This window comes from Oncorhynchus clarkii, chromosome 6 (genome assembly GCF_045791955.1).
Source record: "Oncorhynchus clarkii lewisi isolate Uvic-CL-2024 chromosome 6, UVic_Ocla_1.0, whole genome shotgun sequence".
Lineage (NCBI taxonomy): Eukaryota > Metazoa > Chordata > Actinopteri > Salmoniformes > Salmonidae > Oncorhynchus > Oncorhynchus clarkii.
This window is the reverse complement of record NC_092152.1, coordinates 48,477,156-48,593,784: the sequence shown is the minus strand read 5'-3', so window position 1 is coordinate 48,593,784 and position 116,629 is coordinate 48,477,156. Positions and strand designations below refer to the sequence as shown.

Below are 116,629 nucleotides of genomic sequence, written 5' to 3'. Positions count from 1 at the left end.
CAAAAACTGAAAAATTGGGCGTGCAAAATGATTGGGGTTCCGAGGACCGAGTTTGGGAGTTTGGGAGGACCGAGTTTGGGAAACGCTGGCCTATAGGGAGGAGGTCAGTGACCTGGTGGTGCCATGACAACAACCTCTCTCTCAATGTCAGCAAGACAAAGGAGCTGATCTTTAACTACTGGAAACAGAGGGCCGAGCACGCCCCCATCCACTTCGACAGGGATGCAGTGGAGCGGGTCGAGAGCTTCAAGTTCCGCTGTGTCCATATCACTAAGGAATTAGCATGGTCCACACACACCAACACAGTCGTGAAGAAGGCATGACGACGCCTCTTCCCCCTCAGGAGGCTGAAAGGTTTGGCATGGGCCCTCAGATATTTGATCTCTTCTTCTAACCATGGTAGCCAAAATAATGGGCAACTGGGCATGCCCAGCATTTTTATACATGACCCTAAGCATGATGGGGACCATGAACCACCTGTGTGGAAGCACCTGCTTTCAATATACTTTGTATCCTCATTTACTCAAGTGTTTCCTTTATTTTGGCAGTCACGTATATATGCCAAACTTAAACATGTCACTGTCCGTCCAATCAGAGAGGAAGAGGCAATGCAAGAGGGTTTACTTCTCACTAAAATCTGTCCAGGAAAATAAGACCATGAAGTGAGGAATTTTTGTATTGGGGTCAGTAAGTGTAGAATTTGGTCAACAACAAAAATGTATTGCTAATTTGCTACATGAGGCTTATTTGATTGAATAGAAGTTCTGTAATAGCTAGATTGTTACAAATGCACTGATAGGTGGACACACCTGGGGCATTTCGGCAACTTGGAAAAAAATGACTTTATAACGGTCCCAACTGATCTCGCCTCCTCTGTCCTCCTTAACTGGCTACCCAAACTCTTTGCTCCGGCCAAATGCTACGCTACACCCACGCAATGGGCGGATTCGATTATGCTGAGCCGGGGGGCACCAGTTGCGACGTCATCACTCAGAGCAGTCACCCCTCAGGGTCTCTATGCCGCCACCTGCTGATATGTCATATCTCAGTGCAGTGCATCTCTCAGGGAAGTGGGGGTGTCAAGGTGTGGGTCTTTCAAAAGGAACCATATAAGGATAAGTGGGGATTTCTAAAGGAGTCCTTTAACACTAGACGTGCTGGAATTACATAACTACTAGAACAGCCATGACTTGATATTTACATTTCAAATATTCAATAGTAAATAATACTTCTTACAAAAAAATATTTTAGTCAGAGTGCAGTTTAACTGCAGTACAATGCAGTATAACTGCAGTTAAAGTGCAATCTTTCTGCAGTATGCTCCAATACTGCGTCCAAAATAACAGTTTTTTTAACTACAGTAATTTTGCAGTGTAACTGCAGTTACAGTGCAGTATAACTGCACGCAACTGCAGGACACTGCAGTTATTCTGCAATTACTGCCTCCAAAATATGACTGCAGTTGTTGTTTCCACCCCCATGCTTCACAGTAGGTATGGTGTTCTTTGGATGTAACTCAGCATTCTTTGTCCTCCAAACACGACGAGTAGATTTTTTACCAAAAAATTATATTTTTGGTTTCATCTGACCATATGACATTCTCCCAATCTTCTTCTGGATCATCCAAATGCTCTCTAGCAAACTTCAGATGGGCCTGGGCATATACTGGCTTAAGCAGGGGGACACGTCTGGCACTGCAGGATTTGAGTCCCTGGCGGCATAGTGTGTTACTGATAGGTAGGCTTTATTTTGATTGGCGATTTTCTGAATTAATTAGAGTGCCATTAGATAGCCTGATTTCAGATGTGTCCATGTTAACAGGATTATTAGGGACATCGTTCTTCTTGCAAAGCATGTAAACATTTTAATCAAACTATTATATTAATCTGAATATCCACAATAATTGCATTATTATGTGCATGTAACCTTACTCAGTGAGGGGATTCGATTAATCTGGCCCGGCTAGGCCTCCTGAGTGACGCAGTGGTCTAAAACACTGCATAGTAGTTGCTAGCTGTGCCACTAGAAATCCTGGCTCGCTACCGGGAGACCCATGGGGCGGCGCACAATTGGCACAGCGTCGTCCAGGATAGGGGAAGGTTTGGCCGGCAGGAATGTCCTTGTCCCATCGAACTCTAGCGACTCCTGTGGTGGGCCAGGCGCATGCACGCTGACACGGTCACCAGGTGTATGGTGTTTCCTCCGACACATTGGTGTGACTGGCTTCCGGGTTAAGCGGGCATTGTGTCAAGAAGCAGTACGGCTTGGTTGGGTCGTGTTTCGGAGGACGCATGGCTCTCGACCTTTGCCTCTCCCAAGTCTGTACGGGAGTTGCAGCGATGAGACAAGACTGTAACTACCAATTGGATACCATGAAATTGGGGAGAAAAATTAATAAAAAGTAAAGCAATTATTATAATAATCTGGCCCAGCTAAACGTGTTTTGTGCACAGGATGAAAGTTGATCGGGCAGCCTCCTGGACAAGCCAGGTGCCCCGAAAAACAACATTGCAACACTGTGGTACGCTCCATCTGCCTTGTTTGTCTATTCTGTGCAAACCCCTTGAAGGCGCTGCATGGTCAGTCAGACATCTGCATTGACCTTGCAGCATTTACTGTTATATCGCCTCTGCAGAAGTCAGGGCATTTATACTTATTGCGCTTCGCCAAGCAGTGTAGAGCTGTTGTGAAGGAAGTGGTCAAGGAAGTGAGTTGGTGTTTATACAGGACCTCCCTTCCTCACCAACCGTCAAATAATCATGTCAATGCGGAGCCCTCCACATTGTTACACAATTTGAGAGAGGTGCATGGCGATGCAGTATGGAGCTCAATTTGGCCTCTGCATGCCTCTAGGCTCCTCATTGCGTCACACTATCCATACAGCCTCTGACCACATTCTCGGATACATTTTCGGATCAAGCATAAATTGGCTCTGAGATATCCACACACAATGCATCATTGACCACCTCCAAAAGTGGTAAACCAGATCTGAACCCATTCAGACCACAAAGCAACTTCTGTGCATCTAGACCTGTCTCTTCGATGCAATCTTCATATTCTGATAGTGGCATGTAAGAGTCAATGCATGCTTGATCTGAAATGTGATCGGAGGCGCCGTATGGATGGAGTGACGCAATTGCGGAACCTCCGGAGGCTTGCAGAGACCCTACCACATTGCAATGTGCCTCTCAAATGTTGTAACAATATGGAGGGCTCGGTAAAGCTTCGCATTGACATAATTGGTTGACGGTAGGTGAGGGCAGTAGGTTCTGTATAAACACAAACTCCCTTCCTTGACAACTTCCTTTACAACAGCTCTGTGCTGCTCGGCAAAGTGCAAGAAGTATGTGATACTCACTTCTGCAGAGGCGATATCACCGTAAATGCTGCTCGGAATGCAGAAGTCGGATTGACAATGAACCTCTGTTATGTTTCAAGTAGGCACAACCTAAGATGCATACATTCAGTTTTAACGAACTCACTTCACTTGGACTAAAGATTGAAGCTCGCTCAACTGGTGCTAGTACATGCGCTGATCAAATACACAGATGGAACGCTGATCAAGGTGTTTACATGTCCTAATAATTCGAAAGATTACTCAGAAAACCACGTGTTTAGCCTCCTGGGTGGAGCAGTGGTCTAAGGGGGAGGGTTTGGCCGGCCAGGATATCCTTGTCCCATCGTGCTCTAGCAACTCCTGTGGTGGGCTGTTTCCTCCGACACATTGGTGCGGCTGGCTTGCGGGTTAAGCGAGCAGTGTGTCAAAAAGCTGTGCGTTTTGGCTTGGGTCGCCTGTCCCAAGTCCTTCCTTGAGTTGCAGCGATGGGACAAGACTGTAACTACCAATTTGATATCACAAAATTGGGGAGAAAAAGGAGTAAAAAAGACTACTGCTTAATCTGCCTACTGCTATAGTTTAATATTGAATTATTACTTAGCATGTAAACGGTACTTGAGTCTGGAACTGAGTTCCTCCTCAACGATTTCTAGAATGGAATTTTTATGCTATCTAGACCAGTGGTTCCCAAATTTGTTATAGTCCCGTACCCCTTCAAACATTGAACCTCCAGCTGCGTTTCCCCTCTAGCACCAGGGTCAGCTTACTCTCAAATGTAGTTTTTTTCCATCATTGTAAGCCTGCCACACACACACACTATACATTTATTAAACATAAGAATAATTATGAGTTTTTGTCACAACCTGGCTCGTGGGAAGTGAAAAAGAGCTCTTACCGGACCAGGGCACAAATAATAATATAATAATAATCAATAATGTTGCTCTTTATTTAGTCATGTTACATATAAAACTTTATTTGTTAATCAAAAATTGTGAATAACTCACCACAGGTTAATGAGAAGGGTATGCTTGAAAGGATGCACATAACTCTGCAATGTTGGGTTGTATTGGAGAGAGTCTCCGTCTTAAATAATTTTCCACACACAGTCTGTCCCTGTATTTAGTTTTCATGCTAGTGAGGGCCGAGAATCCCCTCTCACATAGGTACGTGGTTGCAAAGGGCATCGGTGTCTTAACGGTGTGATTTTTCAAGGCAGAATACTCTGACCACAGCCCAATCCAGAAATCTGACAGTGGCTTCTGATTAAATTTTCACAGAACTACTTGTTGCAATTTCGATGAGGCTCTCTTGTTCAGATATCGGTAAGTGGACTGGAGGCAGGGCATGAAAGGGATAACGAATCCAGTTGACTGTGTCATCCATTTTGGAAAGTACCTGTGTAATTGTGCACCCAACTCACTCAGGTGCCTCGTTTATCAAATTTGACATTGTCTGTAAGCTTGAGTTCATTTGCACACAAAAAAATCATACAATGATGGAAAGACCTGTGTGTTATTGCAGACAAAGAGCTCCAACTTCTTAATCATAGCCTCAACTTTGTCCCTCACATTGAATATAGTTGCAGAGAGTCCCTGTAATCCTGGATTCAGATCATTCAGGTGAGGAAAACATCAGCCAGATAGGCCAGTTGTGTGAGAAACTTGTCATCATGCAAGCGGTCAGACAAGTGAAAATTATGGTCAGTAAAGAAAACTTTAAGCTCCTATCTCAACAAAAGAAAAAAATGTAAATATTGAGCACTTCTGTATGTTGTAAAATCGGTACATGGTCGCTGTCCATATCATTGCATAGTGCAGAAAATACACCAGGGGCCTTGCTTTAGCAAAGTTAACAATTTTCACTGTCGTGTCCAAAACGTCTTTCAAACTGTCAGGCATTCCTTTGGCAGCAAGAGCCTCTCGGTGGATGCTGCAGTGCACCCAAGTGGCGTCGGGATGCACGCACGCGCATTACCACTCCACTACTGTATGTCCCCCTGTCATGGCTTTTGCACCATCAGTACAGACACCAACATGAGCATCAGCTACGTTTGGCTACATATGGACCGTTAGTGGAATTCCCGCGAGAGAGTAATGGTTAATGTGATTGGATGTTAATTATTTGACAAGGCCATCGATGGTTTAATTTAATTTTTTTGCAGCGAAACGAGGCTACTCGGGCGAGAAAAAAAACTCACCCAAATGTATAGCCCCATTGCAAAATATAAATGGATTGTTTGAAAATGTAAAGAAAAACATTTTAATCACATTTCTTTTTGGCTACTCCAGATGGTATTGGTTGGGCCAGAGCCAGAATACAGGTGGGTAAAGCAGTTTTTAAAAATTCTTCATTAGATTTTATACTGATTGGTTAGTAGCAGGTTTAGGATAACTTATGCAAAAGGTTAGGATAATTAGGTTAATGTTAGGAAAAGGGTTTGGGTTAGCTATTTTATTTGTTTATCAACTTTTGATGTCAATTTGACAAAAGCTGTATCCCCTCTAGACATGTGGTCCCGTCTAGCTTTTTGTCAAAATCGATGCGCTTGAACAGAAGGGAACGCCCAAGGAAGTGACGTTGGAAAGGGAAGTTACCCAAATCCAGGACATCCATGCTTGATCTAAAAACAACAAAAACGTTTTTTGGACTTGTTGTGGGTAAATTTAAATTCAGTCGACTAATTGCAGCACTATATTATTTGTGAGACCAACTTGGAGGGGGAAGACTGGTGACTTTCAGGGTAACGTTAGCAGTACACGTTTTCAATGTCTAGCTAGTTAAATCAATAGCTAGCTAGCTAGCTAAGTTAGCCAACTGCACACACGTGTGAATCGGTGCCTCAGATCATAGCACTAGACTGGTAAAGGTAACATGTAATGCCTAGGACTGACACATTTGGATTAACTTTACATTCACATGATGTCATAATGTTACATTTAGCTGTAGCAGACATGTACAACTAGCTAGCTATGGGATCATTTGTTGTGTGTGTTGCAGAGAGACGTGTATCGCATCCCACCAGTCACCATGGCAGAGGATACGTTGATGTTGAACTTCTCGTCTGACTCAGCTCCAGCATGTCACTCGAAGAGTTATCAGAGACCAACGTCTCAGGAGAAATGGGCTTTGGTAGGTAAACTCTGGTCACAACAATGTCACGAGTTTTGTTAGATCTTTGCCATGTACCTCAACTCCACGGTGATTTTATTCACGGAGTTGAGTACAAACTATAGTTTTTTTTAAAATTAACCTCGCTATGCAGTTGCTCATACAGTGTACCTATGTTTTCCTCTGTGTGCCTTTATTTGTTTTCTGAAGTCATACTTTTTTTAATAAAACGTGAATCAAATACAACAACCGACTGTTTACTTGTTGAGATTAAATTGGCACATGAATGAACATTCCCGCTGAGGTTATATTTGATTAACGTTTTATTATAAAGTATGGTTTCAGCAAACGGTGGCATTAAGCAACAGTCAAACATAAGAACATGATAAGGGTTTACATTTTGAAAATATCGACTGCATAGCGAGTCAGTTTTTATTTTTATAATTAGTCTGCTCTCAACTCCATGAATGAAATCATTGTGGAGTTGAGGTACTTGGGAAAGCGGGATAACTAGTCAGTTGTACAACTGAATTCCTTAAACTGAAATGTGTCTACCACATTTAACCCAACCCCACTGAATCCGGCAAGGTTAACCAATCATTGTCAGCACAGCACTTGCAAACTACCTAACTCCTTTTGTTACCATGTTCTCAGTTCATCTCTGAATAGATATTACATGTTTTTGTTTTAATTTCCAGAAAAAAGCACAGAAACGAAAATACTCAGGAATACAGAAAGAGTTACCTAATAAACAACAGTTCAATGGGCCTAAGACCAAGGACCAACAGCCCACCGAGGACATGGAAGAAGAGGATGTACCAACCCATAAAAGCCCTGTCCGAAAGCCAGCACCAAAGGATGCAGCCAAAGCCTTGTCCCCTGAGACCCTAAAACCTGCCCAGAGATTCAAAGCCCAGACAAAAATGACTCCAAAAAGTAAACATGTTGGGGAACACAAAGGAGGAGAGGACAGTGTGTTCATAAAGACTTCATCCCTCTTTAGAAATAACCCAGATATCCCAGACGTCCACAGGTAAGTTCTTTCAATGACGATGGGAGGGTGTTGAGTTGGTAATGTTGCACCTGGCTGTTGACCTATGTGGTTTCGATCTTGAATCAAGCCTTTATTCAAATAGTCTACTTTCTATACACCACTAATGGTATGCTGAAAACATGTATAAGGTCCAAGACTTACTACAAATACAATTATTTATCATGATGGTAGTACAGTCTAAGAAAAAACAAGCTTGGGTGTAGGGTTAGAGGGTTTGTTACTCCTGTTTAGTGAAATGTTGTTTGGTTAGTATTAACCCCTTCACTGGCTGTGACTGCAGGCCTGCTGTGACCCAGCTGAAGGAGAAAGTCTTCACCAGTGACTCATTTGCGGAGCTGGACCTTCACCCCCACCTGGTGAGCACCTAAACTAGGGATGTGACAAAGGGAAAACATGAATTCATAATGCAGAATATGGTCCTATTGCCTATGACTGCTAGGGTGCAATGAAATACTATCTACCGCAGTCATAGGCTGAATCATAAATCGAATGCTTGGGCCCTAAGCCCATTATTGAGTGGCCTCTTGCTGTTGTGTTCGATCGTGAACACTCGAGTCTGAAATTATTTTGGCCAAAATCAACATTGAGGCGATGCATGCTCTACGTCCCAACTGCCACTTATCAATATTTCAAAATCTATTTGCGAGCATGGTCTCAACTGGTCTAGTGCATGACTCATTCGCTATTGAACACGGGCACTGGAACAGGCGAAAGGTGTTGAGAAAGTTGTAAAAACAACATTTATCTTTCTCCTGCCCAAATTATGTGCAAGTATATCGGTCTCCAGGGATTTCATCAACTGATTTAGCTTGTTGTAGCATGCCTGCTGCTAGCTAGCTTCACTGACAAACACATGGATGGGATTTTAGATAGCTAGCAAAGGACGGGGGCGGCAGGGTAGCCTAGTGGTTAGAGCATTGCAAGTTCAAACCCCCGAGCTGACAAGGTACAAATCTGTCGTTCTCCCCCTGAACAGGCAGTTAACCCACTGTTCGTTCCTAGGCCGTCATTGAAAATAAGAATTTGTTCTTAACTGACTTGCCTAGTTAAATAAAGGTAATAAAAAAAATTGTTGGGCACAGCACTGTTTGACAGCTTGCTGATGAAGTTCAACATATATGCAGCAGTTAGTCAGTACTTTAGTATGTTTCCAAAGCACTAATCGCTACATAACGTTGGGTCAGCTTAAAGCATAGCACATCAGCTGCTGTCACTTGCATTTCTCTGCCATTTTTTTTCAACTTAACAACGATGACTTGCTGAGCGCTTTATATCCTTGGCAAATCACTTAGGTTGCAGTCATTAAAACTCATTCTTCAACTACTCCACAAATTTCTTGTTAACAAACTATAGTTTAGGACATCTACTTTGTGCATGACACAAGTCATTTTTCCAACAATTGTTTACAGACAGATTATTTTACTTATAATACACTGTATCATAATTCCAGTCGGTCAGAAGTTTACATACACTAAGTTGACTGTGCCTTTAACCAGCTTGAAAAATTCCAGAAAATTATGTCATGGCTTTAGAAGCTTCTGATAGGCTAATTGACATAATTTGTGAGTAATTTGGAGGTGTACCTGTGGATGTATTTTAAGGCCTACCTTCAAACGCAATGCCTCTTTGCTTGACATCATGGGAAAATCAAAAGAAATCAGCCAAGACCTCAGAAAAAAATTGTAGACCTCAAGTCTGGTTCATCCTTGGGAGCAATTTCCAAATTCCTGAAGGTACCACGTTCATCTGTACAAACAATAGTACACAAGTATAAACACCATGGGACCACACAGCCGTCATCCCGCTCAGGAAGGAGACGCGTTCTGTCCCATAGAGAGGAATGTACTTTGGTGCGGAAAGTGCAAATCAATCTCAGAACAACAGCAAAGGACCTTGTGAGATGCTGAGGAAACAGGTACAAAAGTGTCTATATCCACAGTAAAACTAGTCCTATATTCGATGTAACCTGAAAGGCCGCTCCGTAAGGAAGAAGCCACTGCTCCAAAACGTCCATAAAAAAAACAGATTACGGTTTGCAACTGTACATGGGGACAAATATTGTACTTTTTGGAGAAATGTCCTCTGGTCTGATTAAACAAAAATAGAATTGTTTGGCCATAATGACCATTGTTATGTTTGGAGGAAAAAGGGGGAGGCTTGCAAGCCGAAGAACACCACCCCAACCGTGAATCACGGGGGTGGCAGCATCATGTTGTGGGGTTTCTTTGCTGCAGGAAGGACTGGTGCGCGTCAAAATAGATGGCTTCATGAGGTAGGTAAATGATGTGGATATATTGAAGCAACATCTCAAGACATCAAACAGCAAGTTAAAGCTTGGTCACAATTGGGTCTTCCAAATGGACAATGACTCCAAGCATACTTCCAAAGTTGTGGCAAAATGGATTAAGGACAGCAAAGTCAAGGTACTAGTCCTGACCTCAATTCCATAGAAAATGTGTGGGCAGAACTGAAAAGGCGTGTGCGAGCAAGGAGGCTTACAAACCTGACTCAGTTACACCAGCTCTGTCAGGAGGAATGGGCCAAAATTCACCCAACTTATTGTGGGAAGCGTGTGGAAGGCTACCAAAACCGTTTGACCCAAGTTAAACAATTTAAAGGCAGTGCTACCAAATACTAATTGAGTGTATGTACATTTCTGACCCGCTGGGAATGTGATGAAAGAATTACAATCTGAAATAAATAATTCTCTACTATTATTTTGACATTTCACATTCTTAAACTGTGGTGATTTTCACTGACCCAAGACAGAGAATTTTTACTATGATTAAATGTCAGGAATTGTGAAAAACTGAGTTTAAATCTATTTGGCTAAGGTGTATGTTAAGTTCTGACTTCAACTGTGTGTGTGTGCATATATATATATATATTCAAGGTCTTATCTTTTATTTTTGCTATTTTCTACATTGTAGAAAAATTGTGAAGACACCAATTATGAAATAACACGTATGGAATGATGTAGTTACCCAAAAAGTGTTAAACTAATCTTAATATTTTATTTTTGAGATTCTTCAAAGTAGTTACCCCTTGCCTTGATGACAGCTTTGCACACTCTTGGCATTCTCTCAACCAGCTTCATGAGGAATGCTTTTCAAACAGTCTTGAAGGAGTTCCCACGTATGCTGAGCACTTGTTGGCTGCTTTTCTTTCACTCTGCCATCCAACTCATCCCAAACCATCTCAATTGGGTTGAGGTCGGGTGATTGTGGAGGCCCGGTCATGTGATACAGTACTCCACCATTCTCCTTCTTGGTCATATAACCCTTACACAGTCTGGAGGAGTGTTGGTTCATTTTCCTGTTGAATAACAAATTATAGACCCATTAAGCGCAAACCAGATATGATGGCGTGTTGCTGCAGAATGCTGTGGTAGCCATGCTGGTTAACTGTGCCTTGAATTCTAAATGAATCACTGATAGTGTCACCAGCAAAGACCACCTCAATGCTTTACATTGGGAACCACACATGCGGAGATCATCAGTTAATCTACTCTGCTTCTCACAAAGACACGGCTGTTTGAACCAAACATTTCAAATTTGGACTCCTCAGACCAAAGGACAGATTTCGACAGGTCTTATGTCCTTATGCCTCCTTTCCTGTGACTCCTTTCCTCCTCATTGGAGTCAGTTTCAGAATAGCACTTGGTGGTTTTTGCGACTGCATTTGAAGGAACTTTCAACATAATTGAAATTTTCCGTATTGACTGAACATGTCTTAAAGTAATGATGGACTGTCGTTTCTCTTTGCTTATTTGAGGTCTTTTACCAAATAGGGCTATCTTCTGTATACCACCCCTACCTTGTCACAACACATCTGAATGGCTCAAACACATTAAGAAGGAAAGAAATTCCACTTTAAACTTTTAACAAGGCACACCTGTGAATTGAAATGCATTCCAGGTGACTACCTCATGAAGCTGGTTGAGAGAATGGCAAAGGGTGGCTACTTTGAAGATTCTGAACACTTTTTTGTTGGTTACTACATTTATTCTGTGTTATTTCATAATGTTGATGTCTTCACTATTATTCTACAATGTAAAAATAAAGAATCTTGAATGAGTAGGTGTCCAAACTTTTGACTAGTACTGTATCTTTTTTTTTTTTTTGTAACAGTATTTTTTTATTGGAATTTCACAATTTTAACCCATATTAAGAGATACAACAACAGACAAAGCAACAAAAAGCAAAAAAATAAAAATAACTTACACATACCTCCTACGTGTGTGTATATAGATATATATATATATATATATAGATACACACACACACACATACATACACCATTTTCTTCTTCCCGCTCGGTGCTTCTCTCACCCCATCCTCATTGCGTCTCTCAATACATACATTTTAAACAAACTTACAAACAGAAAATAAACAAAAAAGCTCAGTTTAAACCAAGAAGTTAGGTTCCACACATGGAACGTACAGTGTAGTTGTGAAATACATAGATCCCGCCATTCTAAGAGAATCCTTGCAGCATAATAGCTGATACCTCAGGTTCTAGGTAATTTAGATAAGATTCCCATACTTTGTAGAACTGGTCTGTTTTAGAATGCAATGTACATGTCAGATATTCCAGAGGCACCCATAAAAATAGTATCTTATGCCAATCTTTAATAGAAGGAACCTTATCACTAATCCACTGTAAAAGGATGTTTTTCCTCACTGCGAAGGTAAGGATGTTGTAAAGCCTCCTTTTACCCACAGAAGTAACATGCCTACTAGGGAGACCTAACAGTAAAGAAACTGGGTCCAATTCTAGATCAACCCCTAGGATCTTGTCAATCTTTTCAGTATCTTTGTATTTTGGTACATGACCATAAACAATGTGTTATGGTGCCTGTTTCAGTTTTGCATTTAAGACACTGAGGAGAAGAGGAAGTGGGGTTAAAAGCATGTCTGCGATTTGGGGATATATGCAATCTGTGTAGTACTGTATCTTTGATGATTGGGACCTGTTAGTGGTTGTTTTGTGATTTTAAATTTTGTTGACGGAAAAAAAGACATTGCTTTTCCATTCTTTTTTTTTTCTTTTAACATTAGTCCCAATTTCTTTTAAATGTTAGTAAATATTTTCTCTAGGGTTTTATTCAGTAGGGTGCACTGTAGCAAAACATTATTGCAACAGAAAACAACAAGCATGTCTGATTGGACACGGGACAGGTTCAGGTAGTCCCTCCCTGTTGTGTGTTTTCTTTTGTTTTTGTGACTTTTGAATATGACCCAGGTCATCGTAGTTGGAGTCTAGACCACAGTCATTGTCAAGATGATAATTCTCCTTTACAATGTGTCTTATAAGTCAGTGGCCCTGTGAGACTTTGTTGGCTAACTGAGTTGGTTCCCTCATCAGGTGGCGACGCTGACCAAAGTGCTGAATGTGACCACCATGACCAGGTAAAGCCTCCATTAGTGGTTTTCTTTGCTTATTAACCTATGCCTTCCAAATATTGATGATCCAAGCTTCTTTGAAAATATATATAAGAACTTATCAACTACAAGCAACACTAGACTCTATTATTATGGTGGGAGATTTGAATACGGTCTTAAATACCTCTATGGACCGGAAAGGAAATCGCACTACAAACTATCACCCTCGGGCTCTTAAGGAAATCATGAATGTCATGGATATATTGGAATTAGTGGATATATGGAGACTTAAATACCCTGAACTAGTGAGACATACATGGCGGAGGCTTAATCAAGCTAGTCGTCTTGACTACTTTCTTATGCCATTCTCTCTGGCACCAAAAGTTTTTAATTTTTTTTTATTTTTTTAAATTGTTGATAGGGGACAGAATGCAGTCGGATCATCACATAATTAGCATATATATTACTCTTGCAGAATTTCCACGTGGGTGAGGATATTGGAAATTTAATCAAAGCCTACTTGATAATAAATTGTTTAGAACTAGGACAGAAGAGTTTAAAACTTTTTCAGACATAACATAGGTACAGCAGATCCCCTTATTGTATGGGACACTTTTAAATGTGCCTTTTAGAGGCCATGCAATTCAGTACTCATCTATAAAACAAAAGCAATTTAGATCAAAAGAGTCCATATTAACAAAGGATATTGAAGGACTAACAGTACAGTTAGATAGCAATAAAAACTGTACCGTAGAGGCACAGAATAAGTTAGAGGAAAAACAAAGAAATGGAGGAACTTATTCAAGAAAGATCCAATGTAATATATTATAAAAATAAAGTGAACTAGATGGAATATGGGGGAAAAAGCACTAAATTATTTTTGAATCTTCAATATAGAAATGCTACCGAAATAAATGTATTGAAACTTGTTACAAATGATGGAGTCATGCATCACATTTATTCCACCGAATTATATTTGGAGGAAGTAAAGTACTTTTAAGAATATGTTTTCATTTCAGTCTCCTCCATCTCCACTAACTGAAACTAATTGTATGGATTTTTTTCCTAATAATAATGTAAAATTAACATCTGTACAGAAAGACTCATGTGAAGGCCATATTACAGAGCAGGAACTTCTTGATGCAGTTAAAGCCTTTAAGTCTGGGAAAACTGCAGGGCTGGATGGCATACTAGTGGAAGTATACCAAATGTTTTTTTATATACTCATAGGACCATTATTAGCATGTTTTAACCACTCCTATATAAATGGTAGATTATCAGACACGCAACAAGGTCTGATATCATTATTTCTGAAACGGGACCCAAGTGGTGTATATATAAAGATCCAGTCCATTTAAAAAATTGGAGACCTCTTACACTTCAGTGTTGTGATGCAAAAATCCTAGCAAAATGCTTTGGCCATAGAATTAAAAAAGTGTTGTCAGATGTTCATCCTAATCAGACAGGTTTTTTACATGGACGATACATTGGAGATAATATAAGACAAGTACTGGAAACAATAGAACACTATGAAATATCTGGGACACCAGGCCTGGTTTTCATAGCTGATTTTGAAAAGGCTTTTGATAAAGTACGACTGGAGTTTATATATAAATGCTTAGAATATTTCAATTTTGGGGAATCTCTTATTAAATGGGTTAAAGTTATGTATAGTAACCCTGGGTGTAAAATAGTACATAATGGCTACTTCTCAGAAAGTTCATGTTCGTGTTCATGTTTTATTTTAAAACCACAATTAGAATCCACGGCCTCATAGAGGATCTAGATATTTTGCTATCCTCTCTGGATTAAAACTAAATTATGATGTGTTCTATATTATGTATTGGTTCACAAAAAAATGCTGATTTTACATTACCACGTAGTTTACCAATTAAATGGTCTGACGGAGATGTGGACGTACTCGGTATACAAATCCCAAAAGAAAGAAATTATCTCACTCCCAATAAATTTTTATAGAAAGTTATCAAAAATAGATAAGATCTTGCTTCCGTGGAAAGGAAAACACCTGTCTATTTGTGGAAAAATCACCCTGGTTAACTCTTTAGTTATATCACAGTTTACCTATTTGCTTATGGTTTTTCCTACACCCAGTGACCTGCTTTTTAAATTATATGGAAAAAAAAGATTCAATTTTATTTGGAATCGGCAAGCCAGACAAAATTAAAAGGGCCTATTTATATACCGAATATGAATTGGGAGGGCTGAAATGATTCAATATTAAAGCGTTAGAGCTCTCACTAAAGGCATCAGTCATACAAAAGTTATACTTAAATCTAAACGGGTTCTCTAATAAATTGGTAGGAATGTCTCGTCCTATGTTCAAGAATGGCCTTTTTCATTTATAGATTACACCTGCTCACTTCGGTTGTTTGAAAAGGAAATAATCTCCAAAATATATATACAGTGCCTTGCGAAAGTATTCGGCCCCCTTGAACTTTGCGACCTTTTGCCACATTTCAGGCTTCAAACATAAAGATATAAAACTGTATTTTTTTGTGAAGAATCAACAACAAGTGGGACACAATCATGAAGTGGAACGACATTTATTGGATATTTCAAACTTTTTTAACAAATCAAAAACTAAAAAATTGGGCGTGCAAAATTATTCAGCCCCCTTAAGTTAATACTTTGTAGCGCCACCTTTTGCTGCGATTACAGCTGTAAGTCGCTTGGGGTATGTCTCTATCAGTTTTGCACATCGAGAGACTGACATTTTTTCCCGTTCCTCCTTGCAAAAGAGCTCGAGCTCAGTGAGGTTGGATGGAGTGCATTTGTGAACAGCAGTTTTCAGTTCTTTCCACAGATTCTCGATTGGATTCAGGTCTGGACTTTGACTTGGCCATTCTAACACCTGGATATGTTTATTTTTTAACCATTCCATTGTAGATTTTGCTTTATGTTTTGGATCATTGTCTTGTTGGAAGACAAATCTCCGTCCCAGTCTCAGGTCTTTTGCAGACTCCATCAGGTTTTCTTCCAGAATGGTCCTGTATTTGGCTCCATCCATCTTCCCATCAATTTTAACCATCTTCCCTGTCCCTGCTGAAGAAAAGCAGGCCCAAACCATGATGCTGCCACCACCATGTTTGACAGTGGGGATGGTGTGTTCAGGGTGATGAGCTGTGGTGCTTTTACGCCAAACGTAACGTTTTGCATTGTTGCCAAAAAGTTCAATTTTGGTTTCATCTGACCAGAGCACCTTCTTCCACATGTTTGGTGTGTCTCCTAGGTGGCTTGTGGCAAACTTTAAACAAAACTTTTTATGGATATCTTTAAGAAATGGCTTTCTTCTTGCCACTCTTCCATAAAGGCCAGATTTGTGCAATATACGACTGATTGTTGTCCTATGGACAGAGTCTCCCACCTCAGCTGTAGATCTCTGCAGTTCATCCAGAGTGATCATGGGCCTCTTGGCTGCATCTCTGATCAGTCTTCTCCTTGTATGAGCTGAAAGTTTAGAGGGACGGCCAGGTCTTGGTAGATTTGCAGTGGTCTGATACTCCTTCCATTTCAATATTATCGCTTGCACAGTGCTGGGATGTTCAAAGCTTGGGAAATCTTTTTGTATCCAGATCCGGCTTTAAACTTCTTCACAACAGTATCTCGGACCTGCCTGGTGTGTTCCTTGTTCTTCATGATGCTCTCTGCGCTTTTAACGGACCTCTGAGACTATCACAGTGCAGGTGCATTTATACGGAGACTTGATTACACACAGGTGGATTGTATTTATCATCATTAGTCATTTAGGTCAACATTGGATCATTCAGAGATCCTCACTGAACTTCAGGAGAGCGTTTGCTGCACTGAAAGTAAAGGGGCTGAATAATTTTGCACGCCCAATTTTTCAGTTTTTGATTTGTTAAAAAAGTTTGAAATATCCAATAAATGTCGTTCCACTTCATGATTGTTTCCCACTTGTTGTTGATTCTTCACAAAAAAATACAGTTTTATACTATTATGTTTGAAGCCTGAAATGTGGCAAAAGGTCGCAAAGTTCAAGGGGGCCGAATACTTTCGCAAGGCACTGTATATATTTTTTTTAAACAAGCCTTAAACAGTTGGTTGCAATTTCAGTTTAATCCACCTGAAAAGACAGAACAAATAATACAACATGCAGCTAACAGACATATGGAAATGTCTGCTCTACCCAAAATTACAACCAATTAATTGCAGCATTACCACAAAAATGGAAGAGGCAAGTAGAAGGGGAAAAAAGTAAGGAACTTGTATGTCGGCCCTGTATTAAAGAACATAAATGGTTAAACAAAAGTGTGATAAATAAAAACATTTACCAATTTCATTTAAGGACCAAAAAACTGACAGCTGTGCCATATAAATTGCAAAATAGTTCCACTCCATGGCACATGGTTTATGAATTGATACGCAAAACAACGCCGTGTTCAAAACTTCACATTTTTCAATATAAATTACTATACAAAATTCTTGCAACCAATAGAATCTTATATACTTGGGGGATACAATCTTCCCAGCTCTGCAGATTCTGCTGTGAGGAGGCAGTCATTAGCTCATTTATTTTGGTATTGTCCATATCTAGCTTGTTTTTGGTCACAGGTCCAGGAATGGCTGAAGAATTGCAACATTTGCCTAGAACTAACGCTGCAGATGGCAATATTGGGTGATTTCGAAAGCCATAGTCAAGCAATCAATAATATTATTATTTTAGCAAAAATGTTTATTTTTAATTTAACATCTGTAGAAGCTATGAGAATAGAAAGGTTCAGTACTTTTGTGAAGCATCACAGCACCGTTGAAAAATATATGGCAAATAGAAATCCAAAATGGATCATGTTGAGCGATAGATGGGAGGGGGTGAATGGAGCTGAAGGGTGGGACTAATAACAAGATAATCAATGTAAAACATACGGGGTCTGTAAAATGTATATAGGTTCAGAAATTTTGCGAAAAAGCAAATAAAGTCAAACTGGATGGACATCAGAAATGGAGGAAGGACTAAAAACAAACAAAATATAACTATTGTAAAATAGATTGTCTGTAAAATTTGTAAATGATGTCTAAACTGAAGGTAGAAGCGTAAGTGTTTTATTAGTTTACTCCAATTGGGGGAAGGGTGGTAGAGTTTGTGGGGAATAGTAAAGGTATATTCTTAAAGTATGTATATCTATATAGGTATGTGTATGTATACTTGTGTGTATGTACAGTGGGGGGGGGTGGTATTTAGTCAGCCACCAATTGTGCAAGTTCTCCCACTTAAAAAGATGAGAGGCCTGTAATTTTCATCGTAGGTACACTTCAACTATGACAGACAAAATGAGAAAAAAAATCCAGAAAATCACATTGTATGATTTTTTATGAATTTATTTGCAAATTATGGTGGAAAATACTTTACTTTATAGTGCACTATAATATAGGGAATAGGGTGCCATTTGGAATGCATAGCTGCCAACTGTCCTCAGCATTCAAGATGCTCACAGATCAATCGGCACAGTCTGTATACTAACGCTGTTTTCCTCGGCAGTGTCCAGAAAGAGACCATTCCTGTCCTCTTGTCTGGTCAAGACGCTGTCGTGCGCTCTCAAACAGGATCGGGTAGGATGCATTTCCAGTTCTTTATGCTTCCTTTTGATGTTTAACTGCATATTATTTTTATATATTCCACATACAGTGCATTTGGGAAGTATTCAGATCCTTTGACTTTTTCCAAATTCTCTTATTACTGCCTTATTCTAAAATGGATTAAATACATTTTTTCCCTCATCAATCCATACACAACCCCATAAAGGTTTTTGGACATTTTTGCAAATGTAAAAAAACACAAGTATCCATACTCTGCTATGAGACTCGAAATTGAGCTTTGGTGCGTCCTGTTTCCACTGATCGTCCTTGATGTTTCTGTAACTTCATCGGAGTCCACCTGTTGTAACTTCAATTGATTGGACACGATTTGGAAAGGCACACATATAAGGTCCTATAGTTGAGCTAAAACAAAAGCCATGAGGTCGAGTGAATTGTCTGTTAGAGCTCCAAGACAGGATTGTGTTGAGGCACAGATCTGGGGAAGCGTACCAAAAAATGTCTGCAGCATTGAAGGTCCCCAAGAACAGTGGCCTCTATCATTCTTAAATGGAAGAAGTTTGGAACCACCAAGACTCGGTTCACCATAAGCACACAGCCAAGACAACGCAGGAGTGGCTCCGGGACAGGTCTCTGAACGTCCTTGAGTGGCCCAGTCAGAACCCAGACTTCTCTGGAGAAACCTGAAAATAGCTTTGCAATGACGCTCCCCATCCAACCTGACAGAGCTTGAGAGGATCTGCAGAGAAAAATGGGAGATACTCCCCAAATACAGTTGTTCCAAGTTTGTAGCATCATACCCAAGAAGAGTTGAAGCTGTAATCGCTGCCAAAGGTGCATCAACAAAGTCCTGAGTAATGGGTTTGAATACTTATGTAAATATGATATTTCAGTTTATTTTTGTAATACATTTGCAAACATTTCTAAACATGTTTTTGCTTTGTCAGTATGGGGTATTGTGTGTAGATTGATGAGGGGGAAAAAACTATTGAATACATTTTAGAATGTAGGGAAAAAAGTGAGGGGGCCTGAATACTTTCGGAGTACGCTGTTCTTTTCCTGAAGAAGCCTAATTACCATACAAGTTGTTTGGGGAATGGGAGAATATTTTTCTTCTATATACATTGTACAGATTAAATCATTCAGCAACGTTGTTTGGAGAGGATGCAGATACTTTTTAATTTTAGAGCTTTGTGTTAGGAATAGTCCTCAAGTGAAATGTTTTCCTTTTTGTACTGGAATGTCTAGGTAAAACTCTTGCTTACGGGATACCGCTTGTTCAGTCTTTACAAGCAGTGGAACCAAAAATTAAGGCAAGTACACTGATTTGTTTATTAAAATTAATTTTAAAAAGGTCAACATATTATTTGCATGATATCCAGGAACCGCTTTAATGTCAGAGAATGACCAGCTCATTTCCTAAGAATAGTGTGATCATGTGCATGTAGGGTTGATATATACATACATGCATACAGTTGAAGCTGGAAGTTTACATACACTTAGGTTGGAGTTATTAAAACTCGTTTTTCAACCACTCCACAAATTTCTTGTTAACAAACCATAGTTTTGGCAAGTCGGTTAGGCCATCTACTTTGTGCATGACACAATACATTTTTCCAAACCAGACTACGGTTTGCAACTGCACATGGGGACAAAGATTGTACTTTTTGGAGAAATGTCCTCTGGTCTGAGGATACAAAAATCTAGCTGTTTGGCCATAATGACCATTGTTATGTTTGGAGGAAAATGGGGAGGCTTACAAGTTGAAGAACACCATCCCAACCGTGAAGCACGGTGTTGGCAGCATCATGTTGTGGGTGTGCTTTGCTGCATGAGGGACTGGTGCACTTCACAAAATAGAGAGATGTATGTATTTAAGTCTATATTAGAAGGTTAATGAAATCAGGAGAGAATGTCCCAGTAATCCTTCATCTTGGATTTCTGGAGAAAAATTGAAACGTTTACAGAGTTGATACCCTATATCCGTGTGCCTAAACCTTCTGTTATCCTTTCTCCAGAGAGGGGATGGGCCTCTTGCTGTCATCGTGGTCCCCACCAGAGAGGTATGCCCAGGTCATTTTCTCTTTTCTTTCTCCCACTTGTTGTTCATCTTTACTTTTCTAACCTGTCCAACTTCTCACCTGGGTGCATGTGTTATACAATGAGTCACTGTGCAGTTGTCATTTGTACAACAAGCATACACACATAATGGATGTTGAGTTTGAGTTGGTACCACTTTGATTTCTTCTTGATTTTTGTTCCCCCCTCAGCTGGCCCAGCAGAGCTTTCAGATCTTCCAGAAGCTCCTCAAGGTACAGTAAGGTTGTGCCCCAAATGACACCCTATTCCTTTTCTAGACCCAAATGACACCATATTCCCTTTTTAGTGCACTTCTTTTGACCATTTTTCATAGGGCTCTGGTCAGAGTATAGCGCTATATAGGGGGTAGGGGTGCCTTTTGGGATGCATCCCTAGTTTTTCTGCCCAGCAAAGCACTACAGCCACAGTCAGCCAGAAAAGCATTGGGATGTGATGGGCTCGTTTGCTTATTGTACTGTACCTTCATTCCCATCCCTCTCCTCTTGCCAGCCTTTCACATGGATCGTGCCTGGAGTCCTGATGGGGGGGGAGAAGAGGAAGGCAGAGAAAGCCAGGTTTTTTCCCCCCATTGATTGACTTTTGGTAGCATATTGGTTATTGGGGGAAGCTTTCACTATAATTGGTGTCAGTGGATCCAACCTAGGCTGTGCTTACATTCCTATCTGTCTGTTTAGGCTGCGTAAAGGGATTAACATTCTGATCACCACGCCAGGCCGACTGGTGGACCACATCAAGAACACGCTGAGCATAGCCTTCAGCGCTGTCCGGTGGCTCATCCTGGACGAGGCTGACCGGTACACACTCACTCACTCACCTCACTCACTCACGCACTCACTCACACTCTTTGACCTCTTTGCTTTATGGTGAATGAGTGGTTCTGTGTTTGTCGGGGTGTAGGATTCTGGACCTGGGCTTTGAGAAGGACCTGACAGTGATCCTCAATTCCTTGAATGCCACTGGACCTCCCAGGCAGAACGTGCTCCTGTCTGCTACTCTTACAGATGGTAAGCTGCCCAAGTGTCTCGGATAAGACCTGAGTCCTGTTTGTTAGGCACCAAATGGAAGGAAATGGGGAGGAACTGCATTTGACATTTTAGTCATTTAGCAGCATCTTATCCAGAACGACTATCAGTAGTGCATGCATACGTTTTTCATACTGGTCACTTGTGGGAATCGAACCCACAACCTTGGCGTTGCAAGCATCATGATCTACCAACTGGGCCACACGGAATCAAATCTATTTATATAGCCCTTCTTACATCAGCTGATATCTCAAAAGTGCTGTACAGAAACCCAGCCTAAAACCCAAAACAGCAAGCAATACCGGTGTAGCAGCACGGTGGCTAGGAAAAACTCCCTAGAAAGGCCAAAACCTAGACAGGAACCAGGCTATGAGGGGTGGCCAGTCCTCTTATGGCTGTGTCGGGTGGAGATTATAACAGAAGATGTTCAACTGTTCATAAATGACCAGCATGGTCAAATAATAATAATCACAGTAGTTGTATACAGGCAGGATACAACCCCACCCACTTTGCCAAAGCACAGCCCCCACACCACTAGATGGATATCTTCAACCACCAACCTACCATCCCGAGACAAGGCCGAGTATAGCCCACAAAGATCTCCGCCACGGCACAACCCAAGGGGGGCACCAACCCAGACAGGAAGATCATGTCAGTGACTCAACCCACTCAAGTGACGCACCCCTCCTAGGGACGGCATGGAATCATCATCATCATTACTTTGGGTGTAATCATTAGTGCACACTGTAACGTTTTGCAACAAAAAAAATGTACATTTTTTTCTTGGACAAGTTCACGTTAGTCCCTCCCTAATATGGTCTGTTTGGTCCCAGCTAACTGGGACTGCAGGCAACAGGCCAGTCAGATTGGTCAGTGTGTGACAGCTGCTATATCAGCTCTCTTGTGGACCAATAGAACATACACTTCCCTCAATATATATTTAGACAGTAAAGCTAACATTTTTAAATTTGTCTCAATACTTCAGCATTTTAGATTTGAGATCAAATTAGGCTACAGTATAGAATGTCACCTTTTTTATTTTAGGGTATTTTAATATCTGTTTTACTGTTTAGAAATTAAAGCATTATCTTGTGCCCCCAATTGAAGAAGGAAAACGTATTTGGACAAATTCACTTATAGTGTATTAAAGCAGTCAAAAGTTTAGCATTTTGTCCCTTATTACTTGCACTCAATGACTTATCAATGACCCAAGCCCAGCTCAGTTAATCCCTACCATTGTGTTGCTGAGTTGTCATAATGCTTCAGCAAATGTACATTATACCATGGGCGTTGGTAGACACAATGTGAGTAACTTAATTTATGTCCATCTAACTGCCCTGAATGCCTCTGCTGATCCTACAGCGATCGAATGCAGTAATCATGTGCAGATGAACCAGAGTTATACTGTTGGCACTGAGGCGGTGTGGCCTAGTAGGAAGTCCCTATGTGTGCAGCTCTCCCTGCACTAACGTAAATAACATGAGCATGTCTACAGTGCATTTGGAAAGTATTCAGACCCCTTGACTTTTTCCACATACATTACAGCCTTATTCTAAAATTGAGGAAAAATACCATTTAAAACTTGTTAGGGATAGGGGTATTTGGAATTTCGCATGACTGAGGTGTCCAAAGTAAACTGCCTGTTACTCAGGCCCAGAAGCTAGGATATGCATATGCATGGTAGTATTGGATAGAAAACACTCTAAAGTTTAGAGAACTGATTTGGCAGTTGAAAACCAGAGGACCAATTTTTTTACTTTTGACCTGCCAGCCAATTCCAAGCTTAAGCTATTGAAACCAAAGACTTTTGCCTCCCAAACTGCAGTTCCTATGGCTTCCACTAGATGTCAACAGTCTTTATACATGGTTTCAGGCTTGTATTCTGAAAAAACAACGAGGAATAGTTTATTCTCAGGAAGTCCATGGCGAACTTAATCTCATTGCGCGTGTGACCGAGGGAGCGTGCTGCGTTCTTTTCCTTTACTATTGAAAGGAGTTTGCTCCAGGGCCTCCCGGGTGGCGCAGTGGTTAAGGGCGCTGTACTGCAGCACCAGCTGTGCCATCAGAGACTCTGGGTTCGCGCCCAGGCTCTGTCGTAACCGGCCGCGACCGGGAGGTCCGTGGGGCGACGCACAATTGGCCTAGCGTCGTCCGGGTTAGGGAGGGCTTGGTTGGTAGGGATGTCCTTGTCTCATCGCTCACCAGCGACTCCTGTGGCGGGCCGGGCGCAGTGCGCGCTAACCAAGGTTGCCAGGTGCACGGTGTACCCTCCGACACATTGGTGCAGCTGGCTTCCGGGTTGGATGCGCGCTGTGTTAAGAAGCAGTACGGCTGGTTGGGTTGTGTATCGGAGGACGCATGACTTTCAACCTTCGTCTCTCCCGAGCCCGTACGGGAGTTGTAGCGATGAGACAAGATAGTAGCTACTACAACAATTGGATACCACGAAATTGGGGAGGGAAAAAAGGGGTAAAATAAAAGTAAATAGTTTATAGTATGAAGTATGAAATAGTATGAAGTATTATCGTTTATTTAGATATAGAGTACCTAATAATGAATTAGAAACGTTGTTTGATTTGTTTGGATGAACTTTACTGGTAACTTTTGGAACTCGTATGTCTGCATTCTGAACGGGTGGATTACTGAACTCAATGACACCTACTAAACGGACTATTTGGGATATAAATAAGGAATTTATCGAACAAAACAACCATGCATTGTGTTCCTGGGACTCTTGTGATTGTGATCAGAGGAAGATCTGCAAAGGTAAGTCACTTATTTTGTTGCTATTTGGGATTTTGTGACGCCTGTGCTTGTTTGGATAATATGCTGTTGTGGGGCGCTGACCAGATAATCGAATGCTGTGCTTTCGCCGTAAAGCCTTTTTGAAGGTGGTTAGATTGCCAAGATTCTAAGCTAAAGAATCATGTATTATCACTTGTATTATCATGAAGGTTTAATATTACGTTTTCTGTATTTTGGTTTTGGCACTCTGCAATTTCACCGGATGTTGTCGAAGTGGGTTGCTAGCGGGACCCCTGCGCCAGAAAGGTTAATCAATCTACACACACTACCCCATAATGACAAAGCGAAAACAAGTTTTTATACGTTGTTGCAAATGTATAAAAAATAAGGTGTAGGTTCAGATTGAGGCTCAGAATTAGAAGAATAGTCATCCGAGATGTCATGATTAACCCCATCATCTGAGTCAAATTTGACAAATGTATACATAAAAAAACATAGATCACATTTACAGAAGAATTCAGTCCCTTTACTCAGTACTTTGTTGAAGCACCTTTGGCAGTGATTACAGCCTCTTCTTCTTGGCTATGACGCTACAAGCTTGGCACACCTGTATTTGGAGTTTCTCCCATTGTTCTCTGCAGACCCTCTCAAGCTCTGTCAGGTTGGATGGGGAGCGTTGCTGAACAGCTCTTTTCAGGTCTCTACAGAGATGTTTGATCAGGCTCTGGCTGGGCCGCTCAAGGACATTGAGACCTGTCCCGAAGCCACTCCTGCGTTGTCTTGGCTGTGTGCTTAGTTAGGGTCGTTGTCCTGTTGGAAGGTGAACCTTTGCCCCAGTCTGAGATCCTAAGTGCTCTGGAGCAGGCTTTCATCAAGTATCTCTCTAATTTGCTCGGTTAATCTTTTCCTCGATCCTGACTAGCCAACCAGTCCCTGCCGCTGAAAAACATCCCCACAGCATGATGCTGCCACCACCATGCTTCACCGTAGGGATGGTGCCAGGTTACGTCCAGACGTGACGCTTGGCATTCAAAGAGTTCAGTAGCTGGTTTCATCAGACCAGACAGTCTTGTTTCTCATGGTGTGAGTCCTTTAGGTGCCTTTTGACAAACTCCTAGTGGTCTGTCATGTGCCTTATATTGAGGAGTTGCTTCTGTCTGGTCACTCTACCATAAAGGCCTGATTGGTGGAGTGCTGTGGAGATGGTTGTCCTTCTGGAAGGTTCTCCCATCTCCACAGAGGAACTCTAGAGCTCTGTCAGTGACCATCAGGTTCTTGGTCACCTCCCTGACCAAGGCCCTTCTCCCCCGATTGCTCAGTTTGGCCAGGCTGCCAGCTCTAGGACGAGTCTTGGTTATTGCAAACTTCTCCCATTTAAGAATGATGGAGGCCACTGTGTTTTTGGGGACCTTCAATGCTGCAGACATTTTTTGGTACCCTTTCACAGATCTGTGCCTCGACACAATCCTGTCTCGGAGCTCTACTGACAATTCCTTTGACCTCATGTCTTGGTTTTTGCTCTAACATGCACTGTCTAGTGATGCACCAATATGACATTTTTGACTGATACCGATGTCTGATATTTTCCTTGCCCAAAAAAACTTTACCAATAACAAATATAAAAAATTTTTGTGGCCTTTCAAGCATTCTAGTACAGTTAAATAGTTAACACACACGGACAAAGAGGCCTAAGGCACTGCATCTCAGTGCAAGAGGCGTAACTACAGTCCCTGGTTCGAATCCAGGCTCTATCACATCCGGCTGTGATTGGGAGTCCCATAGGGCGGTGCACAATTGGCCCAGCGTCGCCGGGGTAGCCTGTCATTGTAAATAAGAGTTTGTTCTTAACTGACTTGCCTAGTTAAATGAAGGTTACATGTTACGCCCCTGAAAAAGGGGAGAAATAATCACGAGAGTGATACGGTCTTGTTTCCTCAATAATAACTTTTAGTGCAATGAGAAAAGACTGCGATTTCCCCGGGAACTTGGGTGGAGACCAGAGCAATCGATCTTAGGCTCATGGATTAAGAGCATTTAGGAGATCACAGATTAACATTTTTACCCTTCCATTAGGCACCACAAAATAAAGTAATCAATATAACGTTTACACATTCCTCTCACAATTCGTACCCTTTGTACACTTGACGGATTTTAACTTTAACACAATTATATGAATTATCAATCTCTATCAACTAATACTGAATGCATGATCTTTTTAACCTTCGATGTTTTAAGATCCTCACATACTATGAACTTACTAATACTTTTTAATGTATAACAGGCTATGAATATTTCCTTTAACCTGTCACATACACACACACCATACTGACCCCAAAAATATTTTGGGGGCATTTACAGTTTAAATGCACCGTAGCCGAATACATTTAAACTCAGTTTTTCACAATTCCTGACATTTAATCATAGTAAAAATTCCCTGTCTTAGGTCAGTTAGGATCACCACTTTATTTTATGAATGTGAAATGTCAGAATAATAGTTGCGAGAATTATTTATCAGCTTTTATTTCTTTCATCACATTCCCAGTTGGTCAGAAGTTTACATACATTCAGTTAGTATTTAATAGCATTTCCTTTTCAAATAGTTCAACTTGGGTCAAACATTTTGGGTAGCCTTCCACAAGCTTCAGACAATAAGTTGGGTGAATTTAGCCCATTCCTCCTGACAAAGCTGGTGTAACTGAGTCAGGTTAGTAGGCCTCCTTGCTCACACACGCTTTTTCCTTTCTGCCCACAAATCTTCTGTAGAATTGAGGTCAGGGCTATGTGATGGCCGCTCCAACACCTTGACTTTGCGGTCCTTAAGCCATTTTGCCATAACTTTGGAAGTATGCTTGTCCATTTGGAAGACCCATTTACAACCAAGATTTAACTTCCTGACTGATGTCTTGAGATGTTGCTTCAATATATCCACAATTTTCCCTCCTCATGAAGCTATCTATTTTCTGAAGTGCACCAGTCCCTTCTGCAGCAAAGCACCCTCACAACATGATGCTGCCACCCCCGTGCTTCACGGTTGGGATAGTGTTTTTCGGCTTGCAAGCCTCCCCCTTTTTCCTCCAAATATAACTATGGTCATTTTGGCCAAACAGTTCTATTTTTGTTTCATCAGACCAGAGGACATTTCTCCAAAAAGTACGATCTTTGTCCCCATGTGCAGTTGCACACCGTAGTCTGGCTTTTTCATGACGGTTTTGGAGCAGTGGCTTCTTCTTTGCTGAGCGGCCTTTCAGGTTATGTCGATATAGAACTCGTTTTTACTGTGGATATAGATACTTTTGTACCTGTTTCCTCAGCATCTTCACAAGGTCCTTTGCCGTTGTTCTGGGATTGATTTGCTCTTTTCGCACCAAAGTACGTTCATCTCTAGGAGACAGAATGCGTCTCCTTCCTGAGCGCTATGACAGCTACATGGTCCCATGGTGTTTATACTTGCGTATTATTGTTTGTACAGATGAACGTGGTACCTTCAGGCGTTTGGAAATTGCTCCCAAGGATGAACCAGACTTGTGGAAGTCTACAGTTTTTTTTTTTCCCCCTGAAGTCTTGGCTGATTTCTTTTGATTTTCACATGATGTCAGAGGCACTGAGTTTGAAGGTAGGCCTTGAAATACATCCACAGGTACACCTCCAATTGACTCAAATGATGTCAATCAGCCTATCAGAAGCTTCTAAAGCCATGGAATTTTCCAAGCTGTTTAAAGGCACACTGACCGCTGGAATTGTGTTACAGTGAATTATAAACGAAATAATCTGTCTGTAAACAATTGTTGGAAAATTTACTTGTCTTGCACAAAGTAGATGTCCTAACCGACTTGCCAAAACTATAGTTTTTTAACGAGAAATGTGTGGAGTGGTTGAAAAACAAGTTTTAATGACTTCAACCTTAGTGTATGTAAACTTCCGACTTCAACTGTACATATTTAGGGAGTGACAATGGACTTTGGATTGTACATTTTGTATGATATTTTACAAGACAGTGTATGACACCACTAACACTGTGTGCCTGGCATAGAGATGTGTGTACAGTGCCTTCAGACAGTATTCATACCCCTTCACTTATTCCACATTTTGTTGTTACAGGCTGAATTTAAAATGAAATTAAATTGAGATTGTGTCTCGATTTATCTCACTGTTCTAATGAATGTTGTGTTGGCAGGCTTATCCCGGTTAGCTGCGATCAGCATGAAGGAGCCGGTTAGCATCCAGGTGGGAGAGAACTCTGAGGGGATCAACAATCTAACTCCGGACCCCACCACAGTCCAGGGCAAGTCAGACCGCTTTGCTGTTCCCGAGAGGCTGCAGCAGCACATGGTGGTGGTTCCCAGCAAACTAAGGCTGGTCTGCCTGGCAGCCTTCATCCTGTCCAAGTGCAAGGTAAGCAGGGTCTGGTATTGGGTGAAGTTTTCCCTAGATGCTGATCTGATCTTGGGTCAGTTTTCGTTTTTCTCTCACTAAAGATTGAGATTAGGCTTGGGGGATGTGAAGGTGGTCCTACATCTGTGCCTGGGAGAAACTTCTTCCCAGAATGCACAGTCCACATGCAGATAGCCAACCCCCAAATATCAACCTATCTTATTGTTCGTGTTAAATCGGGGAGCTCAATTAGTCTTACCATTCTGGGAAACTAAGTAGGGATGTTAATCGGTTAGCTTCTGAAAATGACATTTGACCAGTCGTGCTTATTGGTCTGCAGGCTAATTTGCATAATTAAGTGGAATTGAATTGGCGCGTGTATATTTTCGTTAGTCATGCATCTTATGACACGTGCACAGCATACAGAGCCTAGTTTGAGGAGTGGAATATCCTACCACATGTCAGGCAGCGTAAGATTAGATCCTCAGTGGAGTGGAACTTGCTTTTCGTAAGCCCAGTCACTGTGCAACGATTCTAAATTAAATTGCGTGTTTCTCTCCCGTTCTATTGGTTTTCATAACTTTCGTTTCCCAGAAGCCAAAGGCCCAATCTTAGTCATATTACCATCCTACTTGTTATACTTACTATGCACCCCTCTTTCTAAGTTTCTAACAGAGATTTTCCTCTGTCACATATGGAACCGCTCGCATTAGGTGTGCTGTTTCAAGTGGTGTTTTCCCTCGAATTGCATTTTGGCAAATGTTTGAATTCCTTTTTTATATATATATATATATATATATATATATATATATATATATATATATATATATATATATATATACACACACTGTATATATATTTTTGCTACTGCTTCATTACAGGAGTTACATGTTCAATAATTGGCTATTCAATTTTGACTGATAAGACAATAGGCTTGCTTTTGGCGCATGTTTCCATTAAGCTCGTAAGGGAAACTGTCCGGTCCTTGTGTGCATGCCTAGTATTAGAGAGCAAGAGGCGAAGCGAGAGGTTTCACTCTCGCCAAAATCTGTTCAAAATAAGCCCAATGCGTTTCTATGTCGCCTGCCTTCAAGCCTTTTAACACTGTTAGGGCAGATAAATAAGCGTCAGATCTCTAATAGTATTTTCTGTTGGTCACGTCGTTTTACTGTTTAGATTTTTTTTTACTGTTTGTTAACCGGTTAATGAGATTTTTTTTATTCGGCAGCAAAAGTGACTGAAATTTGCATCCCTAAAGTAAAGGATATGCACATTGTCCCATTTTATATTATGGCTGTGTTTATCCTCTCACCCCTGCAGTTTGAGAAGGGTCACAAGATAATTGTGTTTGTGTCGAGTTGTGAGGCAGTGGAGTTCCTGCTGATCCTTTTCAACGCCGTGCTCTCTGGGCCAAAAGCCAAACAGCAGTCTCCGCTCAGCTTCTTCCGTCTCCACGGCAACATGAAGCAGGAAGTGAGACCCTACTTTTTTAACCTACCATGTACCCATGTGACTGTTGCATGTTAGTACAGGACTGTTTTACATTTGTGTTACACAGGCATCACTTCCAGGGCCTTCTCTGGAGCAGCAGCACAGTCTTTCCAATGAAGGCTGCTTTTAGTCAGGGTCAGAGAGTGGCTATACCATGCCCTGTGTTGCCACTAACCAGCTGGTGTAGTGTGGCAGTCACCAGGCCATGCCCTGTGGCTGTACCCGGGGAGGAGCTGAGGGCTAATGCCCTGCCCAGTGTTCACCCCTGTCCCAGGGCCGCTAATGACAGTCAACGGGGGCTGCCCATATGGCACCTCTGGGGGCGTGGGACTGGAGATGGGCAGTGGGCACAAGCTCTGGTTATATATCAAAGAGGAATGGGTCAGGTGGCAGTATGGACGGCAGAGGCTGTCATCGAGGCTGGATCTACGTCTCAAATGGCACCCTATTCCGTATATAGTGCACTGCTTTGGTCAAAAGTAGTGCACTATGTTGGGGATAGGATGCCATTTGGGATTCGGACAGGGTTATTATGGATGTGTTTGGTAATAGGAGTGCACAGGCTTGGGCCCCTTACAACTGCTCCTGTGACGAGGATGGCAGGTGACACAGCTGTTATTGCACCTGAAACAGATTGTCCTCCACAAATACCCTTTATGGATTTTGGTGTTGTCTTATATGGGCAAATCATTTTTTACCTGTACAAAATTAAACAACAAACTTTATTTTTTAACAGGAAAGGACAGAAGTTTTTCAAGAGTTCTCTCTCTGCAAGACTGGAATTCTGCTCTGTACGGTAAGCCAGCTCAACGTTTGAGACACTGCCTGGGCCTAAATGACGCCGGATATCTTCCTGCGGGTTGAGGGAAACAGTTAGATTAAATAATGACTGTCGTACCAGGTCTAAATTGTGTAGCCTTGGGTCCTAGGCAGCGAGTGGCCTGAGTATCAGCCCCTGTTTGCTGGAAGAAAAATACAGAATATCCCTGCCCTGCGGGAACCAGCCCAGCTTCTCTTTCCATTAGCTTTGGCATTTTGCTAAAAAGTTCCCTAGCCAACTGAGCTTGCCATGGACTTAAACCCAGAACTGTTGCCTCTCAAAATCATTTTCACTTGATGTTGTGAAAGGTTGCATGGCCAGTTCTTGTCATCCTTCCTTACACCCCTCTCTCCCTCTGTCTCTCTGTTTCTCACTCCCCCCCCCCATATCCTTCACTACTTGATTGGTCATTCAATTCAATTGCTTAATTCCTAGATATTTGTCCTTTGCCATTCGTTTGGACTTGCATTCTTTCAACCAGCCACTGAGGCACACCGTCCCACGATGTCAAAACAATATCAACAATGACAACTTCATTTTGGGGAAATGAAATGTGTGTGAATGAGAGACCCCTTAATGCTAAATGACAAGGCTGAATGAATAAGTGGTTCTAATCCGTCTGACAGGCTTGGCAGGGCCCAGCACTGGCCTCCATCTGTACTGGCTGGCCAGGCCAGCATCGCTACTCCACCCCTCCCTAGGCAGTCCAGTGTGCCAGGCCAATACACAGCTCATCCTGGCCCTGCCACTGGCAACCGAAGGCCCAGAGCTCCATGCAGCATCTTCCCTCTTCCTAGCACTCCAATATCAGCTATTTATATTATACGCTACAGCAGCGCAGCTGGCCACAAACCACAATGGCCTCCCAGACCAATAAAGACAATGGCCTTTTTGAAATGTTAGCCCATTTCAAACAAACTCCTGTGCGTGCACACATTTGACCAGGAAAATGTACTACTTCTTACCTACTTCTTAAATCTTACCTAAAAGTCAGAGGGTTGGTTTCAGCCTTGCATTGGGAGGTCCACGACATCAAAATCATTATTTTTAATTTTTTTCTCCAGGATGTTGCAGCACGTGGACTTGACATGCCTCAGGTGACATGGATTGTACAGGTAAAATTCTAATATAAGAACATGACATTACTGTCCATAGAGGGTTTCCAAGTGAAATGTCAGATATTTGTATTTAAATTAGTAATTTGTGTGTCTGTGTGTTTCAGTACAACCCTCCAACCACTCCAGCAGAGTATGTGCACCGCGTCGGGCGAACTGCCCGTATAGGAGCTAAGGGAAGCAGCCTTCTCTTTCTCACCCCTGCTGAAATGTCCTATGTCACTTCTCTAGCAAATCACAATATCAGGTAGGTCTGTGGATGATCACTCAACATCCCTTCTCTAACCCGTGTTGCCATGTTCACAACCTTTTTATGGTTGTGTGACACATCTCCACACAGTCTGTCTGCGTCTCCAACTCTAAAGTTAGTCTTATTTGTACTTTTCTATGCTCCATATAAGACCGTGAAACACTTTTCTCTCCCAGTCCTGTTCTCATACACGTGGTCTCTATGGTTTTACTTTGTGCACACACACACACACACTAATGCTTCATTCCCAAGCTCTTAGTGTAGCCCGGGCTGAATCATCTGGGCAGATCAATCTCTGTGAAGGGGAGCACTGACAGCCACTGAGCAGAGCCAGCCAGAGCTGTCACCCTCTATGGTCATGTGCCTACCAGGACTAGACTAATCACACACCGCCACTGCTCACAATGTAATTTACCACAAGCAACATGACAGCCTGCTGCTAGGGTGGGTGGGCATTGGGCATTGCGGAACATCCCGCACCCCACATCTATTTTTATGGGCACAAGCACTGTTCATGACACAAACTGTTCACACCCCTCTTGTTGGCGGAGAGAGTTTTGAAGCGTTTTTCCTGCAATTCTACACATTTTGTCATGGGGCGCAAAGAAAATGGTTAAGCAAATTTTCATGCAATTCCGTACATTTTGCCATGTCTAATGTATTCATGTGATATGTGCACGCACAGGAGTTTGTTTGAAATGGGCTAACATTTCAAAAAGGCCATTGTCTTTATTGATCTGGGAGGCCATTGTGGTTTGTGGCCTCCTGCCGAACCCACAGTTTGGGAACCACTGTGCTATAGGTTTATTAAAAGGGTTTAGGACGAGGGAGTAAGACATCCGGAGAGATCCAATAGAAAGTCATACTACAAAAGTCTCACTACTTTGTGTCTTTAGAACAAGCACCCATTTGAGGCTATGTCACAATGTTTGGATTTCCCCAAATGTACTTACTTGGTAGTTTTTTGAAAGCAGTCCACAGTGGAACTCAGGGTGTCTGGGGTGTATTTACTAGGAAGCAAATGTAACCATAGGGGCCAAAAAATGGAATGGACCTACCTGAATTTGTCCAATAAGAAACTCATGTTTTTCTGCATCAAAACGGTTTGCTACGGTTTGCACAGTGCACTAATGAATACACCCCTGTTGTCAACTGTTCCTCCAGCCTGTCCGAGATGAAGATGGAGATGATTCTGTCAACGCTAATGCTGGACGACCGCTTCAAAGTCAGGGGAAAGTATGACGGCAAGGTGAGGTAGCAACAAGCTCAACACATTTTATACTTATAAGACTTCATTCAGCTTTCACCCATGTTAAAAGTGCTTTCCTTCTGGTCAGTTCAATCCACATAACTTGTGTGTGTTGTGCACCTGTGTGTGTCTGTAGAAGTCTTCCGGGGCTCCAGAGCAGGAGGTGCAGGAAAGAGCAACTGTCCTACAGACGGAGTTTGAGAACGTTGTCCATAACGATAACAACTCTGTCCAAGCAGCCAAGAGAGGTGTGTTAAATTTGTTTAAAATTTGCACACAAGAAAAGACAAGGCAATAAAATGAGAGTTTAAAGACAAAGGAAAACTGCAGGAGAGGGATAGTATGGCACCCCCTTTCCATTTTTAAAACAGAATCCTAACATAAAAAAAAATCAGAATTCTATGTTTAACATGATCATTGACATTATATTGTATACAGCAGGAAAGTTTGGGTACAGAATCAAAAGAACGGCTTCCTCATTATGAGAGAATGATATTCTCACTAACAGTTTGTCTGGTTGACTGGTTAAAACTCCTGTTTTGTGGTCCTCGTTTTAGTGACGTTCACTCATCGCTTTCCTCTGTTGCTTTAGCCTTGCAGTCCTTCCTACGGGCATACACTGCCTACCCATCCAACATGAAGCACATCTTCCATATCAAAGCCCTGCACCTGGGCCACGCCGCCAAGAGCTTCGGCCTGAGGGACGCCCCACAGGGCCTGGTCACCGCCCCTGCCAAGGGCTCCAACAAAGACAAGGGACAGGCCAAGGGCAAGAGGTGAGCTTTCTTACTGTAATTCATACATCTTCTTTTTTTAATGTAAAAATGTGTTGTTTAGCATGTACAGTTGAAGTCGGAAGTTGACATACACCTACATATATTAAACTCTGTTTTTCACAATTCCTAACATTAATCCTAGTAAAAATTCCCTGTTTTAGGTCAGTTAGGATCACCACTTTATTTTAAGAATGTGAAATGTCATAATAGCAGAGAATAATTTATTTCAGCTTTTATTTCTTTCATGACATTCCCAGTGGGTTAGAAGTTTACATACTCATGTGGAATTTGGTACCATTGTCATTAAATTGTTTGTCTTGGATCAAATGTTTCGGGTAATCTTCCAAAAGCTTCCCACAATAAGTTGGGTGAATTCCTCCTGACAGAGCTGGTGTAACTGAGTCAGGTATGTAGGCCTCCTTGCTCGCGCACACTTTTTCAGTTCTGCCCACACATTTTCTATAGGATTGAGGTCAGGGCTTTGTGATGGCCACTCCAATACCTTGACTTTGTTGTCCTTAAGCCATTTTGCCACAACTTTGGAAATATGCTTGGGGTCATTGTCCATTTGGAAGACCCATTTGTGACCAAGCTTTAACTTCCTGACTGATGTCTTGAGATGTTGCTTCAATATATCCACATAATTTTCCTCCCTCATGAAGCCATCTATTTTGTGAAATGCGCCAGTCCCTCTTGCAGCAAAGCACCTCCACAACATGATGCTGCCACCCCCGTGCTTCACTGTTGGGATGGTGTTCTTCGGCTTGCAAGCATTGCCCCTTTTCCTCCAAACATAATGATGGTCATTATGGCCAAACAGTTCTATTTTTGTTTCATCAGGCTAGAGGACATTTCTCCAAAAAGTACAATCTTTGTCCCCATGTGTAGTTGCAAACTGTAGTCTGGCTTTTTTATGGCGGTTTGGGAGCAGTGGCTTCTTCCTTGCAGAGCGGCCTTTCAGGCTATGTCGATATAGGACTCGTTTTACTGTGGATATAGATACTTTTGTACCGGTTTCCTACAGCATCTTCATAAGGTCCTTTGTTGATGTTCTGAGATTGATTTGCTCTTTTCGCAGCAAAGTACGTTCATCTCTAGGAGACAGAACGCGTCTCCTTCCTTAGCGGTATGATGGCTGCGTGGTCCCATGGTGTTTATACTTTTACTACTTATACTATTGTTTGTACAGATGAATGTGGTACCTTCAGGGGTTTGGCAATTGCTGGATGAACTAGACTTGTGGAGGTCTACACATTTTTTTTCTGCGTTTTTGGCTAATTTCTTTTGATTTTCCCATGATGTCAAGCAAAGAGGCACTGAGTTTGAAGGTAGGCCTTGAAATGCATCCACAGGTACTCAAATGATGTAAATTAGCCTATCAGAAGCTTCTAAAGCAATTTCTGGGTTTTTCCCAAGCTGTTTAAAGGCACAGACAACTTAGTATATGTAAACTTCTGACCCACTGGAATTGTGATACAGTGAGGTAAGTGAAATAACCTCTGAGATAAAGTCTTTAAGCAATTGTTGGAAAAATTACTTGTCATGCACAAGAGTAGATATTCTAACCAACTTGCCGAAACTATAGTTTGTTCACAAGAAATGTGTGGAGTGGTTGAAAAAATAGTTTAGTGACTTCCGGCTTCAACTGCATGTGTGCAATGGAGGAAGCTGCCCTTTTTTTGCGTTTGAAATATCAGCCATAGCGAGCTGCCATTCATGTCCCTCTGGGTGTAGAGGAGTGGCTGTATGTCTAGACTCCCAGAGGACGATCCGTATGGCCAGGCGGGGCCGTTGCTAGGGGTGTCTGACACTGGACCTGCCTCCACTCATCTCTACTCTCACACAGCTATTAGTGGTCATCTGAGGGATTCCCCTGAGGCTTAGCACTCAGGTTCTGGCCTGACTGACTTCTGGCTGGCTGCTTGGCCTGGACTCGCCCTCCAGACAGACGCAGGCAGCGCAGCACAGCCGGAGAGAGGGAAGGAGGGTCAACTCAGCAGGGTGCCATAGTGCTCATTAGCCTGCTGATTGTGGGAGACATATATTCTGCGCTGCTTGGACTGATTAGCGTGGGCTCTCACTTCTACAGCAAGCTAGCAGCTAGCACCTGCTATAGATATATGCAGTCTGACTGACGTTCAGCTCAGTGGAACTTGGTTCATTTGGTTTCGGCGAGCTAGGTTTGTAAAACGATTCCTTGCCCATCACCTTGATGTAAGAGTGTGGTTCATGTTTTTTTCCTGTGTGTGTCTCAAGTGGCACCTTATTCCCTATATAGTGCACTACTTTTGACCAGGGTCTTGGGACTCGTTTCCCAAAGCCTTCATAGCATTAAGATCATTGCTAGAACTGTCTTACCATCTTCGGTTGTTTCCCAAAACCATTATTACTAAAGTTGCACTTGAAAACGTTTGTTATTTACCGACTGCCTTGGATGCTTTTTTGCCCTTCCCAGTCACTTTATACACAGAAGAGCTCAGCTAAACACAGAATTAAGAGTTTTCTGTCGCGCTGTGACCGCCGATAACTTCAGAACGAAGTTGACTACAAATACAACGTTGCCAATTTCTTTGCAATTGTTACAAACAAGTAAAGAATAAAATTGTTTGAAGTGAAAACAGAGATGACTGCAAAAGATAAATGGGCTACGTAGGCCTGTATATTAAAATCACATTGAAGTCAATTGTATGTTCATTCAATTGCATTCTATTTGCCAGTTCTAGGCTGTTTGTCATTTTTGGCTCAATATATTTCAATATGTGTAATGTGCCATCTTGATTTAGTGTATTATTATAGAGTAAGCATTTAGAATGTTTTGTTACACACAATACCCCATAATGTCAGAGTGGAATAATATATATTTTTTTATATTTATTTATTTATTTTTTTACCCCTTTTTTTTCTCCCCAAATTCGTAGTATCCAATTGTTGTAGTAGCTACTATCTTGTCTCATCGCTACAACTCCCGTACGGGCTCGGGAGAGACGAAGGTTGAAAGTCATGCGTCCTCCGATACACAACTAACACAGCGCACATCCAACCCGGAAGCCAGCCGCACCAATGCGCCGGAAGAAACACCGTGCACCTGGCCACCTTGGCTAGCGTACACTGCGCCCAGCCCGCCACAGGAGTTGCTGGTGCGCGATGAGACAAGGACACCCCTACCGACCAAGACTCTGATGGCACAGCTGGCGCTGCAGTACAGCGCCCTTAACCACTGCGCCACCCGGGAGGCCCTGTGGAATAATATTTTAAGAAATGTCTTGAGTCAGGTATTTAAACCCTTTGTTTTGACAAGCCTAAATAAGTTCAGTTGTAAAAAAGTGCTTAAGTTACATAATACGCATAATAAATTTGGAACGATCAGGACTGCCAAAATGAGCAATCGGGGGAGAAGGGCCTTCGTCAGGGAGGTGACCAAGAAGTCGATGGTCACTCTGACAGAGCTCTAGTATTCCTCTGTGGAGATGGTTGTCCTTCTGGAAGATTCTCCCATCTCTGCAGCACTCGGAGACGCAGACAATAATCAGGCCTTTATGGTAGCGTGGCCAGACGGAAGCCACTCCTCAGTAAAAGGTACATTGACAGCCTAGGAACAGTGGATTATAACTGCCTGTTCAGGGGCAGAACAACAGATTTGTACCTTGTGAGCTCGGGGGTTTGAACTTGCAACCTTCCGATTACTAGTCCAACGCTCTAACCGCTAGGCTACCCTGCCGCCCAGTACATCACAGCCCACTTGGAGTTTGTCAAAAGGCACCTAAAGACTCTGACCAGGTGACTACCTGGAATGCATTTCAATTAACATCTGTGCCGTGTTAAAAGTACATTTGTGGAATTTCTTTCCTTAAATGCATTTGAGCCAATCAGTTGTGTTTTGACAAGGTAGGGGTTAAAAAAGTTCATATGGCAAGAACAGCTCAAATAAGCAAAGCAAAGCGAAACAACAGTCCATTACTTGAAGACATGGTCAGTCAAATCAGAAAATGTAAAGAACTTTTAACGTTTCTTCAAGCGCATTCGTAAAAACCATCAAGCGCTATGATGAAACTGGCTCTCATGAGGACTGCCACAGGAAAGGAAGACCCAGAGTTACCTCTGCTGCAGAGGATAAGTTCATTACAGTTACCAGCTTCAGAAATTGCAGCCCAAATAAATGCTTCAGAGTTCAAGTAACAGACACATCTCAACATCAACTGTTCAGAGGAGACTGCGTAAATCAGGCCTTCATGGCCGAATTTCTGCAAAGAAACCACAACTGAAGAATACCAATAATAAGAGACTTGCTTGGGCCAAATTTGAGATTTTTGCTTCCAACCGCCTTGTCTTTGTAAGACCCGGAGCAGGTGAGTGGATGATCTCCGCATGTGTGGTTCCCAGGAGGAGGTGTGGGGGTGCTTTGCTGGTGACACTGTCAGTGATTTTATTTAGAATTCAAGGCACACTTAACCAGCATGGCTACCACAGTGTTCTGCAGCGATACGCCATACCATCTGGTTTGCGCTTAGTGGTACTATCATTTGTTTTTCAACAGGAAAATGACCCAACACACCTCCAGGCTGTGTAAGGGCTGTTTGACCAAGAAGGAGAGTGATGGAGTACTGTATCAGATGACCTGGCCTCCAGTCACCTGTCCTCAACCCAATTGAGATGGTTTGGGATGAGTTGCACTGCAGTTGTGAAGGAAAAGCAGCCAACAAGTGCTCAGCATATGTGGGAACTCCTTCAAGACTGTTTGAAAAGCATTCCCGGTTAAGCTGGTTGAGAGAATGCCAAGTGTGCAAAGCTGTCAAGGCAAAGGGTGGCTACTCTGCGGTATCTCAAATATAAAATATAGTTTGATTTACATACCACTTTTATTGGTTACTTCATGATTCCATATGTGTTATTTCATAGTTTTAATGTCCAATTTTATTCTACAATGTAGAAGAAAGTAAAAATAAAGAAAAAGCCTTGAATGAGTAGGTGTCCAAACTTGACTGATACTGTATGTAAATGGGATATTTCAGTATTTTATTTATAATTTAGCAAACATTTCTAAAAACCTGTTTCTGTTTGTAGTTTGTGCTCGTGTGTAGATTGAGGGGGGAAAACAATTGAAACAATTTTAGAATAAGGCTGTAACGTAACAAAATGTGGAAAAAGTCAAGGGGTCTGAATATTTTCTGAAGACACTGTATTTCTGGATTGTTTAATGCCCAAAATATGGGGTTAAATAAATGTATAAAAAATGTATTATCTCTCTGATATCGGAGAGACACTGTAGAACAAACTTAATATTGGTATTTATTTTGCAACTATCTGTTCCATGTAATGAATCTTCTATTCAATGCATTTGTATGGGCAAACAGCAGTAAGATCAAATAATTGTTTGTTTTTTTGTTACTTTAAAGGGTTTTAAAATTCTAAATCAAATAGCCAAATGATCCTTGGTATGACCTTTACTATATAGCTTAGTCGAAAAACTGCAACGTATGTGGCAAAGAAATTAACATTATGTCCTTAATACAAAGCGTTATGTTTGGAGCAAATCCAAAACATCACTGAGTACCACTCTTTATATTTTCAAGCATGGTGGTGGCTTCATCATGTTATGTGTATGCTTGTCATCGGCAAGGACTATGGTGTTTTTTTAGGTTAAAAATAAACAGAGGAGAGCTATGCACAGGCAAGATCCTAGAGAAAAACCTGGGAGACATTCACCTTTCAACAGGACAATAACCTGAAACACAAGGCCAAATATAAGCTGGAGTTGCTTACCAAGATGACATTGAATGTTCTTGAGTGGCCAAGTTATAGCTTTGAAAATGGCTGTCAACCAACTTGACAGAGCTTGAGGAATATTGTGTGTAGATGGGTGAGAATTTATTTTTTATAGATTTTGAATTCAGGCTCTAGCACAACAAAATATGGAATAAGTTGAGGGGTATGAATACTTTCTGAAATTACTGTCTCAGAGCTGATTTGATGTCAGTATTGTAGAATACATCTAATGTTAGGTAAGATTTGAATGGAGAAAGCTGATCCGAGAGCAGTGCTGCTTTTCTTTCGATTCCATTAATATCGGCACGTAGTGTAACGACTATGTTCTCTCTGTGCTTGTTTGGGAAACACTCTTAAACAGTTAAAAATATATATATATTTTTTCACCCTTATTTAACCAGGTAGACCAGTTGAGAACAAGTTCTCATTTACAACTGCGACCTGGCCAAGATAAAGCAAAGCAGTGCGACAAAAACAACAGTTACACATGGGATAAACAAACGTACAGTCAATAACACAATAGAAACATCTGTGTACAGTGTGAGCAAATCAAGTAAGGAGGTAAGGCAATAAATAGGTCAATAGTGGCGAGGTAATAATTTAGCAATTTACAGAGAAGAAAGAGAAAAAAAACAAATATGGGGATGAGGTAGGTAGGTAGGTTGTTAGTTGGATGGGCTATTTACAGATTGGCTGTGTACAGCTGCAGCGATCGGTAAGCTGCTCTGACAGCTGATGCTTAAAGTTAGTGAGGGAGATTATAAGCCTCCAACTTCAGTGATTTTTGCAATTCGTTCCAGTCATTGGCAGCAGAGAACTTGAAGGCGGCCAAAGCAGGTGTTGGCTTTGGGGATGACCAGTGAAATATACCTGCTGGAGCGCGTACTACGTGTGGGTGTTGCTATGGTGAATCATTTGAGATAAGGCCGAGCTTTACCTAGCAAAGACTTTTATAGACGAGCTAGAGCCCGTGGGTTTGTCGACGAATATTTAGCGAGGACCAGCCAACGAGGGCATACAGGTCGCAGTGGTGGGTAGTGTATGGTGCTTTGGTGACAGGCTATTTTGTAAATGACAACACCGAAGTCGAGGATCGGTAGGATGGTCAGTTTTACGAGGGTATGTTTGGCAGCATGAGTGAAGGATGCTTTGTTGCGAAATAGGAAGCTAATTCTAGATTTAACTTTGGATTGAAGATGTTTGATGTGAGTCTGGAAGGAGAGTTTAGAGTCTAACCAGACACCTAGAATATGTGGACAACTACAAATACCTATCAGAGCCGTCCAGAGTAGTGATGCTCGACGGGCGGGCAGGTGCAGGCAGCGATCGGTTGAAGAGCATGCATTTAGTTTTACTTGTATTTAAGTGCAATTGGAGGCCACGGAAGGAGAGTTGTATGGCATTGAAGCTCGTCTGGAGGGTTGTTAAGTGTCCAAAGAAGGGCCAGAAGTATACAGAATGGTGTCTGCGTAGAGGTGGATCAGAGACTCGCCAGCAGCAAGAGCGAATTCATTGGTGTATACAGAGAAGAGAATTAAACCCTGTGGCACCCCCATAGACTGCCAGAGGCCCGGACAACAGACCCTTCGATTTGACACACTGAACTCTATCTGAGAAGTAGTTGGTGAACCAGGCGAGGCAATCATTTGAGAGACCACGCCTATCGAGTCTGCCAATGAGGATGTGGTGATTGACAGAGTTGAAAGCCTTGGCCAGGTCGATGAATACGGCTGCACAGTATTGTTTCTTATCGATGGCGGTTAAGATATCGTTTAGGACCTTGAGCATGACCAGCTCTGAAACCAGATTGCATAGCGGAGAAGGTATGGTGGGATTCGAAATGGTCGGTAATCTGTTTGTTGACTTGGCTTTCGAAGACCTTAGAAAGGCAGGGTAAGATATATATAGTTCTGTAGCAGTTTGGGTCAAGAGTTTCCTGGCCATGGACCCAAAATATCAATGTTTTGTTCCTCGATCCACTTAGTTATCACTTTTGCCTTATGGCAAGGTGCTCCATCATGCTGGAAAAGGCATTATTCGTCACCAAACTGTTCCTTGGTGGTTGGAAGATGTTGCTCTCGGAGTGGTCTCCGGATGCTTTTACTGTTGGCATGACACAGGACTGATGGTAGCGCTCACCTTGTCTTCTCCGGACAAGCTTTTTTCCGGATGCCCCAAACAATCGGAAAGGGGATTCATCAGAGAAAATGACTTTACCCCAGTCCTCAGCAGTCCAATCCCTGTACCGTTTGCAGAATATCAGTCCGTCCCTGATGTTTTTCCTGGAGAGAAGTGGCTTCTTTGCTGTCCTTCTTGACACCTGGCTATCCTCAACGTCTTCGCCTCTCTGTGCGTGCAGATGCACTCATACCTGCCTGCTGCCATTCCTGAACAAGCTCTGTACTGGTGGTGCCCCGATCCCGCAGCTGAATCAACTTTAGAAGATGGTCCTGGCACTTGCTGGACTTTCTTGGGCGCCCTGAAGCCGCCTTCACAACAATTGAACCACTCTTCTTGAAGTTCTTGGTGATCCGATAAATGGTTGATTTAGGTGCAATCTTACTGGCAGCAATATCCTTGCCTGTGAAGCCCTTATTGTGCAAAGCAATGATGACGGCACGTGTTTCCTTTTCGGTAACCATGGTTGAAAGAGGAAGAACAATGATTCCAAGCACCACCCTCCTTTTGAAGCATCCATCCTGTTATTCGAACTCAATCAGCATGACAGAATGATCTCCAGCCTTGTCCTCGTCAACATCCGTTAACAGGATGATATGACAACAGCCAGTGAAAGTGCAGGGCGCCAAATTCAAAACAAATCTCATAATTAAAATTCCTCAAACATATATGTACAGTGGGGCAAAAAAGTATTTAACACAAGTGTGACAAGGCTGGAGATCATTCTGTCATGCTGATTGAGTTCGAATAACAGACTGGATGCTTCAAAAGGAGGGTGGTGCTCTGTCATCTGATCACTCTCCATAACATTCTGGAGGGAGTATATGACAATTAGTATTTGTGTCATTCTTAACTTTTGGCCACGACTGTACATTGTCTTCAGAAATGCCACTTTTAGTGAGTTTGGTTCACATCCAGTGGATAGGGATCCGTTTATTATGTTCAACATAGGAGGGCCACACGCAGGAAAAAGCTCTTTCAGTAGTTTAGTTGGAATAGGGTCCAGTATGCAGCTTAAAGGTTTAGAGGCCATTACTATTTTCATGAATGTGTCAAGAGATCGAGGATTAAAACACTTGTCTCCCTTGATCATAATTCCTGGCAGTGTTGTGCAGACTCAGGACAACTGAGCTTTGGAGGATTGTGCAGATTTAAAGAGGAGTCCGTAATGGAGTGAAATTTTCTTTCTAATGATCATGATCCTTTCGTCATATAAATTCATGAATTTATCGCTACTGAAGTGAAAGCTATCTTCTTGGGGAAGGATTTTTAGTTAGCTTTGCAACAGTATCAAAAATAATTTTAAATGGTTCTTATTTTCAATTAAGTTGGAAAAATAGGATGATCGAGCAGCAGTGAGGGCTCTTTGATATTGTTCCAAGCTAGTCGGAAGACTTCCAGTTTGGTGGAGCGCCATTTCCGTTCCAATTTTCTAGAAGCTTGCTTCAGGGCTCAGTTATTTTCTGTTTACCAGGGAGCTACTTTCTTATGCCACGTTTTTAGGGGTGCGACTGCATCTAGGGTATTGCGCAAGGTTAAATTTAGTTCCTCAGGGTGTTAACCGATTTTTGTACTCTGTCCTTGAGTAGGTGGAGGGAGTCTGGAAGGGCATCTAGGAGTCTTTGGGTTGTCCGGGAATTTATAGCACGGCTTTTGATGATCCTTCGTTGGGGTCTAAGCAGATTATTTGTTGCGATTGCAAGCGTAATAAAATGGTGGTCCGACAGTCCAGTATTATGAGGAAAATATTAAGATCCATAATATTTTGTTTCATGGGACAAAACTAGGTCCAGAGTATGACTGTGGCAGTGAGTAGGTCTAGAGACATGTTGGACAAAACCCACTGAGTCGATGATGGCTCCGAAAGCCTTTTGAAGTGGGTCTGTGGACTTTTCCATGTCAATATTAGTCACCAGAAATCTGAATATTATCTGCCGATAGGAATTCGGGGAACTCAGTGAGGAACGTGGTATACTGTCCAGGATGCCTGTAAACAGTAGCTATAAAAAAAGTTTGATTAGGCTGCATAGATTTCATGACTTGAAGCTCAAAAGACGAAAACGCAGTCATTTTTGTGGGGGATAATTTAAATTTGCTATCGTAAATGTTAGCAACACCTCCGCCTTTGCGGGGGATGTGGTCACTAGTGTAACCAGGACGAGAGGCCTCAATTAACACAGTAAATTCATCAGGCTTAACCCGTGTTTCAGTCAGGCCAATCACATCAAGATTGATCAGTGATTAGTTCATTGTCTATAACTTCCTTGGAAGTAAGGGATCTAACATTTAAGTAGTCCTATTTTGAGATATCACCATCTCTTTCAATAATGACAGGAATGGAGGTGTTTATTCCAGTGAGATTTGCCCAACTTAGATCGAGGCAATGGGGATAGCTGAGCTGACTACACTGACTGTGCTAGTGGCAGACTCCTCTAAGCTAGAGGAGTTAGAACCCTGTCTATGTTCATAGATAAGATGAGAGCACCCCTCCAGCTAGGATGGAGTCCGTAACTCCTCAGCAAGCCAGGCATGGTCCCGTTTGTGGGTGTGTCCCACGAAGAGGGCCAATTAACTACAAATTTTAACTTTTGGGGAAGGGCAGATAACAACAGTTTTCAACCAGCAATTGAGTTGTGAGAATCTGCTGTAGAGCTTATCACTCCCCCTATGTACCTTAAATGCTCAAGTTACATTGCAACTGGGAAAACGAGGCCAGGGCTTGCAACTGACTTTTTCTCCTCACCGTCCTGCTACTGTGCCTTCAACTGTCCCCAAATTGAACTTGAACCGTCCCAATGTTTTTATTTATTTTTGTTTTGATATGCCAACATGGGTCTAGGTCATTTGCAGTGCTTTTTATGTAATTAGTATATTTGTGAGACAGATACAGTCTATATTACAAACTTAATTTGTTAAGAAAAAAACGATAATCTTAATGAAAACAGTCAATAACTGCGAGAAACCTGTAAATGATGATAAATTATTTATATGAACAGCATGGCGTGAAACGGAACTGTTAAATGATAATGCAATGTCAAAATCTGGCTTCTGTACAGCCTCTGCATGATGAATCATCATCGCTCAGGCTGGAGACCGACAGCCCATCTCAGTATGGAGCGCAGTTTCACAATGCATGTAGACCTTTCATCTCAGGGTAACTTATTTTTCTTGTGACAGGTAGGCCTGCGTTTGCTGAAGCGTAGTCTATGCTACAGTAATATAAAGACTTGAATGCGTGTCAAATGTTCCCATCTCCATCTGGCTTTCTGTAGTCTCATATTTATTTATTTATTGTTAATATATGTACTTTTTAGTTGCAGCAGCAGCGTTTTAAAACAGCCTATCACTTGAGTATTTTTGCTTTAAATCAGTGCACGCGGGAGCACTCTTGCAGTATTTCTCTATCAAATCCATTCAAATTGCATCCAACAGATCATTTTGTTCTAGATTGATATATAGATGTCCTAGCCTACCTTTTTCAGGTAATACATTCAATGCAGTATTAGCCTTGCATTTAGCGCATTAATGATGGGTTATGATTAATAAGAGTCTAACTTATTGCATCTGTCTCTTAAGCAATACGCACGCACCTGTGCTCTGTTGGCCTCTCTCCTTAAAGTGCTCCTTAGCTCTTGGGAGTCCCATGGGGGAAAAGCGAGACTAGAATAGCTTGTTGTACATAACATTTTTGAAGTTCTAATACCAATAGACTATTCGAAGAGGGACACAAGCTCTTGTTTGCTGAATGTTAAATACAGCAGCTAATGACACACCCAGGTAGTTTGAAAGAAGAGTGAATGCGCAATGTCAGTAGGCTGGTAGCAGTTCTTTATTCAGACCCATAACCATTCAATTGTGTGAAGAGAAGTGAAAGCCTTCTGCATCTAATTCTAGTCATATATTATTCAAGGTCGTCATTAGAATAATGAAGATAAGGACAACCAAATGTATTTAACTGTTGAAAGTGAGGATGGAATGAAGCAACAATCGAGAAAGAGGTAGGCTAATAACAGTATGGGAAATATTATGGTGTGTGTGTGTGTGTATATGCATGTTTAATAATTATACAAATCGGCTCTTATATTTCCAAATTAAATTTACTTGTAGCTTTGTAGGCCGTATGTGCTACACCAGTCACATGTTCTCTCCCTGCTTTATCATGGTTTCCAGCCCATGTAATACAGTATAATACCGTACAGTAATGCAGTTCACACTAAAAGATTAGCATTCTGGACTCCCAATCATGGCCGGATGTGATACAGTCTATCTGTTGTGACCACCATTTGCCTCATGCAGCGTGACACATCTCCTTCACATTAGTCAGGCTGTTCATTGTGGGATGTTGTCCCACTCCTCTTTAGTGGCTGTGTGAAGTTGCTGGATATTGGTGTGAACTGGGACACGTGGTCGTACATGTTGATCCAGAGCATCCCAAACTGCTCAAAGGATGACATGATGATCCAGAGCATCCCAAACATGCTCAAAGGGTGACATGTCTGGTGAGTATGCAGGCCATGTAAGAACTGGGACATTTTCACCTTACAGGAATTGTGTACAGATCCTTGTGACACTGGCTGTGCATTATCTTGAAACATAAGGTGATGGCAGCAGATGAATGTCACGACAATGGGCCTCAGGATCTCTGCATTCAAATTGCCATCGATAAAATGCAATTGTGTTTCTTGTCCATAGCTTATGCCTACCTATACCATAACCCCACTGCCACCATGGGGCACTCGGTTCACAACATTGACATCAGACATGGTCTGCTGTTGTGAGGCCGGTTGGACGTACCGCCAAATTCTATAAAATGATGTTGGAGGCGGCTTATAGTAGAGAAATTAACATTAAATTATTTGGCAACACCTCTGGTTGACGTTGCACGCTCCATCAAAACTTCTGCCATTGTGTTGTGTGACAAAACTGCACATTTTAGTTGCCTTTTATTGTCCCCAGCACAAGGGGCACCTGTGTAATGATCATGCTGTTTAATCAGCTTCTTCATATGCCACACTTGTCAGGTGGCTGGATTATTGTGGCAAAGGAGAAATGCTCACTAACTAGAATGTAAACAAATTTGTGCACAAAATTTGCGAAATTAGCTTTTTTTAAAGCATGGGACTAACACTTTACATGTTTATATTTTTATCCAGTGTATATCACTGGAGTGCCTTTTTGTTTTTTCTCCCAAATGGCGCAGCGGTCTAAGGCACTGCATCTCATTGCAAGAGGCGTCACTACAGTTCCTGGTCCGACTCCAGGCTTTATCACATCCGGCCGTGATTGGGAGTCTCATAGGGCGGCGCACAATTGGCCCAGCGTCATCCGGGGTAGGCCGTCATTATGTTCCTAACTGACTTGCCTAGTTAAATAAAGGTTAAATTAAATTATAACTAACTATGAAACAGCATTAAAAAATATCAAAGTGCCCCAACCACCAAGACGCAAGGTCAAATTATGAAATCAGTAGCCTAAACATCATTATACAGTGCATTCAGAATGTATCCAGAACCCTTCCCCTTTTCCACATTGTGTTACGTTACAGCCTAATTCTAAAATTGATTAAATTGTTTTTTTCCTCAATCTACACACACTACCCCATAATGACACATTTTTATACGTTTTTGCAAATGTATAAAAAAATAAGGTGTAGGTTCAGGCTGAGGCTCAGAATTAGAATAGTCATCTGAGATTATTCATTTCTTCCCCGTCTGAGTCGTTTTCATTCACTGTTTGTAGCAACGCTAACACAGCATGTGCATCCATTTGTCTTTGGCTTCTTGCCATTGTAAATTATGCACGCTCTCACTGTGTACTCCAAGTATGCCAGATAAGACTACTAGGATTCTGTGTACTGATGTATGTACATACCATTTGGTAGGACTGTAATGGTTCACCAAGCCCACGGTTTGGTACTTTTGGGGTTTTCGGTACAGCAGGAACATGTAAATGCCATTCACAATATTCAGCATTGTTATGTTTGGGTCTCAAGTTTCCACTCTGCTGTTGCGTTTAACCATGTGGAAGGTGGGAATTTCATAAATCGTAAATACCAGTTTGATGTGTTAATGTCATATGAACTTGTTGAGAAAAGCAGATGGGCATTTGGCCGACAAGCTGCATCAGCCATAAAATAAAATAAAGTACAGCTGTCATGATTGTAAAAATTATAATTTTCATAAACAATGTTTTGTTGCATTTAACTGCCGAAAATGCTGTTACAGAGGCCATTTCCTTTAGTAGGGGATGTCAGACGGGAGAAGTGGGAGCTCAGGTTGATAGATGAGTTTCCCACTAGTAATTCCCAGTTGGAGGGATGTTTTAAGCAGATTTCTGCCAGTTGTATGTAATAAATTACCACTTCATGTTGGTTACGAACGCGCCATGACACTGCCTCCTTCAGTACCATTGCGCACTTGTGACTCATAAAGGGGGCTTGTCTGTAGCACGGTATATTTCCCATTCTGAGATAATGTGATGGGCTGTCACTGTTAAGTAAGCGCAACACAGGGTGCATTCGCCAATTCATTGAAGGCTTTGGCTTGCTTTTATAAAGCAGTGTTTGCTGAAATGTTCGTAACGTGGCTCAAACACTTTCATGAGGTGCTGAAACCCCTATTCTCAACCACGAGAATGGGTGCATATCCGCGGCTATAAACCAAAGACTGTAAAAAAATATAAACACAGCCCACATATCGCTGTTTAGTTTGGCCCAGTCAGAATCAGCTGGTAAGGGCTGTTTGAATGCAGAGGCGATGAGATGTAATTTCTTTGCGTTTCAGTCTTGTTCTGGTATACTGGGGTGATGTTGGTGTAAATGTCAACATATTTGAGGTTTTGGCAGCTACATAAGCTTTCTCGTTGAGCGTGGTGACACACTGTTAATGTTTTATCCACAACTTTGTCAATCGCCGTTTGTGATCTACTGGGAAGCCAAAATGTTCCCAACTGGAGATTTGAGACAATTGAGGATCCTCCAAATCTGGTTTATCGACCTCACCTTTGTGCCTCACAAAAGGACAGTTTGAAATGTGCCAATTAAGATTAGAATTTTTGATTACAACATGCTAGTTTTAATGAATATCCTGAAATGTTAGGTTTTTTCCCCCCAGATTTACTCAGAGGCATACAACACAGCATAGGCATAGCCTATAGGCCTAGTGTTTTTATTTTGTAAAATGTTTCATTGTGCGTATTCATTCAGGTTCACAGTGCGGACCGAACAGAGGTCCCTGTACGGAACGGTTCAGTACGAATACATATACCATTACATCCCTACCATTTGTAGATTATAATTAGGTCAATGCAATAGAATAGCCAGCCCTTTTCATTCACATTTGGTGATTACATAATTATGCATTGTTCCCTTCAGCCTTGTTCATCAACTCAGCCATCCTCCCCTTTTCTCCCTCATGATACTTCATTTATTTAATGTTATGTGTGAAATTCGTTTAGGTTCAGTTTTGAGGCAATTATCGGGGTGATTATCAACTGGGCACGGCTCATACCACTGTCGGAAGAAGCAGAGCAGGCGCTACTGTCGGGAAAAGGAGGGGCAATGGAGGAAATCCATAAAAAGAAAATGCCATGCTCTCATAAAGCTGGTTAAACCTCCAGTTCTGTTTGTAATATTATGATTCTAACAGTTTGTTAAATCAAATCAAATAAAAGCAGGTGTAGATCATTGAGTGCGATGCTTACTTATAAGCCCTTGACCAACAATTTTAAGAAATAAAAGTAACAAATTAAGAGCAGCAGTAAAATAACAATAGCAAGGCTATAGAAAGGGGGTACCGGTACAGAGTCGATGGGCGGGGGCACCTGTTAGTCGGGGTAATTAAGGTAAAATATACATGTAGGTAGAGTTAAGTGACTTATGCATGGATAATAACAAGAGTAGCAGCAGTGTAAAATAGTGAAGGGGGGGTGCAAGTGGGGGTGGGGGGGGGGCAAGTTGATCTGGCCCATGGACCAACTCGGCTTGTAACCTTGTAATAAAGTATTCTTCAATTCACAAGTTCCGGAATCTAAGGAATATGATTAAGCGACTATTTCCACGACACCACCTCCCTATATGCTGTCTTGTCATTGTTGGTGATCAGGCCTACCACTGTTGTCATCGGCAAACTGGATGGTGTTGGAGTTATGCCTGGCTATGCAGTCATGAGTGAACAGGGAGTACAGGAGGGGACTGAGCACGCACTCCTGAGGGGCCCCCATGTTGCGGATTTTTGTTCCCTACCCTTACCACCTGGGGGCGGCCCATCAGGAAGTCCCGGATCCAGTTGCAGAGGCAGGTGTTTAGTCCCAGGGTCCTTAGCTTAGTGATGAGCTTTGAGGGCACTATAGTGTTGGAACGCTGAGCTGTAGTCAATGAATAGCATTCTCACATAGGTGTTCCTTTTGTCCGGGTGGGAAAGGGCAGCGTTGAGTGCAATAGAGATTACATCTTTGGATCTGTTGGGGCGATATGCAAATTGGAGTGGGTCTAGGGTTTCTGGGATAATGGTGTTGATGTGAGGTATGACCAGCCTTTCAAAGCACTTGGATATAACCGCTTATAGTTTGTCTAACTTATTATCCAGCGATTGTACGTTGGCCAATAGTACCGATGGCAACAGCAGATTAGCCACTCGTCGGCGGATCCTTACAAGGCACCCTGATCTCTTTACATGATATCTTTTCCGTCTTTTTCTCCTGAAAATTACGGGGATGAGGACCTGTTCAGGTGTCTGGAGTAAACTCATTGAAGATGAATTCTTCGTCCAGTTCAAGGTGACTAATTGCTGTTCTGATATCCAGATCGTATGAGATGGTAGCAGCAACATTATGTACAAAATAAGTGACTAACAATGCGAATAACGACATAAAATAGCACGGTTGTTGAAGAGCCATAAAACGGCAGCCATATTCTCCTGCTCCATCTGTCCCATTTTATATAGACTTATTTGGGAAAAGTCAATGACTTTAAAAATGGCAGGCTAATAATATTTTTAAATTCACGAGCAGTCCAACTGACTGTTCTAGTGTTAATGAACTCACTGGCTGCGGTCCTTTTTAACAGCTAGGCTAATTATTGGCCATGGCCCCTAATGAATAAAGCCTGCACGAAACAGTACCGGACACTCCTCTACAGTTTTACTATGCTCACAGACACTCACTTACACAGCGGCACTCACTGTTTTAACCCCAGCCTAGACATCATCCATATGGCCTGTCTGATGGTTGACTCAGCTTTGAATGTTACCACTGCTCTCATGTTCACACACACCCACAGTCTCACTGATTTGATAACAGCTATTGGCTCTTTCTAACAGACTCCCTCGTTCTCCTAGTGTCTCTCTCAGGACCCCTCTGGCCCTATATAGTGCACTAGTTTGACCAGAGCCCTATGGGCCCTGGTGAAAATTAGTGAACTGTATAGGGAATAGGGTGCCATTTGGAAAGCATCCTGGGACAGTGTTTTCTTTTTCTTTTTTCTCCGGCCACTTGTCAGTAGAGACTTCATTACAGGTGTATGTATGGCTGCGGTGTTGCACTGTCCTTGTCCAGGCAGGTCCTCTCTCTAATTGCCTGAATAGTCCAGTAACAAACAAACAAACACATCATACACATACACAAAGCCTTCTCAGAGGCACATCTCACACACACTCCCTACTCCCTCTGGTGTAAATTCTAGCTAGACTTCACACAGCCAAGGGTGTTAAGAATACATGGACCGCCTTTCATTGTTTATTTACGTTGCCATCTCTGGTGGTGAGGCTGAGGTTGCACTTGGACTTGCCCTAAGGGGGTTATTTTGTCCCTTGTGCTTAACATGTTCTTTGTCCTTTGGTAACAAACAGACGGCAAACAATTAAACAAACAAGAGCTGACTAAAATGGCAGTATATTTAGACTGTGCCCCATATCCTACATTCCTTATCTCTCCAGTCATTGTGAATGTTATTTGTTCCAACTTTCTGAATTGTTTGAAATAACATTTTGAAAAGCTAGGTAGTTGATTATTATTATTTTTTTTTAAGAGCCATAACTGAAAAGGAATTGGTTACAACTTTCATTACAATTTCAAAGAAACTGATCTGGCATGTAGTTGAGGCGGGTTGATGTATTTCAATGACAATCGTCTGTGAGGGGGAGGGGCAAAGACATGCATATGGCACCGGGGTGGGTTTGAGGGGGGGGATTCTCCGCTAAGTATTGAACTTTTGACAGATGCCAGATCCGGAAGTGAGAGTGACGCATTCTGTGTGTAGATTAATCTCTCATAGACAGACTATGTAAACATGAATGGTACCGTAGATCTCATGATACAATGGGATGCATGAGATATCGCGCAGCATCATTTCCTGTGATTTAGACAAATCACGATTTCACAGGTGCGTCTTTCACATTTCGGAAGGGGAGGGGACATTTGGTCCACAGATAGTTTGTGACGTTGTCAGCTAACCATATGTGCGCTTCCATGGGGCAGAAGTCAGCGTATTGTTGTGATTCTGGGTGGCCAGATTGTTAGCAAGAATGACGAACTCTGATGTGGGGAATCGTAAGTGGTTTGTTTCATCATGTTATTGATATATCTTGTTTTGAGGTGTTTTGACTGACTTCATGTCAATGCTAATATGGGTCAAATTCACTAGCAAACTAACAACTGTAAGGGTGTATTTCAGTGACATGCCCATTGTGCAAATGTATATGTTTTCAATAAATATTGGAGATGAAATATAGCTTACATTTGTTAATAGTCTAAGCCAACCCTGTCTGTTTTTCCCCATAGTTGCGCACACCTCGATTTTTGTTGCTAAACAAACAACCCGTCTAACTTGCAAAGAGAGAGGAGCTCTTTGTTCTGGTTCCGATCCTCGTTCTAGCTCTACTCTAAACATTTATGGCCCAGAACTTAATCGGGCACCTGACCAATAATGGGAGACTTCAGTTCTGGGTTAACTGAGATTTGTGTAGATATATTCTCTTCAGTCAGTCAGGCTCCCCATTCATATGTCCTCCAGTAGGGTTCCCTATAGAGCACACTATAGCTGCAGATCAATAATCCTGTTACTGGAAGCAGGCACCTCTGGGGTGATCAGTGTCACTGCCCTGGGTGTTTTCTGCAGTCTACTGTGCTCCGTGGGCCCTACATGTCCCTCTGGGCTGGAGTTGGGCTGGGCAGCCCAGGGCAGGCTCCAGCTCCAGGGGTTATTGATTAGATAAAGACACAGGCTGGTTTTACATGGTCCCCCTGCTGCGATGTGACATGGCAGTTATCGCTGGTCAATAGAGAACCTCTCCTATACACACAACAGTCACACTCTTTTCTCTGGTGCTTCTTTCCCTCCTTGTGAAGATAGGCTATTAGGTCTCACCACAGCCAGAGATGTCTGTTCTCCTGTAGTGCCGTCTTTGGGCTAACTGAGGCTTGTTTGGGAAGAGGTAGTATGTTCAGGATGAAGTTGAGATATTAAGAAGAAGAAGAAGAAGAAGAAGAGAAAAAAGAAATATCCGAACATATACAATATACTTGCAGTGAAGCCGCTCAACACCTACATTATAAAAGTCATCCAACAGACTCCCATTCAGAGTGACACACACAGAAGCATCCAGGGTCAATGCCCTGCTCAAGGGCACGTTGACAGATCTCCCACCAGGCAAAAAAACCGAACCCTCCAAGGTTCCCCAATAGCTGTCCCTCAACCATTCGAGACCCCTCCCACCCCCCAAGAATAATTTTAAAAAATACAAATAATTTCATTCCCCACCCTCAAGAACCCCCCAATTCACAATTGCAATGCCAACTGTATATGTTTGTATGCATGTCTGGCACTATTACATGCATGTGTCAGTTCTTGTATGCGTTTATTTGAATGAGACTTTGTGTATATGCATGTGTACAAACACCTGCATGGCATCAGCCTCAGGCAAACCGGCATTAGTTGTAAAAACCCTGCCCCTCAGTGTCATTCAAACACACTTTTCATTGTTTTGTTTTTTTTACTTATGTTTGACCATCATTCTATCTCCCGCACAGCAACTCCACTCCCACTTGTCTCCAATTCCACATCCCAACCCTCAGCCCATCCCATCTATCTCTGCTGGCCACCCACTTCGGGTTTCTATGCAACACATATCTTTCAACTATGCTGTGATGTTTAACGTACAATTTCAATCTATCTAATCAAATAGAACCCACAGATTGCGAGTTGAAGATAAATACTTTTACTAAGAGTATTTGTATATTAGTAATTGACTGACTTGGTCTCTCCAGATCTCCTAACAGTACTATTTCTATGCATTTATGCTATGCATTTTCAGCCATTCCTGAACCTGAGATCAGAAACAGGCTACCCGAGGGCAATACCAAAATAAATGGTCTATTGATTCTGTATCCTCACAACAAAATATGCAGAGCTTTGATGATTTTATGCCCCAAATATTCAACATTTTGTTGGTGGCAAGAATTCTATATAATCATTTTCGCTGAAAAGCACTAGGTCTTGAATCTTGTGTTTTATATTTCAACTCATACACCCTGTACCATGGAATCGGTATATCAAAAATCTCTTCCCAACTATTTTGCAATCTGTATGGCACAGTTGTCAACATCCTTGTATACAGTTGTCAACAAACTGGTATACTTTCCTATTTATGCTATAAGTTGTCAACAAACTGGTATACTTTCCTATTTATGCTATTTTTATTCCTCCGCCAGTTTTGATCCTTTAAATTGGGCAGACAGACCAGTTCCCTACCTCCTCCTGCTACCACCTGCCTCCTCCATTTTTGGGGTAATGCTGTAATCAATTGGTTGTACTCTTGGATTGAGCAGACCTTTCTGTACAATTCTGATAACTCCATGAAGGACATAACTCTACCATTCCAATTTACAATATCATTTAAGAACAAAATACAATTTTCAAACATATTTCCCATAAATACAGGTATTTAAACAACCAGCACGTTTGAGTTCAGCCATAATATTTGTTGTAGTGTTTGAAGGGGATACAATTGGAATTGTAGCCATACTTGTTTGAGAAAGAGAGATACTTTGAAAAAAGTATCATTTTCAATTAATCGAAAATGAGACATGGAAATCTACACAAAGGCAAAAAGGCAATTTTTAAACAATAGATGAGCTTTTCTTAGTAACCTATTCGAGAACCATTTAGGGTTCAAGTAAAACTTTTGAATAAGTGAAGCTTTTAGAGGTTTAGTGCTTTTATTTAATCTCAACCCACACAATTCATATTCATTATATAGATAGACATGTTTTATTTTGTCTGGTTTAGCGTCCCAGATAAAGCTAAATATTTTTTGCTCATATGATTTGAAAAACGAATCAGCAGCAGTAGGCAGTGCCTTAAGTGAGTAAACTGATATGACTAAGGAGTTAATCAGGGCAATTTTTACATAAATAGACAGGTATTTACCTCTCCATGGTTGCAGGATCTTGTCTATTTTTACAAGTTTTCAATTGAAATTCATTGTGGAGAGCTTATTTATATATTTTGTGATATGAATACCGAGTGTCTACTTCACCATCAGCCCATTTTATAGGTAAGCTGCAAGGTAATGTAAAAGTTGTATTTTTTAAGGATCCGATATGTAATATTGTACACTTATCATATTTAGGTTTTAGTCCAGAGAGTACAGAAAAGTTATCTTGATCTTCAATAAGACATTGCAGGGATCTAGCTTGCGGACTTAACATAAAACTTGAGTCATCGGCATACATGGACACCTTTGTTTTTAAGCCTTGCATTTCTAATCCTCTAATGTTGTTATTGGATCTGATTTTATAACGAGTAGATATGGTGACAGCGGACACCCTTGTTTAACACCTCTTGACAATTCAAAACTCTCTGAGAAGTAGCCGTTATTTACTATTTTACACCTGGGGTTGCTATACATTATTTTTTACCCGTTTTATAAGATAATTACCGAAATTGAAAAAATCCAGTCTTACTTTATCAAATGCCTTTTCAAAATCCGCTATAAATACCATTCCTGGCTTATATGTTTCATGATGTTCTATTATTTCTAGTAGTTGTCGTATTTTATCTCCAGTGTATCGTCCATGTAAGAGACCTGTCTGATCAGGATAAACAATACCTGGTAAAACCCTTTTAATTTTGAGTGCTATGCATTTTGCTAGTATTTTTTTGCATCACAACATTGAAGTGTAAGCTTTTTTAGATAGACCGGGTCTTTATATTTGCCATCTGGGTCTTGTTTTAATAATAGAGAAATCAGACCTTCCTGCTGAGAACCTGACAAACTACCATTTCTATAGGAGTAGTTAAAACAATCTAACAATGGAGCTTTTAGTATATCAAAAAATACTTGATATACCTCTCTACCGGTATGCCATCAAGCCTTGGGGTTTTTCCAGTCTGAAAGGATTTAATGAAACAATTTTAATATAAACAACCGAGTGTCGACAGTACAATGTTATGTTGCGTGCTCTGATGACGTATATCCGGCTCTGAAGTTGAGATTTGAGTGTTAATGTTTTACCAATTGGTATATTAGGGACCGCTTGTCTAATGAAGCTGCTGCATCCTATGCTTTCTCCCCTCAGACCTCTCAAGAAGTTTAGCACTGAAGAGCGGGTGGCCAGTCTCACGCGCTCCGAATATGCCAGCGGGATTGATGGAGACTCCGCATCCAAAAAGAAGAAGAAGAAGAAAAGCCAAGCCAACGGAGAGGAGGACCGAGTGGAATAGCTGAAAGGTTATCCCCACTCACCCAGGACAGCTCTCCTAACTCCTAAACCAATCTCTTGTCCCTAGCAGCTATAGTCTAGACATGTTTATGACGGCCCCTCATAGATCTAAACCGATCAAATTATAGTTGAAAAAGTAATAACTCCACCTAGCCCTTTTTTTTCTTCTTTTTTTTAGATTAGGTGGAGTATCTGTCATTTGATATTCATTTCGCCCAGTATCTTCTCATCTAAAATGGTGCACCTAGAACGGGTGAAGGGGTTCTAGGGGTTGATTTGTGATTGTGCTGGTTGTGTAGCTTAAGGATGGGTGAATTCCATCCTTACCATAACTGTTTAACCCTCTACCTTTGCACAATCACTGTGTTTCTACAGAATTGATCCCAGAGCCATGCTTGACACAAAACCCCCAAATATGGGGCAGCAGAAGTTGACATAGTGAGTATAGTGTTTTTCTTTAGCAGTTCAGAACAGACTGACAGTCTCAGGTTGTGTGTATTATTTTATAATGAATTGTATGGTGAGCCACGCACCATGGTCTATCACGTCGACACAAGTTAAGTATGTCACCGTTTCATGAAAAGAGTATGGTTGTTCTCCAGAATGTCAGAATTGTATTTTCAGCTACTGCATCGATAGGAATGTTGGTATACATCTGTGTGGATACGACTTTAAATGAACATTTTCAATTTTGAAAATACATGTTTGGTGTTGAATTTGTTTCATAAAATAAACCCAGATCATGGAAAGTGATAAAGGTAATGAAACAAAATGCATTCATGCGATCTAAAATGTTTCCGAATGTCAGAAATCATATAAGTATACAAAACATTAAGAACACCTGCTCTTTCCATGACATGAGAGGTGAAAGCTATGATCCCTTATTGAAGTCACTTCAATCAGTGTAGATGAAGGGGAGGAGACAAGTTAAAGAAGGATTTTTAAGCCTTTAGACAATTGAGACAGGGATTGTGTATGTGAGCCATTCAGTGGATGAATGGGCCAGACAAAATATTGAAGTGCCTTTTGAACTGGGTATGGTGGGTGCCGGGCGCACTGGTTGGCGTCAAGAACTGCAACGCTGCTGTTTTTTTATGCTTAACCTTTTTCCATGTGGATCAAGAATGCGCCACCACCCAAAGGACATCCAAGCTTACTTGACACAACTGTCAAAAGCAACTCTATATTAGGAAGGTGTTCCTAATGTTTGGTATACTCAGTGAATATGACCTCATGTTCCGATAAAACAAAATTACAAGTGTGATCTTTTAAAAAAAACTTTTCATGTGTTTTTACATTGCTACTTTTTCCAGGTGAATACAGTCTTACAAATAGGCTTTTTTTTTAACCTTTATATTTAACTAAGCAAGTCAGTTCTTATATACAATGACGGCCTACCGGGGAACAGTGGGTTAACTGCCTTGTTCAGGGGCAGAACGACAGATTTCTTTGCCTTGTCAGCTTGGGATTCGATCCAGCAACATTTCAGGTACTGGCCCAACGCTCTAACCACTAGGCTACCTGCCGCTATGGTTGGTTGATTGGTATGCTATACAGGTATTGACGTTTGTGGGCTTTTATTTTCATATGTATCAAAGTTCAATTCTGCAATTTTAGCAGAATCTTTTGTAATACTACACAAATTACTGAAATGACAGGCTAAGAATGGACAGAGATAGACCTATGTGTTCATCTTATCATATTTATCCAATGCCTAATCAGTGTGTCTTGTTTGTAATGAAACTGTCCCTGTTTGCAAATAATAAAATCTGATATGTCATTAGGAATCTGAGCATGGTACTTTCAAAACTTAGTCTTACATTTCAACCACAGACAGTCGGACTACCGATGCAGACCTTCTTTTCCACCAGTCGGTCTACCGATGCAAACTTTAACTGCTGTCTTACGCAAACAAGGGGTTGGCCTGTGCTTTTTGCCATTTTCTTTAATAAAAAGTAGACCTATGGCATACCCGCTCATTTCAAGTCTTGGTCTTCACTTGGCCTACCTCTGTGTCAGTCAAGGGCTGTTGTTTAGAGTGCATTGAGCGTGGAGGAATTGACCGACATATCTATGGATATAGCAGCCTACAACCTAATTCTGTCTGTCACAAAGGTAGGCCTACCTCTTATTTCTTAAATAGGAAGAAATAGGCTCCAACACACATCCCTCTTGTTGTTAGTCTAATTAAATTGAAGAGGTTTGAAATTAATTATGCCTACTCGAATTTGCCTACTTTCAGCACCAGCTGTTCATTTCCGATTGATTGTGCCATGGCTGATGCTTCAAGTTTCAGCACCACAATGTAAGTTACTAGAATCTGGCTTATTGTGAGGTCAATAACTCTGATAAATAGGTCTACATCATGGGCAAGAAATTCAGTGCATTCGGAAAGTATTCAGGCCCCTTCCATTTTCAAACATTTTGTTACGTTACAGCCTTATTCTAAAATCCAATCTGCACACACTACCCCATAATGAAAAAGCAAAACCTGGTTTTTAGACATTGTTGCAAATGTATTAGAAATAAGAGACCTTATTTACATAAGTATTCAGACCCTTTGCTATGAGACTCGAAATGGAGCTCAGGTGCAACCTGTTTCCATTGATCATCATTGAGATGTTTCTGCAATGTGGAGTCCACCTGTGGTAAATTCAATTGATTGGACATGATTTGAAAAGGCACACACCTGTATATAAAGTCTCACAGTTGACAGTGCATGTAAGAGCAAAAACCAAGTCATGAGGTCGAAGGAATTGTCTGTAGAGCTTCGAGACAGGATTGTGTCGAGGCACAGATCTGAGGAAGGGTACCAAAACATTTCTGCAGCATTTGAAGGTCCCCAAGAACACAGTGGCCTCCACGATTCTTAAATGGAAGAAGTTTGGAACCACCAAGACTCTTCCAAGAGCTGGGCGCCCTGCCAACTGAGCAGTCGGGGAGGTGACCAAGAACCTGATGGTCTCTCTGACAGAGCTCTAGTGTTCCTCTGTGGAGATGGGAGAACCTTCCAGAAAGACCACTATCTCTGCAGCACTCCAACAATCAGGCTTTTTTTTATGCAGGCCTTTATCCAACCTGACAGCTTTAGAGGATCTGCAGAGAAGAATGGGAGAAACTCCCCAAATACATGTGTGCCATGTTTGTGCGTCATACCCAAGAAGACTCGAAGGCTGTAATCGCTGCCAAAGGTGCTTCAACAAAGTACTTAGTAAACTGTATGAATACTTATTTAAATGTGATATTTCCAGGTTTTTACATTTTTATATATTTGCCAACATTTAAAAAACGAGTTTTGCTTTGTCATTATAGGGTATTGTGTGTAGATTGGTGAAAAACTAACTTAATCCCTTTTACAATAAGGCTGTAACATAACAAAATGTGGAAAAGGTCCAGGGGTCTGAATACTTTCTGAATGCATTGTATATTGTTTTTAATTAAATCAATTATAGTAGTAGCAAGCTATCAAGCTTGGCCTGTCCTCATGTTAATGCTCTCCTTTTCAAACTGAACAGAACATAGGCTATAGGCTAGTCCACACGCAAGATTTTTAGGACTAGGCATAATCCCAAATTATTTTCGGAAGAAGCCTTTGACTCTCCTGAACTGCCACCGTAGGCCTACACAGCACAGCCATTTGTTAGGCAAGCACACACAATTTTTTGATCAGCAAGAGGAGAGCAGGGCCGGGGCCCAGGGTTCTAATGTCCATTGCAGTGTGTAATGCAGCCTAGTTTTATTTACACCATCCCAGCAGCTATCTTAGAAATATAACTTTACTCTTTGTTTCTCCAAGCAGGCACTTTGTAGTCTATAGGCTATGGATCTTTTGATTGAAACCACACTAAATAGCCTATAGGCGCACTTGATATTATGCACCCAGCGGAGAATCAGAGATCAAATCAACTTTTATTGATTACATACACATGTTTAGCAGATGTTAATGTGAGTGTAGCGAAATGCTTGTCCTTCTAGTTCTGACTATAAAGGAATGAATAAGAATATGTACATATAAATGGATGGGCGTACGGCATAGGCAAGAGGGTATAGAGTACAGTATATTCATATGAGATGAGTAATGTGGGATTTGTAAACATTAAATAAAGTGCCATTGTTTAAAGTGACTACTGATACATTTATTACATCTAATTATTAAAGTGGCTAGAGATTTGAGTCAGTATGTTGGCAGCAGCCACTCAATGTTAGTGATGGTTGTTTAACAGTCTGATGGCCTTGAGATAGAAGCTGTTTTTCAGTCTCTCGGCCCCAGCTTTGATGCACCTGTACTGACCTCGCCTTCTGGATGATAGCGGGGTGAACAGGCAGTGGCTCGAGTAGTTGTTGTCCTTGATGATCTTTTTGGCCTTCCTGTGACATCGGGTGGTGTAGGTTTCATGGAGGGAAGGTAGTTTTCCCCCGGTGATGCGTTGTGCAGACCTCACTACCCTCTGGAGAGCCTTACAATTGTGGGCGGAGCAGTTGCTGTACCAGGCGGTGAAACAGCCCGACAGGATGCTCTCGAATGTGCATCTGTAAAAGTTTGATGGTTTTTGGTGACAAGCCAAATTTCTTCAGCCTCCTGAGCTTGAAGAGGCACTGTTGCGCCTTCTTCACCACACTGTCTGTGTGGGTGGACCATTTGTGAGTCCGTGAATGTGTACGCCGGGGAACTTAACTTTCCACCTTCTCCACTACTGTCCCGTCGATGTGGATAGGGGGGTGCACCCTCTGCTGTTTCCTGAAGTCCACGATCATCTCCTTTGTTTTGTTGGCGTTGAGTGCGAGTTTATTTTCCTGACCCCACACTCAGAGGGCCCTCACCTCGTCATTGTTGGTAATCAAGCCTACCACTGTAGTGTCGTCTGCAAACTTTATGATTGAGCTGGAGGCATGCATGGCCACGCAGTCGTGGGTGAACAGGGAGTACAGAAGAGGACTGAGAACGCACCCTTGTGAGACCCCAGTGTTGAGGATCAGCGGGGTGGAGATGTTTCCTACCCTCACCACCTGGGTGCCGCCGTCAGATAGTCCAGGACCCTGTTGCACAGGGCAGGGTCAAGACCCAGGGTCTCAAGCTTAATGACGACTTTGGAGGGTACTATGGTGTTAAATACTGATCTGTAATCGATGAACAGCATTCTTACATGGGTATTCCTCTTTTCCAGATGGGTTAGGGTAGTGTGCATTGTGATTGCGTCATCTGTGGACCTATTGGGGCGTTAAGCAAATTGGAGTGGGTCTAGGGTGTCGGGTAGGGTGGAGGTGATATGATCCTTGACTAGTCTCTCAAAGCACTTCATGATGACTGAATTGACTGCTACGGGGCGATAGTCGTTTAGCTCAGTTACCTTAGCTTTCTTGGGAACAGGAACAATGGTGGCCCTCTTGAAGCATGTGGGAACAGCAGACTGGGATAGGGATTGATTATGTCCGTAATCACACCAGCCAGCTGGTCTGAGCATGCGGCTAGGGATGCTGTCTGGGCCGACAGCCTTCGAGGGTTAACACGTTTAAATGTTTTACTCACGTTGGCTGCAGTGAAGAAGAGCCCTCACAGCAGATTGTGGTATCGGGCCGTGTCAGTGGCACTGTATTGTCCTCAAAGCGAGCAGAGAAGTTGTTTAGTTTGTTTGGGAGCAAGATGTCGGTATCCGCGACTTGGCTGGTTTTCGTTTTGTAATCCATGATTGACTAGACCCTGCCACATACGTCTCGTGTCTGAGCTGTTGAATTGCGACTCTACTTTGTCTCTTATTCTGACGCTTAACTTGATTGGGGCATCGGGTTAATCTCCCTCTTAATTAGCAAGTAATTCTAAAACACTAAGAAATGTTGATATTTAATCAATTACAAATTACATGACCCTCCCCTGGACTAGATTTAGAAAATACTAAACCCTCCCCTTGACTGAAATTGAAAAAGCACGACCCTCCCCCGTTTTCCTCCAAGTACCCATTATGTACATTTTGATCCATCCCTAATTTGTTCACTTCTAACCAAAACACATTGTCTTTTTGTTTTAATCGTTGGGGGCCATTTCACAAGTTTGGTTGGCTTGAATTTCACCAATCACCAGGTAGAGTAGCTTTCTAGCCGGGTTGAGGAGTCAGGAGTGTTGCGTGCGTCGCCGCTGACCAGCTGTCCTGTCCCAGTCTCTCCACGGTCATATTGGGCAGTATCAGCTGGTCACCAGCTGTTATCGCATTTTGGCCAAGAGCCCAAGACACCATCACCAGCACTTTGGGAGTCATCATTGATAACCACTAATTCAATATTTTGTTGACTTATTGTTTGGCAAATCTATTGTTGACAAATAATGTCAGCTGTTCAGATGGTCCGCCACAACATTAGTTATAGCCTACAACTACTGCCATATTGACAATTCGTTTTAAGCAATTACAAGTGGGTTTTTAACTATTGATTAGACCTACAGTTGATGTCGGAAGTTTACATACACCTTAGCCAAATACATTTAAACTCAGTTTTTCACAGTTCCTGACATTTAATCAGAGTAAAAATTCCCTGCCTTAGGTCAGTTAGGATCACCACTTTATTTTAAGAATGTGAAATGTCAGAATAATAGTAGAGAGAATGATTTATTTCAGTTTGTATTTCTTTCATCACATTCCCAGTGGGTCAGAAGTTTACATACTAATAGAGTGTATTTGGTAGCATTGCCTTTAAATTGTGTAATTTGGGTCAAATGTTTTGGGTAGCCTTCCACAAGCAGTTGGGTGAATTTTGGCCCATTCCTCCTGACAGAGCTGGTATAACTGAGTCAGGTTTGTAGGCCTCCTTGCTCGCACACGCTTTTTCAGTTCTGCCCACACATTTTCTATAGGATTGTGGTCAGGGCTTTGTGATGGCCACTCCAATACCTTGCCTTTGTTGTCCTTAAGCCATTTTGCCACAACTTTGGAAGTATGCTTGGGGTCATTGTCCATTTGGAAGACCCATTAGCGACTAAGCTTTAACTTCCTACTGATGTCTTGAGATCTTGCTTCAATATATCCACTTAATTTTCCCTCATGACGCCATCTATTTTGTAAAGTGCACCAGTCCCTCCTGCAGCAAAGCACCCCCACAACCGTGCTTCACAGTTGGGATGGTATTCTTCGGCTTGCAAGCCTCCCCCTTTTTCCTCCCAACATAACGATAGTCATTATGGCCAAAAGGTAATATTTTTGTTTCATTAGACCAGAGGACATTTTTCCAAAAGGTACGATCTTTGTCCCCATGTGCAGTTGCAGACCGTAGTCTGGCTTTTTTATGGCGGTTTTGAAGCAGTGGCTTCTTCCTCATTGAGGGGCCTTTCAGGTTGTCGATATAGGACTTGTTTTACTGTGGATATAGATACTTTTGTACCTATGTCCTCCAGCATCTTCACAAAGTCCTTTGCTGTTGTTCTGGGATTGATTTGCTCTTTTCGCACCAAAGTAAATTCATCTCTAGGAGACAGAACGCGTCTCCTTCCTGAGCGTTATGATGGCTGCATGGTCCCATGGTGTTTATACTTGCGTACTATTGTTTGTACAGATGAACATGGTACCTTCAGGTGTTTGGAAATTGCTCCCAAGGATGAACCAGACTTGTGGATGTCTACAATCTTTTTCTGAGGTCTTGGCTGATTTATTTTGATTTTCCCATGATATCAAGCAAAGAGGCACTGAGTTTGAAGGTAGGCCTTGAAATACATCCACAGGTACACCTCCAATTGACTCTTTATTATGTCAATTAGCCTATCAGAAGCTTCTAAAGCCATGACATAATTTTCTGGTATTTTCCAAGCTGTTTAAAGGCACAGTCAACTTAGTGTATGTAAACTTTTGACCTACTGGAATTGTGATACAGTGAAATAATCTGTATGTAAACAAGTGTTGGAAAAATTACTTGTGTCATGCACAAATTAGATGTCCTAACCGACTTGCCAAAACTATAGTTTGTTAAGAAATGTGTGAAATGTGTGGAGTGGTTGAAAAATGAGTTTTAAAGACTCCAACCTAAGTGTATGTAAACTTCCGACTTCAACTGTATTTCTATGGGATTACTTTAATTCTCTGTGTGGTTTAGAAATGGACAAGAATTTTGTAAAGTTTCAGCTCTCAACCAAGTGCATTTGAGATTTGAACACTTGATTGGAATTGGAATTTAGATTTTGTGCAACTTAAATCAAGTGTAAAATGCAGGCTATAGGTAGCCTGCAAAACATAAATGTTGACCAAATCTGAAATTAATTTGACAGCTAATTGTCGAATTCACCTAGATTTTTATTTTACATGTAGGCTATATTTTAAGAGTTATGTTTGTCAACACACCATTCCCGACCGTTCCCACTTAATTTGACTTACAATAAAAGGGCATTGTCATTTTCACAATTTCACAGTATTATTCCAACATAGTGTATATATATAAAATAGAGAAGTTATGTTTTTGACTGCATTGGGCCTTTATTAAAGATCATTTAGTTGTATGTTTAGAGATGAAAGAGGAGAGTGTGCTGAAGCAGAAGGTTGCTGGTTCGAATGTCCGAGCGACAAGGTGAAAAATCTTCTGTGCCCTTGGGCAAGGCACTAAACGCTAATTTGCTCCAGGGCCTCCTACTACTATGGCTGACCATGTAAAACAACACATTTCACAGCACCTATCTGGGGTTGTTTTGTGCACCAGAGGCAGCGGCTAGACTGCTAGACCACCATAGGCCACGTTTTGCTTTCATTTCTAATGATTCCTTAATTTAATTTAAACCTTATAGAGGCCAGTGTGCAATGCTGTGCCCATTGATTGGCTAACATGACTCCCTGTCAAAATAAAAGTTGAACAGGCCTAATAAAATAAAAACTCAGTCTAGGCTGACTGTACTAAATCTTCTTTCGACCACATATTTTGAGTGAAGGGTAATTTTTGTAGAACGTATTTATACATTTAAAAAACGTAAATACATCCCCATGTTTTGGCTTTAACTGGGATAGGATACTTTGAAACAACCACATGACATTGCGCGAACAATTTCAAATTAGACTACATCTTTCATCTTCAAAAAGTTTCACTGTTGCCCCGTATTGGTCGTCCAATTTGAGCGGAACGAAAAGTGAATGTCATATTGAATTAAATGCTAAAGATAAATCTGGAATGTAGGTCCCCACATCTCCATTATTTGCAATTATCATGGACATATATAAGCTATAACCACGTGTTTATTTTGGTTTTGTTTGAATAGAGCCCAGTTATTCTCTAAAAACAGTATCGCTTAAGCGTTACAGATTGCGTGATCGAAATGTAAAGCTAATTTCCGATGGGGGCCGACATGCAGCGTTTATCGTGGATGCAGTATACGCAAATGTGGGAAGATTGCCTTTGCCAGCTCTAAACGCATAATTTAAGCAAAACAAATGTAATCCAGACCCAAATTTGTGCTAACACAAAATAGCATTTTGGCCTCAATCCAATAATTCCACGTTGATTAAAGAGCCTATTCGTCAGCCTAAAAAAAATATGAAGGCCCGCTCTGAAACACACCATGTTCAATTAGCCTACACATTGGCCTACAAACATGTTTATTTGTCATTTTTCCCCTAAAGCCAAACTGTTCACTACATTTCACAAATATCGACCCAAATAAAAGTTTCGACTTTCAAAGTAATGTAATTTTGTTCATGTGCAGTCCCATTTGTTTGTCAGCGAGGAGCTTGCGTGGCTGCTGACAGCTATGTCCGTTCATCGATGTGTAGGTCGAGGGAGGACCCCAGATAGAGAGGAAAGCGGCTCCACGCCTCCCTGAAGACCATGGAGGAGGATTCGTGGAAACAGCGGACGCTGGATAGGTGGTGGTGCCGAGGGTCCTCTGTACAGATATAAGCCCGCTGTGGTATCTAGGTTCGAAACCAGACTTTGTGAGTAAAAATATGGCGAGGGAAACATTCTTTGAAGAGTCGAGTAGTTGCCAGCTTCGGCCAACAATTCCAGTCCAACCGCGGTCTGGCGCTTCCATTTCGTTCTAAGACGAAAAAGGAAAATTAGGGTTTAGAGAACAAAATCAAGCTATAGGTATAATTTATTGGCCATCGTTATCTGCTATTATAACAAGCAGGAGGAAATAGAATTGGATGTTACCCAGAATATTTCATAGGCCTACTTAACTCACCCAACAGACCTGTTTATTAAATAAACAATGTAGCTACATTAGGGGGAAAATGTCAAATCTCCTCACAGTTGACAGCCATTTTATGGGTAAATAATAATTATAGCAATTGTGTAATAACAGCACGTCACTTAAATTGATACAGAATGCAGTAATTGATTATGCGTGTATTCATGTGTTGTCCGTAATTGTGTTACGTGTAATTTCTTCACAACGATATGGGAGGACTTAGCCAAAACTATATGTTTGTAATAACATATTTTTGAGTGGCTGAATCCAATAACTAGTCCTACTTACATTAATTACAAATTACGGTTTCGATCTGTCTTGCAACTCACCGTCTGTTCTGGTACCACGTTTTGACCTGAGTGTCGCTGAGGTTGAGCGAAGCTGCCAACTCCATTCTGTCCTGCACACTCAGATATTTCTGCCTTTCGAAGCTGCGCTCGAGCTGGGCCAGCTGGTGATCACTGAAAGCGGTTCGAGCTTTCCGGGGCTTCTTCAGCCGAGACGACGGACTGTCTCTGCTGCTGTCCATGTCACGGTCTCGCGCTAAAATGAATGAACATGTATTTACAATTAGATACATGACCAAAATATAACCAGAATCATAAAAGAGAGAATTTTGACCTGCACATTTTCCGGTTGGCCTAAAATCATGGTTATGATTGGACAGGGATTTCTAAGGCTATGGGCCTATAACTGCCACATAAAATATATCGGTTGTTTCCATGGTTATTGCACAGTGGATATGTGAAGCGCGAAAACTGGTTTTTATATGGGCCGATCTGATTCTCAGGGAGTACAATAATCCAGTTAATTGATCCACAAGGGATGGAAACCAGTCAACTGACTGGCGCGACTTCACAGGACCGTGGATAAACCCGAAATATAGAGTTGACAAGATCCTCGGGTTACAAATCTGATTCAGGTAGACAAATTGCAGCCAATCCCCGAACAATTGGATGTATCGGTGGAAGATAAACCAACTAGAGAGAGAGACAATCTGATATACGAAATGAATGAAAACCAGTCATCATAGGCATTAGGCCCCCTACATTTATATTGGTCAATGTAAGGATGAGATGATGGTTTGACGCACACGCACACACTTTCAGGTTGATGACAAATAAGGAACGGTCTATAATATTAAAGTGGCCTATAATAGTCCTAGTCAAATTACATTATTATTATCATATGTATGTTAGCTGCAACCATCGTCAATTACCACGCTGGATACATTGTTTACGCTTAAAGGCCTTATTGAACAAATCATCATATAGGACTATATTTGGATTTTTTTCTGTTTGCATTTTCAAAGTAAGTGGTTTCAAAGGCAGTTAAATGGGCGCGCAATTTTATTTTCTCTCAATATAAATACTAATGTATAGAAAGTAGGCCTACAAACCAAGGGTATTGGGCTATATGCCTAATGTCTTCATATAATTGATGAACTAATACGATAGCCTAGTTATCTTAATTAACGTTTTTTTAAATTTAATTTATAAGACATTCGGCTATTTATAGGCCTACCATAATTAGACAATTCTTAAAATAGCAGTCTATATGAGCGATTAACTCACTGTCAACTTGTTTTACGGACTGTCAAGTAATAAAGCTTACCTTTGTATTCATTTTCCGAGGACGAGTTGCTGTGGATTTTATCCATAAAGTCGTCCGCTATTTTGGACTCAAAATGCTCGGAGTCTGGCATGGGATGTTCATGACTCTTGTATGGGGCACATGCTGCAAGTGGTTTGTTACAGTCTGCAAGAATATCCCGAATAAGAAAAGATGATGCGACTGTCCGTGGCTGGGGCAGTTGCCCATGCTGTAGCGAGGATTCCAGTGCAAAATCATGTCTGTGCATTGCATCTTCGACAGACTCCGGTCGCGGGGAGAAGGGAGATGAGCAGCTGCTTTCCAGGATGGACCTCGGGCTTAACTCCAGTGGAGACCGGCATTTTTCGATCGAACTGTCTCCTTTCAAAAAGTGTGGGCTTGCTGGTCTGTGAGACAGCAGAGAGTCAACACCAAAACTCGACCCGTTTGTGGAGACCTCCATGATAAATATGAACAGGGCAACTGGGTAATTTCGTACTTTTAAACTACAATTTGAGACCAAGTCAACTGTCCAGTTGGAAAATCCCAAAACAACTTTGACCAGGCAATTTGTTTTTATCCACTTTCCGTCATTAGGCCTACGCGTTTTACTGCAGCGTGTCTGTAGAAATATATGTATATGTTCTGAAAACGACACTGTATGCTATTCTCCCCACCCCCAAAAATATCCTAGGTTAATAATAGCCTAATTCCACATGTTTTGTAGAGTAAACTTCCCCTGTAAGGGAAGGACCTCAACCAGTTAGCGAGTTCATTTCATCACCAGTCTTAAAGTCCATGCAGTCTGCAGTCACGTCCTGCCTTTGAGGAAACCGGGAGACACTGACGACACGAACAAACATGATGGGCTTACTGGTACTGTATATGGTTGATGTTGTGGCCCCAAGCAAACATAAAATAATAGACAAAGTCCCCTAGTGACCCTGTTCACAACTAAAGCACAATTGTCAGCTTTTAAAGGTGTCTCTAACAATGCCCTGAGCCCATTGGCTCAGAGAGGTTTTGGTGATAACTGAGGGGAGGAGGAGTGGGGGAAGGGTGGATTCAACCACTACCAACCACCCTGTTTCATCTCACCCCTCATTACTGTAAATATGATACAGATATTTGGCCTGGGCATCATAAATTATATCTCCGTACAGATATTTTCACACTGATTCATAACACCTTTACCAACGCTGGCAATAGTCCTCTGGTAACCTAGATGTAGCTTTTCCTTGGTAATCCATCTCTAACCGGGTTGTTTATTTTTTCACTTCTTGCCACTGCAGAAATATGTATTTCAATGTGTACATATTCATATTTGTTGAATTGGCATGTTACGTGTAGGTATAATGGTGGGGGGGTCAGTTCTTCCTAGTCTGATATTTAAGGAGATGTAGCAGATGAGGATCTATGAAACTCACTCCTTATTCTGCAGTTGCACAACAGGTTGGAGTGCTTCAAGAGGCCTGTCATGTGTATTTGTGAGGCAGAGGTCCTGAGTTTCTCATCTTGGTATGAGCTGGCTCGGGAGAAAGCGGTATGGCTTAGCAAGCAGCCCTTTATAATATTGCTTTGACCTGGATCTGTAGTTGTGCTCAGCTCATCTACTGGGGTTGCTGTGGAGTGAGTTTGGGAGTGTCAGCTATATGTACTGAACAAAAATAAATACGCAACATGTAAAGTGTTGGTCCCATGTTTCATGAGATGAAGTAACACAATGCCACAGATGTCTCAAGTTTTGAAGGAGTGTGCAATTGGCATGCTGACTGCAGGAATGTCCACCAGAGCTGTTGCCAGAGAATGTAATGTTAAGTTTTCTACCATAAGCCGTTTTATGTTGTTTTAGAGAATATGGCTGTACTTCCAACCAGCCTCAAAACCGCAGACCACATGTAACCACGCCAGTCCAGGACCTCCACATCCGGCTTCTTCACCTGCGGGATCATCTGAGACCAGCCAGCCGGACAGCTGATGAAACTGAGGCGTATGTCTGTCTGTAATAAAGTTATTTTGTGTGGAAAAACTAATTCTGATAAACTAATTTTGATTCCCAGGTGAGTGGGCCTATGCCTTCCCTGCCCAGTCATTAAGTCTATAGATTAGGGCCCATTTAATTTTTTTCAAATTACTGATTGCCTTACATGTACAGTAAATCAGTAAAATCACTGATATTGTTGCATGTTGCTTTTTTGTTCAGTATACATATAGTATTGTACCATATGTATAGGTTGTGGTTTTGCTTATATTATGCGAATTAACATAGAAAACATATGATTTTCTATGTAGGCAAACAAACAGAAAGTAGAATATATGAATTTATTGAAATAAATGACCCTAAATCAGTCTGACTTTTCCATTAAATGTTTTATACTTGGAACACAACCCGAGAAAAAGATTTATAGCCAAGCTATGACCTAATAACAAACAGTGAAAAGTGAAGCAATATTAGCATATTTGAATAACTTAATATTTTTCCTTTATTTTTCCTGGAACACATTCATAGCATTTGAGTGTTTTGTACTTTACCTTCTCGCTGAGTTAAAGAGTAGTGTAGTCTACAAACATATTACAAATCCTTGTGGTGGTAACAGTGTAAGTCCGGCCGGAAGTACAATATCTGTTTTTTAATCTCAATTGTAATTGAGTTGTAGAAATCAGTAAAATCCCATGATAATAATATTGTCAGTATGAGTAATATATATATATATATATATAGGTTGATTGCATCTGAGAGCAATTTGATTAAGGCTGGTTGGAAAATAAGACTTTGCACCCCTACTCCCTACCCCAACAGTTACTACATAGACTCTTCTCTATGTATGTTTTAGCCCACAGTGTAGGTTCCCTGGCCCAGCTGTCCTGTCCGTGCCACTGAGTCTGAGAAGTGTGCATTGAAGGCCTTCTTTCTAGCATATGGATCCCGGAATGTGTCCAGAGCTGGGCCAACCTGCAGGTAAGAGATGAACAGTGATGTTGAGTTTGGCTTGTAAATATATATGACATGGTTAGTTTGACCAGGTTTATATAGAGATATGTTATGGTGAGTTTGACTTGGCCCAGTCTTATATGGCAATGTTTTTTAAAGAGATATGTAGGAAAGTCTTGTGTATATACAGATATGACTCCAATGTGTGAGTACCACTGAAAGATGTGATGGAGAGTTTGAGGAGCACATCTAATGCATCTCCACTGGCTCATCTCACCCTTTCCTCCAGGCATTTAGATTTCTGTGTATGGATTGTGGAAGAGTACTGTATAAAATACATTTAGAATTTGGAATAAAAGTTGTTCTCAGATATGAACTGCCAGTTAATCCTGCAAGTACACACTTTTTTCTTACATTTGACATGTTGCAAATCGCTTGTAAGATGCTTCAAATACAGAGAAAACAGCTCATATCAGTTCCCTTATCAAATCTACAAGCAAGAAAAAAGTACAGTAACTTTTTGCCTGTGTGTCATTTGTTTATTTAAATATTTACTTATTTATTATGTTGTCTTTGTTTGGTAAGAAATCATGTATCCTGTGGAACCATAGTATCTTATTGAAACGGGGAAGAAAAAAACAAGCGATTCAACAAAGATAGAATTGAGAGAAGCAAAATGAAAAAAAAATGACAACACAAACAAACAAATGATGAGCAGATGAAACGCGGAGCACGCCGGAAAAGTCAGGGATGCAAATGTCGAACTCAGAGCAATCAGAAATGCTACTTGACAGAAAATACTGAGGATTGTTAAGTATTTTATAAGGTTAACATTCGCCTTTCACCGTCAGCTGTCAGACAAGAAAGACTTTAGTGGTACGCCTGCCGCCAAAATAAACCTTAAATCGCCTCATCAAAGCTGACAGGCATAGAAAGCAGACCTCGCCACCAGGTAGCACGCCACCCCATTTTATGTGTGTAATTTGCACCAAAAACATATATGCAGGAATGGGAAAAGATTGGGAAAGTAAAGTTAGGTGGGGAAGACTGTGTGTGTGTGCGCGTGGATCGTTAGCGTGGCAGGAGGCTGATTCCCCCATAATTGGAAGCAGTGGCCATTGTCAATGGAGTATTTTTATTGCCTCACTGACGGGTAGAGCCGTCACAATGATAGCCCACTTGTCAGTGTAAAACACCACTAAAAACACATCACTTTTGAATTAATTTGAGGCCTCTGCTAGCCATGAAGTAGGTGAGTGAGGGGGATCACTGAGGGTGTGTGGGTCTACGTGTGCCTGTATGTTGTAAATGAAGGCGAGGAAATCTTAAATTTGACTATAAACATCCCCTAAGGCAGTCTATTCTTTATTCTGCTCCCCTTCCCTATTTTGCCTTCCATTCCTCACTGATTCCCTATGGACTGTGTGTAGAAATGCCTTCAGGAGACCAGGATACACCTCTCTCACTCACTCACACAGGCACGCACGGTAATAGAACAACTACAATAATACTGGTTAGGTTGTCTAGGCTGGAGTGTTGGTGACCCTGTAGCTGTGCTGTGGTGTTACTGTACTGGGCTTTTACCTGCTGGAAGCGGGGAAGCTTCCACAGCGGGGTGGACTCAGGCATCGGCCGACTCTTCCTCAACAGAGTTGTCCGTGTCTCCTGGATGCGGCCCAGCTTAGGCTGCAAGGATAGCCATGGCAGAAGAGAAATGGACATACATAGAACATATAAATACTTATTCTACCACCACTACAAGTACGACTTACTACTATCGCTGGTAATACCTTCTCCAAAACAGGTTGTAAAAAAATATAAAAATATAACCCCTTCCTTGCGTGCCAGTCTTCAGAATTCAGAGTGCATATGAGTTGGGCTCAATTCAGTTTTCAATAAAGTAAATGAAGGAAGTAAATAGTCATTCAATTCATGAATGGAAAAATGCTCATAAGGAAGCAATATGCAATTTCAGAATCCACCCCATGAATTGAAAACGGAATTGACCCAAACCCTGGAGAACACTGCTCCTGGCTACCTTTAAACCAGCCTCCTCTCCTTTCCTCTCCACTCATCCCCAAATCTCACCAAGTTGAGCTGCCTCTCCTCCAGGGCTCTCTCCTTGGCCTGCTGCTCCTCTAACCAGCGCTGAGCGTACTTGTGCTCCAGCAGCTCACAGATGGGAGTGGATGGCCTGAGACGACAAAACACAGGATTGACATTGACCTGACTGACTGTCCTAGGGGACCACTAGAAGAGGGACCTCTTTCTCTGAGGCAGCTGAAAAATGTGAATGTGGCTGCATCTGAAATTGCTTCCTACCAACTTGGCACAAACTGGTTGAATCAACATTGTTTCAACGTCATTTGTCAGCGTATTGTGACATGGAATTTACATGGAAAACACGTTGGCTTTCAAAAAAGTAATCAGTGAAAACTGTTGTTTTGAGGGTAACATTTCAACCACAGTATTAAGGCGATCTTTTTTGGAATATATGTACATAAATATATATATTGTTTACCCCCTTTTTGATCTTGTCTCATCGCTGCAACTCCCCAAAGGGCTCGGGAGGCAAAGGTCGATTCATGCGTCCTCCGAAATATTACTCGCCAAACTGCGCTTCTTAATAACACCCGCCTGCTTAAACCGGAAGCCAGCCGCTCCAATGTGCCGGAGGAAACACTGTTCACCTGACTACCGAGGTCAGCCTACAAGCGCCCGGCCCACCACAAGGAGTCGCTAGAGCACAATGAGTCAAGTAAAGCCCCCCTGGCCAAACCCTCCCCTAACCCAGACGACGCTGGGCCAATTGTGCATCACCCTATGGGACTTCCGATCACGGCCGGTAGTGATACCTTCTGGGATCGAACCCGGGTCATAAGTGACGCCTCTGGTACTGCGATGTAGTGACTGACGCCTCTAGCACTGCGATAGGTGGCCGCGCCACTTGGGAGGCCCAAGTTAAGGCTATCTTACAAACTAATGTAATATTCAACCTTAAAATGAGTTACACATCCACAGCCACATTTTGAGGCTACTGTAACTATACACAGATGCATCTTGCCCATAGGGGGCACAAGAGCACGTGCCCCCTCTGATTTTTCCTGTACATTTTTTTTTTTACTAAACTTAATTTTAAATCCCAGGTTTTTCATAACTATTTATAAAAACATCTGTCAGCTGTATTTTGTGGAAGGGGCACACTGATTGGACAAGGCAGAGAGTACTCCTCCCCCCCCTAGTCTCCCTAGTAAGTTTTTCCTTCTAAGGTGCACCACAGAACAAAAGAGTGTGTAGAGTGACACACAGCATTTAAATTGATTTTAGCTGCTGGTGATGGGCAGAACTCACAGGAGGTATTTTTGCTAAATTAATTTGATCTAGCTTTGTATTCTATTGATTCCTTCTCGATTAATAAATTAAATGGAAATGTAATGCCCAAAATCATGGGCATTAATGTGGTCCCCCCTTTGCTGCTATAACAGCCTCTTCTGGGAAGGCTTTCTACTAGATGTTGGAACATTTCTGCGGAGACTTGTTTCCATTCAGCCACAAGAGCATTAGTGAGGTTGGACACTGATGTTAGGCGATTAGGTCTGGCTCGCAGTCTGCATTCCAATTCATCCCAAAGGTGTTTGAAGGGGTTGAGGTCAGTGCTTTGTGAAGGCCAGTCAAGTTCTTCCACACAGATCTCGACGAACCATTTCTGTATGGACCCAACTTTGTGCAGGGGACATTGTCATGCTGAACAGGAAAGCACCTTCCCCAAACTGTTGACACAAAGTTGGAAACAGACTGTTTTTACGTGCTACGTGCTTCAGCACTCGGTGGTCCCGTTCTGTAAGCTTGTGTGGCCTACCACTACGCAGATGTGCCATTGTTGCTCCTAGACGTTTCCACATCACAATAACAGCACTTACAGTTGACCCGGGCAGCTCTAGCAGGGCAGAAATTTGACCAACTGACTTGTTGGAAAGGTGGCATCCTATGACGGTGGCACATTGAAAGTAGCTGAGCTCTTCAGTAAGGCCATTCTACTGCCAATCTACTGATTTTTATACACCTGTCAGCAACGGGTGTGCCTGAAATAGCCAAATTCACTAATTTGAAGGGGTGTCTACACACTATATAACCTCAGCAAAAAAAACGTCCCTTTTTCAGGATCCTGTCTTTCAAAGATAATTCTTAAAAGTCCAAATAACTTCACAGATCTTCATTGTAAAAGGTTTAAACACTGTTTCCCATAAACAATTAATGAACATGCACCTGTGGAACTGTCTTTAAGACACCAACAGCTAAAAGACGGTAGGCAATTAAGGTCACAGTTATGAAAACTTAGGCCATTAAAGAGGCCTTTCTACTGACTCTGAAAAACACAAACATTAAGATGCCCATGGTCCCTGCTCATCTGCGTGAACGTGCCTTAGGCATGCTGCAAGGAGGCATGAGGACTGCAAATGTGGCCAGGGCAATAAATTGCAATGTCCGTACTGTGAGACGCCTAAAACAGCGCTACAGGGAGACAGGACTGACAGCTGATCGTCCTCGCAGTGGCAGACCACGTGTAACAACACCTGCACAGGAACGGTACATCCGAACATCACACCTGCGGGACAGGTACAGGATAGCAACAACAACTGCCCGAGTTACACCAGGAATGCACAACCCCCCCATCAGTGCTCAGACTGTCCGCAATAGGCTTAGAGAGGCTGGACTGAGGGCTTGTAGGCCTGTTGTAAGGCAGGTCCTCACCAGACATCACCGGCAACAATGTCGCCTATGGGCACAAACCCACCGTTGCTGGACCAGACAGGACTGGCAAAAGTGCTCTTCCCTGACGAGTCGCGGTTTTGTCTCACCAGGGGTGATGGTCGGATTCACGTTTATCGTCGAAGGAATGAGCGTTACAAAGGTCTGTACTCGAGCGGGATCGATTTGGAGTTGGAGGGTTCGTCATGGTCTGGGGCAGTGTGTCACAGCGTCATCGGACTGAGCTTGTTGTCATTCCAGGCAATCTCATAGCTGTTTGTTACAGGGAAAACATCCTCCTTCCTCATGTGGTACCCTTCCTGCAGGCTCATCCTAACATGACCCTCCAGCATGACAATTCCACCAGCCATACTGCTCGTTTTGTGTGTGATTTCCTGCAAGACAGGAATGTCAGTGTTCTGCCATGGCCAGCAGAAAGCCTGGATCTCAATCCCATTGAGCACGTCTGAAACCTGTTGGATCGGAGGGTAAGGGCTAGGGCCATTCCCCCCAGAAATGTCCGGGAACTTGCAGGTGCCTTGGTGGAAGAGTGGGGTAACATCTCACAGCAAGAACTGGCAACTATGGTGCAGTCCATGAGGAGGAGATGCACTGCAGTACTTAATGCAGCTGGTGGCCACACCAGATACTGACTGTTACGTTTGATTGTTGACCCCCCATTTGTTCAGGGACACATTATTCTATTTCTGTTAGTCACATGTCTGTGGAACTTGTTCAGTTTATGCCTCAGTTGTTGAATCTCGTTATGTTCATACAAATATTTACAGCTGTTAAGTTTGCTGAAAATAAACGCATTTGACAGTGATAGGACCTTTCTTTTTTTGTTGAGTTTATACAAAAGTATCTCCCAACCACAATTAGCTACCAAGCCATTTCAAGCTATCAAAGTTAGAGTAGCTTGTCTAACAATCTTTGCTGGCATACCTGCTGGCAAGGTTGCTAGATTTTAGAAAAGCAAGAAATTATTAAATGTACTGAACAAGACTCTCATTCCTTTCAAATAATTTACCCAGATTTTAGCAGAGAAGCATATTTAGTTTCTTTAAAAAAATATCCACCAGTCAGGAGGATACAGACAGCTCAAGAGGTATGCTTGGATAGGCAGACAAATACTTGGTTTAAATGTAATCTGGCACCTTATGATAATGATATTTGTGTATTGCACTGAGCAAACATATAAACGCAACACATTCAAATATTTTATTGAGTTACAGTTCCTATAAGGAAATCAGTCAATTTAAATAAATTCATTAGGGCCTGATCTATGGATTTCACAGGACTGGGAATACAGATATGCATCTGTTGGTCACAGATATCTTTTTTTTTTAAGGTAGGGGCGTGGATCAGAAAACCAGTCAGTAGTGTCACATATCCATGCAGCGCGACACATCTCCATTGCATGTTGATTGTTGCCTGTAGAATGTTGTCCTACTCCTCTTCAATGGCTGTGCGAAGTTGCTGGATATTGTCTGGAACTGGAACAAGCTGTCGTACGCGTCAATCCAGAGCATCCCAAACATGCTCAATGTGTGACATGTCTGGTGAGTATGCAGGCCATGAAACTGGGACATTTTAAGCTTCCAGGAATTGTGTACAGAACCTTGTAACATTGGGCCGTGTATTATCATGCTGAAACACGAGGTGATGGCATGACAATGGACCTCAGGATCTTGTGAAGGTATCTCTGTGCATTCAAATTGCCATTGATAAAATGCAATTGTGTTCATTCTTCGTAGCTTATGCCTGCCCATACATAACCCCACCGCCACCATGGGGCACTCTGTGTACAACGTTGACATCAGCAAACCACTCGCCCACCCTACGCCATGCATGTGGTCTGCAGTTGTGAGGCCGGTTGCACATACAGCCAAATTCTCTAAAACAACATTGGAGGCGGCTTATGGTAGAGAAATGAACATTCAATTATCTGGCAACAGCTCTGGTGAGCATTCCTGCAGTCAGCATTCCAACTGCGCGCTCCCTTAAAATTTAAGACATCTGTGGCATTGTGTTGTGTGACAAAACTGCACATTTTAGAGTGGCCTTTTATTGTTCCAAACACAAAGTGCACCTGTGTAATGATCATGCTGTTTAATCAGCTTCTTGATATGCCACACCTGTCAGGTGGATGGTTTATCTTGGCAAGGAGACATGCTCTCTAACAGGGATGTAAACTAATTTGTGCACAAAACTTTTTGGGTATATGGAACATTTCTGGGATCTTGTATTTCAGCTCATGAAACATGGGACCAACACTTTACATGTTAAATTTTTATTTTTGTTCAGTATAGTTAATATACAGAGTTGGGGATTAACAGATTACAAAAAAATGCAACTGTAATCCGTTACTTTATCAGCAAAATATTGTAATCAGATTACAGATTCTTTAAAAAAAACTTGATTACTTATAGGATTACTTTTAAAGCGGTAATCTGCAGTCGAAAAAATAACAAAGTGGCTTTTCCATCTGTGGTTCGGTAAACATCTGAGGGATGGGGCTGGTGAATTTGAGATAAATAAGCTTTTTGTGCTTATGGAACATTTCTGGGATCTTTTATTTCAGCTCATGAAACGTGACTAAACACTTTACAAGTTGCCTTTATATATTTGTTTCAGTGTAAATATAATGCCATAATATGCACCTGCATTGACGTGTTATGATTCCATGTACTGTGTTGTAATTTGGATGTAATATCCTAGGCATGTTAGTGCAGTATATTGAGTTGTGTGATTTATAACAGTCAAAATGACACCCTCATTAAAATGACAATTGAACAGGTAAATAAGTATGCTTAGATAACCTATGCAGAAAATAAACAATTAGACATAATGATTATGGTTCTAGATTGTTTGAAGAATTCCCTCCACTCTCACGTACATCATGCCCCCCTCTAAGACCATACATTTATTCTGATGTAATAATATAAAGCATGCATGTTCAAGACACAGCAGCATTCATAGGTTGTCGCAGGCATAGCTGCAGGAAGTAGGGGTGCTGAGGGTGCTGCAGCATTCCCCCCCCCCCCCCCCCCCCCCCCCATAAAATGTGTAAACTTGCCCATTATTACTCCTATATTTGCGGAGAAAACTCAGCAAAAACTCTTCAGCAAGCCCCCCCCACATTTGTTTTTCCATTGGAATTGTGTTGTGCTTTTAGATGGTTGAATGCATACTGGTAACAGATTGGAAATTCAACTTTTGGCTCAACCAAATATTATCCAATAATTGATGTTGAAATAATCTGATGTGCACAGTGGGTATTCTCTAAATAGTGCACTACTTTTGACCAAGGCCCAAATGGGTGCCATATGGGACGCAGAACCTGTTAACATGGAGGAGGATCCGAGGAACTCTCCCACCATTATCTCGCTCTCGTTCTGTGATGTGTGCAATACGGAGGTAATATGAGTGATTGGGACGTCTCAATTAACGCCTGCCTTGGCACTGGTAACCTGCAGGCCCCTCCCCTCCAGCTCCATCCCCCGTGGGGACTTTTATTGCTTCATTAGTGTGCGCCACATGCCCCTGCACTCATCCCCTCTCCACGAGCCCTAATAAAGTTGGACACGGGTGCTACAGGATTCCCGCAACAAGCAGCCTGGTCTGGGGAAGAGGAGAGAGTATTGGTCCCTGCCCGTCCTGTCTGCCTGGATCTGAGCATTCCTCTTTTCTATCATGGCGGAAATAAGACCACCTAGAACGGAGTGTAAGCATTCCTTCTCCAATGTCATAAGTGTGAGTAAAGAGTCATTCACAAGTGTAGAGAGTGACTGTTATAGGATGTTATGTCCTCCTTCAGAATACGTAGCTCTAGGACTGTGTGTGTTATCATCAGCATCAGTGTGTTGTCATATGCATGGGGGAAGGGGGGCTTCAGTAGTAGGATCCTAACTCATGCACACTAGAGTTCACCTTGGCATTTGGTGGATAGGGTGTGGGGCCAAACAAGTCCCCAGGGAACCATGATTTTATCTGTCATGGTTCCCCCCTCCCTCCCCATGACCCTGCCTCAGCCCCCTCACACAGGCCCAAGCATCAAGATAGAAGAAGATAAACCTTCCCCTGACACCAAGAGGGGAAAAAGAGATAGGGATGGGGAAATACCCGGAGAAGGAGAGAAACTGCACACAAGGGCGTTAGCCAAATAATCCTGCTCCATTTTACGGATCCAGTGCCCCCACAAGGAGGGAGAAGATAAAGACAGCATTCATGGAACCTATGCCCATTTGCCTCATCGTAACAATCCCTGCATTGGAGGGTTTTCACGATACCAGTATTGCAACACTCAAGTATTATGGCTAGGAAACAAAACATGAAGCTGACATCGGCCAGGATTCATTCAAAGGCCCGTTGCAGCGCTGCGCACTGCACTATCAGCGATGTACCTATTAAAGATAATTTCCCTGACATTCGCAGAGATCACATTCATGGTAAATGCTTGATGTCAGCCAATCGTAAATTACCTTTAAAAGTGAAGGGCAATGCACTTGAACTGAATGCCAGCCTTATTTGTTGAGCAAAAGACTGCTAATGTTCCAAACACACAGCCTTCTGTTGTCATCCAGAGTCACATTTGTTTATTTCCGGAGGACCATAGAGTTTAGTCTGCTTCGAGTTTTCTTTTTTGCCATGGAAAATTGAGTTTTGTGGTATCAACGTATACTGGTATTGTGACAATCCTACTACAATTAGGATGTGATGTGAGATCCCCTGTCAGATGATGGTGGAGGCAAATGAATAGATTTTCTTTCTCACATAGTCCCTCTACCACTCCATGCCCTCCCAATCCTTTCCATTCCCAGCCTCCGCTCTCAGCCAGTAGCTATGTCTTGTGAGAGCCAGCAGGATCAGACAATAGGAATTAACACGTCCACTTCCATAATGTCTTTCTTAAACCAATTCCAAATATCAAAATGTACAGTGAAAGAATGTGTGTGGATGATGGGCTTTATATTTCTACAATTTGTCTCCAGACCCATGTCAGCATTGAGTGTGAGTTTATTTTTACAGGGACAGTGCACATTAATCAACGCTTCAGTAAAAGTGCCGGTTTTAGCCAGCCGGCTAATTTTCATCTGCAGTCCCTGGGCAGGTTATTTAAAAACAATTACAATATAGACAATCACTGAGCAGTGAGCACACACAGAGCAACATAGGACAAGCAAGACGTAGCAACATAGAACAAAAAGCAACATTGCAATGCTTTTTAAATACTGACTGAATGCTTCATTGTACTGACTGTGAATGCTTCATAGCAGGAATGTAGTGCTGCTGAAGTGTGGAGGAGCGGCGCTCCCTCATTTTTTCAATTTGAGAATACATGGACCTGGTAAAAATATTTCTGAAATTAATTCTGATAGATTCTCAAATTATATTTAATTACCACTAAAATTCCATGAAAATTATAGAATGACCAACTAAATAAATATGTAGGCTACAGCAGCCTATAGGAAGGTAAATGGTGGTTTCTTCCCTGTCTTTCTGGCGGATAAATAATCGTAACAAAGACTAATAGAAACAAATGTGTTGATTTGGCACACGAGCATCAATACATTACCCATCCCCCAACACTGTCAACCAAGAGTCAAGACTAAACCGATTCACCTTGGTGGTGTGCAGACTGGTTTTATATTATTCTTAACGATTTCGCACAAACCAGAAAAAAATGTTACAATATGTCTGTGAAACTATTTTGTAGCAGGCTCAAGGGTGTGGGGTTTCCACGTCACCAAGTTCAATAACCAAACACGCACAGGGACCACAACTAGAATGAAAATGGGGGAATTTATTAGGGATATTTGCACACGAGGGGATCCAGCAACCAGTTCACAACTGGCAATCGTGCAGATAATTCTCCCGCTTCTCACACTCTCCATAACCTGGTTTCCCTCTGTCCAGCCCGCTTCCTCTTTTATCCCTGAGCGCTTAAAGATCCACCGGCTTGCCTCGTAGGGGCAGGAAGACCATATAAGGCTCGGGAGTGGAGCCAGCGGGCTGCACCCCCGAGCATTTTATCCCCCCCAGCTCCCTAGAGCATCCCTCCTGGAGAGGGTATTAGCATTTCCATGGGCTGCACCTGATCTGTGGACGACAGAGAAAGCAAAGGGCTGTAAGGATAGGAACCAGCGAGTGATCCGAGCGTTACTGTCCTTATTCCGTGACATCCAAACCAGTGGTGCATGGTCTGTCACGAGGGTGAAGTGCCGTCCCAATAAGTAATATTTTAGAGTCTCCAGCACCCACTTGATCACAAGACATTATTTCTCAATAGTGGAATATCTTTGTTCCTCGGCAACAGCTTCCGACTAATGTATACAACTGGGTGTTCCTCACCTTCTTGTAGCTGTTATAGGATGGGCACCCACCCCTGTTTTGGACGCATCGGTCTGTACCACCAGTGGTTTGGAGTAGTCCGGCGTCACCAGCACGGGTCCAGAACACGTCCAGAACACAGGGCTCCCGTTAGGCCCTGGAAGGCTTTCCCAGTCTCCTCTGTCCACGTCACCTGGGCGGGCAGACAGCTCCTGGTCAGATCTGTCAGGGGGCTGGCTAGGGAGGGGGATAAATCTCTGGTAGTAACTAGTCAACCCCATAAACGTGCGTACCTGCTTCTTGGTGAGGGTGCGTGGCCAGTCCCGAATCGCCTCCACTTTCTTCACCTGGGTTTTTACACATCCCCTCCCGAGTAACCCAGGTACTCAGCCTCCCGCCCCCTGTAAGGCCTGCAATACCACGCTCACCTGGTTTAGATGGGTCTCCCACTCACTCCCATGGATTACAATATCGAGGTAGGCCGCCGCTTACTCGCGATGGGGATGGAGAACCCAGTCCATCAACCTCTGGAAAGTGGGCGGGGCCCATGCAACCCAAAGGGCAGCTTCCTGTTGTGGGACAGCCCATCAGGGGTGGCAAAAGCAGTTTTCTCCCTAACCTCGGGAGCTAAGGGCGCCTGCCAATAACTCTTCGCCGGGTCGAGCGTGCTGATAAATCAGGCGGTCCCTAGCCGTTCTATTAGTTAATTAAGTTGGGGCATGGTGTAGGCGAACTTTGAGAGTTCATTTTAACTTTCTAAAATCATTACAAAAGTGAATGGTGCCATCTGGTTTCGGCACCATCACTATGGGGCTGCACCACTCACTCTTCAATGATTCCAGCTTACAACATCGTTGGAGAAAGCTGAGGGTTCAGCCTTCCGTGGTTGTCCTCTGTGCAGGACCTCCAAAGCTACCTGTTGACCTTCCACCAGTTCCACTAGCTGATCCTCTTTCTGCTGGTTAGCTTGGCTTGCATCCTCTTTAGTTTAGAACGGGAGAGAGTGTAGAAATTGATCTATGACCACTTTCTCGATGGCCGTGATCGTCAGTGGTTCAGCAGTTAGCCAGCTCTTGGCCAGCCTAATCACATCATGCATTTGCGGTCAGAGGGGGGGGGGGGCGCTGTGACATCATACACCCAATCATGAAATCTTTGCGCCCTGCTAATCAGGGTGAACCATACCGGCGCAGGATTTACTTTTCCAGCCCCTCGTAATGAGTCGCCTGGTCAGCAGTCAGATCCTGATAGATCTTTTGTGCCGTGCTTGACAGGAAGGGTGATAGCAGGCTGGCCCATTGCTCATGGGGCCATTTCTCCCTAGCCTCCGTCCTCTCAAAGGCTTGGAGCTAAGCCTCGATGTTGTCAGCCCCTGTCAGTTTCAGTATAAACATACTGGGTTTTGGGACGAGGCGTTGCTTTACCTGCATGGGCAGCTGTCAGCTGGCTGAGTTCAGCCAAGAGCGGTCTGCTGACGCTGTTCCTCCAGAAGCACCCAATGCATAGCTTGTTGCGTTATGTTCGCCTCCACCAGATGTTTCACCAATGCTTCCATTATGCTCCGTGTCTGTTTAGTTATTGAGCTTGGTTTGCTATGCCCGTATTCTCCACCACATGTAGTAGGGTCAAGGGTGTGGAGTTTCCACAAGTTCAATAACCAAACACGGGTAATAGTACAGATAATTCACACGCTCCATAACACGCATTTCCCTCTCGGTCCTCTCCCTCTTTGTGCAGTCCGCTTCCTCTTTTATCCCAAAGCACTCAATGGCTTAATTATCCACCAGCTTGCCTCGTTGGGGCAGGAAATCCATATAAGACTTGGGGGTGGAGCCAGCAGGCTGCAAGATATCTTCCTTCAATCACCACTCCCCTCACCTCTCCTTGCTATCTGCAAAAATATATTCACAGTATTATGAATGAATTGTGGTTTATTTAGTAGCATTTCGTAGTGTGACTGATTTTACTAATTGCATTAGTACTGTACAAAGTTAGAGGTGCGCTATTTGATAGATTCTCCCGCTCCCCGTACCTCAGGCTTCCAGTGGGGGGACCTGAGGTCAACCTATCTCCGCCCCCCTCATCTCATACTTCTGAGTGGGAGACGTTCCCAGGCAGTAGCCTGCCTAGCTCACAAACTAGAATCAGGGCGCCCACTCCGACAAGGTTAATTGACCCACAGTCCCACACGGTGACATGATATCATCGACGTGACGTGCAAATGAGCGATAGAAAACCGATCATGCAGATGTCAGCATTCAGACTTTTTTTTGTGCGGGCGCCCTTGGCAGATTCCCATGTCGTCTATACCTAAATCCGCCACTGCATCGGAGGCTTGACCACTTTGAGTGGGCCAAATCAGTAGAACTCCCCCTCTTGTGTATCAGAACATCAACCCACATCAACCCAGAATGATGTGATCACATGGTGAAGGGCGCTCAAATTGCTTAAAATAGCTCTCATCATCAAGATCTGTTGCCTACGCCTAATAGTCCTACTCATCACTTATTATTATTATTATTATTATTATTACAAATAGAAGATTCTCTCTTCTCAAATATGGTGCCGTTTAGCAAACTTAGATAAAAGCTGAATCGATCTCTCGCAAGGTCATATAATTGTTCATTTGTATTTTACATAACAGAACCGAAAATAATAGCATATACTGTCAATGTAACACCAAAAACACCACATTTCTTATCTGAAGAGTACAATTTTTTTTCTCAAACTCAACAACGTGCGCACCAGGAGGCAGGAAAGGCTTATAGTTTGTTAACACCATCTGCTTTAATTCTCTCACGAAACAGTAATTCAAGAAGATCTAAATGCATATTCCCATGTAACTGATTGAGATTAAATGACTGGCATTCAGTTTGGACATTTGACCGGTAAAACATGAAGTATCATTTACTATTTTGAAATTAGGTAGGCCTATGCCTAACTTGGTGTTTCAGTGTATTAATATTTTATTTTTTTCTTGAGACAATACGTGTGAGCATAAGCAGACGTTGCAATTGGAGGATGGATGTTATGCATAGCCCTATTCTACATCTGTCGGTACAAAACTTTGAATTAGAAATTATGACGTCCTAAAAAATAAATTGCGCTACACCACTGCTTCATAGTACTGACTGTGAATTCTTCATAGTACTGACTGTGAATGCTTCATAGTACTGACTGTGAATGCTTCATAGTACTGACTGTGAATTCTTCATAGGTCTGACTGAGTTTCGTAGTAGTGTGAATCCTTCATATTGACTGAATGCTTCATAGTACTGACTGTGAATGCTTCATAGTACTTATTGTGAATGCTTTATAGGTCTGATTGAGTGTTTTGTAGTACTGACTGAATGCTTCATAGTACTGACTGTGAATCCTTCATATTGACTGAATGCTTCATAGTACTGACTGAATGCTTCATAGTACTTATTGTGAATGTAAGATGTGGAAACATATGTTTTTGTGAGAATTAAGCCATACGTTTCTAGACTGGTAAAACTGAAAGTTTTTTTTACATTCTGAAAACAGAAATGACAAGTTTGCCTGTTCTGGGAGGGTTTATTTTTAGGTTGCTGGGAGGTTCTGAGAATTTTTACTCTGGTCGCTTAATTTTTTTTAATGCTCCGCAGAATGTCAATTATAGGTTATTTGCAGTGGTGGACAAAGGACTAAATTCTCAAACTTGAGTAAAAGTAAAGACACCTTAATAGAAAATTACTTACAGTTGAAATTGGAAGTTTACAAACACTTAGGTTGGAGTCATTAAAACTTGTTTTTCAACCACTCCACAAATTTCTTATTAACAAACTAAAGTTTTGGCAAGTCGGTTAGGACATCTACATAGTGCATGGCACAAGTAATTTATCCAACAATTGTTTAGACAGATTATTTCACTTATAATTCACTGTATCACAATTCCAGAGGTTCAGAAGTTTACATACACTAAGTTGAATGTACCTTTACAGCTTGGAAAATTGCAGAAAATTATGTCATGGCTTTAGAAGCTTTGATAGGCTAATTGACATAATTTAAGTCAATTGGAGGTGTACCTGTGGATGTATTTCAAGGCCTACCTTCAAACTCAGTGCCTCTTTGCTTGACATCATGGGAAAATCAAAAGATATCGGCCAAGACCTCCGATAAAAATGGTGGACCTCCACAAATCTGGTTCATCCTTGGGAGCAATTTCCAAAGGCCTGAAGGTACCACGTTCATCTGTATAAACAATAGTACGCACGTATAAACATCATGGGACCACGCAGCCATCATACCCCTCAGGAAAGAGACGCATTCTGCCACTGCTCCAAAACCGCCATAAAAAAAGCCAGACTGCACATGGGGACGAAGATTGTACTTTTTGGAGAAATGTCCTCTAGAAACAAAAGTAGAACTGTTTGGCCATAATGACAATTGTTATGTTTGAAGGAAAAAGGGGGAGGCTTGCAAGCCGAAGAACACCATCCCAACCGTGAAGCACGGGGGTGGCAGCATCATGTTGTGGTGCACTTCAAAAAATAGATGGCATCATGAGGCAGGGAAATGATAAGCATATATTGAAGCAACATCAAGACATCAGTCAGGAAGTTAAAGCTTGGTCGCAAATGGGTCTTCCAAATGGACAATGACCCCAAGCATACTTCCAAGGTTGTGGCAAAATGGCATAAGGACAACAAAGTCAAGGTATTGGAGTGGCCATCACAAAACCCTGACCTCAATCCTATAGAAAATGTGTGGGCAGAACTGAAAACCATGTGCGATAAGGAGGCCTACAAACCTGACTCAGTTACACCAGCTCTGTCAGGAGGAATGGGCCACAATTCACCCAACTTATTGTGGGAAGCTTGTGGAAGGCTACCCGAAATGTTTGACCCAAGTTAAACAATATAAAGGCAATGCTACCAAGTACTAATTGAGTGTATGTAAACTTCTAACCCACTGGGAATGTGATGAAAGAAATACAAGCTGAGATAAATCATTCTCTCTACTATTATTCTGACATTTCACATTCTTAAAATAAAGTGGTGATCCTAACTGACCTAAGACAGGGAATTTCTGCTCTGATTAAATGTCAGGAATTGTGAAAAACTGAGTTTAAATGGTTTTGGCCAAGGTGTATGTAAACCTCCGACTTCAACTGTATGTAGGACTTGCATCCTTGGCACAATACAGTTATTATATTCTACTCTATCCATAGGCTTCATTAATACCATTCAGACTTGAAGTTGATACAACAACTATGAGGTTGAGGTTCATAGATTGATATGAATATTAGTTTCAGAATCTAGTGTTTTAAGGTCCATACACAGATCGGCTACATACTGTAGCTAGCTACACATCCATAGGCATACAGTTATTTTTATCCTCCACTACACAATAAGCAAGTAAATAGTTAGCTAGCTATGTTACTTCAGCTGCATTGCACGGCAAGGCAAGCTTACATAATTGTACATTCAATTTGCAGTAAATGCTTTAGCTAGCTTGTACATTTTTTGCTTGACTCGTTATGACGTTATAAGACTTACATTTGCTTCCGCCGTCCTGTTTTGTCAGCCATCTTTGCTGAAGGAAGTCACCAAGGACGGGTGGCTCGCATCAAATTTGTCAATGGAACCACTCAATATGATTGGTCATATAAAAACCTTGGGTCCCAAATGCATAATGAGTGCTCTAATTCCCCCTTGTGGTGGTCTGAAGCAATGAAGCTGTAAGCTCGCAACTTTTAAAGGTGGACCCACTGCATGTATTCACCCCCTTTGCTATGAAGCCCCTAAATAAGATCTGGTTTAACCAATCACCTTCAGAAGTCACATAATTAGTTAAATAAAGTCCACCTGTGTGCAATCTAAGTGTCACATGATCTGTCACATGATCTGGGGGGGGGGGGGGGGTATAGATCATGGCTTCTCACTCTCTCCTACACCCAGGTTCTGTTATCTCAGGTCATAAATTCCTGGCAGAGACTCTCTCACCCTTTTCATGCAGTATGGAGAGAGTTTCACAGTAGAACAAAGGAACTCCTGCCAAATTCTACTACATTCCAGAATTTGAGAATGGAACAATATCCATATTTTGGAGAATGTGTAAACAGTCGGTGGAGAAGCCAGCTACGACCCGGTCCGTTTTGTTTCATGTTTGTGACCTCATGAAATACAATACAGCCACATTACCCTAACTCTGTTTATACAGGTGCCTCCGTTGTATAAAATGAATGAGTAAAAATGAAACTATTTGTGAAATTATGTAATCATTTAAAAGTTTAACTAAGTCATTGGCCCGCCCCCGTGAGCACAGACATGATCAGGCATCATAGAACTGCCTTTTCAACTGTTACGAATAAAATCCCCTCCTGAGGAAATCCTCTTTAGACCAAGCATACCTCGGTGTCAGCTGAGGTGGCACAGGTTTGAGTACCAAGACTGATTTGTGACCATTGTGCTGTTGTTAGAAATACTAAGGTTCGTAAGACAAACCCATGTTTTATTTGTAAGAGAAATTTGAAGTGTTTTAATGAGCAGGCTTTCTTTCATGATTTGTTTTTATGATGGTTTTGTCCAAATAGTAAACAAACATGCCCCATTCTGCAGGTTCAGGGTTAAAGGGCGGGATAATCCATGGTTTTCTTCTGAGCTGTTTTGTATTATTCACAACCATAATCTAGCCTGGGCTAAAGTAAGGAAATCATGATCTGATGCTGATTGGCTTATTTTTAGGCAGTTACGAAACAAGTGTTATTTTCTTCTCAGGAAGGCCAAGTCTGAATATTTTATGTCTGTTACCACTGATGACCTGAATGACCCTAGAAAGTTTTGGAAGGCTATTAAGTCTATGTCTGGTAACAGTAATGTTAATGAATTACCGTCATGTGTTTTGAAGGACTCTGCTGCTGTATATGACAAAACTGAAATGCTGAATTGTTTCAATGAGCACTTTGTATCATCTGGTAGGCTGTTTGATTCAGTGTTCTCTGTCTCTGTACAACCCTGTGTGGATGAACCAGTGAGAGCTGGTCAAACGTTTAGCTTTTTGCCATTCTCAGTGCAGGTGGTACATAAAGCCCTGAAATCTTTAGATCAGAGAAATCCTGCAGGTCCTGATCTTTTGGATCCCTGCTTTTTAAATCTGGCAGCTGATTTCATAGCTGAACCACTTACATATCTGTTCAATCTAACCCTGGAATGTAATGAAATACCAAAGATCTGGAAATCAGCATCTGTCCTACCACTTTTAAAAGGGGGAGATCCAACTCTTTTAAATAATTATAGGCAATCTCAAAGCTGTCACCCCTGGTGAAAATACTTGAAACCCTTGTGAGTGAACAGCTAAAAGAGTTTATTTACTAACTCTATTTTATCAATGTACCAATCAGGCTTCAGGAAGAAGCATAGCACAATTACAGCAGCCATGAATGTTTTAAATGATATCATTGAAGCCCTTGACAAAAAACAGCAGTGTGTCTCACTTTTTATTGATCTCGCTAAGGCTTTTGATACAGTTGATCATGCTATACTAAGGCAGAGATTGTCGAGTGTAGGTCTTTCAGAGCATGCAGTTGCATGGTTTGCTAACTATCTGCCTGATAGAACTCAGTGCACTCAATTTGATGGGCTTATGTCTGTTAAATTGTCAGTCTTTAATGGTGTGACCCTCTGTACTTGGTCCTCTCTTATTCACTATTTAAATAAATTATTTAGACAGAAAATGTGCAACTTCATTTTTATGCTGATGATAGTTATTTACTGTTGTGCCTTGTCTCTTACAAAAGCTTTCCAGAACTTGCAAACTGCTTTTTATACTGTTCAACATACCTTGTGTCAATTGAAGCTTATCCTCAATACTGACAAAACTAAACTAATGGTGTTTTCTAATGCAAGAAATAGACCTCTGAACCTTTCACCTATTACTACCTGTCAGGGCAAGGAGATTGAAGTTGTAACCTCATATAAATATCTTGGAATTTTAATTGATGATGGCCTCTTTTAAATTGCATATTCAACAACTTACAAAAAAATTGAAGCTGAAATTGGGATTTTATTTTAGGAATAAGGCCTGTTTTTCTTTTGAAGCCAGAAGGAGGCTAGTATCAGCTACATTTATGCCTTTATTAGACTATGGGGATATTTTATATATGAATGCTTCCGCTCCGTGTTTGAGATCAATTGACACCCTTTACTATGGCACTTTGAGATTTATTTAAAACTGCAAAACCCTTACTCACCTCTGCACTTTGTATACCAGGGTTGGCTGGCCTTCTCTAGTCACTCGTAGGCTCAGTCACGGGTATACTTTTATTTACAAAGCCATTTTGGGTTTACTACCTTTTTATTTGGGCATTTTTATTTTTCAGAAATGTGGTGGGTACTCTCTTCGTTTGCTGGACCTTTTCCTGCTAACTGTTCCAAATGTCCAAACTGGATTTGGTAAAAGGGCTTTTATGTACTCTGCGCCATCGTCTTGGAACGCCTTACAAAATACTTTCAAAATGGAAGAACTTGTCCCGATTGGTATTTTTAAATAACTGATGAATGATCTTGAGACTGATTCCCTGACCTGTCAATGTTTTTAATTTGCTGTTTTTGATTTTGCTATGGTTTTTACTAGATTACTTGTAGTTTTTCATGTTGTTTGTCTGTAATTTTTGTAATGACTTGGTGCTGCCTATCTTGGCCAGGATGCTCTTGAAAAATAGATTTTAAATCTCAATGAGCCTTTCCTGGTTAAATAAAGGTTAAATAAATAAAATGGAGCATTGGCTACATGGCTGGAAATGGTTCAACTCTGAGACTATCGATCCCTACAGGATAAGAGCAAATCTTAGATACTAACTAGTCTGCAGCTAGAAATTATGTAAACCTGGGATGCGGATACCAACAACCGCCGAAACACCTATTCTATGAGAACATTTCTGAATGGAACTCTGAAGTAGATATTCCAACCACAAAAGACTTTGATCTTCAGAGAAATAGAGAGAGCGAAAGAGATGCGGATGAACTGACTCTCCAGCAGACAGACTGACGAATCCAACAGAGATCATGACGACTCCTGGGCGTAAATATACACTGCTCAAAAAAAAAAAAGGGAACACTTAAACAACACAATGTAACTCCAAGTCAATCACACTTCTGTGAAATCAAACTGTCCACTTAGGAAGAAACACTGATTGACAATACATTTCACATGCTGTTGTGCAAATGGAATAGACAACAGGTGGAAATTATAGGCAATTCGCAAGACACCCCCAATAAAGGAGTGGTTCATATGCTGGTGCGTTTGGCCCTGGGTTCCACCTAATGCAAGACAATGCTAGACCTCATGTGGCTGGAGTGTGCCAGCAGTTCCTGCAAGAGGAAGGCATTGATGCTATGGACTGGCCCGCCCGTTCCCCAGACCTGAATCCAATTGAGCACATCTGGGACATCATGTCTCGCTCCATCCACCAACGCCACGTTGCACCACAGACTGTCCAGGAGTTGGCGGATGCTTTAGTCCAGGTCTGGGAGGAGATCCCTCAGGAGACCATCCGCCACCTCATCAGGAGCATGCCCAGGCCTTTTAGGGAGGTCATACAGGCACGTGGAGGCCACACACACTACTGAGCCTCATTTTGACTTGTTTTAAGGACATTACATCAAAGTTGGATCAGCCTGTAGTGTGGTTTTCCACTTTAATTTTGAGTGTGACTCCAAATCCAGACCTCCATGGGTTGATAAATTTGATTTCCATTGATCATTTTTGTGTGATTTTGTTGTCAGCACATTCAACTATGTAAAGAAAAAAGTATTTAATAAGAATATTTCATTCATTCAGATCTAGGATGTGTTATTTTAGTGTTCCCGTTATTTTTTTGAGCAGTGTATATTGATTGCAATTATTCCAGAATGAGTGAGCGTTCATGTGCAAAGGATTAGCATTTCACTTAATATAGTTGTCAACTGTGTGTAGTGATCCCTTTTGTCCTTCCCGCTCTCGCTCAGTCCACACCCACTTCCCTTTGTCCACCAAGCCGTCATATGGGCTTAGCCCACTAGGGAATCTTCCATATCGTTTGTTTGTAACAGATCTGCTGTTTGTTTGTTTGTGTATTTCTGTGATTATTTAGTTAGTTAGTAAATAAATTATTCAGACAATTGGTGTATGGATGATTCATAGCAAAGGCTGGGTTCGTGCAGATAACCAACAATTTACTAACGTTTGGAATGAGACTGACGTGAGGTAAAGGATAATTCATTAATAAGAAGACAAATTGACCAGATATTAAAATATCTGAAGAGTTATATTAAGAAAATTATAACTTTGTAATCTGAAGATTTTCCTTGGTGCCCCGACTTCCTAGTTAATTACAGTTACATGATTAGTTTAATCACGTAATAATAATTACAGAGAATTGATTTGATAAAATAACAGTCTTCACTTTTAATGATGCCAAAGACGCAACATTGCAGCTGAAAACAACTGGATTAGCCATTTACCAATTACTCGTATCTATGTGTGTTCGGATTTTTCCTTATGAACACACAGAGCAGATCCTCATCTAGGGAATTAAGCTAAATAAATGCTGGCACCTATTCATGTTGCTCTGGTTGTGATTTCATTATTTCAATGGGATCTCTTGCTTGAGATCTATTAATAACATATCCACTGCTGCTGTGAATTCAAACATTTGTTCCCTTGAGAGGAGACAGACACGTATAAAGCTTTGGTGGAGAGATATCTGTACGCTACAGAGCACAGCGTGCACATTCTATACAAGTTGTGCCGTTGTGCATAATAGCTACAAATTGATTTGTTAGCTAAGTGGTGGCGTCGGCTGGCTATCCAGCTCACGTTAAGAAGTGCAATGGCAAATTCACCTTTTGTCAAAATGAAAACAGTGTAGAGAAGATTTACTGCTATATCTTAATGAAAATGGATAGAACATGTTAGCAAATTGGCCATCCACAGTATTGTAGCCCTAGTTTCCTTCCATTCATGTTGTGATGCCCTGTTCCAGTATGAGAGAAGTTGAGTCTGAAATTACATTATTGCTATTACCTATCTAGTGCACTGGTGTCATTTTTAACACAACCCCACATCAGATCAACTAAAGTGGGACACTCACTGTGTCGAGATGCCAAAGGTAGTGTCAGGGGGGATGCGAGGGGGCACAGGGACACGGGAGCCCCTTCTGGCAAGGGAGGCTTGTCTCCTGTCGTGGGTGGCGCGGTACTGATAATGCTCCTTGGCAGTCACCAGGCCAGACTTCACCCCCTCGCGGTTCAGAGCCACAAAGTCCTTCCCAGGCCTCCTGGAGTGGCCTCTACTGCCACTGGTGGGTAGGCAGTGTGTGTGCCAGTTGGACAAGGCTGGGAGAGTAGGGCACAACACAACGGCAGAGAGTGAGTTCAGGGCCTGTATTCACAGTGTCTCCTCTTACACGCAATTACTATTTATTTTTTATCTAATATATTGTTATTATTTGTATTTATTTATTTACTTCTGTTTTTCTTTCTGTATATAATCAAGTAGACAAAACCAAATTAGAAAGATTCACCCCCAATATTTTCCCCATATATACTTCAACAGTTACTTCCCCCCCAAAGACAAATGTCAAATTTGTTATTAAAAGGTCTAATGAAGCCATTTTTTTATCTCAATATCAAATAGTTTCTGGGTAACAATTAAGTATCTTACGGTGATTCTTAATTAAAATGGTAGAAAATACACAAAAATTGATTTCTCAAGCAAGAATTTTGCTAGGACTGTCTGGGAGTGGTCTGAGTAGTGAGGGTAAAAAGGAAAATTATTGGCAGAGACGTTTAGAGTTCTGGTCTATTAACCAATTTTTACCACAAAGTCCATCCCACCAAAACAGGCTGAAATGTCAGGCAGGCTTTTCGAACAGCACTTACACTAAAAGAGCATTATGATAATACCTCATAGTTTGGAAATACACAGTACAGTGCATTCACAAAGTATTCAGACCCCTTGACCTTTTCCACATTTTGTTACGTTTGCCATATTCTAAAAAATATATATAATCATTTCATCTCATTAATCTACACATAATACCCCATAATGACAAAGCAAAAACAGGTTTTTAGAAATGTTAGCAAATGTATTAAAAATAAAAAACTGATATGACATTTAGAATACGGCCGTAACGTAACACACACACCCTTATCAACTCATCCAAGACAAATTCCCTACAGATGTCTTTGAAATGGAAATCAAATTGAACTATTTTACAGGTACAAAGCTGGCACATAACATTCTGAGAACCATATATTTCTCAGCGCTTGGTGAGAGTGTAGTTGTCCTATGGTTATTTTGCATAAAACCTTCCCACAACTTTCTGGGAATAGTGCAGGATAGTTGCTCGGCTTTGGAACATTCTCAGCACATTCAAGGAACATCACAACAACAACAACAAAAAATGTTCTTCTTATTCCATAACTTTAACAAAGTTTCCTAAAAGTTCAAACATGGTTACATTTACATTTTGGTAATGTTATCCAACTGTTTTGACATTGGGAATGTTCTCAAAAAGTTTAGAGAGCATTGAGAAACAACATTCTTCTTTGGGAATTTCAGTACTTCAGCATAACGTTTCTTACAGGTTTCGTCATGGTTATATTTAAAGTCATGTTCTCAAATTGTTTTGCGAACGTTAAGACAAAACTCTCTATCCTCTATCTTGTTAAGTGTGTACAGGGATGTTGGCCATACATACAATTGGCCACACCTGATCTTAATGAGTGCTTGTTTCTTTTGAAATGGGCTGTTTGAATATACTAAAATGAACAGCTTTGTGTGCGTAAATAAACATGACATGCTAGCTGGAGCTGGTATGTATGGATACTGGTGTCACAGGGGACTAATTCCATGGATAGGGAACAGATCATCATAGGTTTGTATCTCACTGATGCTGTGTCACAAAAAATAAATGTGTTTGCATGATTAATGCCTAAGGAAATACATTTTTATGTGTCCTATCTGTGCATGGAGTTCCAAAAAGTTGACCCAAAATAAGCAAGCCGTGAAATTAAAATACTTATTTAAAACCTCACGGGAAACTTTAAAGGAATCAGAGTAAAACTTTCTCAGAACCTCCCTGCAACTTAAAAATAAACGCTACCAGAACAGGCGATATTTTCACTTCTTTTCTCAGAACGTTGGCTTCGATCCCACAACCAATGGAAATCCAAAAACACATGTTCACACAACTTTAAAGGAACCAAATGTGCCAGCTGGGCGGCGTCTACACGGCTACAACTATGCAAAGATAGATCAATCGCTCACGTACAGTAGATAATGTCTTTCCTGAAATATTTATAGCTGTGTAAAGAGTTGGAACAAGACTGTTCTTTGTGAAGCAGCTCATTGCAACACCAATTTCCATCAGAGGGGTTTTGATTAGTTGCGAGACGGTGACATCTCCATATGGCGCTTGACTCCCTCTCTCAGTCATCTCTGTCTCGGTGACAATATGGAGGTGTGTTCCCCAGGTGTCGTTACCACCGTTGCTGACAGTGAGCCTTTGTTATCCTTGTCACAATTATTGAAATTCACACTTTTTTTACGTCATTTTTAAAAGAGCGCTCTCTGTCTAGTGGGTAGTGACAGATCTAAGGGGGGGGGGTTATTTGAGAGAGTTGAGTGTTTAAACACTTAGAGCGGCTCACGATTGACAGTCGAGACGTTTCCACTGGGTGTGAGTGGCGAGGGCCTGGAGGGGGGTTCAAGGGTTGGTTTGGTGGGGGTTCAGGAGAGAGTTTGACATTCCCCGGCGTCTGTCCGCTGACGGAAGAGCATCATTATCATTCTCCAGCTGGAGAAGGAGGAGGACGAGGAGGAGGACATGCACAGTTTAGCTGGTGAAAAGAGGAAGAGTGACAGGGAGGGCCGGCTGCCTGAGGGGACGCTTTCTCAGCCAAACACACTGTGACATCAGGGCTGACGGTAATGGGGACACATGGGCTGTATCCCAAATGGCACCCTATTCCCTAAGTAATGAAATAGTTGGCCATATGACACTGCTATGGCCGTCACAATCCAGCCCTCTCCAGTGCAGCCAGCGTGTGTGTGCCTGAGACACGCCTCTGAATAATATCCAAGATTGTTTTTAACATGTGCTGTGGAGTTTTTTAAATTTTTTATTGTGGGCTGTGGAGGGGTTCCACACACCTATCAATGCTAAGTCTGTGGTTAAAGAAAATAATGGACCACAGGGGATGCAAAAGAGGATTCATAGTAATAGTAATGATTTTATGTCACCCCCAATGTGTAGACTAACACCCAATTGAGTGATGCAGGATGGCCACTTTGCACACCCCCTACCTTCTGAGACTCCTCCGTCCTGGATGGTCGCAACAGTTCCGTACACAAAGTCAGGTCCAAGACATGTCAACCCTTTAGACTTGGTCTTCCCAAGCGCTGGCTGTAGGTAACAGACAGAAAAACAAGACAGTATTCACCTTAAAGCTAGAATCCTTGGTTGCTACATTCATTTTTGGACTGATAAATTAATGCTATATATCAATGAATTATTGAAGAATATAACTTATAAATGTCTCATGAGTTTGTACATCTGCTGTACCCCATCAGAAACCAAAGTATAAGCTGGTTTTACTCCAGTTTGTAAACAATGTAAAAGAAAACCAACACGTTATAGCCTCAAAACATAGAATTAGGAATTAGAATAGGATCTCTATGGTTAAAACTCCATTTCGATACCTTGGATGGTTAGTCCATCCATAGCTCTGTCTATTAATGTGAGAGTGGTGACATTTCCACACATTTTGCTATAAGGCTGAGAGAAAATGTTGCTCTTTTAAAGCTAATTCCCTACAATCCAACACATATTTCCATGGGTCCGAGAGAAAAATGTGCAGTTTGATAGCTAATCATTATATCACAGGCATAGAAGGTACATTGTTCCTCAAAGTAGCTACAGTATCAATAGAGTCAGAGCTAGGGGGGGCTGGTTCCAGCTAGGGGGAGCTGGTTCCACCATTGGGGTGCCAGGATAGAGAAGAGCTTGCACTGGGCTGAGCAGGAGTTGCCCTCCCGTAGGGGTGGGAAGGCCAAGAGACCAGAGGTAGCAGAATGGAGTGCTCCGGTTGGGGCTTAGGGTTTGAGCATAGACTGAAGGTAGGGAGGGGCAGTTCCTCTTGCTGCTCCGTAGACATGGTGTTGGAACAGTAGTGGAGAGGGTAGCAAGTTTTAAGTTCCTCGGCATACACATCACAGACAAACTGAATTGGTCCACCCACACAGACAGCATCGTGAAGAAGGCGCAGCAGCGCCTCTTCAACCTCAGGAGGCTGAAGAAATTTGGCTTGTCACCAAAAGCACTCACAAACTTCTACAGATGCACAATCGAGAGCATCCTGGCGGGCTGTATCACCGCCTGGTACGGCAACTGCTCTGCCCACAACCGTAAGGCTCTCCAGAGGGTAGTGAGGTCTGCACAACGCATCACCGGGGGCAAACTACCTGCCCTCCAGGACACCTACACCACCCGATGTTACAGGAAGGCCATAAAGATCATCAAGGACAACAACCACCCGAGCCACTGCCTGTTCACCCCGCTATCATCCAGAAGGCGAGGTCAGTACAGGTGCATCAAAGCTGGGACCGAGACTGAAAAACAGCTTCTATCTCAAGGCCATCAGACTGTTAAACAGCCACCACTAACATTGAGTGGCTGCTGCCAACACACTGACTCAACTCCAGCCACTTTAATAATGGGAATTGATGGGAAATTATGTAAAATATATCACTAGCCACTTTAAACAATGCTACCTAATATAATGTTTACATACCCTACATTATTCATCTCATATGTATACGTATATACTATACTCTATATCATCTACTGCATCTTTATGTAATACATGTATCACTAGCCACTTTAACTATGCCACTTTGTTTACATACTCATCTCATATGTATATACTGTACTCGATACCATCTACTGTATCTTGCCTATGCCGCTCTGTACCATCACTCATTCATATATCTTTATGTACATATTCTTTATCCCCTTACACTTGTGTGTATAAGACAGTAGTTTTGGAATTGTTAGTTAGATTACTTGTTGGTTATTACTGCATTGTCAGAACTAGAAGCACAAGCATTTCGCTACACTCGCATTAACATCTGCTAACCATGTGTATGTGACAAATAACATTTGATTTGATTTGATTTGGTTGTGGATGTAAGCTTCGACTGGAAGCCAGTGGAGTGTGCGGAGGAGCGAGGTGACATGAGAGAACTTGGGAAGGTGGAAAACCAGGCGGGCTGCAGCGTTCTGGATAAGTTTCAGGTGTTTGATGGCACAAGCGGGAAGCCCAGCCAACAGCGAGTTGCAGTAGTCCAGATGGGAAAGGACAAGTGCCTGGATTAGGACCTGCGCCGCTTCCTGTGTGAGGAATGTTGTAGAGCATGAAACTGCAGGAGCGAGTCACTGGTTTTATGTTTGCAGAGAACAACAGGGTGTTGTCCAGGGTCACGCCATGGTTCTTTGCACTCTGGCTGACTTATAGAGAGAAGAAGAGAAGGCCTAGAACCGAGTCCTGGGGGACACCAGTAGTGAGAGTACGTGGTGCACACACAGAACCTCTCCATGTCACCTGGTAGGAGTGGTCTGCCAGGTAGGATGCAATCCAAGAGTGTGCAGAGCCTGTGACACCCTGCCCTGAGAGGGTGGAGAGGAGAATTTGATGATTCACGGTGTTGAAGGCAGCAGATAGATCTAGGAGGATGAGAATAGAGGAGAAAGAGTCAGCTTTGGCAGTGCGGAGAGCCTTTGTGACTATTCTACACATTTTGCCATGATGCTGAAAGAACATTTTGCAGTTTCTCAGCTAATTTTACTGGAATTCAAAACGTTTTTGCCATGGCTTATGACGTATTCATTTGCTATCTTGGGGGGGGGGGGGGACCAGGCTACAACAGTATCAGCCTGCTTCGGAATCCACAATTTCTTCCTCACCAGTCCTATTTTTGAAGAGCTCCTAGATGCAGAAGATTCCCTAAGCTGTCAGAAACAAACATGGAAAGCTTGAGGACCTTGATGTTTCTAACCTCACTGTTGAAACCATTCACATTTTTTTTGAATTTCAAAAAAAATCTATGCCAAAGTCGCAAGAAGAACAGCACTTGGGAGCACATTTGAAAATTGTAACTCACGGACAAGAACGTCAAATATGTCAGACTTGTGTGGAAGTGATCAATTGTCAGCTACTTTATCAGTAAGTCTTTAGAGACGTTAATAGGTGGAAAGACACTACCTGTATAAATTACTGTTAATTATCCCAGGTACTTAAAAGGCACTAATTTCCATAAAATATTCCAAACAAGATCAAAATTATTTTTGGAAAGACATTGATTGTCATATGGTACAAACATTTAACCAACCCTTTTAAATGGAGAGTTTTGTTTCAAAAGAGCAAGCGTTTTAGTAGCGGCAGTAAGACACAATGGTGGTCGAGTGATTCTTTGTCTCTTACTGGCTTCTGTAGCCTACACAGAGAGGTGAAATGTTCAGAATGGTGCAGATGGAAATGAAATGCATAGAGCACCTGACTCGATCCCCGTATTCTATTACATGGTAGACAAATCGGGTTTGTTCTACATAATGCATTTCTATAGCGTGCTCTGTAGCATTGGACCCCCCCTGTTAACTGGCGTTGGACCCCCCCTGTCCCAAATGGCACCCTATTCCCTCTATAAAGTAGTGCACCAAATAGGGAATAGGGGGCCAGTTGGGACACAGCCCAGGATTGAAGGGTGACTAAGAGAAACGGGGCTGAATGAAGCAGCTCCTCTTCTCCAGTACTGAGGTGCGGCTTTATACCACCTGTCTGCCATCTCTACACTGTAGCTCTGAGAGAATCTCCAAGGGGGTGGAAGTCAGGGGTGCGGGGAACGAGCAATAGGTGATGTTGTACTGCGCTTTGGTCGTCTTGTTTCAAAGTTCCCCATTCAAGTTCTTGCTTTTAAGTAAAGTTCTCATCATCTCTCCACAAAGACGGGAAGAGAAAATCCAAACCCCAGCTAGGGTGATGAGAGAAGGGTGCGAGGGATTGCTACTCCACAGTACCTGAACACATTGAAGTGTATGACATGTACCTATGATCTGCAGGCTCTTCACTGAGTGACAGAAACAGAGGTTCTGAGCACGCGTCAGTCACACAGATGAACACATACGAAAGCTTCCCCCCTCGTGCTGTCTTGTGTGATTTGTAGGCAGATAAAAACATCCTTTGGTTATAGCGAATACCTTGTGCCAGCAACGGAAACACACAGATACAATATGGCATCGCTAGCTTGAAGCCTGGCTTTCAGCTATGACATGACTCAAAACACAAGTCTCATTTAGAATACAATGGAAACACTTTTACCAGATAGTTAATCACAGCATAACCATTGTGAAAATTACCTCACGTTTAAAGCCTGCCTGAGCATCTATGTATGAAATGTGGATTACACCACCATGGTTCGTCCCAAATGGCACCCTATTTATTTATTTTTAATATTTTTTTTATTGAACCTTTATTTAACTAGGCAAGTCAGTTATTTACAAAGATGGCCTAGGAACAGTGGGTTAACTGCCTTGTTCAGGGGCAGAGCCATGTCAGCTCGGGGATTCGATTTAGCAACCTTTCGGGTTACTGGCTCAATGCTCTAACCACTAGGCTACCTGCCACCCCAAACCCTATTTAAACTCCAATACCCTATTTAAACCCCTATATTTAATACACTACTTTTGACTAGGTTCCATAGGGCTTTGGTCAAAAGTAGTGCACGATATAGGGAATAGGGTGCCATTAGGGAAGCACATCATATCTCCAAGGAAATAACCATATGTGACAAGTGTTTGCAAGCTTTATGAGTGAATGACAACCTGAAAACCTTCAAACAACAAAGTCAGTGAAGATCTCATTTAGGGCTGTTATGGTGACCGTTTAGTCACGGTAATTTGACTTCTCCAAGCTCTGATGCTGCTGATTAGTAGCTTACCAAACGTGCTAACTGCCTGGTACTCAGCACTCTATTGTCTCTCTTACCACTCAGACATCAATACAAATGTAATCGAAAATCGAATCAAACACTTCATGAGAGCCCATGAGCTCATTGAGCAACATTCCTATAGGCTATGCAATTGTGTGAGAAAACAGAGTGATGACCTCTATGAAAAAGAGGAGGATCCCATCAGCTTACTATAGGCTAGGCCTACTATATTCATTTCTAAACCTTCCTAATATTAAGCACATTGCCTCTCTTTACAACATGATGGTATGCAAATGAACCATGGGAATAGTGTCCTTCTGTTATAACGTGCGTCTAGGTGAGAGGTGTAGGAGTAAGGCGCAGGAGAGCAGGGATGTCTGAGAAGCGTATTTTAATCAGACAGTCCACCAACACAAAAATGGCACAGTCGCTAAGCTCTCGATACTGAGAACTCGTGCAAACGCACGGAGGAACAAACACAGTTCTCACATTCAAATACACGTGCGTAACCGTGAAAACAACCAACTGTAAATACAATCGTGCACAATACACACAAATCTAATCCCGGACAAACTAAGGCAGGCAAAAGGTTACCCTTATACACACAGAAATTAACGCAAATGAAACCAGGTGTGAAAAAGAATCACAGACAAAAACAAACAGAAAAGGAAAAAGGGGTGGGGGTGGCAAGTAAACCAGCGACGCCGACCACCGAGCGCCGCCCGAACAGGGAGAAAGAAGAGTTACCTTCGGTAGAATTCGTGACACCTCCATTCAGATATGTATTTTTCCCCCCTGTTTTTCCCCATTATTTATTTTACATTTTTAAATCGAACCTTTATTTAACTAGGCAAGTCAGTTAAGAACACATTCTTATTTACAATGACGTTTACCTGGATGATGCTGGGCCAATTGTGCGCTTCCCTATGCATGATATTAGTCCAATCTAAATCAAAACAAATTTCACACATACAGGACCAGTCAAAAGCTTGGACCTACCTACTCATTCCAGGGTTGTACTTTTTTACTTTAAAACAATATATTTTCTACATTGTAGAATAACAGTGAAGACATCAAAACTATGAAATAACACATATGGCATCATGTAGTAACCAAAAAAGTGCTAAACAAATCAAAATATATTTTAGATTTTTACATTCTTCAAAGTAGCTACCCTTTAACTTCATGACAGCTTTGCACACTCTTGGCATTCTCTTACTTAGTATATGTAAAGCCAAGATTAAATCAAGACTAGTCTGATGGGTGACAATATTAGCCTATCACCTGTGAATGATATTTACCACTGGGAAATTTGAGGCATTATCAAGTGCTTGTCAAATTGAGAACAAGAGACTGATCAAGTGTGTACAGAGGTACAGTGCATTCGGAAAGTATTCAGGCCCCTTCACTTTTTCCAAATTTTGTTAAGTTACAGCCTTATTCAAAAATTGATTAAATAAATGTTTCCCCATAATGACAAAACGAAAACAGGTTTTTATAAATACCTTCAGACTGCTGTGAGATTCGAAATTGAGCTTGTATCCATTGATCATCCTTGAGATGTTTCTACAACTTGATTGGAGTCCATCTGTGGTAAATTCAATTGACTGGACATGATTTGGAAAGGCACACACCTGTCTATATAAGGTCCCACAGTTGACGGTGTATGTCAGAGCAAAAACCAAGCCATGAGGTCGAAGGAATTGTCCGTATAGCTCTGAGACAGGATTGTGTTGAGGCACAGATCTGGGGAAGAGTACCAAAAAATGTCTGCAGCATTGAAGGTCCCCAAAAACACAGTGGCCTCCATCATTCTTAAATGGAAGAAGTTTGGAACCAACAAGACTCTTCCTAGAGCTGGCTGCACGGCCAAACTGAGCAATCAGGGGAGAAGGGCCTTGGTCAAGGAGGTGACCAAGGATCCAATGGTCATTCTGACAGAGCTCAAAAGTTCCTCTGTGGAGATGGGAGAACCTTCCAGAAGGACAACCATCTCTGCCACACTCCACCAATCAGACCTTAATGTTAGTGGCCAGATGGAAGCCACTCCTCGGTTAGGCACATGACAGCCCACTTGGAGTTTGCCAATAGGCACCTAAAGGAAGAGAAACAAGATTCTCTGGTCTGATGAAGCCTGAATGCCAAGCATCACGTCTGGAGAAAACATGGCATGCTGTGGGGATGTTTTTCAGTAGCAGGGACTGGGAGACTAGTCAGGATCGAGGGAAAGATGAACGGAGCAAAGTACAGAGAGATCCTTGATGAAAACCTGCTCCAGAGTGCTCAGGACCTCAGACTGGGGTGAAGGTTCACCTTCCAACAGGACAACGACAGCCAAGACAACACTCACTCCCGAGTCTAAAACTGCCTCTGGAAGAAGTATTGTTCGTCGGGAGCTTCATGAAATGAGTTTCCATGGTTGAGCAGCCGCACGCAAGCCTAAGATCACCATACGTAGAGGTGTAAAGCTTGCCGCCATTGGACTCTGGAGCAGTGGAAAAGCATTTTCTGAATTGATGAATCATGCTTCACCATCTGGCAGTCCAACGGACGAACCTGCCCTAATGCATAGTGCGAACTGTAAAGTTTGGTGGAGGAGGAATAATGGTCTGGGGCTGTTTTTATGGTTCAGGCTAGAGCCCCTTAGTTCCAGTGAAGGGAAATCTTAATGTTACAGCATACAATGACATTCTAGACGATTCTGTGCTTCCAACTTTGTGGCAATCGTTTGCGGAAGGCCCTTTCCTTGTTTCAGCATGACAATGCCCCGTGCACAAAGCGAGGTCCATACAGAGATCGGTTTGGAAAAACTTGACTGGCCTGCACAGACCTCAACCCGATCGAACACCTTTGGGATGGATTAGAACGCAGACTGCAAGCAAGGCCTATAATTGCCCAACATCAGTGCCCGACCTCACTAATGCTCTTCTGGCTGAATGGAAGCAAGTCCCCGCAGCAATATTCCATCATCTAGTGGAATCCATTCCCAGAAGAGTGGAGGCTGTTATAGCAGCAAAGGGGGGAACCAACTCCATATTAATGCCCATAATTTTGGAATGAGATGTTCGGTGAGCAGGTATCCACATACTTTTGGTCATGTAGTGTATATTACCTAGCTGGCTATGGCTATCCAACACTGAAATTCAAGGTAAGCTTTTGGTTTTATTAATATTGCCACTGGGGCCCGTGTAAATCTAAACTGCTAGGTAACTAACTGTACATTGCACTGCATGATTGTCGCAGGTTTACTAATGTATTAGTTCTAGTAGCTATGTTAACTTGACTTTAGCTAATATGGTCACACCGATGTAGGCTGTGTGTCGCGATTAGCTTTTATAATATGAAGGTTCTGCTTGGAAAGTTTTTTTTTGCCTGGTCACAGACAGCTGATGTGTCCACAACGAAGGGAAAAGGTAAGAGGAGGAGAGCGCGTAGATGTGAGAAGGAATTATACAACGATCTATCTGCTGTGAACTGTGTTTGTGTGTGATCAGGGGTGTATTCATTCTGCCGAATCTGTTTAAAAACTTTTCTTAAATGGAAGCAAACAGAACGAAACTGGGAAAAACATACCGGAATTCTTCAATAGAAACTCTCATTTGCAACTGTTGGACTAATGATTACACCCCAGATCAGCTAGATGCAGGCAAGATTGTGCAAGGCGGTATTGAATGTGTCAATGTCTGTCACCCTGATTACTCAAATTTCATAGAGCATAAATTTTGTGGGCGACTGTAAAAAAAAAAAAAAAGTTAACTTTGCCAGAGCTCCCTAAACAGACCACCCTACATTCCATAATGTCTCCTCCACCCCACCCCACCCTGGGCCCATCCCCATAACAACCCTGCTGCCTTCCCTGCTGCCTTCTCTGCCTTCCCATGTCTGTCTGTGATCCATTCTCCATGCACAACCTGTCTGTTTATTGATATGCAAACTCTCCTTATGAGCGCCTAATCCCCAAGCATAGGGGATAATTTATAAAGCATTTACATAAAGAAGGCCAACTAATTGGGAGCATGTGTCTGGGTAAACCCCCCACAGACTCTCAGCTGCTGTAGGCTCCTCTCCTCTCCCCTACAGAAATCGAAACATCAGATGGATAGAATTCTTCCCATTTCAGATGCACCGCTTTCCTGCAGTCAACTGATCAAATCGCCCTCTAGTGGCTCCATGGGTGGAATGTTATTAATATTTTTCATAATTAATCAACAATATATACACTGCTCAAAAAAATAAAGGGAACACTAAAATAACACATCCTAGATCTGAATGAATGAAATATTCTTATTAAATACTTTTTTCTTTACATAGTTGAATGTGCTGACAACAAAATCACACAAAAATTATCAATGGAAATCAAATTTATCAACCCATGGAGGTCTGGATTTGGAGTCACACTCAAAATTAAAGTGGAAAACCACACTACAGGCTGATCCAACTTTGATGTAAAGTCAAAATGAGGCTCAGTAGTGTGTGTGGCCTCCACGTGCCTGTATGACCTCCCTAAAAGGCCTGGGCATGCTCCTGATGAGGTGGCGGATGTTCTCCTGAGGGATCTCCTCCCAGACCTGGACTAAAGCATCCGCCAACTCCTGGACAGTCTGTGGCGTTGGTGGATGGAGCGAGACATGATGTCCCAGATGTGCTCAATTGGATTCAGGTCTGGGGAACGGGCGGGCCAGTCCATAGCATCAATGCCTTCCTCTTGCAGGAACTGCTGACACACTCCAGCCACATGAGGTCTAGCATTGTCTTGCATTAGGAGGAACCCAGGGCCAACCGCACCAGCATATGGTCTCACAAGGGGTCTGAGGATCTCGTCTCGGTACCTAATGGCAGTCAGGCTACCTCTGGCGAGCACATGGAGGGCTGTGCACCCCCCCAAAGAAATGCCACCTCACACCATGACTGACCCACTGCCAAACCGGTCATGCTGGAGGATGTTGCAGGCAGCAGAACGTTCTCCACGGCGTCTCCAGACTGTCACGTCTGTCACATGTGCTCAGTGTGAACCTGCTTTCATCTGTGAAGAGCACAGGGCGTCAGTGGCGAATTTGCCAATCTTGGTGTTCTCTGGCAAATACCAAACGTCCTGCACGATGTTGGGCTGTAAGCACAACCCCCACCTGTGGACGTCGGGCCCTCATACCACCCTCATGGAGTCTGTTTCTGACCGTTTGAGCAGACACCTGCACATTTGTGGCCTGCTGGAGGTCATTTTGCAGGGCTCTGGCAGTGCTCCTCCTGCTCCTCCTTGCACAAAGGCAGAGGTAGCGGTCCTGCTGCTGGGTTGTTGCCCTCCTATGGCCTCCTCCACGTCTCCTGATGTACTGGCCTGTCTCCTGGTAGCGCCTCCATGCTCTGGACACTACGCTGACAGACACAGCAAACCTTCTTGCCACAGCTCGCATTGATGTGCCATCCTGGATGAGCTGCACTACCTGAGCCACTTGTGTGGGTTGTAGACTCTGTCTCATGCTACCACTAGAGTGAAAGCACCGCCAGCATTCAAAAGTGACCAAAAAATCAGCCAGGAAGCATAGGAACTGAGAAGTGGTCTGTGGTCCCCACCTGCAGAACCACTCCTTTATTGGGGGTGTCTTGCTAATTGCCTATAATTTCCACCTGTTGTCTATTCCATTTGCACAACAGCATGTGAAATTTATTGTCAATCAGTGTTGCTTCCTAAGTGGACAGTTTGATTTCACAGAAGTGTGATTGACTTGGAGTTACATTGTGTTGTTTAAGTGTTCCCTTTATTTTTTTGAGCAGTGTACTAACGTAACAAAATGTGTAAAAAAGTCAAGGGGTCTGAATACATTCCGAATGCACTGATTACCAGGGATGGGAAATTCTCTTCCTCAGGGGCCAAGGTGGTGTCGTACATTTTCCCCATTCCTAACAAACACAGCTGATTTAACTAACTGCATTATAAATATCTATCTTGTGTTATTACGTTTACATTTAGTCATATAAAACAACTGTTGTTGATGTGTATGGCTGTATTTCAAATACATTTTTATACATTTGAATGTTGCAATAATAGGACCTTGGCCTAGCATTTGAGCAAGTGAGAGAGGATGATTTTGGTAGCAAGCCCTGATCCCAATGATTCGATGGCCCCCGGATGGAGTGAAAGAGAACGGCTCATTTTCAGGGAATTTAAGTTAAGATCTGACATCTGTAGATTTAATTAAGATTTTTGCTATGAAAAACATCAAGCCGGAATGCAACCGACAGGCTACTTTTTTTCAATTGGGGGTGCTATTTTCATTTCTAATGATGAATGGAAAACAACAGTTGTACAGTAGTACAGTTCTGAATGACCTGATCTCACTTTGTATGCGAGTCTACATATCTGTGGCTTTCAAAAGTAGAAGATACTTGCATATGCCTGTGTGTTTATCTGTGTGTGTGTGTGTGTCAGCGTGTCTTAAGTCTCGGTCTTCCTGCCTGGCAGACATTGGTCATGTAGCGTACCGGCCTAGATTGTGATGGTGAGGTAATGGGACTAGGACTGGGGATGCACATGCTGATAGGGCTATAGTAGGCCCCGTTGTCTAGAAATGCACACAGCCACAGAAGACCACAAATATTCTGCCCTCCCGATCTCTCTTCTTTAGGAGCCAGGAGGGAATTAAGGCCTGAAAATAGGATTTATGTGGCGTGGCTCATCAAATGTGAATTAACACAAGGAGGAGAGGGCTGGTCAAAAGTAATGCACTACATAGGGAATAGGGTGCCATTTGAGATGAAGACCTTCACATCACTGAGTGTCACTTCATTGTAGATATAATATGGCAGCTAGAAGCTACTAGGGCTTATAAAGCTCATTGAATCCCCATCACATACTCAAAATCGAGCTTGTCGAGCTTTATCTACTAGCTGTAAATGATCTCCTCCAACTCCTCCCCACTCCGTGGCCATTAGCACAACTGTGCATCACTATGATTTATAACCCCTCTCTCTGGTTGAGTCCCAAATGGCACCCTATTCCAAAATAGTGCACTACATTTTGGGTTGTCAAAAGTGGTGCCATTTAGAACACACACCTTGGCTGTAGACTGGAAGCTATTGGACAGTAGCAGTCACAGCACAGGATGAAAGACAAAACCCACTGGTGAAGGATTATGACGTCACATGTGTCAACAGGATTAAGGTGAAGTTGCCCCTGGACGCTGATCTTGAGTCAGTCTTGCATTTTCCCCACTAATAGTTAGGATTAGGGGAAGGGAAACTGATCCTTGATCTGTACTCAGGGAAACCTTGGAGCCAGTCACCATCACGCCTCTCTCCAACCCTGTGTCCTCCAGACAGCAGATGACTACACCATCACTCAGGGTGGGTCAGATCCTAATTTACAGAAATGATCAGAAAAAAAATAACTAGGCTAAAACTCACCTATGACAGCCTTCGTTTTTAACGATTATGAGCATGCGTAGCAAAACTGATTCGAAAAATATATACAGTGGGGCAAAAAAGTATTTAGTCAGCCACCAATTGTGCAAGTTCTCCCACTTAAAAAGATGAGAGGCCTGTAATTTTCATCATAGGTACACTTCAACTATGACAGACAAAATTAGGGTCATTCACTAGGTCTGTGTGATTCTGGGATTCTGGGATTTTTGCTCACTGTTCTTGTGATTATTTAGACCCCACGGGTGAGATCTTGCGTGGAGCCCCAGATCAGTGGTCTTGTATGTCTTGTATGTCTTCCATTTCCTAATAATTGCTCCCACAGTTGATTTCTTCAAACCAAGCTGCTTACCTATTGCAGATTCCGTCTTCCCAGCCTGGTGCAGGTCTACAATTTTGTTTCTGGTGTCCTTTGACAGCTCTTTGGTCTTGGCCATAGTGGAGTTTGGAGTGTGACTGTTTGAGGTTGTGGACAGGTGTCTTTTATACTGATAACAAGTTCAAACAGGTGTCATTAATACAGGTAACGAGTGGAGGACAGAGGAGCCTCTTAAAGAAGAAGTTACAGGTCTGTGAGAGCCAGAAATCTTGCTTGTTTGTAGGTGACCAAATACTTATTTTCCACCATACTTTGCAAATAAATTCATAAAAAATCCTACAATGTGATTTTCTGGAGAAAAAAAATCAAATTTTGTCTGTCATAGTTGAAGTGTATCTATGATGAAAATTACAAGCCTCTCTCATCTTTTTAATGGAAGAACTTGCACAATTGGTGGCTGACTAAATACTTTTTTGCCCCACTGTACATGTGGGTAGAGTTATTAAAGTGACTAACTAGTGACTAGTAGCAGCAGCGTAAAAGAGGGGGGGGCAATGCAAGTAGTCTGGGTAGCCATTTGATTAGATGTTCAGTAGTCTTATGGCTTGGGGGTAGAAGCTGTTTAGAAGCCTCTTGGACCTAGACTTGGCGCTCCCGTACCACTTGCTGTGCGGTAGCAGAGAGAACAGTCTATGACTAGGGTGGCTGGAGTCTTTTATCATTTTTAGGGCCTTCCTCTGACACCCCCTGGTATAGAGGTCCTGAATGGCAGGAAGTTTGGCCCCAGTGGTCTACTGGGCTGTACGCATTACCCTCTTCAAGGAACTTGAAGCTCTCAACCTGCTCCTCTACAGCCCCGTCGATGAGAATGGAGGCATGCTCGGTCCTCCTTTTCCTGTAGTCCACAATCATCTCCTTAGTCTTGATCACGTTGAGGGAGAGGTTGTTGTCCTGGCACCACATGGCCAGGTGTCAGACCTCCTCCCTATATGCCGTCGTTGTTGGTGATCAGGCCTACCACTGTTGTGTCATCGGCAAACTTAATGATGGTGTTGGAGTCGTGCCTGGCCGTGCAGTCATGAGTGAACAGGGAGTACAGGAGGGGACTGAGCCAGTCTCCAGATCTCAACCCCATAGAAAATCTTTGGAGGGAGTTGAAAGTCCGTGTTGCCCAGCAACAGCCCCAAAACATCACTGCTCTAGAGGAGATCTGCATGGAGGAATGGGCCAAAATTCACACCTAGCTCGGTTATTAGACAATTCTTTAGTCAAGGTTGAATAGTCTATTGTTCAGCTAATAGCCCAACCTAGAAACGTTGTTTGCAGAATTCACAGCCTGCTACCTTTGTGATAAACTAATAATAATATTTTTTCCCCTTTCCACTTGTTAAAATTGATAGTGTTTTTAGCCACAATCGGCCCCAACCCCAATTAATACATTTGGGCACAGTCGATAGCATGCTGGACTTTGGGCTAGAATGTTGAGGGTTCGAAACCTGCTCCCTGCTTGTTTCATTGCATTATTATGCCGGTCACAGAACAAATAGCCTGTATCGTTACTCGATGAGGAACGAGATGGGAGTGAGTAAGCTATTCTGGATAGAGCAAGTACTTTTGTGTAATTCTAGTCCATAGAAGTGAGGACAATATATTCAGTGCTGTCTAATTTGAATATAATGAAGTCTATTTCTGAGGTTTTCTGTCCTCAGATACAGAGAGCTGTGAAAGCCTGTCTGCAGATTAAGAGGTCCCAATGAGAAGCAGCGGTTCTCAGTCCTGGTCCTGGGGACTCAAAAGGGTGCACATTTTTGTTTTTGCCTTAGCACTACACCGCTGATTCAAATGATCAAGTCATCATCAAGCTTCAAGTGGTATTTATGTATTCATTTGTGACGCTATCCTTGATATGATCCTGCTATTGTCACATGCTACACATGCACATGTATCTATCTATAAAATGTTGTCATGATTTGTTATAAGGGATATTATACTTTAGTAATTCACAATGATTTGGTAATGTAAAAGTCTAATAATGACATTATCTTCTATTCTTTGTCCTCATGTGTATGTTTTTCAGCATAAAGTACTCTGTAGCCACTTAGTGTGGACACCAGGTGAGACCACACACACACAGATTCCTGTTGAACACAGTCTATTTTAACTACCTTATTTTCTCAATAACAGTCTCTTGCCTTCACTTCATCCCGCTCCCCCTTCTCCCTAAATTCTCTAGGTTTTATCAGCCGTGACAGTGAACCCCTCCCGCATCTGAACTGGCTGACACAGAGGGCACAGCATGATCATACTGAGAGGTCACTTGGTCGGGTCAACAGGAAATATTATTAAAGATGCTTTACATTGAAATATAGATAAAGATGTAGTAGACCCAGAGTTTATGATCCAAGGTCAGTTTTCAATTTCAAACCTCCTAATGATTATGATGACTGACCACGTTAGAATTTTAAAAAACAAAGCTTAATCATGAGCTCTATTCATCTGTCTCTCGTCAGCAGGTATGTTTTGAGAGAGGAAGCCAGTCCCGTCATCGCCACCTCACCTGCTCTTAAGATAGCCTTGGGCCCCCAGTTGGCCCGAAGGTTGATTAGACACTATGTAATTGTGATGAACTGAGAGAATATTAGGGTAGCACTGTAATTCATTAATGATATGCTGTCTGCCTCAGTTCTTACCTCTTTCCCTATCTTCTACACCTCTCTCCCCACCTCGTCTTTCTTCCTATTTTTATTTTTTACAACGTACACCATATGTGCATTGAAGTATAGCTTGAACTTGTATTTATAATAAAATATTACAATTATCAAAATTATAATGCATGTATTATGTATTTATAACACCTAGATAATGAACTTCTTTCAATAAAGCATTTCACATTCTCCACTGGTTGAAATTAAGCGTCTCATTGAAATACTATCCTGTGTCCTCAGATTAATGCAGATGATATATGCATAGGAAGTGTAGTGTACTGTTTTTTTTCTGTATTTATAAATTACAATTCAGCCTTTACTTAAATCATGTTTCTAGTCTATTGCATAGTTACAATGTGTAATCATTGATGTCCCAGGAGCAGGAGTGGTAAACACTGTTGAAGTGTGTAATTGTAATACCTACATGCAGACACAGCATCATTCAAAGAATGGAGTTTGATACACCTGGTATTGGATATGACTGAAAAAGAATGTCTCACAGCTATTTGGCGGCAGCATAGCCTAGTGGTTAGTGTGTTGGACTAGTAACTGAAAGGTTGCAAGTTCAAATCCCCAAGCTGACAAGGTACAAATCTGTTGTTCTATCCCTGAACAAGGCAGTTAACCCACTGTTCCTAGGCTGTCATTGAAAATAAGAATTTGTCTAGTTAAATAAAGGTAAAAAAAATTATTCATACCTGAACGACACCTTTATTTGCCAAGGAAAAGTACATGATCAGTGAATATATTCAATGTACAGGCTACAATGTGGGGATCTCATGCGTGATAATAACTACAGTACATGTATATGGCACAATAAAGTTATTATATTCTACTCTATCCATAGGCTTCATTAATGCCATTCAGACTTGAAGTCAATACAACAACTATGATAGCTGAGGTTCATAGATTGGTATGAATAATAGTTCAGAACCTAACGTTTTAGGGTCCATACACAGAGCTCTTAGGAGTTTGCACCATATTTCATGTTCCAGTTTTAAATCATTGAAGGTGAAGAAGTGTACACTTTAGGAAGGAGAAATAATTTGGACAGATATTCAATCAATCCCTATACCAGTCTGCTGTTCCCACATGCTTCAAGAGGGCCACCATTGTTCCTGTTCCCAAGAAAGCTAAGGTAACTGAGCTAAATGACTACCGCCCCGTAGCACTCACATCCGTCATCATGAAGTGCTTTGAGAGACTAGTCAAGGACCATATCACCTCCACCCTACCTGACACCCTAGACCCACTCCAATTTGCTTACCGCCCAAATAGGTCCACAGACGATGCAATCTCAACCACACTGCACACTGCCCTAACCCATCTGGACAAGAGGAATACCTATGTGAGAATGCTGTTCATCGACTACAGCTCGGCATTCAACACCATAGTACCCTCCAAGCTCGTCATCAAGCTCGAGACCCTGGGTCTCGACCCCGCCCTGTGCAACTGGGTACTGGACTTCCTGACGGGCCGCCCCCAGGTGGTGAGGGTAGGCAACAACATCTCCTCCCCGCTGATCCTCAACACTGGGGCCCCACAAGGTTGCGTTCTGAGCCCTCTCCTGTACTCCCTGTTCACCCACGACTGCGTGGCCACGCACGCCTCCAACTCAATCATCAAGTTTGTGGACGACACAACAGTGGTAGGCTTGATTACCAACAACGATGAGACGGCCTACAGGGAGGAGGTGAGGGCCCTCGGAGTGTGGTGTCAGGAAAACAACCTCACACTCAACGTCAACAAAACTAAGGAGATGATTGTGGACTTCAGGAAACAGCAGAGGGAACACCCCCCTATCCACATCGATGGAACAGTAGTGGAGAGGGTAGCAAGTTTTAAGTTCCTCGGCATACACATCACAGACAAACTGAATTGGTCCACTCACACAGACAGCATCGTGAAGAAGGCGCAGCAGCGCCTCTTCAACCTCAGGAGGCTGAAGAAATTCGGCTTGTCACCAAAAGCACTCACAAACTTCTACAGATGCACAATCGAGAGCATCCTGGCGGGCTGTATCACCGCCTGGTATGGCAACTGCACCGCCCTCAACCGTAAGGCTCTCCAGAGGGTAGTGAGGTCTGCACAACGCATCACCGGGGGCAAACTACCTGCCCTCCAGGACACCTACACCACCCGATGTCACAGGAAGGCCATAAAGATCATCAAGGACATCAACCACCCGAGCCACTGCCTGTTCACCCCGCTATCATCCAGAAGGCGAGGTCAGTACAGGTGCATCAAAGCTGGGACCGAGAGACTGAAAAACAGCTTCTATCTCAAGGCCATCAGACTGTTAAACAGCCACCACTAACACTGAGTGGCTGCTGCCAACACACTGACACTGACTCAACTCCAGCCACTTTAATAATGGGAATTGATGGGAAATGATGTAAATATATCACTAGCCACTTTAAACAATGCTACCTTATATAAATGTTACTTACCCTACATTATTCATCTCATATGCATACGTATATACTGTACTCTATATCATCGACGGTATCCTTATGTAATACATGTATCACTAGCCACTTTATACTATACTATGCCACTTTGTTTACATACTCATCTCATTTGTACATACTGTACCCGATACCATCTACTGTATCTTGCCTATGCTGCTCTGTACCATCACTCATTCATATATCCTTATGTACATATTCTTTATCCCCTTACACTGTGTACAAGACAGTAGTTTTGGAATTGTTAGTTAGATTACTTGTTATTACTGCATTGTCGGAACTAGAAGCACAAGCATTTCGCTACACTCGCATTAACATCTGCTAACCATGTGTATGTGACAAATAAAATTTGATTTGATTTGATTTGAAATATATTATTCAACTGGCAATGCTGCCCTCTAGTGTTGTTTTCTGAAATTGAATGACATTGAAATATCTCAAAGAAGAAACTAAGGCGCTTAGACAGGCAGCCCAATTCTGATTTTTTTTGACCAATCAGATCAGATCTGAAAAAGATATGATGTGAAAATATCTGATTGGTCAAAAGGCCCATTTGTGGAAAAAATGTTTGAATTCGGCTGCCTGTGCAAACACAGCCTAATAAGCAAGGGAGGGCAGCCAATGCAGTATGGGTATGATTGCTTGGCGCTTTGCCTGCTCCATGTAGCCTCTCTTCAAACCATGCTCCTTACCCTAATTAAAAGAGGATTAGCCAGCATGGAGTCCCTGACCACTCCGACGCGAGAAGCCTGCATTTCCAGTTTCAGGACGGTTACACCTTGGGGAAATAGAGGAGTTATTCCAGATGGTACAACCAACAAGCAAGTCAATCAATTAGGCCTACCTAAAATAGTACAATTGCTGCTAGACCTTGATACCCATGGAGAAGTCTAGCCTACATCATAGGTGGGTTTCCTGGACATAGATTAAGACTATTTCTGGACAAATTAAGAAGCACAATGGAGAACCTACGTTGAAAATGTGTTTTAGTCCAGGATTAGGCATAATCTGTGTCCAGGAAACCGGCGCATAATGTTCTCTGTAATTCTATGGGCCTACCCTCATGAAGCAGCAAAACGCTTGGCATCTTAACACAGATACGCATTCTTAGGATTTTGATTTAAACATTTGATTTGAGATACACATCCTTCAGAAATTTCTGCTCAGATTTAGATGTTCTTATTGAACTGACAGCACATGCTCTGGTTTTATCTAGGGTCTAAATATTAGTAATTTGGCAATTGGCTCCGGGGTGAAGTTTCCCATACAGATCAAGGATCAGCTTCCCCTCCCCGTATCCGAACTTCAAAGGCCCAGTGCAGTCAAAAACGTGATTTACTGTGGGTTTTTTTATTACATTTTTCTATTTCACCTTTATTTAACCAGGTAAACTAGTTGAGAATAAGTTCTCATTTATAAATGTGACCTGGCCAAGATAAGGCAAAGCAGTGTGACACAGACAACACAGACAGACACACATGGAGTAAACAATAAACAAGCCAATAACACAATAAACAAGTCAATGACACAGTAGAAAAAAGAAAGTCTATATACAGTGTGTGCAAAAGGCATGAGGTAGGCAATAAATAGGCCATAGGAGCGAAAAATTACAATTTAGCAGATTAACACTGGAGTGATAAATGCACAGATGATGATGTGCAAGTAGAGATACTGGTGTGCAAAAGAGCAGAAATAAAGTAAATAAAATAAAACAGCATGGGATGAGGTAGGTAAATTGGGTGGGCTATTTACAGATGGACTATGTACAGCTGGAGCGATTGGTTAGCTGCTCAGATAGCAGATTTGTTGAGGGAAATAAAAGTCTCCAGCTTCAGCGATTTTTGCAATTCGTTCCAGTCACTGGCAGCAGAGAACTGGAAGGAAAAGCGGTCAAATGAGGTGTTGGCTTCGGGAATGAC

The 116,629-nt window shown here is 42.1% G+C and overlaps 3 protein-coding genes across 5 annotated transcripts; 1 reads left to right on the top strand and 2 right to left on the bottom strand.

Moving 5' to 3' along the window:
* The first annotated feature begins 5,902 nt into the window (after positions 1-5,902).
* LOC139411245 (DEAD (Asp-Glu-Ala-Asp) box polypeptide 31) lies at positions 5,903-59,034 on the top strand. 3 transcript variants are annotated; one of them, XM_071157281.1, is made up of 21 exons: positions 5,903-5,994; positions 6,335-6,466; positions 7,144-7,478; positions 7,780-7,855; positions 12,867-12,910; positions 18,402-18,472; positions 19,706-19,770; positions 20,476-20,520; positions 20,728-20,769; positions 21,047-21,111; positions 21,232-21,351; positions 21,455-21,561; positions 28,499-28,716; positions 30,016-30,168; positions 30,923-30,982; positions 32,071-32,121; positions 32,229-32,368; positions 33,536-33,620; positions 33,757-33,868; positions 34,213-34,396; positions 56,912-59,034. In XM_071157281.1, exons 2-21 carry the CDS (start codon positions 6,365-6,367, stop codon positions 57,054-57,056), a joined length of 2,220 nt encoding a protein of 739 aa, XP_071013382.1. In that variant the 5' UTR covers positions 5,903-5,994; positions 6,335-6,364; the 3' UTR covers positions 57,057-59,034. The 3 variants fall into 3 exon arrangements, with proteins under 3 accessions (XP_071013382.1, XP_071013381.1, XP_071013383.1); XM_071157280.1 differs by having other exon boundaries at positions 5,903-6,077; XM_071157282.1 differs by having other exon boundaries at positions 5,921-5,990.
* Positions 59,035-66,769: 7,735 nt separating this feature from the next.
* Positions 66,770-69,258, bottom strand: LOC139412113 (BarH-like homeobox 1a). The gene is made up of 3 exons (XM_071158917.1): positions 68,817-69,258; positions 67,532-67,745; positions 66,770-67,049 (listed from the first exon to the last, which is right to left on the bottom strand). The coding sequence occupies exons 1-3, from the start codon at positions 69,256-69,258 to the stop codon at positions 66,770-66,772; spliced, it is 936 nt and encodes a 311-aa protein (XP_071015018.1).
* Positions 69,259-71,308: 2,050 nt separating this feature from the next.
* LOC139412112 (cilia and flagella associated protein 77) lies at positions 71,309-115,470 on the bottom strand. Its single transcript, XM_071158916.1, has 6 exons — positions 115,403-115,470; positions 97,123-97,222; positions 93,905-94,148; positions 73,816-73,921; positions 73,312-73,413; positions 71,309-71,748 (listed from the first exon to the last, which is right to left on the bottom strand). The coding sequence occupies exons 1-6, from the start codon at positions 115,463-115,465 to the stop codon at positions 71,626-71,628; spliced, it is 738 nt and encodes a 245-aa protein (XP_071015017.1). The 5' UTR covers positions 115,466-115,470; the 3' UTR covers positions 71,309-71,625.
* Between the last annotated feature and the right edge of the window lie 1,159 nt (positions 115,471-116,629).

What these genes read in the sequence shown, in the direction of transcription:
- LOC139411245 (XM_071157282.1), top strand. Translation starts at nt 5,949, where the DNA reads ATGCTTGATCTAAAAACAACAAAAACGTTTTTTGGACTTGTT. An exon ending in GCGCTCTCAAACAGGATCGG is followed by an intron (nt 18,473 to 19,705) that starts GTAGGATGCATT and finishes TGGAATGTCTAG; the next exon opens with GTAAAACTCTTGCTTACGGG. An exon ending in CAGTGGAACCAAAAATTAAG is followed by an intron (nt 19,771 to 20,475) that starts GCAAGTACACTG and finishes TCCTTTCTCCAG; the next exon opens with AGAGGGGATGGGCCTCTTGC.
- LOC139412113 (XM_071158917.1), bottom strand. Translation starts at nt 69,258, where the DNA reads ATGGAGGTCTCCACAAACGGGTCGAGTTTTGGTGTTGACTCTCTGCTG. An exon ending in CTCGGAAAATGAATACAAAG is followed by an intron (nt 67,746 to 68,816) that starts GTAAGCTTTATT and finishes CATTCATTTTAG; the next exon opens with CGCGAGACCGTGACATGGAC. An exon ending in ACGTGGTACCAGAACAGACG is followed by an intron (nt 67,050 to 67,531) that starts GTGAGTTGCAAG and finishes TTTTCGTCTTAG; the next exon opens with AACGAAATGGAAGCGCCAGA.
- LOC139412112 (XM_071158916.1), bottom strand. Translation starts at nt 115,465, where the DNA reads ATGCAGGCTTCTCGCGTCGGAGTGGTCAGGGACTCCATGCTGGCTAAT. An exon ending in CTAATCCTCTTTTAATTAGG is followed by an intron (nt 97,223 to 115,402) that starts GTAAGGAGCATG and finishes TGTTACCTACAG; the next exon opens with CCAGCGCTTGGGAAGACCAA. An exon ending in GGACGGAGGAGTCTCAGAAG is followed by an intron (nt 94,149 to 97,122) that starts GTAGGGGGTGTG and finishes CTACTCTCCCAG; the next exon opens with CCTTGTCCAACTGGCACACA.